The sequence below is a fragment of the Microchirus variegatus genome (assembly GCF_963457635.1).
Source record: "Microchirus variegatus genome assembly, chromosome: 16".
Taxonomy (NCBI): domain Eukaryota; kingdom Metazoa; phylum Chordata; class Actinopteri; order Pleuronectiformes; family Soleidae; genus Microchirus; species Microchirus variegatus.
This window is the reverse complement of record NC_139817.1, coordinates 12,815,201-12,959,379: the sequence shown is the minus strand read 5'-3', so window position 1 is coordinate 12,959,379 and position 144,179 is coordinate 12,815,201. Positions and strand designations below refer to the sequence as shown.

The 144,179-nt window shown below is 40.3% G+C and overlaps 5 protein-coding genes across 5 annotated transcripts; 3 read left to right on the top strand and 2 right to left on the bottom strand.

Annotated features, from left to right (window-relative positions):
- Window positions 1-21,648: 21,648 nt before the first annotated feature.
- Window positions 21,649-23,087, bottom strand: LOC310937945 (ADP-ribosylation factor-like protein 3; the record flags this gene model as incomplete). The annotated part of the gene is made up of 6 exons (XM_083902335.1): window positions 21,649-21,696; window positions 22,022-22,207; window positions 22,383-22,433; window positions 22,525-22,641; window positions 22,737-22,880; window positions 22,995-23,087. The coding sequence occupies 6 exons, from the start codon at window positions 23,085-23,087 to the stop codon at window positions 21,649-21,651; spliced, it is 639 nt and encodes a 212-aa protein (XP_083758461.1).
- A 1,669-nt stretch (window positions 23,088-24,756) lies between these two features.
- wbp1 (WW domain binding protein 1) lies at window positions 24,757-32,421 on the top strand. The gene is made up of 4 exons (XM_083902500.1): window positions 24,757-24,849; window positions 25,920-26,022; window positions 26,360-26,527; window positions 27,394-32,421. Exons 1-4 carry the CDS (start codon window positions 24,787-24,789, stop codon window positions 27,951-27,953), a joined length of 894 nt encoding a protein of 297 aa, XP_083758626.1. The 5' UTR covers window positions 24,757-24,786; the 3' UTR covers window positions 27,954-32,421.
- A 1,403-nt stretch (window positions 32,422-33,824) lies between these two features.
- lman2la (lectin, mannose-binding 2-like a) lies at window positions 33,825-39,178 on the bottom strand. Its single transcript, XM_083902183.1, has 9 exons — window positions 39,047-39,178; window positions 38,552-38,670; window positions 37,744-37,861; window positions 37,554-37,636; window positions 37,407-37,439; window positions 36,609-36,770; window positions 36,353-36,467; window positions 34,723-34,848; window positions 33,825-34,642 (listed from the first exon to the last, which is right to left on the bottom strand). The coding sequence occupies exons 1-9, from the start codon at window positions 39,171-39,173 to the stop codon at window positions 34,500-34,502; spliced, it is 1,026 nt and encodes a 341-aa protein (XP_083758309.1). The 5' UTR covers window positions 39,174-39,178; the 3' UTR covers window positions 33,825-34,499.
- Window positions 39,179-39,989: 811 nt separating this feature from the next.
- mtfp1 (mitochondrial fission process 1) lies at window positions 39,990-47,188 on the top strand. The gene is made up of 4 exons (XM_083902580.1): window positions 39,990-40,101; window positions 43,237-43,364; window positions 44,273-44,505; window positions 45,146-47,188. Exons 1-4 carry the CDS (start codon window positions 40,032-40,034, stop codon window positions 45,210-45,212), a joined length of 498 nt encoding a protein of 165 aa, XP_083758706.1. The 5' UTR covers window positions 39,990-40,031; the 3' UTR covers window positions 45,213-47,188.
- Window positions 47,189-61,681: 14,493 nt separating this feature from the next.
- Window positions 61,682-140,053, top strand: LOC310938190 (mediator of RNA polymerase II transcription subunit 13-like; the record flags this gene model as incomplete). The annotated part of the gene is made up of 31 exons (XM_083902661.1): window positions 61,682-61,753; window positions 81,982-82,219; window positions 110,814-110,898; window positions 114,938-115,021; window positions 123,517-123,662; window positions 124,162-124,368; window positions 125,231-125,395; window positions 125,626-125,782; window positions 125,896-126,000; window positions 126,961-127,611; window positions 128,297-128,510; window positions 129,175-129,253; window positions 129,644-129,765; window positions 129,929-130,025; window positions 130,129-130,346; window positions 131,294-131,472; window positions 131,778-132,706; window positions 133,381-133,560; window positions 133,681-133,910; window positions 134,003-134,201; window positions 134,627-134,921; window positions 135,011-135,263; window positions 135,369-135,557; window positions 136,063-136,286; window positions 136,367-136,509; window positions 137,161-137,319; window positions 137,448-137,612; window positions 137,815-137,978; window positions 138,726-138,890; window positions 138,991-139,100; window positions 139,762-140,053. The coding sequence occupies 31 exons, from the start codon at window positions 61,682-61,684 to the stop codon at window positions 139,892-139,894; spliced, it is 6,357 nt and encodes a 2,118-aa protein (XP_083758787.1). The 3' UTR covers window positions 139,895-140,053.
- Between the last annotated feature and the right edge of the window lie 4,126 nt (window positions 140,054-144,179).

The window sequence follows — 144,179 nt, the reverse complement described above, 5'->3', positions numbered from 1 at the left end:
ACTATGTTGTACGTCGTACTATACTATGTCTCCAAAATGTGACCATTTTTGGAAAAAAAAATTTGGTCCAAAATTTGACCAAAACGACATACTATACTATGTCGTCCAAAATCTGACAATTTTTTTGAAAAACGTTTTTTGGTCCAAAACTTGACAAAAACGTCATACTATACTATGTAATATGTCACACTATAATATGTCTCCAAAATGGGACCATTTTTGGAGAAAAAAGAATTTGGTCCAAAATTTGACAAAAACGACATACTATACTATGTCTTCCAAAATCTGAATTTTTTTTTGAAAAACGTTTTTTTGGTCCAAAACTTGACAAAAACGTCATACTATACTATGTTGTACGTCATACTATACTATGTCTCCAAAATGTGACCATTTTTGGAGAAAAGAAATTTGGTCCAAAATTTGACAAAAACGACATACTATACTATGTTGTACGTCGTACTATACTATGTCTCCAAAATGTGACCATTTTTGGAAAAAAAAATGTGGTCCAAAATTTGACAAAAACGACATACTATACTATGTCGTCCAAAATCTGACAATTTTTTTGAAAAACTTGTTTTTGGTCCAAAACTTGACTAAAACGTCATACTATACTATGCAGTACGTCACACTATAATTTGTCTCCAAAATGTGACCATTTTTGGAGAAAAGAGATTTGGTCCAAAATTTGACAAAAATGACATACTATACTATGTCGTCCAAAATCTGACAATTTTTTTGAAAAACGTTTTTTTGGTCCAAAACTTGACAAAAACGTCATACTATACTATGTAGTACGTCACACTATAATATGTCTCCAAAATGTGACCATTTTTGGAGAAAAAAAATGTTTATCCAAAATTTGACAAAAACGACATACTATACTATGTCGTCCAAAATCTGACAATTTTTTTGAAAAACGTTTTTTTGGTCCAAAACTTGACAAAAACGTCATACTATACTATGTAGTACGTCATACTATACTATGTCTCCAAAATGTGACCATTTTTGGGAAAAAAAATGTTTGTCCAAAATTAGACAAAAACGACATACTATACTGTCTTCCAAAATCAGAATTTTTTTTTGAAAAACGTTTTTTGGTCCAAAACTTGACAAACACGTCATACTATACTATGTAGTACGTCACACTATAATATGTCTCCAAAATGGGACCATTTTTGCAGAAAAAAAATGTTTGTCCAAAATTTGACAAAAACGACATACTATACTATGTCGTCCAAAATCTGACAATTTTTTTGAAAAACGTTTTTTGGTCCAAAACTTGACAATAACGTCATACTATACTATGTAATATGTCACACTATAATATGTCTCCAAAATGGGACCATTTTTGGAGAAAAAAGAATTTGGTCCAAAATTTGACAAAAACGACATACTATACTATGTCTTCCAAAATCTGAATTTTTTTTTGAAAAACGTTTTTTTGGTCCAAAACTTGACAAAAACGTCATACTATACTATGTTGTACGTCATACTATACTATGTCTCCAAAATGTGACCATTTTTGGAGAAAAGAAATTTGGTCCAAAATTTGACAAAAACGACATCGTATACTATGTTGTACGTCGTACTATACTATGTCTCCAAAATGTGACCATTTTTGGAAAAAAAAATTTGGTCCAAAATTTGACAAAAACGACATACTATACTATGTCGTCCAAAATCTGACAATTTTTTTGAAAAACTTGTTTTTGGTCCAAAACTTGACTAAAACGTCATACTATACTATGCAGTACGTCACACTATAATTTGTCTCCAAAATGTGACCATTTTTGGAGAAAAGAGATTTGGTCCAAAATTTGACAAAAATGACATACTATACTATGTCGTCCAAAATCTGACAATTTTTTTGAAAAACGTTTTTTTGGTCCAAAACTTGACAAAAACGTCATACTATACTATGTAGTACGTCACACTATAATATGTCTCCAAAATGTGACCATTTTTGGAGAAAAAAAATGTTTATCCAAAATTTGACAAAAACGACATACTATACTATGTCGTCCAAAATCTAACAATTTTTTTGAAAAACGTTTTTTTGGTCCAAAACTTGACAAAAACGTCATACTATACTATGTAGTACGTCATACTATACTATGTCTCCAAAATGTGACCATTTTTGGAAAAAAAAATGTTTGTCCAAAATTAGACAAAAACGACATACTATACTGTCTTCCAAAATCTGAATTTTTTTTTGAAAAACGTTTTTTGGTCCAAAACTTGACAAACACGTCATACTATACTATGTAGTACGTCACACTATAATATGTCTCCAAAATGGGACCATTTTTGCAGAAAAAAAATGTTTGTCCAAAATTTGACAAAAACGACATACTATATACTATGTCGTCCAAAATCTGACAATTTTTTTGAAAAACGTTTTTTTGGTCCAAAACTTGACAAAAACGTCATACTATACTATGTAGTACGTCACACTATAATATGTCTCCAAAATGTGACCATTTTTGGAGAAAAAAATTTGGTCCAAAATTTGACAAAAACGACATACTATACTATGTCGTCCAAAATCTGACAATTTTTTTGAAAAACGTTTTTTTGGTCCAAAACTTGACAAACACGTCATACTATACTATGTTGTACGTCGTACTATACTATGTCTCCAAAATGTGACCATTTTTGGAGAAAAAAAATTTGGTCCAAAATTTGACAAAAACGACATACTATACTATGTCGTCCAAAATCTGACAATTTTTTTGAAAAACGTTTTTTTGGTCCAAAACTTGACAAAAACGTCATACTATACTATGTAGTACGTCACACTATAATATGTATCCAAAATGTGACCATTTTTGGAGAAAAAAAATTTGGTCCAAAATTTGACAAAAACGACATACTATACTATGTCGTCCAAAATCTGACAATTTTTTTGAAAAACTTTTTTTGGTCCAAAACTTGACAAAAACGTCATACTATACTATGTAGTACGTCATACTATACTATGTCTCCAAAATGGGACCATTTTTGGAAAAAAAAATGTTTGTCCAAAATTAGACAAAAACGACATACTATACTATGTCTTCCAAAATCTGAATTTTTTTTTGAAAAACTTTTTTTGGTCCAAAACTTGACAAACACGTCATACTATACTATGTAGTACGTCACACTATAATATGTCTCCAAAATGTGACCATTTTTGGAAAAAAAAGATTTGGTCAGAAATTTGACAAAAACGACATACTATACTATGTCGTCCAAAATCTGACAATTTTTTTGAAAAACTTTTTTTGGTCCAAAACTTGACAAAAACGTCATACTATACTATGTAGTACGTCACACTATAATATGTCTCCAAAATGTAACCATTTTTAGAGAAAAAAATTTGGTCCAAAATTTGACAAAAACGACATACTATACTATGTCGTCCAAAATCTGACAATTTTTTTGAAAAACGTTTTTTTGGTCCAAAACTTGACAAAAACGTCATACTATACTATGTAGTACGTCATACTATACTATGTCTCCAAAATGGGACAATTTTTGGAAAAAAGAATTTGGTCCAAAATTTGACAAAAACGACATACTATACTATGTCTTCCAAAATCTGAATTTTTTTTTGAAAAACGTTTTTTTGGTATAAACTTGACAAAAACGTCATACTATACTATGTAGTACGTCACACTATAATATGTCTCCAAAATGTGACCATTTTTGCAGAAAAGAAATTTGGTCCAAAATTTGACAAAAACGACATACTATACTATGTCGTCCAAAATCTGACAATTTTTTTGAAAACGTTTTTTTGGTCCAAAACTTGCCAAAAACGTCATACTATACTATGTTGTACGTCGTACTATACTATGTCTCCAAAATGTGACCATTTTTGGAAAAAAAAATTTGGTCCAAAATTTGACAAAAACGACATACTATACTATGTCGTCCAAAATCTGACAATGTTTTTGAAAAACGTTTTTTTGGTATAAACTTGACAAAAACGTCATACTATACTATGTAGTACGTCACACTATAATATGTCTCCAAAATGTGACCATTTTTGGAGAAAAGAAATTTGGTCCAAAATTTGACAAAAACGACATACTATACTATGTCGTCCAAAATCTGACAATTTTTTTGAAAAACGTTTTTTTGGTCCAAAACTTGACAAAAACGTCATACTATACTATGTAGTATGTCGTACTATACTATGTCTCCAAAATGTGACCATTTTTGGAGAAAAAAAATTTGGTCCAAAATTTGCCAAAATGACATACTATACTATGTCGTCCAAAATCTGACAATTTTTTTGAAAAACGTTTTTTTGGTCCAAAACTTGACAAAAACGTCATACTATACTATGTAGTACGTCACACTATAATATGTCTCCAAAATGTGACCATTTTTGGAGAAAAAAAATTTGGTCCAAAATTTGACAAAAACGACATACTATACTATGTCGTCCAAAATCTGACAATGTTTTTGAAAAACGTTTTTTTGGTATAAACTTGACAAAAACGTCATACTATACTATGTAGTACGTCACACTATAATATGTCTCCAAAATGTGACCATTTTTGGAGAAAAGAAATTTGGTCCAAAATTGGACAAAAACGACATACTATACCATATATCAAATTTTGGACCAATTTTCTTTTTTCAAAAAATTGTCACATTTTCGACGACATAGTATCGTATGAAGTACTACATAAGTATAGTATGACGTTTTTGTCAAGTTTTGTACCAAAAAAAAGTTTTTCAAAAAAATTGTCAGATTTTGGACGACATGGCATAGTATGACGTTTTTGTCCAATTTTGTACCAATTTTTTTTTTTTTTTTTTAAATGGTCCCATTTTGGACGACTTACTACATAGTGTTACGGGCCAAGCGAAGCCAGAGGGCTGGAGTGTGGGTGTGTGTGTTTGCATTTCTGCTATCCCCCCTCCCCTCCTTTCTTCCCAGGTGCTAACAACCTGACTGGGATCCACCTGGGAAGCTCAGTTCCACATTAGGAGTTGGCCAATCAGTGATGCACTGGGCCTGCTGACAGGATCTCCGTCTCTGTCTCTCTATGCCATCTTGCCCTCAGAATTGCTCTGTCTGTGAGCTTTGGTTTTTTGACTCCATTGTAATTCTTTGGTGGTGAGATTTGGTGCTTTAGATAAGTTGGGTACCCTACATTTTACATCACGTAGGTATAATTTCTGTTAAACACACTAGGTTTATTGGTTGTTGCCACACATGTATTTTTTGGTAAAGACTCTTTGTAGATAATTAAGTTAGGCCTTTGTTTCTTCGATTTTGTGTGTTGCGAGTTAGGAGTAGTCAGGCCTTGTTTTGTTCTTTTTATTTCAATGATTTGGCGCCACCATTTCTCCCATCATTTTCTGTTTCACAAACCTTTGTTGAACCTTTTTGATAAATTGTTGAAAATAAAGCTCTAATTCAATTCCACTCCACGTTGGCCTGTATATCTTTTGGTTGTTGTGTTGCTTCCCTGATACTTTTAGACAGTTGTCTTTTAGAAGTTGTGAGTTCAAACCTGATGGTCAACTGTTGTGTGAGTGCAATGTTCAAAGTTAACTGTCAAAAGCACTAAGAGAACCTGCAGACCTCGGGGGCCAGCTAGCTCAGTGGGTACAACAGCTGGCTTGAAGTTCACAAGCAGGTCTGAGGTTGTGAGTTCAAACCTTACGATCAACTGTTGTGTGAGTGCAATGTTCAAAGTCAACAGTCAAAAGCACTAAGAGAAGCTGAAGACCTGCGGGACCAGCTAGCTCAGTGGGTACAACAGCTGGCTTGAAGTTCACAAGCATTTCTGAGGTTGTGAGTTCAAACCTTATGGTCAACTGTTGTCGGAGTGTAATGTTCAAAGTAAACAGTCAAAAGCTCTAAGAGAACCTGACGATGTGAAGTTCAGGTAGCTCAGTGGACAAGAACGCTGCTGTGAGGTTGTGGGGATTTCAGTTCTTGTCAGGACCAGGACCTTTTAAAGGTCATCATCCAAAGTGAAGATTAAAAGGAGACCAAAAGTCCCAATTGGTGTCAGTAATGGTGGCGCGGTGGTTTTATTCACAGCCTTGGGAATGAGTCCACAAGGTGGTGGGTTCGATTCCAGGCCCTTGCAGGTTGCAAGAGGAGAGTGGTGAGGAGAGGAGTGGCAAGGGAGAAGGGACGAGATTGGTGAGGAGAGTGGAGAGGAAAGTGGGGAGGAGTGGGTTTTTGACCATTTTTAGACGACATACTATACTATGACGTTTTTGACCATTTTTGGATGACATACTATAGTATGACGTTTTTGACCATTTTTGGACGACATACTATACAATTATGTTTTTGACCATTTTTGGACGACATACTATACAATTATGTTTTTGACCATTTTTGGACGACATACTAAAGTATGACGTTTTTGACCATTTTTGGACGACATACTATAGTATGACGTTTTTGACCAATTTTGGATGACATACTATAGTATGACTCTTTTTTACCAATTTTTAAATTTTTAGGATGACATACTATACTATGACGTTTTTGACCATTTTTAGACGACATACTATACTATGACGTTTGACCATTTTTGGAATACATACTATAGTATGACATTTTTGACCAATTTTGTCAATTTTGGACGACATACTATACTTTGACGTTTTTGACAATTTTTGGACGACATACTACAGTATGACGTTTTCGACCATTTTTGAACGACATACAAAAGTATGATGTTTTTGACCATTTTTGGACGACATACTATAGTATGACATTTTTGACCGATTTTGGATGACATACTATAGTATGACTCTTTTTTTTACCAATTTTGACATTTTTAGGACGACATACTATACTATGACATGTTTGACCATTTTGGACGACATACTATAGTATGACGTTTTTGACCAATTTTGTCAATTTTTGGACGACAAACTATACTATGACGTGTTTGACCATTTTGGACGACATACTATAGTATGACGTTTTTGACCAATTTTGTCAATTTTTGGACGACATACTATACTATGACGTTTTTGACAATTTTTGGACGACATACTACAGTATGACGTTTTTGACCATTTTTGGCCGACATACTATACTATGACGTTTTTGACCATTTTTGGATGACATACTATAGTATGACTCTTTTTTTTTTACCAATTTTGACATTTTTAGGACGACATACTATACTATGACGTTTTTGACCATTTTTGGATGACATCCTATAGTATGACGTTTTTGACCAATTTTGGATGACATACTATAGTATGACTCTTTTTTACCAATTTTGAAATTTTTAGGACAACATACTATACTATGATGTTTTTGACCATTTTTTGACGACATACTATACTATACTATGACGTGTTTGACCATTTTTGGAATACATACTATAGTATGACGTTTTTGACCAATTTTGGATGACATACTATAGTATGACTCTTTTTTAACCAATTTTGACATTTTTAGCACGACATACTATACTATGACGTTTTTGACCATTTTTGGACGACATACTATACTATGACATGTTTGACCATTTTTGGAATACATACTATAGTATGACATTTTTGACCAATTTTGTCAATTTGTGGACGACATACTATACTATGACGTTTTTGACAATTTTTGGACGACATACTACAGTATGACGTTTTTGACCATTTTTGGACGACATACTATAGTATGACATTTTTGACCGATTTTGGATGACATACTATAGTATGACTCTTTTTTTTTTTACCAATTTTGACATTTTTAGGACGACATACTATACTATGACGTGTTTGACCATTTTGGACGACATAATATAGTATGACGTTTTTGACCAATTTTGTCAATTTTTGGACGACATACTATACTATGACGTTTTTTGACAATTTTTGGACGACATACTAAAGTATGACGTTTTTGACCATTTTTGGACGACATACTATAGTATGACTTTTTTTTACCAATTTTGACATTTTTAGGACGACATACTATACTATGACGTGTTTGACCATTTTGGACGATATACTATAGTATGACGTTTTTTACCAATTTTGTCAATTTTTGGACGACATACTATAGTATGACGTATTTTACCAATTTTGTCAATTTTTGGACGACATACTATACTATGACGTTTTTGACCATTTTTGGATGACATCCTATAGTATGACGTTTTTGACCAATTTTGGATGACATACTATAGTATGACTCTTTTTTACCAATTTTGAAATTTTTAGCACAACTTACTATACTATGACGTTTTTGACCATTTTTAGACGACATACTATACTATGACGTGTTTGGCCATTTTTGGAATACATACTATCGGATGACGTTTTTGACCAATTTTGGATGACATACTATAGTATGACGCTTTTTTACCAATTTTGAAATTTTTAGCACAACATACTAAGCTATGACATTTTTGACCAATTTTGGACGACATACTATACTATGACATGTTTGACCATTTTTGGAATACATACTATAGTATGACGTTTTTGACCAATTTTTGTCAATTTTTGGACGACATAATACACTATGAGGTTTTTGACAATTTTTGGACAACATACCACGGTATGACGTTTTTGACCATTTTTGGACGACATACTATAGTATGACATTTTTGACCGATTTTGGATGACATACTATAGTATGACTCTTTTTTTTTTTTACCAATTTTGACATTTTTAGGACGACATACTATACTATGACGTGTTTGACCATTTTGGACGACATAATATAGTATGACGTTTTTGACCAATTTTGTCAATTTTTGGACGACATACTATACTATGACGTTTTTTGACAATTTTTGGACGACATACTAAAGTATGACGTTTTTGACCATTTTTGGACGACATACTATAGTATGACTTTTTTTTACCAATTTTGACATTTTTAGGACGACATACTATACTATGACGTGTTTGACCATTTTGGACGATATACTATAGTATGACGTTTTTTACCAATTTTGTCAATTTTTGGACGACATACTATAGTATGACGTATTTTACCAATTTTGTCAATTTTTGGACGACATACTATACTATGACGTTTTTGACCATTTTTGGATGACATCCTATAGTATGACGTTTTTGACCAATTTTGGATGACATACTATAGTATGACTCTTTTTTACCAATTTTGAAATTTTTAGCACAACTTACTATACTATGACGTTTTTGACCATTTTTAGACGACATACTATACTATGACGTGTTTGGCCATTTTTGGAATACATACTATCGGATGACGTTTTTGACCAATTTTGGATGACATACTATAGTATGACGCTTTTTTACCAATTTTGAAATTTTTAGCACAACATACTAAGCTATGACATTTTTGACCAATTTTGGACGACATACTATACTATGACATGTTTGACCATTTTTGGAATACATACTATAGTATGACGTTTTTGACCAATTTTTGTCAATTTTTGGACGACATAATACACTATGAGGTTTTTGACAATTTTTGGACAACATACCACGGTATGACGTTTTTGACCATTTTTGGACGACATGTTTGACCATTTTTGGATGACATACTGTAGTATGACTCTTTTTTTTTACCAATTTTGACATTTTTAGGACGACATACTATACTATGACGTGTTTGACCATTTTGGAATACATACTATAGTATGACGTTTTTGACCAATTTTGTCAATTTTTGGACGACATACTATACTATGACTTTTTTGACCATTTTTGGACGACATACTATACTATGACATGTTTGACCATTTTTGGAATACATACTATAGTATGACATTTTTGACCATTCTTGGACGACATGCTATACTATGACGTTTTTGACCAATTTTTGGACGACATACTTTACTATGACGTTTTTGACAATTTTTGGACGACATACTACAGTATGACGTTTTTGACCATTTTTGGAAGACATACTAAAGTAGGACGTTTTTGACCATTTTTGGACGACATACTATAGTATGACTCTTTTTTTTTACCAATTTTGACATTTTTAGGATGACATACTATACTATGATGTTTTTGACCATTTTTGGATGACATCCTATAGTATGACGTTTTTGACCAATTTTGGATGACATACTATAGTATGACTCTTTTTTACCAATTTTGAAATTTTTAGGACAACATACTATACTATGACGTTTTTGACCATTTTTAGACGACATACTATACTATACTATGACGTGTTTGACCATTTTTGGAATACATACTATAGTATGACATTTTTGACCAATTTTGGATGACATACTATAGTATGACGTTTTTGACCAATTTTGGATGACATACTATAGTATGACTCTTTTTTACCATTTTTGAAATTTTTAGGACGACATACTATACTATGACGTTTTTGACCATTTTTAGACGACATACTATACTATGACGTGTTTGACCATTTTTGGAATACATACTATAGTATGACATTTTTGACCAATTTTGGATGACATACTATAGTATGACTCTTTTTTAACCAATTTTGACATTTTTAGCACGACATACTATACTATGACGTTTTTGACCATTTTTGGACGACATACTATACTATGACATGTTTGACCATTTTAGGAATACATACTATAGTATGACATTTTTGACCAATTTTGTCAATTTTTGGACGACATACTACAGTATGACGTTTTTGACCATTTTTGGACGACATACTAAAGTATGACGTTTTTGACCATTTTTGGACGACATACTATAGTATGACATTTTTGACCGATTTTGGATGACTTACTATAGTATGACTCTTTTTTTTTTACCAATTTTGACATTTTTAGGACGACATACTATACTATGACGTGTTTGACCATTTTGGACGACATACTATAGTATGACATGTTTGACCATTTTTGGAATACATACTATAGTATGACGTTTTTGACAATTTTTGGACGACATACTAAAGTATGACGTTTTTGACCATTTTTGGACGACATACTATAGTATGACTCTTTTTTTTTACCAATTTTGACATTTTTAGGACGACATACTATACTATGACGTGTTTGACCATTTTGGACGACATACTATAGTATGACGTTTTTGACCAATTTTGTCAATTTTTGGACGACATACTATACTATGACGTTTTTGACCATTTTTGGAATACATACTATAGTATGACGTTTTTGACCAATTTTGGATGACAAACTATAGTATGACGTTTTTGACCAATTTTGGATGACATACTATAGTATGACTCTTTTTTACCAATTTTGAAATTTTTAGGACGACATACTATACTATGACGTTTTTGACCATTTTTAGACGACATACTATACTATGACGTGTTTGACCATTTTTGGAATACATACTATCGGATGACGTTTTTGACCAATTTTGGATGACATACTATAGTATGACGCTTTTTGACCAATTTTGACATTTTTAGCACAACATACTAAGCTATGACGTTTTTGACCAATTTTGGACGACATACTATACTATGACATGTTTGACCATTTTTGGAATACATACTATAGTATGACGTTTTTGACCAATTTTGTCAATTTTTGGACGACATAATACACTATGATGTTTTTGACAATTTTTGGACGACATACCACAGTATGACGTTTTTGACCATTTTTGGACGACATGCTTTAGTATGACGTTTTTGACCATTTTTGGACGACATGTTTGACCATTTTTGGATGACATACTATAGTATGACTCTTTTTTTTACCAATTTTGACATTTTTAGGACGACATTCTATACTATGACGTGTTTGACCATTTTGGAATACATACTATAGTATGACGTTTTTGACCAATTTTCTCAATTTTTGGACGACATACTATACTATGACTTTTTTACCATTTTTGGACGACATACTATACTATGACGTTTTTGACCAATTTTGACCATTTTTGGACAACATACTATACTATGACGTTTTTGACCATTTTTGGACGACATACTATACTATGACGTTTTTGACCAATATTGACCATTTTTGGACGACATACTATACTATGACATTTTTGACCAATTTTGGACGACATACTATACTATGACGTTTTTGGCCATTTTTGAACGACATACTATACTATGATGTTTTTGGCCAATATTGACCAATTATAGACGACATACTATACTGTGACTTTTTTGACCAATTTTGGACGACATACTATACTATGACGTTTTTGGCCATTTTTGGACGACATACTATACTATGACGTTTTTGACCAATATTGACCATTTATGGACGACATACTATACTATGACGTTTTTGACCAATTTTGGACGACATACTATACTATGACGTTTTTGGCCATTTTTGAACGACATACTATACTATGATGTTTTTGGCCAATATTGACCAATTATCGACGACATACTATACTATGACGTTTTTGACCAATTTTGGACGACATACTATACAATGACGTTTTTGGCCATTTTTGGACGACATACTATACTATGACGTTTTTGACCAATTTTGACCATTCATAGACGACATACTATACTATGACCTTTTTGACCAATATTGACCATTTATAGACGACATACTATACTATGACGTTTTTGGCCATTTTTGGACGACATACTATACTATGACGTTTTTGACCAATTTTGGCCATTTATAGACGACATACTATACTATGACGTTTTTGACCAATATTGACCATTTATAGACGACATACTATACTATGACCTTTTTGGCCATTTTTGGACGACATACTATACTATGACTTTTTGACCAATTTTGGACGACATACTATACTATGACGTTTTTGGCCATTTTTGGACGACATACTATACTATGACGTTTTTGACCAATATTGACCATTTATAGACGACATACTATACTATGAAGTTTTTGACCAATATTGACCATTTATGGACGACATACTATACTATGATGTTTTTGACCAATATTGACCATTTATAGACGACATACTATACTATGACGTTTTTGACCAATTTTGGACGACATACTATACTATGATGTTTTTGACCAATATTGACCATTTATAGACGACATACTATAGTGTGACGTTTTTGACCAATATTGACCATTTATGGATGACATACTATACTATGACTTTTTGACCAATTTTGGACGACATACTATACTAAGACGTTTTTGGCCATTTTTGGACGACATACTATAGTATGACGTTTGGACCAATTTTGACCATTTTGGATGACATACTATACTATGACGTTTTTGGATGACATACTATAGTATGACTTTTTTAGGCACCATTTGACCATTTTTGTCGTCCAAAAATTGTCAAAAACATCATAGTATAGTATGTCGTCCCAAAATTGTCAAAATTGGTCAAAAAGTCATACTATAGTATGTCATCCAAAATTGGTCAAAAACGTCACACTATAGTATGTCGTCCAAATAAGGTTAAAAAATGTCATACTATGGTATGTCATCCAAAATTGGTCAAAAACGTCCTACTATAGTATGTAGTCCAAAAATGGTAAAAAAGTTCATAGTATAGTATGTCATCCAAAAATGGTCAAAAACGTCATAGCATAGTATGTCGTCCAAAAATGGTCAAAAACGTCATAGTATAACATGTCGTCCAAAAATGTTCAAAATTGGTCAATAACGTTATACTATAGTATGTCGTCCAAAAATGGTCAAAAACGTCAGAAAAGTCATCCAGTCGTATGCTATCCAAATTTTGAGCAAAAAGTCATACTATAGCATGTCCTCCAAAATTTGACAAAATAGTCATAGTACAGTATGTTGTCCAAATTATGACCAAAAAGTCATACTATAGCATGTCGTCCAAAATTTGACCCAAAAGTCATAGGATAGTATGTCGTCCAAAATTTGACAAGAGCAACACTGGCCCACCGCACAACATGAATGACTATTTGTTTTGCAATAACTGCAGGTTTAGGGATGAACAATTAAAAAGTGAGGTTAAAGTGTTAAAAATCTGGGCATTTTAAGTCACGTGATAAGCATGACAAGATTTCTTTGTGATTCACTTTTTATTTATTTTAGTTACAGGTAATTTGTTTGATTACTGTTGAACCTGTTTTATTGTTGTGAAAGCTTACAGCATCTTTATCACACTCTATCACAGATGTTCATGTTTTTCATGCCTTTAAAAAAAAAAAAAAAAAAAGCTTGCAGATTCAAGCATAATTTCCAGTCTTTCAATGGCGGAATCATTATTTCAAGATTTCTTGCGCTTATATAATTGGGATTTTTTAAACAATAAACAGATACATCAACGGCAGTATAGTTCTATTACCATTCTAATTTGTGTATAAATCATCCACAACTACAATCCTCCCATGCAGGTAGTGATCTCCGCCTGCTCAATAACAATTTAGATGAGCCCTAAAATCACATCATCATCATAATAATCATCACCGTCGCTGGCCGCAGCACAGTTGCAATCAGAGCCGAAGCCAGAGATAAGACAATCGCATCCATATATTCACACAGTATTCGCGGGCAGATATTTGGACTGGCACCATGCAGCACAGCAGATCATTAAATGTAAGTGGTGTACTTCCCACTCGTTTGCTCTCTTCCCTTCAGGTTTTTAAAACTGATGCTGTACAATGTGTGTTCCCAACATGTGCGCTTTCATCCCTCTCATTCCCCCTCACACACCCACCCCTTATTTTTTATTCCTTTTATGGCCCCCCCCACCACACTCTCTTCTCTCCCTTCTTGGTGATTGATGGAGTTCGGCAACAGAGCACAGAGCAACGTGTGGCCAACAGTCCAAGACAGTCCTGCATCAGAGAAAAAAAGAGAGAGAGAGAGGTTGGTGTGTAGAGGAGGAGAAAGAGGAGGAAGCATGGGATTAAATGGAGAGGGAGGTAAAAAAAAAAAAAAAAAGGAAGGAAATACGAAGGGAATGGGGGAATTTGGGTTTGAGGGTGTGTGAAAGAGAGAAAGGGAGGGAGGCAGAGGGAGAGGAGTGTGTGAGAGTGAGAGGGGAGCTCAGCTGAAAGCCACAGACTTAATTCTATGCATCATTAAGCAGTCTCACTCAATGCAACATCCCCTATACATCATCCACGCTCAGTAAACACAACGATGACATTACATTAGCAACTGCAAATGAATTTTCTTTTTAGAAGGAAATTGAGAATACTCTCTTTCTCTCCCTCTCTTTTACACTCTGGCACTACAAAAGCTTGAGCGGCGGTGGCCATAAAAGGCAGGGAGATATAAACAAAATAAAAACACAAACAATATTTCTCTTTCCCTCAGGCACAGTTTTCTCGGATAGAAAACGGCAGAGCTTAGTCTGCAAATACACACAAAAAAAAACATTTAACATGTATAATAAGACGCCATCATCATAAAGACACCTAATTAATACTGCTGCAGGAAAAACTACTATATTATATTATTTAAAGATAAGGTGTATTTATGTGGGAACCATTTCAGCTGGTGGTGTTTGCTCACTGTCATATTCTCCTGTTTTTTAGTTGGATGTCACTAAAATGTCCTACACAGCTCAAATGTTAGCTTATGTGCTGGCAGACTGCTTGTTTATTTACCTGCCTGTGTTCTTAAAGCTCCTGCACTTTGCCTATTGATTTACACTTTTATATTTCAATGTCTGTTTCGTACCACTATTGTGCCGCTGCCTGTCTTGGCTTGGTCAGGTCACCCTTGTGAAAGAGGCCTTGATCTCAATGGGTCTTTTATCTGGTAAAATAAGGTAAATGTCACATACTTTAAGTAATATTATAAAAAATGACCTCAAATAACATCTACCAAAGTCATTTTCTGGTAAGATACTTTTACTCAAGTATAGCTTTAAGGTACTTTATACGAGACTGTTCCCACCAGAGGAAGCTCACGTACCACTGGTGGTACTCGTACCACAGTTTGAGAACCGTGGTCTTAAATCATGGCTTTATACAAAAAAAAAAAAAAAAAGTCCGCTTTTAGGTTTCAAGTTTATATTTTTATTAAATATTTACATGCATCACTTTTCCATAACATATCTCTGACAATAATCTCAATGTTTGTCAGTTAGTTTAACATTATTGATTTTCACTACATGAATAGTACTATATGCTGTATATCTTTATGTATAAAACAAAAGAAACTTACACTTCTATAACAGTTAAGTATAATATATTGCGACAGACATTTTGACACACGGTGCAAAAATAATTTAGGAAGGATTTTTACAAACAAACACACTTGAAAGGTTTATTAATAACCCACAGATAATCCACCACACACACACACATTCACGCACAATGTACATAAATTATCAAGCAAGTCAAATGAATAATTACGTTTTTATTGTACAAATTATGCCATTTCCCCTTAACTAGCCAGGCTCTGAGGCGTGGGAAATCTATTAAGGTGATGCTATAGATCATCCCATCCACTGTGGCGTGTGTATATAGATCGGTTGGCTCATTTGAGGAATATTGAATTGGTTACAGCAAAGTAAGCCCCTGGATTGAGTCAAATGTAAAAATCCATGCATGTGTGAGGAGCTGTCAGCGCGTGCTGTAATGACAGATGGCGCTGGGTCTCACTTTCCGCGAGAGGTGATAAAAAGTCAAATTAAGAGTGCTGGGGAGGGACAAGGGAGTGCGGGGGAGCAGAGACAGAGGGAAGAGAATTGGACCAGATCCGTCAAATGATAAGGGTAATCAGTCAATCTGGAAACGTTTCTGCGCGAAGGAAAGTGCTATTTCCTCCCAGCGCTGTTTGGAGTCAAGGGTCGGTGGCGGGTCAAGAGTATGACCTCTGACCTCGTGCTAGGGAAGAGTGAGACAACAGTCAGTCAGCTATTGATTCACGGTCTTCACAGTGTACCCGTGTTATTATCAATGGGACGTGATTGGGTTCCAGTTAGTGGTGATTTGCAGTGAGAGCTTACAGTGATATGTTTTGGAAACGCATCAGAGCAGACACACACACACGCACACACCTACAGACAAATCACATGCTCTCCATGAGACAGTTCTATATATAATATAATTTAAAATGTCTCTTTTAAACCCCTTTCAAGTGAACTACAGTCAATCAAATTCCCAATTTCCTGAGGTTTGTATTATCTACTGCAGAGGTTGAAAGTAATGAATTACATTTACTCGGGTTACTGTAATTGTGTAGCTTTTTTTTATAATGCTACTTTTGCTTAAGTATATTTTTTGTAGGTACTGTACTTTAAATCACATCCATTACAGAGCAAAAACATTTTGGACTGAATTTAAAAAAAAAAAATAAAAAAATGAATGAAAAATAAAAGTCTTGGGCAGTGAATGAGGAGGACAGGTGAATTGACGCTAATTAAGCAGAAAGTTAAAGTATTTGACCTTTGACCCATTTTGACACATTATGTGTTTACATGCTTTTATTTTGTCATCACATTCATTTGTAAAGGTTTGCCTTTAATTAAAAACAATCAATGTGAGATTTGTGTCCCCACGACACAAGAAAGGACCCCAACACTTGAGTACATTTTTAGATCAGTACTTTTGTACTCAAGTAAAATTTGATAAAAAATAGTGGTACTTTTACTTGTAGAGTAAGTAGAAGTATAGTAGTAGTAGTAGTAAGTAGTAGAGTAAAATATTTCAGTACTCTTGCCATCTCTGGATACACACAATTTCAGATGCTTTATTTGGGATATTCTCATTATTACCCTCACATTTTCAGGTACTCTCTTAGAAATAAGGGTTCCAAAAGGGTCCTTCTACAAGGGCTGAGGTTCTACCTGGAACCATTTGCTTCTGAAAAACCCTTTCCCGAAGAAATGTTTTTTCAATGGTTCTTGGTAACACCAATGGTTCCAGTAAGAACCATTTTGATCCAGAGAACCCTTTAAAATCCCTTTCCTGAATAAAGGGTTTTAAAGGGGTTCTTGGTGGAACCCTCCAAAAGGGTTTATAAAAGGGTTCTACCTGGAGTCAAATACAGTTCTCCTATGAGGACAAGCCAAAGAACCTTATATGGTTCTACTTAGCACTTTTATTTCTAAGAGTGTAGCGTCCTGCAGTGTTATCACACCACCACTTATATCAGAGACGCCCGCTCTGTGCTTTCTGTTTCGGGGACATCAAATGGATCCTCGAACTCCACAGCAGGTCATCCCCCCCCCCTCCCCTCCCCTCCATGCTGTGAGACTGACCCACTGTGAGGTGTGAACTGCTCTCCCCGGCTGATAGAGGCTCCCGATAAATTTTATAGTCCCCATCCCTCGCTGTTTATGACTCTGCAGTTTGATTATAGCAAAGGGGGCTCAGAGAGGTAATAGCTCCAGAGAGAGGCACACACACACACACACACACACACACACACACACACACACACACACACACACACACACACACGCCATCAAAGGAGCTATGAGAGGAATGTGGACATTTGTTGTTTGTTTTATCATCCAGTACCAGCACTTATCTGCTTAATCATAAAGGATTGGCCTGGGAATGAGGCAGGAGGGGAAACTGTGCTGGCCACGCAAGTGACCCCCCAACAGCTGTAATAGAGGGATGTGCCTGATTCAGAGCAGCTTACAAGGTACATGCAGGGTTTTATGGGAAGTAAGAATAAAAAAAAGAGACCAATGTTTACTTTACCATTAAATCCTGGCAAAGGACGAAGTGTAAACGTTACTGTAAGGATGCACCTGAGTGAGCGCCATTTATGTTCCACCACAGCATTACTGCTTTGACTATACTCCAAGTATATACTAACAGTATTTTGGTTTCCATTATTCATATGCAGGAGATTATGGCAGCAACCACTGATTCACTTTTAATGAATCTGCCTTATGTGTAAATATGTAAAAAGGCATGGCGGGTTTTTTGATAATGCATGCATAATAATAATTTTTAAAAAAAGGTTATAAAGTTTATATTGAATATTCATAGACACTATCAAAAGTGGCGCAATCTCATATATGAGACAATTATCTCTTTTACATTAAAACTCTCTAACACCTGAGTCAGAGTGTGACAGATGACTCATTTCATGTTCAGGGTGTATTTTCTTCCTCATCGTGGATTTAGATACACCTTGGCAACATCATGCATCAGAACTATCTTTGTCTAAAGAAAATAAGGGTTGAGGTTGGAATAATTTCGGTGACGGTCAGAGGGACAATCCCACTGGTCTACATCACCAAAGCGACTCAACCATAGTTACAATGTGTGAGACTTACAACACTTTAATTAAGTCATAGGATCTCTTCCTGTCCTTTTTTTTCCCCTCTCTATCGCTCTCTCTGCCCCGGTAAATCAATCAGACTCTCTGCCCTTCGTTTCCCCTGTGTGGGAGGCCGGTGTGCAGGCCTGAGTAGCTGGGAAAGTCCCATGATTTATGGCCTTTTGCAGGCCTGATTGCCTTTCACCTCACTGATGATAGAGCCAGAGGTACTGAGGAGTGGTTGCTCCGTTCCACTGTCCTCTATGGTGGCGCATCCAATTTCACTCATTTGGGATTTAAAGGCACTTCACAGCCTTTTCCATCCGATTCACATGCTGTCGGTAGGCACAATTGTAAAGATTTATCAGAGTACTTCCATGTGTAATTAGGTATATTTTTTTTTACAGGTTGGGTGATTATCAAGTGGAATTAAATGTTAATGATTAAGCAATCCAAAGGGAGCGAGTAGGCCTTTCATTGTCTGTCTCACATGGTGGATTTTTATTTCTTCGTTCTTTAATTTTTTCCCCCCTCTTTCGCTCCATGGAGCCTTGTGAAAGTACTGGATGCATTTGCACAAATCAGCTTTAACAGAAAAACAGAGGTCCTCTTTTCCTCCCCCCCCCCCCCCCCCCCCTGCAACGTTTAAGTGCGTATCATTTAGTTTGTAACGCTTTGCCCTGACCATGTATCTCATACTGCTGTATCAACACTACTAAAATGTCCTGTATGCATAAAACACACACACTCCAGCATGGGACTAAAGCCCACACTGACAGCTGAATCATTACGAGGTCCATTCTGAGGCTCTCTCTGCACTTGTTTCAGCTTCTATCGCGGGATCAAGCAGCTCTGACATATTAAAATCAGCCAACCTTGCATACGGAGAGGGACACACACATGCACACACCAGCAGCAGCAGCAGCAGCAGCAGCAGACACAGCAGCAGCAGCAGCAGCAGGGCAGTAACTCAAGGCCAAAGGAGGAGGTTTATTTTTATCACAGGCAAAGGCTCCAAATCATGTTAGTATGAACGGGGCTATATAAATGCAAATTGTATTGGAGAGCTATTAGTCCTGGAAAAGGTTTGTATGTAAATTCCCTATAGGACCACTGCAGATCACTCGGCCAGCTCAGATTAGTGGGGTTTGTGGCAAATGTGCTGCAAAAGACAAAATAGGAAAAAATAGACAGAAAAACGCAATTGCCTTGTAGTAAAGCATGGTGAACAAGGTGAGAGGTTGTGTAATTGAATGACCAAGGTGTCTCTGTACGGTTTACTCTGTGTGCACGCCAGATGTGTCAAGGTGCGTTTCCTGCACGTGTGAGGAAGTGTTTTATGTTTTACGGTCATTTTGTCCAATGACACAGAGGTGCAACAGTATGTGGCCATAGCGGCGCAGTGTGCTTCCTCCTCTCATAGTTGTTTGCCGGTTTTTAGCCCTTGGTCTTGTTTGGAATGGAACAGTAGAGTCTAACTTACTTCTCTTATGTTTCTTTGAATGTCTTTTTCCATTTGTTGAAGTCAACATAAATAAATAAATAAGTCCTTTTAAATGAAAGAGCAAAATGTTGAAGAAATATTTACGAAGTTTCTGTTTCTAGTAAATAGTCTGTGTTTATATAACGCTTTCTTTGTCTTGATGATCAGTCAAAAAGCTGCAAGTGTTTGCCTTTCATCGATCTATTCACACATCCATAAACCCATTCACTCACTGCCATTCGGAGCAACCTGGGGTAAGTGTCTTGCCCAGGGACACATTGGCATGTAGACAAGTGGAGCCTAGTGGACTCAACCCCTCCACAGACAACCAGACGCACAACAGACCCACAGCTGACCCCTGTTCCGGAATCTATTGGACTACTCTGCAGTTCACGATATACAGTATGAGTGTGAAGTGCTGACTGAGTAAAGAAATAGTATGTGATAATGGGATGCACAGGCTGCTTCAATTATACATAATAGCTGGACAATAGGTGAGGAGAGACATAGTAGTGCAAGGCTGCCCTCTAGCTTTGACTCAGGAGATTCACAGGCAGACACAAAGACGGTCACAGAACATCCATCCATCCATTATCTACCTCTTTATCCTCCACCGGAGGGTCGCACGGGGTGCTGTGCCTATCTCAGCTGACATAGGGCGATAGGCGGGGTACACCCTGGACAGTTCGCCAGTCCATCACAGGGCCACATATAGAGACAAACAGCCATTCACTCACACTCTCACACCTACGGTCAATTTAGAGTGAACAATTCACCTAATCCCCAAAACAGATTTTCAAGGACAGGCTCTTGTTCCAACCGGGGCCTGGTCACTGAACAACCACACAAAATATGTGAACATCTGAATAAAACATTCTTATACAGTATGTACATTTCAAGCTAACAAGTGGAATCCCCACAATAACACATCCCCCCCCCCTTTTTTTCTTAATGCTAATAATTATTAGACAGGATGGGGCAAATAATGTGCACTTTAAGTCCAGAATAATTCAAACATAAAGTGCAACTGCAATTCTTCACAGATCTGTTTGTCTGCTTCTTCTGTTATTTTTTCCCAAATTTTAAATTTCTGCAAACCCAGGTCATGCCATCCTGCAAAAAAAAAAAATTCACAGTGTAAGTGTGCTGTAAAAACTGGGTTGAGTTGAGTTTCAAATCATGCCTACATACGAGATATTTCATCACAGTAAGCCCAATGATGCATTAACCATTTGCTGCTATGAATGAATTCAGTGTTTAAATTTGTTAATGTAATCACTTCCCATTTGGCATTGACCTTTGTCAGTTTCTTGGGGAAGTGTTGCTATGCAAATGTGAGTATATGCCAGTATGTGCCATTTTCCTGTAACTGACTGTTTCTGCAGCCCAGTAAACATACTGAAACATGTGTTAGCAACGCTGTTGTGAATTCTTTCACCTGAAGTCCTTCGGCAGTGAGAGCTGAGCAGGCCTGGACCTGCCACATGCGATCACGGATAGTGTGCAGGTTGAGACTCTCCGCCAGCTCGCAGACCGGCGAGGCAGTCGTCAAGTCTTGCTTGTTAGCAAAGATGAGCAGTGGCACCGCAGCGAGCTTCTCCTCCTCCAGCAGCTCAGCCAGCTCCTGAAAACACACACACACAAGTTCAATTACATCATCTACTGTCTCTTGGACTTGGTTAGCTGCATCCATCATCATCATCATCATTTAACATTGTATTTTATAACCATTAAAAATGATTTGCTGTCATTTTTACAAGATAAATAACCAAATGGTGATAAATAAAACTGCATCTTACCAGACTTGTCTCTTCAAACCTTTTCTTGTCTGAGCTGTCAATCACATAGATCTGCAAACAATGCAGTAAGATTGATAATAACATTAAAAAAAAAAATACTGTATCTGAAACAAAGCTGGGAAATATATCAAACAGAACCTACCAGCACATCCGTGTTCTCAAAATAGTTCCTCCAGTACGGGCGGATCTTGCGTTGACCTCCAATGTCCCAGACATTGAGCTTGAAGCCTGAAGACTGAACACTCTTTATGTTGAAGCCCTGTTCAAAGATAAGTTTAATTCTTTATTTAATTCCCTTTAAAGCAGGGGTTGAGTTGCACATCTGTTTAACTGAAAAAACATCATCAAGGGTACTTGAGTCGGGGTGATGTGGCTGATATCTTCGGCCGCCATCTGTTTCAGCAGTGTGGTCTTTCCAGCGTTGTCCAGACCTAACAATAGTAAGCGCACCTCCTGTTCTGGTGACTGCTTCAGCCTCCGGAGGATTGACAACAGGCCCTGCAGGTGGATCAGAGTCAGAGGAGGGATGGGATTCTGTCACTGCATTATCACTCAATGATTACCACACACAGAGCTTTAACTGTATCAGGCATTGAGCTGTTCAGAAGTGACCGGCTGGCACACTGAGGCCAGGTTTGGCAAACAGACGTAAAGGAGCACACGCACACAGGAGGTTAAACACTGACTCTGTGCAGCAACAATCATCTTGAGTGTGAGGACTTGCAGTGACCCACACATGCAGCTGGCCAAACGCACTCATTGGTCAGCCAAGATTAGGTACGTGTGCTGTGAGTGGCTTGTGTCCAGAAGGTGGTCAGGGCGGATTTCAGCTCAAGCCAATTTTTCCAAGCAGTGTGTTCTGTCAAGACGCTAACGCTGTCACTGCACTGGTGCCAGTGTTTCAATAAATACACGAACATTTGCAACCAATTTAAGTTCTCCTTTTCTTGATTTAATAAAAGAAGTGATCATGTGGTTCTACTCTTTTGAATATTGTTTAATGTGTTGGTCTGTGTTCACTTCTTGTTTTCCTTGTACTCTCTGTATGAATAAAATCTCTTCGCTCGCCTGCATTAAAAGAAGTGGAATTGTCATAGAGAAGTGAACTGTTATAGAGAACTACTGCCAAAACAGACGTTATAGTGATAGATCATGTTGTTTTTACAGTAAATTATTGCTCACTGTATTGGAAGATATCAAGAAAATATGGGAAAAGTGAGTGCAGCTCTGAGTAAATATGTTCTACAGGTTAAAGTATTTGGTGTGACCTACTCTTACACATAAACAATAGAACAATCCTGGCTCTCTTAAAACAAGAGAGGAACCCTAATAAACGATTTTACAATTTTATGTAGAAAAATATCTGCTGTGGAAAAAGGTCTATTATTCCAGGGTTGTATTGACAGCTTATTTATATATATAAGACCAACTTTCAGTGACATCATTCCAATCCAAATAACCAATGATAACAACATTTGACAGACATAAAACAACAAAGTTGACATTTGCACCGCACTGTACTTCTTTCTGATATTATTGTGAAGATAATGCGAGCTGTGACTCACCATGTCCCCGCGTTCCCGTGCTCAGGCTGAGTGGATTAACATCTTCCTGACTGTCTTCTTTGAACAGCTGTCAAGTTCCACTGCCAGGGAGACTGTGACGTCAGCGTCAACGTGACACAGCTGACTAGAATATATAAAAACATTTGCATAATTTTCACACAAATATAGACACTTTTTTTTTTTTATTAATCTACATTAAGCTGCAGTTTATAGCTTTTTAATGAATCTACAAATGGTTTATAATTATTCTATGTATTGTTGATACAAAGGCAAAGCAACATGCAGTTCCCCATAAACTAAGTCTGATTATATTCAGGTTATGAATAATAAAAAAGAAAAATCATCAAATTGTCATTTCTGTGCTTATACAAACCAAGTAATTAGTTAATACACAAATCAGGAATAGTTATCATGGGTTTGTTTAATTGACAAAACCCTTTATCACTGACTACAAGTGTTGAAGGCTAAATTATAATTATTATAAATAGAATTAAAATTACAAGTACTGAAGCAATGCGTTGACCTGTTGTTGATTTATTTAAAACATACCTAATATATAGATGTAGAATGAAATATGTTTGAAAGCTACACACACAAGAGACAGACACACACACACACACAGAGGGAGGAGGAGGAGGAGGAGGAGAGAGTGCCCCCTACAGGCCAGCAGCCGTCTCTCCGGTTCAAATTACTCGTCTGAGTGAAGGAACAACAAAACATGTTGGAGTGCACCAGGTTGAGCTGTTGACTAGCAACAGCCACCTGCAGTCACTTCGACTATTCGATTCGACTGACTGCTATATGATTACCGTCGTGTCACCGGCCGACAACCCAGAAAGATGCGGCAGAAAGCACTGGGATCCGTTGTAGGTCTGCTTTGTACCGGGACCTGTCTGGTGCAGGTAAGCCCGCGCTAGCACTGCTGTGTTCGGCGGAAGGTTGTAGGCGAGGCCGCGGCTCCGGGGCAGATCGAAGGCCCCTTCACTCGATCCCTTTTGTCTCCCCCACAAAGGAAACTACACGGTCCGTTACTGTTACAGCGGGGATGACGTCAGTTGCTCGAAGTTTTCATTTTAATTTCGACGGCCAGTCTGTCAGGAACTAAACATTTTAACTCGGAAAACCGCAGGGACGGCGTTGTATTTTGCGCAGTTTCACAGTTTGAATCGAGGGTGTGAGGATGAACGTTAGCCGCTGCTAAATGGTACCCGGAAAATTGACGTGTTTAATCACAGTTGTTGACATTGAGTAGAAAGACGGGGACAGTCAGCACCAGTGTGTCCATTTTGCTTTTCAGATAAAATCCTATCAAGCGAAAGTGGTGAGCGTTATGGACAGTTTAACTCGGTGCATTCGTGCATTCTAATAAAACTTTAAAGTGTAGAAATGTCTGTCATGTTTTTAAAAGGAAATGCCTCTGGACTCTTCATGTTATTACTGCTATATATGCAATGCTTTCATTTTATCCCTCGCCATGATATCTCTTTACTAGAGCTGCAACTAACGATTATTTGCTTTGTCGCTTGTTGTCTGAAAACTGTAGATAAAAAATACAATTGAGTTGCCTGTTGTCTCGACATGAAGCCATCTTACGTTTGGTTTAAATGAGCCAAGAAAACCAGAAAATGATCACATTTAATAAGCTGAAAAACCTGAGAGTTAATGAAAAACACTCTCTCAAACCACTCAGTTGATTATCAAAATAGTTTGCAATTGATTTAGTAAGTAATTCATAGTTGCAGCCACAATCTTTACATGTCAAAAATAGCATAGACCTGTATTATTGACGTTTAGCAGTACATGATATTAGTACAGAAAAGTGCCAACACAAGAAATGGCACCAAAGAGAATGACAACGTTTAAATAAACCTTAGAAATAGGCCAGTTTGTCAAGGGCTTGCTATCTTTTTCCTTGTTTACCTTTTGGATTGCATGTTGACTCAGACAGTGTACCTCTCTGTGTGTGTTTAAGGCAAAAGAGTTCTGTTTTGGTGTAAATAATGAACAATACCGATGTGAGATGGGTTACTGCTGTGGGGAGACCGAGTGTTGCACCTACTACTATGAACTATGGTGTAAGTACATTATATGTTACATCAACTCTTCATTTAATAAACTCGTGCTGTATGTTTATGTACCTACTGTCTGCTTGATTTCGATGTCATTTTTATTGTTGAATTTGGTTATAATAAAAATGCACCATCATGTATTAAAAACAATAATGAACTGAGCCTTCAAATGAAATTTTAAATAACGTTATCTTGTTGGTTGATGTTTTATTTGTACTTGTGTTGTACGTTGTGTATTGTTATTATGAATAAATAAATTGTGTTGCAGTAAAGCTTAGCATTGATCACTGAGTTTAATAAAATATAATAGAAAGGTTACATGGAGTCTGTCTGCCCCTCCTAGGGTTCTGGTTAGTATGGACCCTGATCATCATGCTGAGTTGCTGCTGTGCCTACCGTCACCGGAGGGTTAAGATGCGTCTGCAACAGGAGCAACGCCAACGTGAGATCAGCCTCATGGCCTACCAAGGAGCCTCCAGCTCCTTCATTTCCCCTCCACCACTCAATCTAAGTGAGTCGTCTTTCTGTTCATTTGAGGCACAGTGAATGGATATTTCGATCTGTAGACTGTGGCTTTTTCAGAAACGTAATCAGCTGGAGATGGCGCTCTTACATGGATAGCTGTATATGGCAGTGCGAGTGTGTAAGCACAGATAGCTTCTCATAGTGCTTTCTGTCAGCCCCTCGTTTGCTTATGGACAAGCTGAGACTCAGTTTCTGCTGGCTTTGCCCTTCTGTCTTCCCTGAGTAAGTACAGGACTGTAGCTTCAAAATAAAGTCATCTTGGATAATTGAATTCCCCTGTACAACCTACAGTCTTCACATTGGCAGCTTTAATGCTTTAGACACTAATCAAAAGTCGTAGGTAAGAGAACTTTGCTCTCTCCTTCAGCAAGGTCCTACAAAAGGTCTGCATTTGACTGACAATATTTCTCTTAAAACTTTCTGCGAGCAGCTGTTCTGATACTGATCCCAAACTTCTTTTCATACACTGCCTCAGGTTGCCTGAATATCCTGTTCATTACTGGTTATGGTCTGAGAGACACTGGACATGCCACTATAATGTCAGTGGTCATTTCAGACTTTTGCTGACACTTGATATTGTGTCCACTAATATCATGGACAGGAGAGGAACAAGGTTCACACTTGTCATAGACGGGGCCCAGAGTGGACATGCTTGACTTCATGTCAAGAATGTGAATCTGACCGGGAGAGAACACTGACAGTGAATCACACAGAGACTCTGCTAACGTGTAGTGTTGTAGCTCTTCCTACAATGAGACTCTTACAAATATTCTATGTTTAAATTGGTTTAACAATTGTCTGTATGGCGATTGTGTGTAGGAAGTTAAAGCTGTCCGGTTTGTTGTCTTTCAGGGCTCTGGAACGACTGCAAACTACCTGACTATGAAGAGGTCGTAGGCCACCCGCCGACACCACCTCCTCCTTACTCTGAAAACCCTCCTGAGACTGCTCCAGTACTGTCTTCACAAGTGTGCCAGCAAGATGCTGCCTCAGTGCCACACCCCGTGGCGGCGGCGGCGGCAGCAGACCCAAACTGTCAGGCTTCAGGCTCATCTTCAGAACTGGGATCGGTGTCGATGCCAATCCAAGTGCAGCATCATGAAGAGGAGAGTGTGGAAGCTTCATTGATGGCGGCAGAGGGCGGCGACGACGACGAAAACGAGGAGGAGGAGCTTAACACTCGACGTCGGCATGTGACCGGCGACTCAGGGATCGAGGTGTGCGTTTGCCAGCTTGACATAGATGAAGGCTCGGGCCTCGAAGAAGAAAGCGATGAGGAACAAAAGATGTGCAGGGTCACCGGTGGTGACTGCTGCTCCAGGCATCAGCAGCAAACCTTCAGACAGAAGGAGTGCTCCCCCGAGCAGCCCAGCCAGACCGCCAGCACCAGCACTGGGGACCACATGGTGTGATCCGCGGCATAACCAGTCAGCCATTCAGTGTGGCTTTCTTCTTCACACATGCAGATATTACATAGCTGTTGCCTTCACCATCAGCATATGCACTGTCTGTGTTATATTTCTCTGAACCAACACATAGGCATGACACAATGATGACGATGACTAATCTAATGGCTCCTGAAAAAATGTTTTTGGATTAATGCTGATGCACCATTTGGTATGGGTTTTTTTTTTTTATCTTAATGTTAGGGGGAAGAATGTGGCCGGGTTGTGAGAGGGCAGCATTCGATTGTGACCGCTTTCTCCTGCTCCTATTGTATCTTTGAGCACTGCCATCATGCCTCCTTACATCTGACATTTTGCCTCCGATGGTCAGTAAGGAGCATGCCAACATGGTCAGCAGCATTTCTTGCCCCTCTGTCACTAAACAGAGGAGTCAAAAATAACCTCCTTGATGACTTGGGGTGATACTGGATAAATTGATAAGAGCGCACATTTATTTCCCCCCGCCCCCACAGGCGTTTGTGTGTGTGAGAGTTTGTGTGTGCCCGTGAAATCTGGGGCACAGCTGTACGGTTATGTCAGCTCTGAGGTCATGGCAACCATCATCTGGTGTCCTTTGGTCTGTGGGATGTTTTGCATCTAGATTGGTGGATAAAAACTAACCACCTTCAAATTGCAGAGGCAGGGACGATTTTTTTTTTGTTTTTGTTATGTCTTTGGTTTCAAATGTAATTCACCCCCACTAGCACTTTTTGATTTTGATATCTGTAACTGTGGTCACCGATTAGCACCAGGACTTATGGTAAAGAGCGACCACCTTTCAATGATTTATTGATTGTGTGCATGTGGTCTCCCGTCTTTGGAACCTAACTGCATTGAAATGATCGTAATTGCCAAGAGGGAACTTATTCCACCACATTTTTTTACATCAATAAAAAGCCATGCGATGGCCATGTAAGTGATGTGACAGAGTCAATGTATTGCTCAGTATGTAGCTTGGCTGTAATAAGGAAGGATGTACATTCTTTTGTTTTGTTTTTTTCATTTTGTAACCAGCTGTGCTTTAGCAAAATGCCACAGATGTCACTGTTATTTGCAACAAGGCTCCTGACGGGGCTGCAAGAGTGTGTTCCAGTGTGGGTGTTTTAGTGCAGTAGGGAAGGTTTTGTGTTGTGCTGTTGTTCCTTGGATGAAACACTTGGCACAAAGGTGGATTAACAATTAAAGCACTGTTGTTTTTGCATGAGGCATGTATTTGTGTGTTTATAATTGAGTTAATTAGCTTTCTGTGCTTGTATAAAAGTGATTGGTGGCTATTGACGGTGGCTCCAGAAATCTACATAAACAAGATGGAGGAACGACGTGGACTGAGATTTAAGCTCCGATGCTCGTGATCCACTCTGATAATTGCGCCGTGCAGTGATGGCAGCTTGTTAGCCGGTGCTTTCTTGGCACTCTGAGATATTTGCAGGCAGTGGTATTTTCCACTGGCAGGAGACGGCGGGTGCATTAGAAAGTTCAGTTGGATGCCGGTCAGGCCAGTCAGTGATGGCACATCTGCAGAATCTGTTGTGATGCTGCTCCGCCTTGCATGTTGCTTGCCCAGTATACTGTACAGTGTGTGTTGATAGCATTAGCGATGGACCTGGGTGCTGCCTGATTGGGAAAACAACCACAAAACTATCATTTGTTGCGCGTAAAATGTCCGTGTAAGAACTAAGTAAGAGTAACTGATGAGACATTAGGTGTGAATTTCCAGCAGGCAAAGGGAGGACTAAATAGCAACATCTCATGTTTGTTAGATATTTTTATACAGGCATTAACATGACTTCCCACATCTCTATATTTACAATACTCTGACGAGGACATCTTTTGGCAGTCGTTGGCCACTTAAGAGGACTTAACCTTGGGTTCTGCACATATAATGTGTGTAATTTTGGTTGTGTCTCTTGTTTTCGGTGTTCTACTGTGCGAGCTGAAACATGGTAAAAAAAATATCTGAACACGGACTGAAACGTAACTGCCTAAGGCCTTTGTTTTGTGTTCACCGAGTAGACTCAGTCAATCAAACCGTTACCTGTGCAGCCCTTGTGTTGCATGGTTGAGCGGGTAGATGAATATGACGGCATGCTGACAGGACAATGGCCTCTCCTCTCCAGAGGAGCTGTTACACTGAGCGTGACTGCACACAAATCATCTGGAGAAAATTTAAGGCATTATTTTTACCACCACGCTTTAAGCTGCCTTGCTGCATCTTTAGAGGGCAAATGTCTCGATTATGGAGTTGCACAATAAAATATAGCCTCCGTTTGCAGACACAAGATGTGCTAATGCCTTATTAAAGAAGACGTTATACAATGTGTTCTTTGTTTTTTTTGGATGGTGAAAACCTTTTGTTGTGGTGTTCCAAATGTGTTGGCTTCAGAGAGGAGGAGTGCTCCCATAACAACGGAACAAACAGAGCTTGTTCCGAGAAAGCGCGCTCACTCAGTGTGAAAAGGATGTGGTCGATAAACATTCTACTGCCGCGACCGTCGCATGTCGAGTCAAGTTCTACATACATTGGGTTTGTTTCTGAGGGGTCGGTTGTGTTGAGTTTGAAATGGCCTGCGTGTCTAGTTAGTTGTGGCACTGGTGGAATTTGTCAAGACCAGATTGTTGGGTTTGTGCTCACTCTTGTTTTTGTTCCATAAACCTGGTTGCAATTAGTTTGTGAAATGAACTGAATCTCACGCATGAAGAAAATAAGACTCATTTTAGTTATGGTCTCTTTGTGATTCATCGCATTTATCCTAATCCTAAGAGATTGCTTTGTACCCTTCTTGTAAAGGTTGAGTTTTGCTTATTTGTATACATTTATATGTAGGAGAAATAACGGGTGGAGGTTTTTTTTCTTTTGCATGAATGAAGTGGAGGTCCATAGTTTCCCCCCCATTGCCAAACAACAACTATGCCTCCCTATTTTTCACATGTTTACTAAGAACAAGGGCTAAACCAGTCATCTTTTGTAGACAAAACAAACCTCCATCCATTACATGGACGGAGTGGCTCATCTGCTCTGAGATCCTCTCATTTGCAATATGTGAACATAGTCAGTTTTTGGATCTCATTGTATGTTATGGCAGAGCTGATATTTGACAGTAGCTGATTGTATATTACTATGTGTTTGTTTAATAGGCTCTAACTTGGCCCCATTTGGAGGTGCGTGATGCAACATCCAGGAGTTTTTTTGTTTTTTTGTTTTGCTTAGTTTTATTGGATCTTTGACCCTGAATCCACATTTCACTAGGCGCTCTGGGTAACTATAGTCGACGCTGTAGCTGTTGTTTTTTTGGCAGCTGCACTGCGTCGCGTGTGTGGACCCCATGGAAATGAGAGCCATTCATGCAGAAGTGTCGATAGAATAATTGACCAAATTCTATGTCATCGCCACGCTACGCGAATCATTACGGTCCGCGCGTGTGGGTGTTGGTATGACGATGGTCTGTTTGGTTTCTCGCTCTCTCTCAGGGTCATCTTTAACCAAGCAGTGCTTAAACAAATGTTTGACCCACCAGTCTCATCAAGCCAAAGTCATCTTTCTTTTTTTTTTTGCATCACACATCTCTGTAGTGAATTGTACTTTACTCGACTAGGCTATGCAAAAAAAACAACAACATAAACCTACTGTAATATGCTGCATCCCCTGTCTCATTTTCCACTGTCGTTTATCTGGGCACCAGTACAAGCAATATAACTCAGTACTTGTCACTGCACTGTACTGTATTTTACTATGGTTGGTCTGTGTACATGTAAAAATATACTTGTAAATGCTACTACAATAATGAGTACGTCTGCTTCAGTGTTGGCTGAGTTACTTTGAGTTTTAAAATTCTACTTTGTATATTATTATTTTTTTTCCTTTTGGCTTTTTCTTGCCTGCCTCTTTAACCACTAACACTTTCTCCCTGTTGTGTATGAATAAATCACATTATTAATTTGTTGGAAGCCGAATGAAAAGTTGAACATAATTGTTTTTGTTGGATGAATTTTTATTGGTTATCTTTGTTCCGTTTGAAACTGTTCCATCCATCACGTTTGTTGCTCTTAATCAGTTAGAAGAACTTCATTTTTTAATAGATTATGCATCTGACAGACCTCAACATGGAACACAGTCGGCTTACAATAGACCAGCACCATCGACTCTGAAGTTGTAAAAGACACAAGATCATAAACATCAGAGCGACTGTGGCTTTGGTTGAATTATGAAAAGAGTTTGAGGAAGAAGCAGGCATTAACAAATTTCTATCATTTCTATATCTTTTTCCTAATAACTTTAAAATAAGCCAAAATGAGTAAGTGGAAAAATATATATATATAAAAAAATTATTAAAGCATTGAAATACAGAAAAAAAAATGCTTTGGTTTTAGTAAGAAGTCTGCTGTGTACTCTTTTGGTCATCATTTGTATTTTATTTTTTTAATAAAACAAACTGGCACTCAACTGACTTGACTTTCTTGTCGCCGAATTGAAATCATCCACAAACCACGTACATAGAGCTGAAACTAACGTTTATTTTCATAATCGATGAATCTGTTGATTTTCACGATAAATTTAGTAATCGTTTGGCCCATATAATCAGAAAACATAAAAAAAAATGTTGATCAGTGTTAGTCAAACGTGGAAATAATTTGGTTCTCGAATGTCCAAAGTTAATATTCACATTTAAGACGTTGAAACAATCAGAAATCTTGTTTCAATCATGAAAAAAGTATGAGTATTGTTTCAGCTCTACACGTACGGATTTTGTCCTGAATGAGTGAAAAACTTTAAAGTAAGACGTGTAATTATGTGCAGATATAGGAGCTGGATTGTAAGCATGTGAAGAGTGAAAATGGTGCCCCTCATAAACATGTGATAGAGATGAGATAGATCATTGATCTGTAGAGCTGTCACGTGGCTCTGCGAGAGGCACCCTCAGGCAGTTATTCTAACGTATTGACGTTAGTGTTAACGTCATCCATTCCAACCACTGGTTCCAACACAATGACAGGCTAATCAGAGGCGGGGCCTCTCTGTATTTCACATTAACCTTTTCCCTGTGTTTCAACTCTAAACATGACGATTCCACGATAACACCTACATGTTACTGTCATGTACAAATAAACCCACCCCAACCCCCCCCGGAAGTCATAAACCGCGTCCGTGTGGGTTTGTTGGGCCTATAATGAAGCATTGCAAATAGTTCTGGGGCAAAGCAACGAGATAAAAATGGTTATAAAATGTCATTTGTGGGTCAGAGTGATGCACGAGGCACAGCGTTTCATACGAAATGACAAACATTAGAATATACTTAAGGTTGTGCGTCCGTTGAAGCAGCTACAAGAGATGAGCGAGCTGCTCATACAAATATATAAATAAACACACCACATAAAACATATAGGATGTTGACGTGAGGCCTGGAACATAGTAAGAGTGGTCTAAATCAACATATATATATATATGTATATATATATATGCATATATGTACATATATATGCATACACACGTATACGTATAGAAGAGGCAGCTTGAATCCAAATCAGCATCATTGTTCAATACAACACAAGAAAATTGAAACATGACTTCACGTTAGTATTTGCAGAAAAAAATGTCGCATTAACAGGGAATTAAAATTCTATTTAAAACATTTAGTCCTCTCTTCAGTGCAAAGACACATTTAATAGACACTTTAAATGTACTATAAAAATCTTGTTTTCAACTCATTTTCTCATATAAACACATTAAATATGAGGAAACAATCACTGGTGGAAATGTACGTATGCAAGTATATGAAGACTTTGAAAACCTTAAACTTTGAATAATATTAATGACATATTTCCCTGACAAATATTGGCCATCAGCACATGCACTAATGAGGCAGATGTCATAGAAAGAAAAAGGTCAAATATGGTGTAAACAACAACGAGCCTGGACACGTCATGAAAACCTCAAAGAATGTCATGCACACTACAGCGGCTACAAGGTGAGAATATACTATATATGTTACTTTTTCCAAACACAGAGCAAGAGTAGATTTGTATGTTTATTCAGCGTGGAGCAGATGAAGTCACACTGCAGATGGCCAATGAATCTGGAACAGCAGCAGCAGCAGCAGCAGCACATCAGGTACTTTTTATATTTATAACTCTCAAATCCACAAAAACGTCATCAGCGAACAAACAGAAAATGGGTGAAATGTAGATGCTCACACAAGAAGTGGTGTAATACACTGCACTGTGCGTCTGCTGTGTCACCACCAGTGCAGCGGAGGAGAGTGTGTTTGTGTCGAGCAGGGACTGAGATCAACGTATAAAAGTGAGTCCTCCAGCTGCTTCATGACTACCGGTGGCAAATTTGGAGAGAGAGGCTTTTTGTAGCAGGTGACACTTTTACTCCATCCACTGTCAGGATATAACAATCTACTGCGCTCTAGTGGCCAGCAGCAGTATTTCACTTTTGAGCAGTCAAGGCCCATGGCGCCTCAGTACAGTAGTTACCACAATCGCTGTCCTATGTCCCGTCTCACCCCTCCTTCAGTAGAAGCGCTTGCGGCGGCTTTCGTTCCAGTGGCTGTACACCACCATGCCAATGACGATGAGGAACACGATACCCAGCATCGAGAAGAGCACGGTGAAGAAAATGGAGATTCCGCTCATCCCCTCTTCAGTTTGAACCACTGGAGGAAGAGAAACAGAGTGGAAAATTAAGGACGGAGGGATAACAGACGGTGAGAAAAGCAGGGGGTAGGCAGCTTACATCTCAGCAGTTCCAGGTTATCAACACTGGGAATAGTTATCACGTCTTCCTCCTCCTCTTGCTCTTCCTTTTGACTGCGTAAGACCGTCAGTTGGTAGAGTTTCAGTGAAATGATATCATGGTTATCTGTAAATGGAGAATCAGAAAATTAGATTTAAAGGTGCATTATATAATAAATCTAAAGCAACTGACCATAAAATCCTCCTAAAATGTCACAGAGGCTCAGGAATAATATTCATATAACAAACTGAACTCACCAACAACAACAGTACAGCCAAAACATTTGCATTGAAAAAACGTGTATGTTTTGAAATCATGTTTTGGCATGTGGCGCCACCTACCGCCGTCTACCAATCATTGCAGTCAGTAGAGTCTCAGCTGCCGAGCAACCACGGGTTGCGAGTGACGTCAGAAAATGAAACCTAAAAGACCTCGGTATTTTGAATTTGAATGAAGTAACCATTTTTGGCCACATTGTTACATATGGAACCTTTAAAAAAAGATTTGTTTTTAACGGGATTAACCGGTGTCACACTTTGAGTGCATATGTTAGTCGAAGAAAAACTAAATCCACAGGAAAAGTTACTAGACAGAGAATCAACTACAAACAATAAATAATTATATTTCTGAGTGATGTAATACAGTGAATAATATGTGAAAAGATTTATTTTCATTCTGCTCTTCTTGTTGAGGAGAGGTTGAGAAGAAGATGGAACTGAGGAGACGAGAGAATATGACTGTGTGTAGTGTGGATGGATCAGTCTGTTGCTGAATGAGCTGATGATGTACCAACTCTCCGCCAGTTGATAAATCATTAGCATCACAGTCAATACTTCACAAAGCAGTGTCATTCACACATTATTCAAGCAGATGCTCACATGCTACACATGTTACAGCATATAATACGATCATCTGATAGAACACAAGTTTCAATGTTCGCAACTTTTGCATTTTAGAACAACAATACTGAGCTAGCCAGAGCCGGCCAGAGGCATATGCAAACTAAGCGGCTGTTGGGGCCCCTCCCCTGGTGATCGGGTGTGGAGGACAAATATTTCTCCTTTTTTAGATATATATTGTATCATCGGAGATACATTCATATCTCTGAATAGTGTTAATTATATATATATTTTTAATTCAAGTCCAGTATCATCAGACACGGTTTCACTTTGAATATGCAAGTGCAAATTAAAAGTAGGCCACGTGATTTTGTGATTTTACTCCCCCTTAATGCAAAAAAAAAAAAAGAGTGACACTGGTTTGGAGTATATAACACAGCAATAATAATAATATTTATTGAGGTACAAATCAAATTCAGCTTAGAGCCCCATAAATTCTTGGGCCGGCCCTGGAGCTAGTTAATAACAATGTAGCCACATAATGTTCTGAAACGCACAGTGGATTATTAAAAGACAGCGTCTAGCATGAAAAAAATAATATGACTCCGTATGAACACTAACATAACGTAGATTACCGTATGTCACCCATTGTGTAAAGAGATCACTTTTTTTGTAAATAATGCATCTGTCTTAGATAACATTTTCGGCGATGTGAGGTTTAGAAATGAATTGGAGTTAGCTCAAGGTCACACAACGCTGGTTATAAAGCTTGAATAGTGGATACCGCTTACCTGAAAGATCTCCAGTAATGGCTGAAGCACCAAAATAATAGCCTTGTGGCAGCCGCACCCCTGGTATGTCCAGACAGTCCCTCCACTCGTGCTGCCCATCAATATCTATCATCACCTGAAAACCAGAGGGAGATAATAGTTTTCCTTTTATGAATCATGTTTGTCACGCAAAGGTTACACAGTTTATCACAGTAACATGTTGGACCGCTGAAGACGTGTACTAATCAAGAAAAACATCAAAGACTGTGCTTCTCACCGTGAGCCTGCGGCGAACATATCGGATGAAGAGGAAGGTGTCGTGTTTGAGGTTGCGCGCCATGGCGTTACAGCCGCCCAGTTCTGTTGTCCGACCGTCGCGCTCATGGTCATAGCTGATGCTGCCGTTCCCCACCATGGCCAGAACGAAGGGGAAAATCCTCTGCAGGAGAGAGACAAGGAAATTAGAATCCCTCTATAGTGATAGCAGTACGAGGTGAAAATGGAATCATACAGAGACTCTTGTAACAGGAATGACACTTTCATATCAAGAGCCATGAAAAATATTATGGTGTCTGTACAAAAATAAATCACGTTATCAGATATAACAATGAAAAATAATTAGCAATTCCAAGTATTATTTTTTGTATTTCACAAATAATATGTATGTATATATGTATAATAAATGTGATGATTACCAAAGCAAAAGCCTTTAAAACCAGGACACACTATCACAATATGACGAGATCCAAAATCTAAGATGTCTTCTCTCATGTCACACTGTAGATATAATATCAAGATATTGCCTAACCCTAACTTCTTTTTGCTTTATTTTATTCTCATTTTCAAATGTATATTACTCCAATATACATCTAGATTAAGACCAAACAACAATGCAACAAACATGCAGGAACAAAAACAAAACATATATATATGCAGTATGTCACAGACAAAGAGCCTTATTGTTTCAGGGGGTTTTTTCGTCTGTGACACATGCTTGAGAGTTGGAGCGAGGGGAGACTGAGAGTGTAGGGTAAAAACACAGGGATGGGGCAAAAATGTGATTAAGTTCAGTTACCTGTGTGCGAGGAGTGTATCTCTTTTTCTGTGCCTGTCTCCAAATGGCCGCACAAAAGAACACAAATAAGGCCCCTTTACACAAATCTGCAAGACTTCAACCTATGTCTCTATCAACAGAAAAGGTCAGATCTGAGGAGTCGCATACCTCGAGTTGCTTCTCCTCGTTTGGATACGAGTCCACAAACACACCCAAGCCTGTGAAATTGTCTTTGTTTCCAAAAACAGGACCTGTAACAATATGAAGGGTATAAGAAGAATAAGACAGGGTGTTATACTGAATAAAGGCACCCTTTTTTTTGAGATACAAAGTAAGGTTTGGTAAATATAGCGTTTACCTTTCTGCATGCGCTCCTTCGTGTACCAAATGGCCAGCCCGTCACCATTCAGGTTCTTCTTTCCTTGCCCATGAATCTTAAAGTGCACCTGCATCTCCCAGTCTTTCAAATGGCAAGGCTGGAAACACAAGCAAGTCAAATAAGAAACATAATTAGCTATTTCCTAGCTAGTGTTTACCACACTAACTAGACAATAAACAGAAGAGAGGATCATTTTCTTTTTTTCTTTTTTTAACATCAGCATTTTATGTGCGTGTGTGTGTGTGCGTGTGTGTTCTTGTATGGATATATTTGAAAAGGAAGTAAGGACATTTTGGGGAAGTGATGACATTTTGGATGGTTCGGCCATTCTGTCACTCTTAAAAAGGAACTTTTAGAGCAGGGGTTCTCAAAGTTTTGATACCTGAGGGCCAATTTAGGAACCCAATGTTGGACTGAGGGCCGCCAAAGGAAAAAAAAGGGAAAAAAAACAGAGAGAAATCCAATTTGAAATCATTTTACTGACCAGATTGCAGTTCTATAGTTTACACTTATTGGGCCAATAAACATTTAACAAGCTTAGTAGCTCCTGGATTAAAACTATCAACTGTAATTAATGACTCTTAAATGACTCTGCGGGCCACCATTGGCCCCCAGGCCGCACTTTGAGAACCAGTGTTTTAGAGGGTTAACTGTTTGTGAAATAAAATTAATGACAGTCCGTGGAAATAGCCCAAATATTAACTGACCATGACAATTATCTTCAGCTTCATCTCTACAACAACATTTAATGTCACCTGTACAATTATGAATGTTACAGTATACTCACAATGCGGCTCCACACTGCCCCCTGTCTGCTCTGCTTGTCAGGTGTGAGGCGCACCTGTTCCGTGGTTACCATGGCATCCCCCATCAGCTCCCAGTGGGAGGAGCCTAAGGATCCCACACCTGGGCGAGGACACACAAACAATACCATTATCATGATGACTAAAGCTGACACCGCACACTATAGCTGCTGGGTAAAGCCTGGCGACAACACTGGCTTTATCACTCAATAAAAGAAACAAACATTCGAGTTACAATCAAAAAACAGACACAATAAATATGTCAAATGAAGCATAATGTGCTTTTAAATTAAATATATGAAAATACAGCGCCTAGTTTGGCTGAATTTTGAGGCATTCGAACGTCTCCAGTAACACTTATCACATGGAACAGTTGAGCTGAGACAATGATGCGATTTGAGCGCTAAATCTAATTTTCTAGAACAATCGCTGTCCCCGTGAGCCTGTGTTACAGTAACGGTCCCTGACGGTTGGAATACCTTGGTAAGGCTTTGAAAGGGAATACTCCCGCTTCAGAAACTCCTCCATTTCATGGTCGTCATCGGCGAAACCCAGGCTGAAGGTGAAGATAAGAAAGGTGAAGGTCCAGAGTGATTTAAAAGGCATCTTCTTCCCCGTGAAGATCAATCTGGGCGAAGATATAATGGACGCGCTGTGGTGACTGCTACTGCTGCTGCTGAAGGCGGCGGCCATCGAAGAGCCCGACCACGCCCACTTATGCGTCAGCTTCGCTCTCATTGGTCCACCGTGTTTCATGTCGCGTCGCCATTAGACCTTCTGTTTGTCAATCAAATCACAGGCGTCTCATTGGCTGTGCGATTAATCCATTTGGTCGGTTCAACATGTGCAGCTGTAATAGATGTAGTGGGTCAATCCATGAATAATCGGAATAATTTGCTGGAAACCAAATCAAAGCAGGGCATTTTAAAAAGCTTCACAAACCTAGGGGGTAGTCACACATTTTGAATTAGTTTCAAATAAATGGATTATGTTAAATTAACATGAAAGCTATAAACCATTTTAATAAGAATATTGACAATATAACAAGCAATAAAATAGTATATATATTGTATATTAATATTATAATATTAATTATAAATCTAAGCAATATGTCACAAGAAAAATTTAAACGTGAGAGTGGACCAAACCATTGAGGAGGGGGCACATCTACCAAACAGCTGACACCATGATGTACAATTAAAAAATATTAATGTGTTCACAATGAGGGGGGTTCAAAGTGTATTGTAGCCCCCGTCCAACCGGCATTTACACGCTTGTGTGGGGGTCTTTAGCTAAGTAAATACCTTATTATACACATTGAGAACGTTTGGGATTTGATTTTGTAGCCAGTTGGATGCTGTGTCTGGAAACCGCGCCCCCTTCACTGTCCTGATTGTACGTCGGATTTCCCATACACTCATATCTTTTGCTGCACCGGGGGATGGAGTAAACGGAAACGACAACATGGATCCAGGTGAAGAAACCCCCAGCAAAACTGTCGACATTTATCGCGACACATGGGTCCGCTTCCTCGGTATGTATTTGTTCGGTTTTTCGTTTGTGAACACTCAGACTGTAACTGAACTACAGAGGGAACACCGGAGCTGACTAACGTGACCTCGGAGCTGTGAGCGCTAACTAGCTAACTTCCTGGCTAACCGCTCTTTAAAACTTCTATTTATAGCAAACTTTCAAGGACATATCGTAACCACTGAAGTGAGTGGACGTCAGAGAGTGGTCTCTAATATTCTTGTTGTTCATGCTGCGTTTTTCACACCACATTTTACAGACAGTGCTGTTTGGATTTCAGTCATTTCTCAGTCAAGGTAGTTGTTAAGCAAGCAGTGACTCATAAAACACAAAGAAACGCCTGAAGGCATGACCACACTGAAGACTGAAACGCTGTAGTGTCAGTGCCTGTTTTCTGAGCTGATTCTCTCCCAATGACCCAGTGTGTGCACACATTATCCTGACTGAAGGACATGAATGCCACAGCTGTACAAGCTGTACATAACTGTACACACTGTACACTCTGTTCATGAACACAGCTTGAACCAGAGCTGCTATTTTCTCTGTAATTCCTAGATATAGCTGTTTTTTTCCCTGTTGTATGTGATAAAATATAGCAGTTTAATAATGCATTAAACACAACATTGATTAACTGATTAACACGCATTGAACAACACTTAATTCATCAACCTGTATTTTGTGTTTGTGTAATCAATGAGTTTCTGCTTTATAGAAAGAGGCACACACAGGAGTTGACTTCTGGAGGATTTATTTCCTTTTTAAAGTAAACAGAAAAAAAAGGCGTCACGCACAGTCCACAACGTATCAACGTAACTCTACATAATAAATAAAAAATAATGTCACTCAAGTATCTAATGTAATCATACAGCGGCATTCACACAGACACGACATGCACAAACTGACAGGGATAGGAAACCCCGTAATAATTGCCGCTAGCATTAAGCTAATTCACGCATCCATTAGCACACAAAAGTTTGTTTTGCTGTTGTGTTTACGACAATTTAATGAACTGAACGTTACCTGCACAACGGAAATTGAACCCGCGTACTTAACAGCACGTCACAAAGCAGTGTGCATTACGATATCATTGTTTAAGGGTGACAAAAGTTCATTTAAAAAATCAAAGGGAGAGAGACGTAAACACAACCTACCAGCCCCTGAGCGATTAAACTCACGTTCAGGTGCAACGCCAAATGACTCCCCTAGGAAACAAAAAGGTATGGCATGGGAAATGAGAATGTGCAATCTATTTACAATGGGAAACAATTTTGGGGGAGTTCACAATCGAAATTGATGTGAATTGATGACCAAAATAAAAATCGATCTCTACATTTGCACTGCAGTGCACTTTGATATATTGAATAAAAGTATACACCAAATATTAAGCAATTGAACAAACCAATCTTTGTCAAATGTTTTTAGTGTTTAGTTCACTTAGCAGCATTTTACTAGTTTCTGAAAACACAATTCTGCCTGTTTCATTGGTCTACCACTAAAGAGGAAAATATATATTTGTCATATTTAGATATCATAAATATAAATCTGCAAATGCAATGCATGCATGATAGTGAAACCCTAGAACTCCTCTAACATCACTTAAAAGCCTGATTATAAACTCATAGTGGTAGTGCAACAAAGTCTACATGTAAACAACAATATGGCTGCTTTCTTTTCTGTAAGATTTATTTACCTGTTCTTGCAAGTCTAGTCATAGGAATTTCTGTGGCAATTTAACATAATATATTAATGGGTTCACCAGTGTAATGGGGCTAACCTTTTAAGATGGAAATGTTTCAGTGCCTGTTCACATTGGGGTAATTGTATATGAATAGCAAAAGAATGGAGATTAGATTGTCTGCCGGATATCCTTGGAGATGAATATCTTTCAAGATGCTAATATTAGTAGACAAGGTTAATGGTAACTAGTACAGCAGGAAACCCTGCCTTAACTTTCTGTTTCTCCTGCCCTCATAAGCATGTACATACATTCCCCCAAACATGCTTTCATGCCTTACTGGGCACAATGTAAATAGTGAAACACAATTGTTCATCTGAACCCTCTGCTCTCTAGAGGTAGTGTATGACCAGGGCAAGGTAAATTTCATTGTTTACTTAATGCCCCACTGCAACCTAATCTTATCTGGATTCTTACGTGAGCCCTTATCACCTAGTGTTCACAAGTGCCTCTGGAGCTCCATAGCCGTTGCTTAACTTCACTAAGTTTACAGTTTCCCATCATTTTGGGATATGAGCAACAGCTCATAACAGCACATTGCACAGTGTAAGCTTTATCTAGTCTTTGTTCTCTTGTTCTTAGACAAACTGTAAAGCCTTCATCTGTATGTTGTGTATGTTGAAATGCAAAGTGCTCTCCTTACTTTATCTAAAATGTGCGTGAAGCATTAAGTGGAGCTCATTGATATCTTTTTGTAACACAAGCTTACACCGGGTTAGGTAAACACAGCGGCCTGTGGTGAATGAATGAGTGAGATGATCAAAAACATCTTATCTGGTTTATGGGATCAGTGCATTCAAATTTGTTGGAAAGTTACCGGATGCATAGTTCACCCAACAGTAGCAGACAGCAGAGCTTATGGGGACTAAGTACTTATAAGTACTGACTCATTATATTTAAATTGGAATTTGTAATCTGGATTTGAATCCGTCCAGTAATTAGTTTAAGTTATGTGACGTTTATTATCCCAGTCCAGCTCAAACGTGAGACAGCCAGTGAGTGATTTCAGTGAGATAACAGATGGTCACCAAGCTTTTATGTTATCAGCTGTTATATTTTTTGCTGAGGCGTTCCCCTCAGCACAGGTAGCTCAGTAATGTGCAGCGTTTGCACTCTCGCCTCCTTTTTGTCTCCAGAACCAGTGTCAGAGAGAGACCTGCATCAGCAGAATTTGACTCCCCCTCACTCTTGTCATCAGTGAACCAAAGATAATGATCCCTGTGTGAATGGAACTCATTTTACCACTGTTTGTCGTGTAATGTGGGGTACAGCACAGGTGAATTCTTTCAAAAAAGACGAAGGACATTTGAATGCTGATTTTTGCAGACCCGAGCCCTTAGCACCTGGTACAAGGTTTTGCACAAAGTTAAAGTCTCATCTTCATTTATTTACCTCTGCCCACAGGCTATTCCAATGAAGTCGGGGAGGCCTTTCGTGCTCTGGTGCCAGTGAGTTTTGTATGGGGCAGCTATGCTGTTGCCACTGCATACGTTACTGCTGACGCTGTGGACAAAGGGAAGAAAGCAGCTGCGGTGAGATATTCGTATATATATATATACATATATATATATACATATATATATATATATATATATATATATATATATATATATACATATATATATATATATATATATATATATATATATATATATATATATATACAGTATATGTATATATATATATATATATATATACATATACTTATATATGTTTATATATATACATATATATATTGATTAATAAAGTAAAAATACAATAAAATAAAATAAAAACACCCTTTAAAACTCTAAAAACACAGACTAATGTTATATATTTTGTTTTTGAGTAGTGAACTCACATTAGTGGGTTAAACCATTTATTAGTAAGAGTGAAGAAGAGTGAGTCGGTCTGTTGTGTTGTTTCTTTTTAATTTTCTCCCTCTCATCCTTTAATCCCATGCTTCTTCATCAAGTTAGGTCTTTTGTTATTGCTTTGACTGATAGACCCTAGATAGACCATAGTGGCAGAAATGACATACCGTGTCTTTAATTGTCAGCAATTATATGAAGTAATTAGTCGGTGCCAGATGTACGCTGGTTCCAGCTTCTCAAATATGATAATATCCCCCACCGCGGTATTAAGCCACTTAAATTTGCCGCAGTGAAAATTCCTTAACCGAGACAGCCCTGGTAAGCACGGGACTTTTTCACAGCAGCCATTTTGACAGGTCACGGGAGGAAAAGCACAGATGTCTATTTAGCTTTCTCAGTTTCAGGATTACTGTCACACTACTTGAGCTGAGTAGAGCCATCAGTAATGGTATCAATAACACATGTGCTTGTACTTGCTGAAACATGTCAAAATGTCTGTGTTCTTCATACGATGGGGTTTAAATCTGAACACTTTGTCGCAATGGCTGTTAGTTCTGTTACATCTGATCCTCCATCTGTTCCTGAAGGCCCACGGGGACAACCCAGGGAGGACGACACGTGTCGGCGTAGCAGTGGTGGACACGTTTGTGTGGCAGGCCCTCGCCTCAGTGATCATCCCAGGCTTCACCATTAACCGCGTGTGCGCTGCGTCGCTCTACCTGCTGGGCAGAACCACCAGGTGGCCTCTGTCTGTCCGCAAGTGGACAACGACAGCTATCGGCCTCTCCACCATCCCCTTCATCATTACCCCAATAGACAGGTTGGTCTGTGTTTCTGTTTGTCTTCATACTGCACATGTGGGATTAATAAAAAATATATGTTGTGTGATTAATTTGGGCTAAATCATTCAGCTCATTGTGGGGGAAATGTGCAATATAATTAAATCCAATATTCAAGATAAGTTTATTGTCATTATATATTTAAGTTTTAAGTTCAGTGCACGGGCTGAAACACAAATGTTAAAACCCAAAATGTGTGTCAAAATATAATTTTAGATTAATTATTGTTTTGACCTATACACATCTTATTCTACAGACTGCTGCACAAATATCGCAAAGTAACACATTTTAAATCTGTTTCTTGAGAATTGTGAGAATGAAAATCGCAAATTGCTATTCCTGTCAAAATAATCACAATTAGATATTTATTCAAAACCTTCAGCCCTACTCAGTACTTGTATTTTTAAGTCTAGTAATTAAAGGGAAAAGTAACATCACGCACTCTGAACACACATACCCCAGTTCGACATACACGTTTCAACAAACAAAAAAAAGAACTAGATTATTGCATATTGAGTTTTCAGTTGGTTAAATAAGTGTGACATCATAGCATGTATTTTAGAGTTGGTTGAAAACCAGATGAGTTTCATAATCACATGATTTCTGTTCTGTACTCTCTAGGTCAGTGGATTTCCTGCTGGACTCGAGTCTCCGGAAAGTCTACAATGACGGCGAGAAGCACCAATAAAGAGGGACCATGCTGGACACGCGTCCCTTCCTGGTTAAGAGACCAGTCGAGTCCACGCAAACCTGTGCTGTTGATCCACCACTGTGAAGCACTCAGGACTTGTAAAGAAGGGATTCGTGGAGTAAGATTTCACAGTTAGTCATGCAAAAGTATTTTATTTCTCAATTTAAATTCTTGATGGGTAGGTTTAGTTGTTAAAAGTGAAATCCTGCTTCGCGATACTGTATATTCCTTAACCCGCAACCTCTCTGGGTAATGTTTAAATAGGAATGTAAGAGAATGAAAACAGCGAAACCTGACTTATTCAAAGATACTTGTGCTGTTATATTGCTGTGATCATGAATACAGACGAAGCCTTTCAGGTTGCTCTCATGAGCTCGAGTTATGAGCTGATTCTCTGTCTGATAGAGCCACAAAGTCATAACAGACAGTCACATTGTCAAGAAATGAATTACAAATCAGCCATATTCATTACTGTAACGGCCACAAGGCCAATTAGCCACAATGCTCCTCTTATTCATTTCGTACACACTGTTTTCTTTCATTGTTTCTTTCTGTTACTTCGATGTTTTAAAAGTGTCTGTGCTGAGGCACTTTTCCATTGTTTCACTCTACCTTATTACTGTTGGTCAAGGGACTGTCTAGGTTTGCACTGGGGGGCATTTTACAGTATGTTACAATCCATACGAGTTTATATTTAATGTGTAGTATTGGTTCTAATAAACTGTTAATACACCAGTATCAATAGACACATGGTATAAAGTACTGTAACGGCTTTTATCGCAATAAGAAACACACTGTCAGAGCCACTTGGCTTCAGGTTATCGTGAGGGAGTTTGGCTGAATTACAACTGAAAAATAGTCAACGCAATTTCTAAATAATCTGTAAGCTATGGTTGTATAAAGTGAACGGTTTTGCCTCCTTGACGCAGAACATTAATATCAAGTATAAGAGCATTAAATTCAGTGGTGCACTTCTCAAATACGTGTGAAGGTCAGTGTAATATCTATGCAGGGATTGGTTTAAGGGACTCTTTTAGCAATACACAGAGAGTATTTTTATGTTATTACCAAAAGAATTACTGTAATGCTGAACTATGCAAAGGAAAAAAAGACATTGTTCACGAAACTTGCAAAGGGATTTTTTTCTGTTTTGTGGGTGGGGGGGGCAAGCAGTTTTTGTGTCTTTTCTTGTGATTTTTTTCATTCATTTGTCACGTCATTTATCTGTGCTGTGAAGTGTGTGGTTATCTTTCTTGTGGAGAAAGTCGCTGTAAAGAGGATACAAGTGAATGTTTCTACATGCTGGTGGTCAATGCTTATTCTGTAGCTCTTAATCCGGTTACACGGCTACTTAAATTGTAATATATATTTTTATTGGCTCTTTAAAATGATTGACACACGTGTCCTCAGGGTTGCAGTGAATGTAGCTTCAGATGTGATCATCCGCAAATGGAACTCCTTTTGTTTTTGATTTGTATGAGGACAGTTTGACTTGTCAAGCAGGAAAAGCACAATATCACAAACTGAAAATGACAGTATCAATACCTAATTGGATTATTAGTGAAAAGGTTGCTTTTTCATCTAAGACATGTCAAGCTACAGTATATGTTTAATCATATTTGACGTTAACATTTCAGATTTTACATTTACAATTCTGCTGTCACTTTTATTGCTGCAAAAGAAAAAGTTGTTTACTTCCTTTTTGCTTCTTCACTTTCTTGATGTTTTCTCATGTGGCCGTGTTTTTTCGGAAGTGGGTTCAAAATGAGTCACGTTTTTTCAGCCTTAACTGACAAAAAAAAAAAAAAAAAAAAAGTATCAAGCCGGAGTTTCATGTGCTGATCTCACACAAATAGAGATTATTTTTCATATGTGAAAGTTTCCGTTGAAAGCCGAAGCCTCGTGCTTTGCACCTAATATCCAGTAACACTCCCTATTTTGCAACGTGTGAGACACTGGAGAACAACAACTTGTGAATCTGTCGTGAAATAAATAAATTATATGATTGAAAGAAATGTTTTGTGGTCTGTGTCATTAATCGGTGCAAATGATACTTTTTAGGAAGCTTTTTTTTTTCAAGCTCGACTTGAACCCAGTCTACACGAGGGGCTTCCCACAGTAACACCTCACGACGGTGTGAATTCACATGGCAGCATAACAACTTTCTTTTTTGCTTACAAGCGCTGTCTCCATTTTCCCTAAGCAACATACTGGCAGACGAGAGGCTTGTTTCAAGAAAAGGATGAGGTAATGAAGTAGAAGCATGAAAATGTGCTGGCCTTGTGAGCTCATTCCAATCATTTACCTTGATTGAGTCAGGAAACCACAGCTGCTGCCAATTCTACAGATGAGGTACCCCACATAATAAAGGAAGGGAAGCCAACAGCGGTGGACACAGTCATGTTTCTCTTTAACCTTGTGTTTCTGGTTCTTTTGGCTGCATCGGCTGCTCAGTCAGGTAAGACAAAATGTGATATTTATCTTGTGTTCATTACTTAAAGTGAGTGACTCTTGAAAAAAATGTTCTTTTTTTTTTGAAAGATCTTTGCAATATTTCCAGGCATTCCTCGCTATGTCCAGGGTCAATGGACAATCACTGATGACAATCTACTGTACGAGGACCCTGATGGAGAGTTCCTAGCAGTAGAGGACGACGTATGGCCTGACGTTTCACCAGAACGGGTTGAGGAGGTTATGGTGCAGGAGAAGAACATGCAACCTACTCCAGAGCCAGATGATACACAGGAACCAGGTGGGCTGTTGACAGTGGAAACGATCAGTAATTGCATAACAGAGTGCTTATTGTTATATTTTCCTTTAGCAGCGGATGATGATGGTGATGGTGATGGTGATGATGATGATGATGATGGAGATGAAGATGAAGAAGAAAGTGATTCAGCAGTGTGGAAAATAGTTTTGATCGTAGCCGTCCTGCTCGTGTCCATAGTGGGATCTTTGAGTTTGGCCTATTACCTGTGTGTGTGGAGAGGAGGCAGGATTCACTATCAGCCTCAGAAGCAGGTCTATACTTGATGATGATGATGATGATGATGATGATGATTATGATGATGATGAATAAAGTGAACTTTGTGCAGATTTCAACCTCCAATATGTCTCATTTGTCTGGCACCAATGATAGTTCTGCATGTCCTAATTTGTCAAAAAAATCCAAATAAGTAACAAATGAGGGTTTCTTTATGGCATTATTTGGATTGTTTGGGTAAAACTTATAGACTAATGAAGATTTTAAACTGAGGTGTATAGAGCCACTCTTTAAAGGATTTGGTCGATTATGTTAATGACCACTAGAGGTCAGTACTAGCATTGTTAGTTATGCGCCATACTTCAGCTACTTGCAGTTAGGCACACTTGAGGGCCATATTAATGCATTAACTTTACACTTATCCTCTATATTATGTCACTGAGCCCTGATTATTTTGTTTTTACTCTCTGAGAAATTATTTAAAAAATACAGTTGGATCTATATTAAGAAATAAAGGAGTCACTGTCAATCTTTGTTTTTTTTCATTGCCAAATACACATTTAGCATATTTGTTGGGAAAAAAATACTGAACACCATGGGGAAAAAATAAATAAATTACTCGCTAAACGGGACATTAACGTAAGATGATTAAATTATTAAAGAGGTGAAGTGCATATGGATAAAAAAGTTTTTACAGCACATTCTTTTGTTGCATATAACCTGCTCAAACTTGTTTAACACGGTCGTGTAGCCAGCTCATTGTGTAAATATAGTCTTTGACAATATCCTTATGGGCCTCAAGGAGCTTCTATGCTGTGCAAACCTTTCCCTTTTTGCGTAGGAATTGATATTGATCAAGATCACGGCATGACCGTTGGGCTGTTTGGTGAGCGCAGTGCTAAGAGTAATGTTTTAATTCAGAGTCAAGCAAGCAGCCTCGGATCAAATCCGCGAACATTCATATGTCCCCTTTGAGCAATATCAGGTGGCATTAGGGGGCCCAAGGAGACAAAAAGCTGATGAATTGAATTAATCTCCCCTCCCATGATGGATGGGTCTGTTCACAGGGGGTTGGAAAATGGGAGCATTGTTCATCTGTCACTCCGATTGCCATGTCCCTCTATGATTTGTGCCTGGGTTGCGAAGGCCACAAGTGGCCAAAAGACCTCCCTCTCTACTTCTCACTTGTGTCACTGCTTTTTTTTTTTTCTCCAGGAATTCCCAGCCTTTCAATTGCTTCCACCCCCACAACCCTCACTGATCTCTACACAAGCAGATGCACAACTTCACGTAGGGAGAGGCAAACTATAAATATCTGTCTCTCTCTTGGTCTACACACAGTTTTGTCTGCTATATCATGTTCAGTGTTTGCATTTCAGATACAAATGAGTTAACCAAATCCTGTTTGTCGACATGATCACATGTACTTTTCCTCAAACTGCCGTGCACACGGTGCAACGTAGAAACATTTGCAGAGTGAGTGAATTTTAGAGTGAATGTAAGACTTAAATACATACATATAACATACCAAGATGGAACTTTTCTTCAAAACACAATTCTTTTTGTTAATGATAAAATCATGGAGATGAAAATAGAGAAAAAAACAAAAGGCAATAACCCAAATACTTCAAACTTATGTTCAGTTATGAAGCCAGAACACAAAGAAATCAATGTTCCTTAATTTATTTGCATAATATCTGCTATAATCCTCTGCTCTTCATCTTAGGTCAATATAAGTAAGAGCTTGGTTTTTAAATAGACTGTGGGCGATGGTCGCTCAGTGGCAGAGGGAGGCATCTTTCAACTTGAAGGTTGTGGGTTTGAATCCCGGCTACACTAGTCTGCATGCCGATGGGCACAACACTTAACCCCATGTTGCTCCTGTGCTGGCGGCGTGAGATCGAGTAAGAAAGATGATTGATAGAAAAATGTGCAGCGCATATTTGCTCTGTATGAAAGTGTGAGTGAATGGGTGTAAAATGGTGCAGTGTTTGATTGGTCATCAAGACTAGAAGAGTGCTATATACACTACCGTTCAAAAGTTTGGGGTCACCTATACAATTCTTTTGGGTGTTTTCCATTAAAAGTCACACTTTAATTCATCAAAAGAGTTGCAGAATGAATAGAAAATATAGTCAAGACATTGACAAGATTAGAAATAAGGATTTCTATTCAAAATAATAATTTTGCTTTCGTCAAAGAACCAGCAAAACTGTTTTCAGCTGTGCTAACATAATTGCACAAGGACTTTCAAGGGTTTTCCAAACACAATGTACCATTAGAACACTGGTTGCTGGAAATGGGCCTCTATACACCTATGTACATATTCCATTAAAAACCAGATGTTTGCAGCTAGAATAGTCGTTTACCACATTAACAATGTATAGAGTGTATTTCTGATTCATTTAATGTTATATTCATTTGAAAAAAATGTCCTAAAATAAGGACATTTCTAAGTGACCCCAAACTTTTGAACGGTAGTGTAAATACAGACCATTTAACTCATCTGAGATGCATTTCTTTCATAGATTAACACTTAAAACTGGCTATATGTAGCCTCTTAGGATAACAAGTTGTAGTTTGGGAATGAGATTATAAGACAGCATTAAGATGCAGATGCAGCAACTGCCCCTTCACAGGCACCGGACCTGACCTGGCCTGACCTGACGTGACCAATCCAATGAAAACTACTCTACCTACTAACTACATACTGTAGTATCTGCTGTAGAAGATGCTGGAGATGACTTTGTAATGAGTGCAACAGGTGAGAAGGCAAAGAAGAAGTAGCCACATTAAACACCGTCAGTAATATCTACAATATAGGCTAATGTGGGTCAGGGTGCAGGGATGATGACCTAAAGTACAACAAAATAGAATCATCAGGTAACGAGACTTGTTTCGAATAAATTGTGTGTTGTATATGTTGATGCACAGTATACAAATCAGTTTTTTCATTCGACGTGCAGATAAAAGGGCAGTGTGAGCAGAATCCACTCTCCAAAACAATAACAAACTGAAATCATTAGCTAAGACCAATGGGCCATAGTGTTATTACTCTGCAACTATAGTTACTCATATGCAACCACACACGCACACGCACACACACACACACTCTTTAGTGAAGAACTCTGTTTGTGGAAAAGGCCACTTTCAGGGCACCGACAGGAAAGTTTAATGCTCACCGGTCGATTTATTGAGGTCAGCAGAAGGCTACGTTTTGAGGAAAGCTGAAGAGCTGCTACGTTCAGATTGATTTTCATGAATGGTTTTTTTATGCTGAGAGCTGCAGAGCAACAAAAGACAATCGCAGCACATCAAATCACACCACAAAAGAAATAAGGGTAGGGGGAAAAAAAACAAACAAATGAAGGGCAAGGCCAGTTCTGTGTCACTGAGCATTGTATTATTATAAATATGAGTTTCTTTCTTGGAAACATGAAGATGAAGGAGAATGGAAAAATTCTGCAGGATTATGCTCTTATATATATATTGATTTGACAAAGGTTTGCTGTGCAGTGAGTGATTTACTTTGAAATACCATAACAAAATAATGATCAATAAAGTATTAACGGTATAAAAATGATAAGTTATAAAAGAAAAACTGTATTGTTCTTCTTCTATGGGGTTTAAAACACCTGCATTACTGCCACCTTCTGGAATTAAAAAAAAAAAAACACTTCTACACTCTGTCCATTATATTCTCTCTCGTCTCCTCACTCCTCATCCTCTTCTTATATGAAATAAGGCTTTTCACGTGGACAAAATAATGGCTGCCGACTAAATATTCCATCCTATAAATTTAAGCCGACAAAACAATAGTGTTTGATCCAACAGTGGCGAGGCGGTAATTTGTGATTTGACAGTGTACAGTGTGATACAGGCTGTGTGCTGCCAGAGCTCCCCTCCCTTTGTGAAATGAATTAGGAGAATGTGAAAACTGAGCTGAGCTTCAGTGATACATTATGCATGAGGAGCTTGAAGGCTCCTACTGAATTCTGTTCAGGTGGCATCAGAGGGTGCAGCCGAGTGGAAATGCTGGGCTGGTCACTTAAAGCACACTATCTGTGGTAATCTTGCTCCATGAAAGCACTGCACACGGCTTGCGCCGGATTCCTCTATACTTGTAGGCTGAAATATGCAACACAGCCAGGTTTCTACAGTGGCCACAGAGGAGCTTTTTCCTGGGACAACAGGGGATTAAAGGCCTTGCTCTAACCTTCACGCTGCCTCCTACCCTGCATAACTTTAAGTGACTATTTGCAATTTAAATTAAAATGCATATTTTGTTGACCAACTTGATTCACTGGCCACAGTATATATGTGATAATCGTCCTTGTCTGCAACATTAGAGGAGGCTTAGTGTGTTTGACAGCTTGACATAATCCCACAATCAGATAATATACCTAATGATTTGTCGTCGTCTTCTGTTGTTATGAGATAATATCTAATTTCCCGTCTCTGAAGTCGTCTTACAAAGACGTCGTCTGCTCATTGTGAAATCAATACGCTGTGGAAACACCATTACAACAGTGTCGTCACAGTGCTCGAGCGAAAGCGCTAGAATTCGCCCTGGCGAACGTGCTCGACCACGGGGCTGCATGGGACTCGCACACGCGCACACACACACACACCACACAGTGCACAAAACACACCGTCACCTCCAGAGTGTCCTTCGTTATAACAGGGCTTATTGACCTGCCCAAAAAAAGAGTACTCAGTGTAATTAAATTATGCCTCACACACGAGCAAAAACCAGTATCAGGATGAATTATACTGGGCTCGGTGGACTCTCAGGGGAGAGAGAATCATGATCAGTGCGGTGCCTTTGCCAGCAGACAGACAGGTCATTTGTAGCAAAGAACAGAGGGAGGCAACATTACTGCTGCAAGGTTACTGCCATTTTAGTGAATATACAGTTGGAATCTATCTAACTGCTAAGTAAATATGGAACTTTGATAACGTAATGCATATCTGACGGCCATTTTTTTAAGGACATGTGAAAGGTCAAGGTTGAAAGTGTGTTGCCGAATGAATGAATGAATCAGCTTTTGCCTGATTTAATATTTATGGAGCTTCAGAGGAGAAGAGGAAAAGCCAGGAGACGACATATTTCCGTCTGCTGGGGAACATGAATGTCTGTACAAACTTTTGGATTCATCTATTTTAATTGTACTCGTGGTATTTCCCGCTGACTGATAATGACACTGCAGAAAACAGTCAAACTTCCACTTCTTACACATCAAAATACGTTGTTTTTTTTCTTTTTTTTTATCATCATAAATTCATGTTTGGCTGTTAAACTGTCTGCATCTTTGGGATCTGGGAACTTCTAATGACAATGTTTCACTATCTCCAGCTTCATAATATGGTGTAACCTGGATATTACTTTAAAAAATAATATGGTTTTACCATAAAAAAACTAGACTGCACTGTTATAAGTGTTGCCAACTATAGAAAAAAAATAATCATTATATTACTTAATGGTGAAAAATAGCAGCTCAAAGTCTGGTTGACTCGTGTATGGACAGTGGAGATACAGTAAACTGACACAGACGAACATGTATTATCTCTCTGAGAGCGAAATTCAAAGTGGACGAGGCAGTTAAAAAATAACAACAGCGAGCTAACGGCAGTGTGAGAGGAGTTAGACCTGCAGACAGTGTGTGATTTAAAGTCTCTCACTCTCTCTCTCTCTCTCTGGCACGGCTATAATTTTCCTGGGTGGAATGATGGATGAGGCGGTGTCAGCCCATGTTCATTATAATGCACACCATCTATTCTTCTCTGCTAGACTCTCCGCGCTCCAGGAAATGCCAGAGAGGTATTGGAGCTGCGGCGAGAGAGAGGAGAAACTCTCATCTGATTTTATGGAGAGAATTTGCTGCAAGGTGTGTGTGTGTGTATGTGTGTGTGCGTGTGTTAACTTAGCACACGGCCATCCATCAATCACTAATGAAGATACTGTGAGCAACTGCTTGTCCTTTAAGAAAAAAAGAACACACATTCCTGTCTGGGTATGAGCAATAAACACTATTCTATGTCTGTGCAATTCCAATAATGTGCCTTAGCTATGTGCAAAACATTAAGAGAAGCACACAGAAATGTTTTTTTTTGTTTGTCATCACAACTTACTCATAATATTTTAAAGGCTCCGGAATCAAATTTGACTGTGAGCAATGGGACGCTCCTAAATTTAGCACATTAGAGAATTTTCTGCTTTGTTATTTCCCCCTTTTGTTTGCTCTCCACTCTTCGGTTTGAAATGGAAATGCACCGTGAGTCACACACACCTACGTACCAGCCACACACACACACACACACACACCACACCATTTGATTTGTGGGGTTGTTTTTCCCCCCTCGTATTGTTATGTTTGTGTAAGTTTGACTGCAAAGTCCTTCCAAGTCTCCAAGTGATTTAATGGATCTGCTTTGACAATTCGATTGTTACAGTCTGAATGGTCCGGTGCATAAGAATGAGTGACATCTCTTTTTCATGCTTTTTCCCTAAACATGTACAGGGAACTTTAGTGACCTACATACAAACATGTATTTATTTGGCACTTTTCTTGTCTTGATGACCATCCAAAACTGTTTTATGCTACAGCTTAGCCATTCACTCATTCACACAGCACATATTTTCACTCTCACTTTTGACAACACGTGGCATCGGAGCCAGGAATCTAACCCACAACCTTTCAGTTGCCATCGTCCCATAGATAGTTATACAGTATATAGGGCTTTGCCTAAAGTACATATAAAAGACTTATTCCAGGGGCCACATCTGAGCGGGCAGGACCAGTAAAATAATGGCATAATAACCTATAAACAACAAGAACACAACATATTATGAACGTGACATGTCCTGAGAAAAACAATAATAATGTTATTATGCTTACACACATGCTTATGTGTATTACAACTTAGAGATTACAGTGGATCTACAAAGGGACACAACATTTACTCACAGGTATCTGGAAGTGAAAAATATAGTATTTCACATTATAATTAGATTCTTATCATACACACACATACACAAACATGGTTATGGGTATTCAATCGCTTCAAATAAAAAAATGTTACTGCAATAGGAAAATAGTTGTTAAATATCTGTGGCCCTGTCAAATCAAAACCGGAAGTCACTGTCATATTAAACTCCACTATAAATTATTTGGAATTAATGTCTTTTTTTTATATATGATTTATAATAAAATATGTACTGTATGTACATTCATATATTGTAACTTAGAATGACTGAGTGTTTTTTTCTTGATAGGTCATAAACTATTTTAGCAACTCTTAGCTTTTTAATTGAGCTGCACCTGGAAGCATACGGGTGTAACCTGTTAAGTTTTACTGCCCTGATATACACATATGCACTTATCCACTTTAAAATATTTATTTAGAGTTTGCTATCTCTCTTTTAATTGTGACTCACACGCAGCAAGTGTGTGAGTCACAGCTGATCCAATAAACAGGAAAATGCCCAAAATTAATAAGAAAACGGTGACAAATAACATAACATGTTTAGTATGACAGGAGGCTGGAAAGTCCTCAGATACTTTAATAGAGCCACATTACTCATCCATTAAAACACACACACATGCATAAGAGTCTCCCCCACTCCGTTCTGAACAAGCCTTAACAGGTTCGGTATTATCCTCAATCAGAGCAGTGATGCATCTTTTCTCCTCACACACAGATCGTGTCAGTGGGGGCCTGATGAGGAGGAAATGTGTGGCATATTGAAATAGATTTATTCAAACTGATAGCATCTCACCCTATCAGCTCCACACCAAGTGAGCCAAACTGTGCGAGAGAGTCTTTTCAAAGCCTTTAAGGATGTATCGAACAGAAAAAAAAAAAAAAGGTGTGGGTATAGCAGGGTGATGGTGGTGGTGGCGGCGGCGGTGTGTCTTCAAATGAGGTCTGGATCATTCCTGGAGCAAAAAGGATCAATAACCGCCAGGCTAAGCCCTCGCTCATCCATCTGATTCATACCTCCCCCCCCTCGTCTGCTTTTCAGATATAAGAGGAATCACCGGTCTGAAGGCTTCCTCTCTGTAACACTATGTACCATCTGCAAGCAGCTGTGTCCTCACATACATAAAACTGTATCTGGTGATTAATGTGAGACTTGCACTTATAATGGATTGGATATGTCAGTATATGGGGATATAAAGGAACAGTTGTCTATAAATAGCTCGATTTACACTTAGCGGTACCTTATCTTACATGAAGTCAGCCTGGAACAACCTATGAATTATAAAATAGAGCTCAAAACTACTGACTCTGAGCATCCGTTTATACTCTTCACACGACGTGGGTTGATGTTCGAATGTCTTAGTTGGGGAAAATGTAGAGCGTTCAGTGCTGTAACTTCAAAATAAAAGCTGTGTGTTGTTTTCTTTTGACTGTTTTTTCCATTTGATCACACTTTACATAGCAGTACTGTAACAACATGGTAATATTATTATTAATGCAACTTTCAGCTTTATAATAACAATTAATATACAGTAGACTACCATGAAACTGTCAATTACTATATTATATAGCTGAAATTCAACCCAACCTTACCAAGCTGTTATTATAGAAATAACAAGGCCATGAGCCAATTATGACCCCGTATATAAAATGACAATACTATTGCCTTACTATTACTGTGCTGTAATATAAAGTGTTATAAAAAATGCCAGTCAAGTAAACAAAGACAGCCAAATAACTAATTATCTGTGTTGCCACTAAATAACAAAACAGAGGAGCTGTGGCGCTCGGATGATACTTCATTAACTGCTGCTCTGAAAACAACATCTCACAACAAGAGACCTCTGCTGTTGTTGCTACAGGTTGTGACTGAATTGGAAAACCTGGCAAGGACAAGAAATGATATTAATAACAGTCTGTGAGTAAATTGCATTTCCCCCGTTTTTATGTTCCTGCCGATACGGCGACACACGAAATAATAAAAACACACACACTGAATAACAGGATGTTGCTTGTTTGTTTTTTTTATTAGCGGCCCGTGTTATTTTCTGGGGGACAGTGTCATTGAGGGATAAAAGGGGGTTATTGACTGATGAATGTAAAGATTCAATAAACAAACCAGTGAATCCTTTTAATACCTCAAAATGCATGTGCAAAGGCATGAATCTATTGAGTGTTGATCTTCTTGTTTATTTATGACTAAAAAAAGGAGAATATCAGAGGTCTGAGTGTCTGTCACTGAACTATGGTTATCAAACTCAAGTACCCCTTAGAACAAAAAGAACAACTGAAGGACTCTTCTGTAGATAGTGTGAGCACAAACACCAACAACGCTGCGTGTCTATGATGCAAATATAACAAAGCTGTGGTGTTTTCTTGGACTGGAAAGTGGGAAGAATATAGCAGAGCTTGTACTGCATGATTTAATTGCTAAAATGCATGTTTAGTCAAGAGTATTTTCTTCTTAAAGAATATGGGAAGTTTATATTTTCCATGTGTTGTTTTTAAAGCATGTGTAGAACATGAATTATTACTGATACATAATCCAGCATATACAGTATCCATACAGAATTTCTCTGTTCTTCTTAATTAAAATCCACACGGGCATACATGACCGCTGTTATTAGCATTATTTTTTGGAATACAGTCCTTGATTCAACATTTTTTCTGTTTTATTTTCTCCAAACCAACTCAGGAAAATACTTTATGGAGACATTTTGGAGATTTTATGTATCTTAAATGAAATACAATGGAATACAATGTCCATCCATCCGTCCATTTTCTACTGCTTTATCCTATTTATGAGGGTCACAGGGGTGCTGTGCCAATCCCAGCTGACATAGGGTGTAAGGCGGTAGAAACACAATCATCCACTCTCACAACTACGGTCAATTTAGAGCACATGTGGCAAACTCAAGGCCCGGGGGCCAGATGTGGCCCGCCACGTCATTTTATGTGGCCCACGAGTGATTAAATGGTCTTAAAAATCTGTGTTAAAATAAGTCTATGCTGCTTTAAGGTGTGCATTGACCATAAACTACATTTCCCAAAATGCATGGCGATTGTGTTACCCGCAAAGTGACGGCACTGCCACTAGATCGCAATGTATAATTGTATATGCATCATGCGATGAGTGAAATTGAATAAGTAATAAATAAGGAAGTTATTTAGCAATATGTTACAGAGTAGTTACCTTTATTTTACATTATATTTGGTGGTTTGAGGGTAACCATTATGATGATGTGGCCCTCAGTGGAAATTAATTTGACACCCCTGATTTAGAGTGTACAATTCACCTAATCCCCATATTGCATGTTTTTGGACTGTGGGCGGAAACCAGAGAACCCCGAGAAAACCCATGCACACACATGGCAGAAAGGCCTGGCCTGGCCTGGCCTGGGTCTCGAACCCAGGTAAAATACAATGTCAAAATAAAATTGACACAAGGCTGATAAGAGCTGAGATATTATAAACAACAACAGGGCAATACTAAGCTGAGAGATTATACTTTGTTAGTTTGTCACTGTGGATGGTGCCTTTGTTTCTCATTTGTTATTATAAAATATTGAAGATCTGCAGCTTGTGCTTTAAAGGTGCATTATGTAATAAATCCAAAGCAACTGGCCATAAAATCCTTCTAATATGTTACAGAGACTCAGGAATAATGTTCATATAACAAACTGAACTCACCAACGACAACAGTGCAGCCAAAATATTTGCATTAAAAAAAATCTTTTGCAGACTGCAAATTTATGTTTATGTTTTGAAATCGTGTTTTGGCATGTGGCGCCACCTACCGGCCGTCTACCAATCATTGCAGTCAGTAGAATCTCAGCTGCCGAGCAAACCACGGGTTGCCAATTACGTCAAAAAACGAAACCTAAAAGACCTCGGTATATTGAATTTGAATGTAGTAACCGTTTTTGGCCACATTCTTACATGTGGCACCTTTTAATAGAACTTGCAGAAAACACAAGACATTACATGGTCAATTCAATAAATAAAATATGAAAAAGAAAAAAGAGAGACCCTCTTTTTTTTATCCCCCTTGTGACCATGTAAGGACGCCCTAAGGTGTGTTCATTTGAGTTACTTATTTAATTATTATACACTTGAAACAAACGTGTGTCAAACATTCCATTTCTGCCAATAAATCCCCCCCCCCCCCCCTACGTGTTACACACTGCACCTTTAATTTAGCCTAAATAGATTAAACATGAATCCGTAACGCACACTGACACAAATTAGACCAGGGATTGGTGCAAGAGTGACCCACATAAACAGATCTTATGAAACAGTATGAGCTCACAGTAAGACACCCTGACCTCTGTGTCTGTCACATCCTCTGTTGTGAGAACACACTTCCATTATGTAACCAATGCATCACAGAGTGGCAGCCACGCAGTGAAGAGAGAGCGAGAGAGAGAGCGAGAGAACACAATCACCACATAAAAATCATAATATGTGTGATCTCTCAACCGGAAACAGCGAGGATACATTTACAAACAATGAAGAAATCCCCGCTGCTGCTGCTGCTGCTGCTGCGTGTCGGCGCGCACGAGTGGCATGACGCCGCGTCCACATCCACAGCCTCATATCAAAGGCACAAAACACTACTGTAATCCCACACTTTGATCACGTGAGCGCAAACTTGGCCGAATAGGAAGGCGAGTCTGGGGGTAGTGTAAAGCTTCCCGACCGCCATTACATTACATTACAATGCGTGGTGGGCTGGACCATCGTGCGCGTAAAGGAAGAGTGAGAGAGTGAGAGAATGAGTGAGAGAGAAAACATGCTGCTCACACAGCGGCGCGCTCTGCGTTAAAAGACAAACACACAGACATGACACACGGTCAGGATCCACGCACACTTCCACTGATTTACCCACACAACAGCAACGCGCTCAGGCAAATAAACAGCGAGGAAGGAGGAGGAGGAGGTGGAGAAGAAGGAGGAGGAGGAGGAGGAGGAGGAGACGGAGTCACCGCTGACACCAGGCTCGTTTGAGAGTGAGGATGTAATTCAGTCAGAATCAAAGCATTTTTTTTTCTCTCTCTCTCTCTCTCGAGGAAGAAGAAAAAGAGGAGGAGGAGATAGTGGAGGAGGAGGAGGGACACTCTTTTAAAATGTCGAGGTGTTTATCTTAATATATATATATAAATATACATGGAGAAACACTCTGCGGCGCGCATCATAACCTTTATGTCACTTTTGCCGTATATAAAACAAATTGTTTTTGTTTTTTTTGTTGTTTGTTTTCTCGTGCGTCAGAGTGCGAGGCTGCTGACGCGGCGCGAGAGAGGAGGTTTCGTAATGATATAAAACTGAAAGGAAGGAAGGATTTTTTTTTCTAACGTCCGCACACACACACAGTGTGAGAGAGAGTCTGCTGCTTGTCGTTTTCCTGGCGGTGGAGTGTGAGAATAGTTTTTCCCTCCCTCTCTCTCTCTCTCTCTCTCTCGCTCTCTCTCTCGCTCTCTCTCGCTCTCTCTCTCCCCTGTGTGGACGCTTTGGCTCATGATCCAGGGTTTCCAAGCGGGAGTCCACTTCACATCGTCCGCCCTGCCACGAAGGAACTCCGAGGGGCTTCTCTTTTATTTCAATCTTTGAGGAGAAAATCCCTGCTCCTGCGCTGCGTTTTGTGGATTAAACGTTCCTGTTTGTGTGAGTGTGTTTATGTGTGTGTGTGTGTGTGTGTGTGTGTGTGTGTGTGTGTGTGTGTGTGTGTGTGTGAGAGAGAGAGAGAGAAAGGCAGCCGGGGCTACATTGTGAGAGGAACGGTTGTGGTAAAGAAAGACGGCTATAAATAGCTCATGCAATTCTCGAAAACTATCACAAGTGGTGCATCAGCGTGTGGAGCAGCAGACGGAATCAGATCTCCTGCATGTTGCCCTCTAACGCCTCGGCTCTGAGTGAATTGTTTTGCAGGGTGTGTTGTGATACGAGAAGTTTTTGACTCTGATTTCACACATTTCCCCCCCTGTCGTCGTCGCCGGAGGGACAACGAAGGAAAGGAGTCGCCTCCTCCATGGATTATGATCTTTTTTAAAATGAAACTATTAGAGGAGAGACTGACATGGAAACGGGCTGATCTTCTTCTTCCTCTGTGTGTGTGGATCGAAATGGATCCGTGTCTGTGCAGCTCTGCGTCTCGACAGCGGTCACATTTGGAATCGCCTGACCTGGATTGTGACTAAAAAATAAAAATATATATATATATATGTTTTGATCCCTTCACACGCTTGGATTTACAACATTCTAGATCTTCTTGGAGAGGACGAGGAGGCGGAGGAGGAGAGACTTTATGGATGCATTCGGCACTTCTTTCTGAAAACGCCCATTCCTCTGTCCAGAACATCCCGAACCCATTACCTGGACCTCTTGTGAGATTACAAGCCCGATTGTGTGGGCGCACTTGATTTGTTAGCCCTGCTCGGTGCTGGATACCGATGTAGGATTTCGACATGCCCAGCGCTGACGACCCCAACGGCGGACGATTATGACTACAACAGCGAATTGGGTGGCTAACGGGGCAAGCCTTGAGGACTGCCACTCCAACATCTTCTCTCTGGTACAGTATCCGAAAATAAATCATAAGTCACGCCAAGGCAGCTCTGATTGACAAGTCATAAGACCGTGGGAGGCGCGCGTAAAATGTGTCTGCTGTACAAAGGTGAACCATTCACTCGTGTTGTTATTAGACAATCATTAACATGGCTTAGTAGAGGAGGGAAAACAAGGCAACATACTGTATTCCTCCACAAAAAAAAAAAAAATCTACAAATAAACTACATCATCCTCACACGCGTAAATCAACCACCCCGGCTTTATTATCGGATTAATCACATCGTAAAAGAATGATCACAATACAAAGATAACATGCTTGAAAGGCAAACTGCTTGTTTTGGCAGGCGTGAAAACAAAAGGGCTATAAGCACTCATGTCTCCCATCAAAAGCGTTGTGAGCTCAAGCCATTATCCTCCTCTCCTTTAAATAATCAGTTCACTGGAAATCCTGCAGGAACTCTGTTGCATTGCCAAGCAACTAACTTGGACAGAAGGTGCACTGCTGCCTCTGATACTCTCTGCAGTCAGAGAACAGAGGAAAAGAGATTTTCAGATTTTTTTTGTTTCTGTGTGTTGTCCAAGAAAAAGGAACAAAAAAACATTTACAGAAAGGAAATGCTAAAATCAGTCGATACTGATTATTACCATAAATGTCAGATAATTAAAAATAAGAGAGGAAACAGTGATTTTAAACTTCTATGAAACAACCACGGCTCACATCAGAAAGACAACATTTCAGTGATTATGTTGAGCTGTGCTTGTACAAGACATAAACACCAGAGGATAGAACTTTAACTGTATCAACTGCACACAAAAAAAAAGTCTCCCGCCGTGCATTCATACCTCCAGGGTGAAGAGTGTCCTTTTGTCTTGAAGAAATGCTTCTTACTTATTTTGTGAAAGTGACTTGCATGTCACGCAGAGAAGACCATGTCGATAATGCGATTGCGACAGATAGCAACACATGCATCCAGCACACAGCGGAAATGCCACTCTCACACTCAGTTTATCTGAAAATAGAAAAAAAAAAAAGAAAGAAAAGAGAGAGGTGTTTCTGACTCTGCTGCCACTGTCGCTTATGCAGTACTCACTGGTTCTTGACGGTGGTGGAAAAAAAGAAAGAAAGTGTGTTTTCACAGTTCTCATCCTGCAATCAGCGAGTTAACTCTCCTACTACAGCAGGCAGCCAAGTGGAAAGGCATGTGGTAGACTGAACTCAGGGCTCAGGGCTGCTGAGAACCACAACATCGGGGGGTCCTGGGGGCATTTTTTTTGAGGTGATCATGCAGGTTGTCCATCAGCAACAGCAGCCGACACTCCACAAGTAACACCAAAAGCTAAACAAAGTGCCACAATGGCACGGATTTAGAGCTGCAGAGTTGTCACGCAACTGCAGAAATCTCAAAAGCACTTGACGTATTTCTCCTGCCCTTCGTGGATCTCACTCAGTTTAGGTAGAAAGGAATTCCAAAATAGCATCCTCAGTTGTTTTAACAGCATCTTGTCAGAGTCTCTGTGGAGCAACTGTGAAATCACTACAGCGTCAGACAGTCCTAAATTCTCAGCCTGTCATCTCACAGTTGAAAAGAGCGATTACGTTTCTGTCAACGTCTCAGTCGGAGGAGGAGGAGGGAGGGGAATCGCTCGCTCACCCCCGCTGTCTGTGGCGTTGTTGGCCGTCGTACTGACCCCCATGTACGTCTCTTTCAGACTGAGGGAGTGAGAGACCTTCCATCAGCCGGGGCTTGTTGAGAATATTTATGACTGGCTGCCCGGTGCCACGGCGTTTAATCACTGGCAGGGAAGTCCAAGACAGGACAGGACATTAATGACAGTTGTACCCTCTATAACCGGGACACTGCTTAGAGGGTACAACTGAGACAAAGACACACACAGGGACGCAGATTCCATCCTGATGTTGACAACAAGAGAGATGTGTGCAATCAGCTAAAAAGCACCTTTTACCATAGGAAGCAGCAAAATAAAACACTATCATGATTCCAAACTAAGTCGATATTGATGATTATCTCAATGAATTTCAGATAACTCTAGTTTTAATCTTTTCAGGACAGTAAAAAATAAAAACTTCAAATATGTGAGTGTGTTTGCAGTTGCACACTGGATAATCGTTATATCAACACACAGCATATGGAACGTTTGTTATATTATAATTAATAAAGAAAATTATATCAAGATACATATTGTTATGGGATTTATCGCCTCGCCCTAATGGAAGTGAATAAATCACATGAGTGGGTACGGATCCAGCAGGATGTAAAGACAAGTATATGAATGACTGCTCTTATGTCCTGCATTAAATCAGCCTTTTGTTCATTTAGTGCTTTACCAGCAATTGATTACTTCATTGACAGTAAATCATGAAACTATCATGCGCCACCAACAGATCCTTTGGAAACCGTTTATATTGTTTATTTGTAGTTTGTAATGAAGCGTCCCAGGAAAAAAACACAACACTTTTCTGGTGGGATATTCCTTCACCTCTCTTCAGGTCATATTGACTCGATTGTTCTTAGAAAGGTCGTGTGGGTAACTAGCGAGGGCTCTCATCTGGCAGCCTGTTAAACAGCATTCCAGCAGGCACTAACCTCGTCCCTCACACTGATTTACTGGCTGTTATTGCGACCTGCGTCAATATAAAGAAAAAAAAAAAAGCACAAGTGCCCATTCTGTGTGACTGTACGGGGGCTCAGCAGATTACTGTCTGTGTGAGGCCGCTGTCAGATACTTGGAATAGCTGCGTTCACACAAACCCACAAAACAACTGTCTCGTGCTCCACCGATCATCCATCTGTGACTAAAAAGCAAATGAGACCCTCGTCGTAAGTGGGAGAAAAGACCCCGAGGCTGGTGAGTTAAGTTGAGGTGGCAACGTAGGAGGGAAGGGTGGAGGACGCGAGGAGAAACAGAGGAATGTTTTCAGCTCAGAGAGAGAGAGAGAGAGAGAGAGCAAGAGAGAGAGCGGGCGGCTGAAGGACTGCAGCGGAATCTGTTTTCATTTTAGGAAAGTATTATGACTGATGTGCATTTCCTGACTGCTAGCCTCAGCCTGTTTGAGAAAGAAACGGAGAGTGAAAGAGTCAGAGCAAGAGAGAAAATTAAAGAGAGAAGAAGGCAATGAGAGAGAGAGAGAGAGGAAAGAGAGGGAGAGAAACAGTCATCTTTCTGTGGACTGGGCAGGTTCTTATAACACCAAGTCCCAGCCTGAATGTGAAACACAAGGAGGAGACAGTTAAGAGCCTCATGACACAGGAAGCCTCGGTGTGTCTGTGTATGTGTGTGTGTGTGTGTGTGTGTGTGTTCTGTGCACACTGGAAACCAGCCAGACTCAGGAGACAAACTTCAAACACCATCATATTGTGTACACACACACACACACAGACACACATCAACTTAGAGACAGGAATAAAATACCCACATACCCACGCAAACATGTGTATCACAAATGCAACACATGCACACACTAAATCTTCCTCCCACACACACACACACACACACATGCTTCATGGCCGTTATTGGGGAACGTAAATGCATCACATACATCCCTCGGACGCAGGCTTGTACAAACACAGGTAGATTGCAGGGACCTTAATTAAAGGACTTCTCTCGTGTCCTGACACACAGGCGTGTGGAGTGCCACACTGGTAATTAAGTGTCCTCAAGTGAAGGGCTAATGTGATCAACTAAGAGGTGCTCATTAGCCAGACTGTATTCCAATAGAGATCTTGCATATATACAGTATATAATAATGATACTATGGTGTGGCACGGAAATAAAGTGCTAAGAGATGTGGCTGAGGGAGTATCATTAACAGCAGGGTCTTGATTTATGGCAGGTGAACAAGCGAGGCTTGTAAGAAGATGCAGGTAATCAGGCCTGGTGCCTTTTTAATATAGACTGTTTGTGTTGCCTCATTATTAATGCTCGTGGATATTGCGAAGGTGCTTAGGGATGAGAAAGAGGCAGTGGTCACATGAAAGCGTGCGTCACAATCTGCTGGTCAAGTTGTAGTCGATTTTTTTTTTTTTAGCGCTTGTGTTAATATTATGCCTCTGTGTTGGTAGTGATAACAAAACAACACTATTTGTCTTCCTTTGCTTTGAGAAATCCCCCTCCTTCAAAGATTTATTTTCATTTTGCAAAGCTGTAAAGTCCTCAAATGTCCTCCAGAGCCTGACTGGTAACTTGATGCTGAGCTGACATCAGCCAAAATTGGATGTACACTCTGTTACACACTGTGTATTTGCATTAATGTAAATGTCAATAGACGTGGAGAAATCACAGAGGATAAATGCCAGTTATATGTCTGAAGTCATTTGGAAAACGGCGTCATTAGTCAACACATAGTTGTTTTTTCTGCTGAATTCTGCACAGTGTATTTTTGTGGTTAGAATCCTTAACAAAATCTTAAGCACATAATATTTGCTCAAAATAAATGATAGTGCCTGTATTTATTTTAATAAAGTAACTTGTCACTCAATCCAATTGATTTAATATTACCAGAAAATGTGTGACTTTTTCTAAAAACGCAGCAAAATTGTGAAAAAGTGAGTCAACTTTTCTCACTGGGTCATGTCACCTTTTGTTTTAATTACACTTTTTCATGCTAACTTTTGCAGTTTAACACGTGGACTGTTAGCCCATTCTTGCCGTGTACAAGATTGCAGTGACTGTGATTGATTGAGTGATCAATTCTTCTATTATTAAAGCCCCCCGTACTGTTTACATCAACTCAGTCAACAGGTCTGGGCTGCAGACAGACCACTCAAGCACACACACTCTATATCTACAAAGCCATGCTGTTGTGACTCAAGTGGAATGAGGGCCTGACATTGACCTGCTGAAGTAGACATGAAGTTTCTGGTAAAAGACATCGTCTTGGCGGCCAGCGTATGTCTCTGAATGTCACCTTCACATAAATGCAGACCGCTGTTGCTCCCATGCCATCACACATTAATACCAGTTTTTTATTAATCTCTGGCACTTGATTGCACCATCTTTCCCCCCCAAAAAACAAGCTGAATCTGGGACTCGCCTGACCACAGAACATGTTTCCACTGTCTTTCGGTCCATCTCGGATGAGTTTTCATCCTGGAGAACTTGATGCAGCAGCGTGACAATGACTTTCCAGAGCTTTCTGGAGCTCATGTGGCTTCGTCCATCGTGTTCTCATCTACTGCCCGAGAGTTCTGTGTTCACACACATTCAGCAGTAGTTTCTGTCCCCCGACTCCTTGAATGTCTTCACATGGTGTGGACGCTGAGAGAAGCTGTCTTTGAACCGTCTTACTCACAATTCTTTCATAGTAGGTCTGACGCAAAGTGATGAGCCTGCAAAGACTTAGTGTTTGGTCGATGCTCTTTTTATAAACAAATTTCATACCCATGTTGCCAGTTAACCTGATAATTGTGCAAAATGGTCAGTCTTGTAAGTGTGATACAAACCACCTTTGCCACTTTTCTGGAAATGGGGTTTGTAGATTTTTTTTATATACGACACATACAGGTCTTTTAGTTTGCATCTGTATTAGTTATTGATATTTAAGTGGATTTAATATATGTATAATCATATTATAGGCGATTAATGGGATTTGTCCTTCAGATTGGAATCTGTCTGAGGAAAGAATGAGTGAAGACGACACCGACACAGGCATTTGTCACCGCGGCTGGTGCTTCACAGTCTTTTAACTGTGTTTAACTGTGAAAAATGTGAGTGCAGCTTGTATTGAGACGCGTAAGGATGACAGTGAAGATACTGCAGTGTCCTCTTGCGCAAGGAGAGAGGATCGGTCCAGGTTTCCAAGGCAGCAGCCTCACTCTTCTGCTATACGTGCCCTATGAAGCAGCTCCATCTGGTTACTTCCCACTAAACAGTCCACCCCCCTATGCCCAACCTGTGCTTCGGGCTCTGTGCATCTGCAATTCTGACAGCGAGCACTGGCTTCACCTTGAGCCCGTGTATACGGCGCCTCCTACTAATCTGCTCCTGTCGCTGCTGTGGGAATTCCTTGTCATCGCCATAAGACTCGGCCAGGCAGGGGCCCACCTGTGTGAACATAGCAATTCTGTACGTAGTGACACACGCACACACGCAGGTTTCTCAAATAGTTTTCTACCACAACAAAGTGACTTGTAAATAAGCGTGGGTTAGCCACTGACAGAAATAGGGCGGTGTACGGTTTGGGAACAGGAAGACTGGGCTTTTCTGTTTTCACTACACATCTTTTTTTTTTCTTTTTTTTTGCTGGTAAATTCTCCCGAGCGGAGTCATGTATCTTATCTGCGCAGTAGGCTTGTCAGGGCTCTGCCACAGAGGTGAAGAACAGTTCAAAGACAGGAGACGGGAGAGGGAGGGAGTGCGGTGAGGGAACCACCACTGGTCCTGGAGATGGAAGTGGGACGGGATGGGCAGGAGTATTTTGGAGCACAGTGGCTCGAGTGTGAAATATGTAAGCCCTGCAGTGCCAGCTGTTTTCTATTCTTAGTGCCCGCTGGTGTTCCTGCGTGTGTGCAGGCCAATAGAAGGCTGAGTGGGTAAGGAGGATTGGCAGGAATGAGCCAGAGCTGGTAAGATCAAGTGTTTGCGATAGTTAGAGAGTTCACTAGTTAGCTGGGATATTAATGGACATTCATCTGTGTGCAAGTAGCTGGTGAATGAACGTCGTGGAATAAAACGTACAATTTCTCCCTCTGTAATTTGAGGTTTCCCTTAAAAATGTATGGCTCAGTACTTAAAGCTCTGGTGCATAACTTTGAATAATGAATGTCCGTTAGATTCAAACCATTGCCCAAAGCATTCGCACAAACACTGATTAAGCTCCGTGCAGCTCTCTGTATTTCTCAGTATAGCAGTGGTTTAAATCTCGTGTCAGTGAAATCCCCATGCTGCACACAGGAAGACTGACAAGGAGGAAGCACAACAGCATTGCACCAGCATAAGATGTCAGCAACAAGTTGGATTACGGCGGAAAATGCCAAGAGGCACCCATAAAGAAAAAAAATTCAGGAGTGGATGCTACTGCTAAAAAACCTGGAGATTCAGCAGATTGAATAAAATCTTAAAAAAATAAAGTGACCGACAGCTGACAGTGTTTTGATAATGAGGAGGGTGAGTTTTTTCCCCCCCGTAGATTAACACCACTTCCTCACCATCTGTGTTCAGAGATGTGTGTATTGCCCTGGATGCTGACTCAAACTCTGCAGCTCTCTGTCTGGTTGGTGAATCCAGTGACAGGTTGCAAACAAAACTGCACTCGGTGATGCTGCAGGTCCATGTGTCATCCCCGGGGAGCCCCTGGCTTCACCCCGGGGGGGAGAACAGTTTGCCTCCTTTTCACCTGACTGCAGACACCATGACAAAGAGAATTTCCTCTAAGGAAGATATTGCCTCACTTGTAACTGGGCAAATATTTCTCTGCGAGCCAGACTGCTTTGCCAATATCATGGTTGGCTGGGATTCAATTGCAGTTAGAGCACACTTAGGTTAAAGGGTGTCTTTTAGAGATGCAAAAACCGAGGGAGAGAGGGGGAAACGGTAATGTCGTCTGCTGTGCTGTTGCAAATTCTAATTATCATGTGTTCGTGTTCCATTGCGGGATTATCTGTGACCAATCAGACGGGCACTTGATGAGAACAAGCACATTATGTGCAGACTGTTGATTCACAGGCGTTTGTGGCGCATTGATTCTTCCCGTGCTGCCAAACAGCATTGTCTCTCATCGAGAATTAGGCAGACACCCATGATTTTTCAGATTAAAATGTCTACAGCTCAATCGCCCTTCCAGTTTTTTGCTAGGAAATTGCTAGAAACAAAAGTTTTGATATAGTGAATACTATTGTATTTGTTCTAAAGAGTGAATGTGCAGGAGAGAAGTCAGTGGGATTACGTACAGTGAAACTGTGTGACATGTGCGTGCTGAATGTGTAAGAAGAGCAGAGGACGTCTCGTGGTGTCATAGCTCTGATTGGCTGCCACTCCTAGTTTGAAAGCAAACATTAGATTACACACGGCAGCCAGGTGAGTTGCAGGTTGAAACCTGTTCAGGTGTGACCTATAGTGCTCTTACCTGTGTCCGACATGTACACATGCAGTGTTGCTGCTTTCCACTCCTTCTTTGTAGATTAGCTCATATTTAATGACACATGGAAAAAAAAAGCCATGCTGACTTATGTGGCGTTGTCATTTTATCTGAAATAACATCCCAGTGGGGGAAAAAAAAAATCAATGTAGGAAATTACAAGCCAAATTAGATATTTTCCCCAAAGAAGCTTATGCTCCATTTGCCCAATTTCAGGAACAATCAGACTATTAAGTACTTGTAAGCATTTCTGCAAGCCACCATGCAGTGCTAATTGTACAGCGACTGCACTGATTAATTTTTTAATAACATTCAAATCATTCTCTCAGCACAGCAGCTCAGCAAGTACGGCAATGCTGCTTCTGGTCATCTCATGAGTGAGTAGACTGCAGGTTTATGGCTACGGCTATGTAGTGATCTTAAAATGGTGTTTTCAGAGAAAACAGATGAGCACAGTCCATTAGGATTTAAACTGAACTTTGTGGCCCCAGCTGAAAAGATCATAGTAAAATAAGGAAACTGTGTCATTATTTCCAAAAGTCACTGTTTCCTGTTTAGTGTTTAAAAAGGGACAGAGTTCCAAAACTAACTTCTGTTGTCTCAAATTTGTGATTTGTGATGTCACTTTTTCAATCCTGCACTTTCACAGACATCACCTGCACAATTATCCTGCAAGTGGGAGCATCATTTACAAAAGTGACATCATGTGCCATTTAAACAAGACCTGAAACTATCAACTGAGACCATTAACTCCCAAGGACAATGTTTAGTGATGCTTTAAATGAAGTGAGCATTAGGCTCAGTTTCCCAGAGACGAGTTATTTTTTGCCACCAGTGGAGTCGGGAGTGAGGAGTGGAGGGAGGTTACAAGCTGAGCTGAGCCGATGCTAAACGTGACGTGGACAGACTGCAGGCTACCGATTGGTCAGAGTGTGTCGTCACTGGGAGAGTCGTGAGCGCGACGTTCGCCGCAGGGATCAAACCAAACAATGCCGGAACTGCGGATCGGTTAAAAAGACGAAAAAATCCTGAAAACATTAAAAGCGTTAATCTTTAAATCTCAATATTAAACAGAGGAGTCGAAACCAGACGATCGTGAGCCAAATCAGAACCCGTTCCACCGGATTTTAGTCCATTGACTGAGTCAGACAGAGTCTGTGTTCTGGTGTAGGAAGCACTGGTCTAATCTTTTGAATTACCTGATACTAATGATTCACATTGAGGAGGAACTATAGTAATGGAAAATTACCCAAGGCCGTGTGTAGCCGTGCTACAACTGTATAGTGGAAAAGCGACCTTCATGTTGGCAGTGGCAATATTTCTTCAATCACACACTCAGCAAAGTGGTTTTATTATTCCTATCTGGTTTTTCTTTGCATGGAATGATCTATTTGCCTTCCCATGTGTAAACGTGCCATAAAACCAAGTTGTTGTCCCCCTTTGGACACTATTGTATAGCAGCGTTTTTGCTGCCTTCTGGGCTTGGCAGCGCCTAGGACAATTATGATCGGTTTAAGGACTACACTGTCTTGTGTTCTCAAGCACTGATCTAACACGGGTTGATAAATCGGGCAATGAAAACTCCGAGCGTCTGGTAACCCCAGTACTTTTTGTTTTCTGACGCAAGCATGACACCCTTGATAATACCGTAAGCCAAATTTGAACTGATGAGTTCCAGCTGTGCAGCGACTAATGGAGCTCATGCAGGACAGACGGCCTTTGGAGGCACAGACTTAAAGTTGGCCTACGCTGATTCTAGAGTAGGGAAATCAGAAACTGCTCGAAATGTTATGTTTCCATTCCAACCCCCGGAGACAGAAATCTCAAAAAAAATATTGAATACCCTCCTGAATTCCAACAGATGTTGTATGTTGCCTAGCAACTGTTTTTTACTTCACACTCTGTTTTTCTGTTTTCTTTGTGATTCTTGGGTTTTTTTCTGTCTTTGTCTGTGTCTCTCTCGTTTCTCCTCCCCTGTGGGTTTTCACAGTTTAATTAAATTACATCAGAGACACTCGTAAAGCAGAGAGTGTTTTATTTATTTGCATGTTAATAATTTAGGCTAAGCAGGGCCACTGCTGTGGCTTGTCCCTTAATGCTGTAAGAGCAACCTGACGCTGCAGCTTTGTGTTGTTTTATTTGCCAAATTGCCGGGGATCTCGTCTGCTTATTTTTTTTTTATACATATATATGTGGCGTTGTGACTGTACACGATGTCTCACTGCTCTTATTGGTCTACCGCTGCTGTTGTCTCCCGCCTCATGCCTCTCTTTGTGTCAGGTGAGAAGTCATGGCTTGATGGAGGCTTTCTGTGGTGTGATTGGCAGGTCTATCCGTCACTCAGCCCTGGGGACTCTCGCTGCTCTAATTAGGTCGCTTGGCTTGCTCACCTCCCAGGGCTGGATGCTACAGCAGAACACAGATCAAATGACGGTCCCTTGTTTTGTAGGGACGTAAAGGTGGCAGCAGAAGGCAGGGAAAAAGCATCTGTTTAGTGTCTGCAGCCCCAGAGGCCTTCTCTCTACACCTGTTTAGTGCTTTTGTGTCGCTCTTGCTCCCTCACAAGTGCAGTAATGTGCATCGCTCTTCATTTGTGGTGTAAAATGCCAGAGGGGAGCATGACTCCTTGTGGGTTAATTTGATTTCGGTGGGTTAATTGATGAAGGGGGAGTTGTTGCCTGTTCTGATTTCTGCCACTGGCTCCTCTAACTGGTGACTGCATGACTTAGAAGCACAGCCAACCGACCTGCAGTGTGCGTTGTCTTTGTCTATAATTCTTTCTCACGCTTGATTTTTCATCAAACTGCTTCACCGTTGCTGCTCTGATGCGTTCAAGGAAGAGCCCATTAAAGTAGTATTTCACTCATGGTTGATTTGGTGCTACCATGGTTACTGTGGTAACATCTAGTGTGGTTTAATGCTGTGGCCGACACCTGCTGAGCAGCTACTTGGATAGAAACGTAACAGAGTATAGCAACTGGTACTGTATCCATTTACAGCAGAGCAACACACACTCACTTTTTTTTTTAAACAGTCCAGTCCATATTTCCATTATTTTCTATCATGCTGCCTAGCTTGTAGCTTAAGTACAAGTTAATAATTTATGTAAACTGATCTGCTGTTGATACCCAGTGGCAACCGGCCGTGGCGTCACTCATAAGAATTTGAATTCAAGCTTCCAGAATCACAATTTGGCAGGTGGTACAGCGACGTCACCTGCAACAAAACTTGTATTGACGAGAACAGCTGGCAGTCACACTCTTGTCCACATGTGTGTTCTGTATTTTCCTCTAAATGGGAACAACATTGTGTTCTATTATTATCATGTTCTACTGAAGAGGACTTGAAACTAGCGAATGAGACCATTACGTGTTCAGAAAAAGGTTAACTGTTGTTATAAATCGAATAAAAACTAGGTTCATTTTTACCATATTCACTTCTAGTACGGCTGTGGCACAGCGAACAGTAAACGTTGAGGCTGATATCAATGAGATAAATGCCTGATAAGATGTTCATTTATTTATTTCCTGCATGAGTGTATTTAAAAAGATTCTTATCACAAATAATATAAAGAACAGATTCTAGTATACGTGTCCGATGAATTTTAGCGGTATCTTGAGACTCAAAGGGATCGCAGTGCGATCTGAGCACAACCCAAACTATTGGCAGATTGTCAAGAGTCTAAACAGATTTGACGTTGATGAGGAAGCTATATGCCACTCTGACAGAGTAAGTGTTTCGCTTGTGCCAGAGTAGGTAAAACTGCTGATACAAGCTATCTCTCTCTCTCTCTCTCTCTCTCTCTCTCTCTCTCAGTTGCTTTAAGTGCCTCCTTTGTGAGACGATCAGGCTGCAAGCCTCTTACAATGTTGTTAGATTCCTAAAGAAGTGGAATCCCTCTCATATAGAGCTTTATATATATATATATATATATATATATATATATATATATATCAGCTCTCGTAGAGCACCAGGCATCAAGTCAATTAGACGATTGAGTGTTCACATCAGCTGTAATCCTGATAAAGGAATTATACAACTAGATTAAATATTGTTTCTTTTTTTTGTTTTTTCTTCCTGCATAAATATTATTTCGGGGGCCACACGGTCAGACACAGAGACCCGGTCAGAACGAGGGCCTTTCTGCACGGAGTTTGCATATTCTATAATATGGGAATTAAGGCCACATTATACTTCTCCGACTGCGTAATGCGTTATCCGACTGCGTATCCACGGAGACACCTTGAGCCTTCATACTTCTCCGTCAGTGGCCGTTTCTCGCTTTTCTGTGTCACGGAACGCAGTTTTGAGATAATTTGAGGCGAGAAATTGGCCATTTAGAGTCTAAACATGTGCTGTGTGTGTTAAGATATGACGTATATTTATAGTTTGGCAGCGATATTGTTGGCGGTAATCAGCTCCGCCTCTGTGGACGCTCGGTGCGCACTGTGAGCCGGCACAGACCAGCTTTATCTCGGCCTGTCCTGAGGACCAATCACAGCTCTTGCCGTTTCCGTTGTCCCTTGACGGAGTGACGGACACTTATTTTTTGTGCAGTCGGAGGCTGCGTGACCTAAGCAGAGCACTTTACGCAGGAGTATAAATTGGGCTTCAGGTCAATTGGACACTCTGAATTGACCGTAGGTGTGAGAGTGGTTGGTTGTTTGTCTCTATATGTGGCCCTGCGATGGACTGGCGAACTGTCCAGGGTGTGACCGCGCCTATCCCTCCATGGTTGGACAGATAAATGTTATTGATTGTGAACATGAAAATATGCATACATTTCTCTTCTGGCATCTGACAGTAGCCAAGCAATGTCTGAGTTCATGTTTGGAAATAGGACATAGAGGTGTGTGTGTGTGTGTGTGTGTTTTACTCATGTTGAGGGGACCTAAATCTGTTTAAACAGCCATTTTATGGGATTTGTCTTCCTTATGGGGACAAAAATCAATGAAAACATGTTGTATAGGTTAGGCCAGTAGTAGTTGTTATGGTTAAGGTTGGAGAAAGTCTCCGGGAAATGAATGTAAGTCATTGTAATGTCCTGTGAAGTGATGGAAACCAGACGCTGTGTATGTGTGTGTGTGTGTGTGTTTTTCCAACATAGAAGCACAACACAAACATGCCTTCAGCTGCATGCTGGGAGGTTCAAAAGGTCCATTCAAAAGTTTTTGAGAAAGAGCAGGAGGAGAAAAATATTTTCAGTCTGCTGAGTGCATGTCAAGTGTTTCCCTCTCAGTCGTGTTATCTAAGTAATGGAGGTTTCCGCTGCATTGTAACGCTCCTGGGCTTTTTTTTACAAACATAGAGCATGTACACTGTGTATGTATGTGTCTGTCTGTTGGACTTGCTGTATATGGCAAGCATTTTCAATCCCAGGAAATGGGATCCTCTTCTGTGCGTTTATCACATTGGGGTTGGATGTTATCTTCTGGTGTTTGTTTTGAGACGCGTCTGCTAAAGATTAATACTCTGACTTCCATATTTCCTTTTGATTGCAAGCACATGTCTGGTGTCCTGAGGTTGACCTTTTGGTTGGGATACAGAGCCGGTGCCCAGCGTACTATAAATTCATAGGGGCGATGTTCCAACTCTTTGTTTTACATTCAAGTGTTTTTTAATCAATTTTCAATAATACAGCAAATCAATCCGCCGTGAGAGGAGCACATATTTTTTTTAAATGCCGGCTGAAAAGAGGGATTTTAATGGAATATGTGAAAAAGGGGGCAATCTTCCACATCCTCTGTGCTGGCACAAAACAATTCTGGAAACATATGGTTAGCCATTATTTCTTCTCTGTTTACTAGACAAGAAGACATAAAGAGTGGAATAAAAAATGAGTGAGGAAGAGAGAGTGAGCGAGTGTACGAGATAGTCCTGGGTGTATTCAATAGGCATCCCTGACAGTGAGAGCACTGAGAGATGAGACAGAGAGTGGAGACGAGAAAGATAATAGAGGTGAGGGTAAGGTCAACGCTTTGGTCGGTCTCAGCAATGGAAGGAAAAACTTTTGTTTCTGGTCCTGCACTCAATCAGAAATTGAAGCGGCCAACCTCCAGAACAAGGGACTCGGAGAAGCACCAGGTTTATTGACAGAGAAACAAAATCCACCGTCTTTCCCTTGACCCCTTTGCCTTTTTACCCCCCGTGGTAGTTTTTAAAATAGACTGAGGCTGCAGCCTAGAATAATCGTTGATTTACTCTTTTGTGTTGACGGGGAACTTTCTGCTGGATACGTATTTGCTCTGCCCTTTATCTGGGAAATGTACATATTTACCACCAAATGCACCATTATCCTGGTTTAACATGCTTTTATTTGGGCATTTGTCACATAAAAGCACCTGATACTTTTAGCTCCTTCTGTTAATCAAGCTATTTAATTAACACTTAATAATTAACATTCATTTAACCCTTAAAACACATTGTATTTCGGCTGCTGTTTTCCATTACTATGTTAAATCATATATACAGAGGCTATAAGAATGTGCAATATAAGAGTGTCTTATTTACTTTTTTTCAGCACTCTGATGACGTGATGTCTTAATGAACAAAAATGAAATAAAAACGGTCATTTTTGTGACTTCTGCACAATTATCGTTCGTGGTTTTCAAGAAAATAATATGCAATATAAAATACACCATAACTTTGACTCAACAACACATAAAAAAGATTCTGTAACACATTAAAACCTGAAGATGTGACCTATAAACACACACCCAGGACATCCATTGAAGGAGTTGTGTATTATTATAAAGGCAATTTACCTTTGGTGCACCTGCGGCACTCAGGGTTAAATATGATAATTGGCTGTTTGTTATTGATGTGATATAAATTTGACCTCGGAAGGCAGATAGTGATAGAGCTGAGAAATTGCAGGTGCAGACGTGTAGCCCCAATAAAGAGGCACACACACACAATAATAAAATGCGCACACCCATAAATATGGATGCATGTGCACACGCAGGGCAAGGACAACTGCTAAGGTGTCATCACTGAGAAGTTATCTGTCATAAGCTCGAAATTATATCAGCCTCCTGGTGGATGCGATGTACGTGCAAATTTTTGGGGAGCATTTCTTTTTTTTTTTTAAATCTTCGCATCGTTGCGTGTGTGCAGACATGCTTCGGGATCTGCCCTGCGAGCATGTGAGCTAAATCCACCACAAGGGTTCAGCAGGGTGTTGTGTCAGTGCCTTTTTTTCTCGCTGCACCTGATGTGTTTCAAGAAAAAAAACAAAAAAAACACACACTGGGCTGGGACGCACACATGGGCCGCAGTGGATTTTTTTGGGTGGGGTTGATACCAATTAAATGAGCTAAATTTTCCCCTTCAAGATTTATGTGTGTGCACGTTTTCAATAACAAGTGCATAAAATGTAGTTGTGATTCGTGTGTCAAACTTACATCTTGGAAATGTCTTCCAGATAAAATTATACGCCCAATTTTGACTCTGGTCACAATTTATATTTTGGTCACTTTGGCGCCTTTTAAAACTGGGTTCCATATAAAAACGTTTGGGAAACACAGCTTGAGTGCATTATGTCGCCAGAAAATACAGCTGGTTGTCGGAGACATACAGTATTTTATCTCAGGCCATATTTCGGGCACTAAAACACTTTACCTGCACTCATAAATATGTTTCGCCTTCTAAATGTTTGAAACTGACTCGACGGAACGATATATTTGCAGCCGGAGTTGTTTTCAAATGTGTCTGTTATGTGTTCTGATTTTAAATCTAACAATAGTATGTGGACAGACAAGGACTTTCTTTGCATACTGATGTTGTTTTCAGGATCATGCAACACGTGTCATCCTTTTTTTTAATCTTAATGCCAATTATAGAATGCTGATGTTTGCATGTAGCTGAACTAAATGTCCAAAAGCAGAAAAACTAGTTCTCCAGAAAGCACGTGTGTGGCATTTTAAAGCAAATAACTGGAATGCCTTCATTGTGAATACATTTACTGACACTGTATCCTCCTCATCTCCTCCTCTCTGCTCCCGATTCAGTAGCAGCAGACAGCTGTGTCAAACACCGAAGGAACTTTTGACATTGACTGGAAGTGACGAGGCAGTGCAAGCAGATGTCTTCCTCTTTGCTTTGGGAGAAACGGCATCCTTGACCTTGTCATGGCTAATTTTAGGGCTCGGCTTATCACAGCACCAATGTTTATATCTCCCATTGCACACGCGCTGTGTGTGTGTGTGTGTGTGTGTGTGTGTGTGTGCGTGTGCGCGCTTGTAATTATGGCTGCGTTGTGTAGCCTGGATGTTCCTGGGGTCATGCTCATACATCAGAGTGCACTCGCTCATAAGATGCTGCATCACTGTGCAGTGTACATGTTTGCGTTTGGCCTCGTTCGTCGTTCTGACGAGGACACATTCCTGCTACACTTCCATGCACACACACGCACATACGTCCTTGTCACCTCTTTCTACCGTCACCAGAGTGGTGGAACCTCCTTTTTCTTTGTTCACCCCAAAGACTCTTCAGGCTTTGATTTTCTGCCAGCAGCTACTGCTCCTCATTTCTTCATGTAAAAATATGATGGTCAACCATGGGATCCAATCAATTGATAAGACTATTTTTGGCACCTGCTTCCCAATGATACTTACTGTCAGTATCTGGCTGATATTGGTCAAAATCAAATGTAAAATCCAATCCAATCCAAAAATCCTATATATCGTTTGCTTCACTATGTACTATGACTGTAAAAATGTAAATACAAATCTGTAACAGCATTTTAGAGTAATGTTGTAAGCTCTTTATTTCTTCTTTAAAGGCGCCATATGTAAGTATGTGACCATAAACGGTTACTACATTCAAATTAAAAATACCGAGGTCTTTTAGGTTTTGTTTTCTGACGTAACTGGCAACCCGTGGTTGCTCGGCAGCTGAGACTTTACTGACTGCAATGATCGGTAGACGGCGGTAGGTGGCGCCACATGCCAAAACATGATTTCAAAACATAAACATGATTTGCAGTCTGCAAAATATTTGTTTTAATGCAAATATTTTGGCTGTACTGTTGTTGTTGGTGAGTTCAGTTTGTTATATGAACATTATTCCTGAGTCTCTGTGACATATTAGGAGGATTTTATGGCCAGTTGCTTTAGATTTATTACATAAAGCACCTTTAAGAAAGAAAGAAGTATGTTTGCGAGAATTTTTTTTTTCGTTTTAATGTCTAGAATTACTGATATGGGACTGATATCGGTATCGGCAGACAAAAGCTCCATCCCTATTCTTGATGACCACTCAAAGCTGCTTTGAACACATCTTTCATACCCATTCACACAATGTGGGCACGGCCCTTAAATGTCTTGCCCAGGGACACATCGAAGCCCGGGAATCAAACCCTCGACCTTCCAGTTGAAAGACGACTCGGGCGTAGGGGTGTCACGGTATGAAAATTGAACCTCGCGGTTATTGTGACCAAAATGATCGCGGTTTTCGGTATTATCGTGGTATTTTTTAAAAAGTGTGTGAATATGTTCAGAAAGCATTGATAGTCCTAAAAGCCATGCATTTTTATTTTGGTTGCTTTTTCAGCCAATCAGCTGACGATCACGGAGAATACACATGGCTAATTAATATGCACGCAGATAGAGCGAGAGAAAGTGGAGAGATAGTGCATAGAACTTTCCTGTGCTTATGTGTGTGTGCGAAATTAAAGCGTGATAATCATCAAAGCAGTCATCGACAAAAGCTTTGTTTGACAAAGGAAGGCAAGGAGAACATGACACTAATTGTCTGTGGCTGAACATCTTCACAATGAACAGCGAAAGCTCAGAGACTGTTGGTGTGTGGACTGTTAGCATTTTAAGCTAGCGATCTTTATGCTAACGTGTTAGCAGACTTCATCGTCACAAAAACAACAAACAGGTGGATTATTCAGCGGCTGAAAGAGAGCAGGACACACACACGGTAGTTGTCTGAGATGATGACGTGACGCCAGCACCGCGCTGTACTGTTATGGGTGAGTTTTATCGTCTCCTCCTTTCGGCCATGATTCCAGCTTCGATAAAGTTTGAACATCAGGTTGTAGGCTACACAGAGTGCGCCTGCACGGCAACTTCAGCAGACGGAGACGCTGGAAAGGCTCACGGTGCCTACACCGCGGGCGCGGTTATTCACCGAGATAATATTTTTTTTTTGAAACGAAGACGGTAATTATTATCGTCAAAAATGTTATCGCGGTTTACGGTTACACCGTTAACCGTGACATCCCTACTCGGGCGGAAACAAAGTTGTCAAATTGAAATTGGAATTTGAAACAATTAGTAAATCGCAAAGACTGAAAAATGAGCACGTGTGACCTGCGGTTTATATATCATGTCATATATTATCATGTCATATATTGAGCTACGCTTTAAAAGCAATGTTGAAAAGCAGTTCTTATCTTCTTTAACTTTATTGTCGTTAAACGACTGAAATTGCACAGCAGTGTCTTAAAGTTGTCAACCATGCGTTAGAATTTAGAGCAGTCAAAAACATCGATAGCGTCTTAAGTCATAATGCTCCGTCGTGTTTTTGATCTGTTACTGTGTCAACTTAGAAATAACATCGCAAATAAAATCACAATCGCTATTAGCTGTCAGAAAAGTCACAATTAACTATATTTTCACTGCATAACTCAGCCCGAGAAAGATATCCATGTATTAGTAAAGTATTTTTAAAATCCTTCACTATATCAGAGTGCATCGGATGTATTTTTTTTGGATTCTTTGGATTCCAAAGAAGGTGGGTAGGTGCCTCATGACCTCCTCAAAGAAGGTCATGAGGTCTTCTGCCTTCTACGACCCAACAAAGCAAACATGATAATGTCACAGTAAGAATTTATTTATGACTTAGTGGCCATTATAACAGACCAAGAGGTTGTGTGTAGTCTGACCTCTGCATCTTCTGTGTCGGGGGTCAGCGTCCCAAACATGACTCTCATAACTGGGTGAATGCAGTATAGGAGGGACGTGTGATGTGATGCACCATGACCCCTGCTCCCTCCTCTATACCACCCTCTGCTCATGGCTTTGTCTGCCAAATAGTTGGACACAAACAAACACTGAAAGGTTTCCGAGACATAGAATATACTACACGAGCATCGCCGTGTCGCTGATGTTTTCATTGCACGTTTTTGAATGTTTGCCGTCTCCCTTTCTGCTGGAGTCACAGTAGTTTACCTTTCTGCGGCTCGTCACTGAATGTGTCGTAGGCACACAGGCTCCACGCCCAAGTCTGCCCTAGGCAACATAAACACCTTTCATCCCATCAGATTAAACGAAGGAGAAGTCAGTTGCTGGGCTGGAATCCAGCCACTGAACCCGACCCCATTTCCTCTGCTCATGTCTCGCTCGCTCTTTGTAGCTCCCTCCTATATTTCAATGCTGTCTCTCCCCGTAGTACTTCATTCTCCGTGTTTCACTCAAGGCCATCCTTTATGTCTCGCTGTGGCTCTCCACCTCTTCTCTCGGCGAGAGTTACACACACACTTTATTGTGTCTTTACAGAGGTGGTTGAGTGACGGCATCAGTGAAATAAGGTTATAACGGCACGGCAGAGACACATTTAACACGCTTATAGACGTTTACGCGAGGATCAAACTCATGTAAACAGGAAGAAAATATGACTTAATGGGACAGTGTATGTGTGTATCGATCGTAGCGGCATTGTCTGATGAGCTCTTGCATGTAAAACACAATGTCTTTGTATGCAGTGCTTTGTGGTTAACACTGTGTCAAATATTATGGATTTGAGTCGTTTCATTTTTCAATATATATTTATATTATGAAAAACTGTTATATAAATAAATGGTTTACTGAAGGATATTTGAGGAAAACGCTGAACTGCACCGTTGAAATGCTTCTTTAAAAACTATTATTATTTAGAAACGCACAAAGATTAATGGTGTAAATGGTCATGACTAATGATCCACAAAATGTTCACTCAAAGATATTCAGTTTACATTGTTATAGAGCTGATAAAAAGAGAAAATCCTCACTTAATCAAATGAATAATTACTTATTCATTAATTTAATTATAAAAACGATACATTTTCTGTTGATCGATCGTGTTTGTACCGTTCCACAGTCGTATTACCTGCTACAGTGTTTTAATTCTCATTCTCTCGTCTCCCACAGGCAGAGTTGACGGGCATTAAATGGCGTTGCTACAGCTTCCGCAGTGGCGGGGAGTACGGGCCGGTGATCTCGGCCCCGGCCCAGGACGACCCGGTCCTGCGCAGCTTCATGCGCTGCGTGCAGGCCAACCTGCTGTGCGTGTGGCGGCGCAAAATCAAGCCCGATGCCAAGGAGCTGTGGATCTTCTGGTGGGGCGAAGAGCCCAACCTCTCTGATGTGATCCATCATGAGCTGGAAGGTGAGGAACAGCGAGCGATAAGGGCCCAGTGTGGCAAATCTCCTCTATCCATCTCAATTATTTTTCCATTTCATCGGTCTTCACTTCAGCCTCTGTTTATACACTGAAAGTTCAGGTTACAGGGCTTTTACAGACAATATAATTTTATGGCAGACTTTTTATGTTGCATTGGATTTTTTCGAGACTGGGGAATGATTATGTGGAATATGGTTTTAGCGGATTTTATGTAAAACTGTACGAGTAAGTGGTTGAAATATGTGTTGTGTGCTACAGCTGGATATAAAACATGTATTTGCACTGGAGTTGTGTAGTGAGGCATAATACTTATGTGTGTGCGCGTGTGTTATACTTAAGCTGTCTAAAATAGAGCAGAGTCTGCATATTCAGGCTTGTTTGTTTAAATTGTGTAGGTACATTGATCTGTTTGGTGTGCAGACCTTTATGCGAGCCTCATATAGCATAAATGTGTTTGCTTTGCACTCCAAGTGTTTATTATGCGCTGCTTTCGGGACTATGACTATAGGGTAAAGCCCACAATGTAGTGTTGTGTAGATTGATCTGCCATTATTTAGCGTGTGCGTGTTTGTGTGTGTGTTAGTGAAAATTACACTGAGATATCTCACTTGAGAGACTGCCACTGTCAGCACTATTGTCCCTATTTATAGAAACATTTGCATTATCTGGCTGCGCACGTGTGTAGAAGTCTAACATATCGACTAAGCCTCGGGGCGACAGGAAACAGGGAGAGGGTTTAACAGAACAACAGTCGAGAGGAAGGGAAGAAAAAAAAACTGTAGGAATATTGGATGGAGTGGTTGAAGTGATAGTGGGAATTTCAGTCTACAGGTACCTGTTAAAGCTGACTTGATGTGAAAAGGCCTTTCAGGCATTGCGGTAGCTATTGAGCAGATGTTCTCACTGTTGTCGGGGAGAGTCCTTTATTCCGACTGCACGAGCACTTGAGAAAAATACACTGCGCTGCTCCGTTGAGATATGTCTGCATCATTAACACGGGCAGAGATAAACTTCTCCCCTGCGTTTCTTCCAGCTCATATGTTTCTGAAACCCCCTCCACTGTTTGCTCTGATGGTATTTTAAATTCGCTTGATATGACGTGGTCTTATTTGAGTTGTTTTTTGTGCTTTTATTTTACGGTGCTCATTATTTATTAACTATTAAAGGTGCATTATGTAATATATCTAAAGCAACTGGCCATAAAATCCTCCTAAAATGTCACAGAGGCTCAGGAATAATGTTCATATCACAAACTGAACTCACCAACAACAACAACAGTACAGACAAAATATTTGCATTAAAAAAAATATTTAGCAGACTGCAAATCTTGTTTACGTTTTGAAATCATGTTTTGGCATGTGGCGCCACCTACCGGCCGTCTACCAATCATTGCAGTCAGTAGAGTCTCAGCTGCCGAGCAACCACGGGTTGCCAGTTACATCAGAAAACGAAACCTAAAATTGCTCGGTATTTTGAATTTGAATGTAGTAACCGTTTTTGGCCACATTCTTACATATGGCACCTTGAAGTCCGTGTGGTGTGTGTGTACAGAGTATGTAGCAGTGTGACATGTAACCATTACTGTACTTCACCAATGTGCAAAGGTGCTATTGACAGGCAAAACCATTAATTACGCCTCCATTAGAGAAGCACACAAAGTTTAATACTGTAATCTTAGTCCACTTGGTTACATTCTGTAGCTATTGATTCATTGTGAAGGGCCTGTGCTCCTGTAGTGTAAAGATTTTGCACAATGGAGATGTTCTCTGCTAATGAGGTGTTAATATAATATTTGCTCTCAAGTCTAAATGTAATACATTTACAATGACAAGTTGTCAGTTAAAGCAACAAGAAGCATTTTTTTGAAAAATAAACTTAAAAGGAACCAGTGTGGCTGCTCAGAATTAAGGTACTTTTTTTTTTTTTTTACAATTAAAGGTGTATTATGTAATAAATCTAAAGCAACTGGCCATAAAATCCTCCTAATATGTCACAGAGACTCAGGAATAATGTTCATATAACAAACTGAACTCACCAACAACACAGGACAGCCAAAATATTCACATTAAAAAATATATTTTTTGGACCGCAAATCTTGTTTATGTTTTAGCATGTGGCGCCACCTACCGCCATCTACCAATCATTGCAGTCAGTAGAGTCTCAGCTGCCAAGCAACCGCGGGTTGCCAGTTACGTCTGAGCTACAATGACGGAGAAACCGAAACCTGAAGGACCTCAGAATTTTTGAATTTGAGTGTAGTAACCGTTTTTGGCCACATTCTTACATATGGCGCCTTTAATTAATTGCTTTATAAAATGTTAGAAAACTGTAATCTATGCGTTGTCTGAAGCCTGACAATAATGGAAATGCAGTTTCAGGATACTGGTTAAGTTACAATTATCACTTTTACTTACTTCATTTGACTTGTTGTATGTCTTTATCCATCAGTATTAATTTCAAGTTATACTTTCCAGGTACAAAGCTATGAGTTTTCAGGGAGGATTAAGCTAACACTCACACAGATGCTGTCTGCAATTACGAGAATAAGAATTCTTTACTGACACAAACTCTAACATGTTCCCCCCCAGTACAGTTCTTAATAAGTGCTGAAAATAGCACCCAGAGTGTGAGAAGGAGTTAATAATCCTTCATTAAAGTTGAGATGGATTTCCTCCCAATTGGAAGCTGGGAACGTCACAAAGGGAATATCACTGTTTCACTGAGTGTTAAAGAGCTATATGCACCTAAATTTCTATTCACTGTGGGAATGTTTTATGTGTTAGATTTCTCTCTACAGCGCTTCTCTCGCTGCCATGTTGTCACACCTCTTTTTTCCCCCCCCCCTCCTCTCACTTGTCAGACTGTTCATGAGATTTCTTGAAATCCTCGCTCTCCTTGTTTCCTGGACTAGGCTGTATAGATTTTACGATGCCACTTGACCACATATTGATGGGAACGGTTCTGTACTTATATCTGACCCATAAAAGACTTGGCATATCCCTTTGATGGTAATAAAACAAATGATTAATTCTCCAGCAAAAAAAGAAAAAAAGAAGAAGATTACTCAGAACCCTCCTGTCCCAGTGCAGTGTCAAATTCCTGATGGCAAATATTGAAACGTAGAGTGAGAAGAAAACAGCATAAAGAACGCAGAGAAAGATGCACCGATGGCAGTGAAGCACTTTATATTTACATTTTATACATTTATAATCATGTGTTCTATTTATTAGACTCTTCACAGCACATATGATGACTGTAATGATCACAAATTGTTAAATTATAGCTTCAGCATGAATTTTCAGATGCTATATTTGCTGTGTCATGGTAAAAAAAAAAAAAGGATGTTGCTTCACATCCTTTACACAACAATAAAAAAGACTGAGTTTGAAAAAGTAAAACTGATTATGTATGGTCCAGTCCAGTAACACTAACATATTAAAGTGGGCAGAGTTTGCACATATTAAGTTAACCTTGAACCTAATTGCACTTATATTACATTCATTATTTTTTCAGTATAGCATTTGGCAGCTTTTACAAAAACTGAACTATTCAATGTCGGCCATAAAGTGAATAAAAGTATTTGTGAAAAGCTACTTTAAAAAAAGATTTTTTAGACTACAGCCGTACCATGTGTGTTTTAGTGCTGTATAAGAAGCGTCCATTTTAACATAACTAAAAACATAACTCATGTGATGATTCAGGTACTCTCAGCATGTGCACATACTGCTGTAAATAGGAAGTTGATTTCCCACATCTGCATTTTTGCTTGTCCATACTAAAATGCAGCCCTGGAGTTTTTCAAATGAAATCAGGGCCAGCAGTGTGTGTGTTTTTTTTGTTTTTGTTTTGTTTTTACTCGTACAGGATATAGCCTTAAAAGGAAATGACACTTTGGTTGAGCGACTCTTACATCTTGGAAATGTCTTCCAAGACTTTGGTTGAGCGACTCGGGAAATGTCCTGCGTACATTTCCCGAGTCGCTCAACCAAAGTGTTGGTGAAAACCCTTTAACAACTTCCCTCCCGTTAGAATGCAATTCAAATGTTGAGAGAGAGTATTTATTTAGCTGCAGTTAGGATTCACATTAAACTTGTTCTCAGTGTGGTAGCACTGCGACATTACGCTGCATGTTTAAAGTCCATTTACACAACAATTTGATAAGTCCAAGCCAGTCTAAATTGTATAATTCTATTCATAGTCAGACTACTCTTGCATGTATACGCTTAGTCAGACTGGAGTCAGAAGTGGGGTTCTGTCTGGGCAAAATTTCAACAATAAATTGCAGTACTTTTGCCGAAAATCATCACACAGCAACCACAAGAGCCAGGCTCCATCGTGATTAACATGTACAGCAGGTACGAAACATACAGAATCCATCTCGCCGTTTCTTTTTCTGTGACGTAAAGGTCAACAGGAAACTGATTCAATATGCAATAGCTTATAGAGAGATACAGCGCCACCTACAGTGGTGGAGTCAGACGTAGACGGCCAATAAATAGATGTTCTCCTCCGCGTGTATACTCGGACTCTGCAAGTTGTCTTAGTCTGACTATGGCCTTAGTTTGATTAACAGTGCATGTGATCGTAGTGAGTGTGACTGGTGTGTATTTGCTGTAGCTTAGCCTCTGCTGTACACAGTTACAAATGCTCTGACTGTCCTGGGAACTCACATTTCACTGGCACCTATTTGCCCATTGAAACCGAGCGGACAGGGCTAGATTTGTGTTTTTCCAGAATGATCATAGAAATGTTTGTCGGAAAATGGAACGGAATGGAAAAAACGAAAAAACAGATCGAGTGCAGAAGTATGACGGCGACTGCGGTGAAGTCATGAATCACGCTGTGTGATTGGAGTGTAAAAGTGTTGAACATGAATGTCTTGGTATTGTTAGAAGGTGATGAATCATTGTGCCAGAGCTAAAGTTTAAATAAATCATGCCTTTGAGGTGGTGCCAGCAGCATGAGCAGAGATGATCTAGTGTTACCTCTCTGCTGCTCTTACACTGCACTCCGCCGCTCTCTTATATTTTCTTTGGTTCAGCGACAAGTGTTTTAACATGATGTTTAACACATGGTAGTTTGCTTTCTTAAAATCTAATGGCGCCGGGCCTCTAATGTACTGTATACAGCATATTAAATCAGAGTCTGAGTAGAGCACTGTGTTTGCGAGCTAACGGGATTAATGCGCTGAATGGACTGAGTCATCAGCATGTTGCATGAACAGCCGGAGAGAGAGTGACATATTCTGGACATGACTCATAAATATGAATACACACCAACACACTAACACACAAGCAATGAACGCAAGCTGTCCTGTACAGACACAGACAGTACACACACACACAAAAATCCAAGCTCATACACAAATAAAAACATGATATGAACCGTGTGATACACTAGTGAAGTGTCACATATACCATCAGCAGATTTCCATAGGAAGACACTCAGACCGTCATGTCAGCACACACACACACACACACACACACACACAGGAACTTGTGAAATGAACACAAATACATTTCATAAGCATGGATTGAAACTGCACACTCCTCTAAACGAGAGTCATCAGTTTAATTAGATACCAACACATTTGCCTTTTAAAATTATGTTGATGCAATTATTGAAAAATACCTGCCAGACCAAAACCAAAGCATTTTACTCAAAGTGTCATTTATCGCTTTTTTGTCGGTGACAACTGTGAAGTAAGCAAGACGTAAATTATTTATCGGCTTGTTGGAGCCGATAAATAATTGAAGTGTACATGAAGTGTTAACAGATGCTTCAAGGTCTGTGTGGTGCTTGAGTGAGGGCGATGCAGCAGGATAAGGGGCAGCTGTACACGGAGACTTTGGTTGGAAGTTAAGGGGTTTCTGTCGTGAGAGTTGTCAAATTATAGCCTATAACACTCAAAGTACATGTTATTTTTGTTTTTAAAAATAGACACAAATATATTCTACCCATACGTTTTTGTGAATGATTTGTAGTTAATATTTTGCACAAAACATTGATGACATATTTGTGACCAAATTAGACTGAAATGAGAAATGGCAGTTAGAGTTGATAACATTATTTCATTTTAAGACTTTAATTCAACAAATTAACAAACTTAATGACTTTAGTAAGTGACATTTCAACTAATCAAAATTGTAAGCATTAAATTAATGCTTAAATATTGAAGTTCAGTTTTATTAAACGTATTCTGTTAGTTTTCTTACATCTTTGTGGTATTGATCTCTTCCTAATTTCCATTTCATTTAACTTTTAGACAGAGATGTGTAATTAAATGTTCAATGCCTATATTTATATAATGATGACCACTCAAAGCACTTCCACTCGTTATCTTACACCTATCACAACTATCACACGCTATACTGGCAAAGCCTCGAGGAGCAACTGAAGTGTCTTGTGTAGATCACAGAGCCTGGGACTGAAGTGCCGACCTTCCATTTGGACAACGACCCACTCTACCACTGATCCACTGCTGCCCCTGCATTTCAATTTCAAAGCTCCATCCGAGTGGAACAACCCGCCCCTCTTATTAAGGCCCACTGCCTCTTTTCACCTGTTGAGGGCATTGCTATATAACCCTCTACATATAAACTGCACCTCTTACTAGTTATATTATACTGTACATTATTTGGTGAACTGATCGGTGGTGGATTAATACGCTCTTTCTGTATGTTTTTTTAGCAAGGGCCAATTCCAATTCCTATCTTAATAACCCTCAAGCTCAACCCTTAATCTTAACTGGCCCTCAAAACCAAGTGTTGAGGGTTATTTTGTCACTTAGAAATGAGACACCCCTTAAATGCAGATACGATTTCAGACTGTGGGGGGCAGAATTACGCGAAAGCTGCGTCCAGTCTGTCAACTCCAAAAAAGAAGAGGAAGAACACATTTACGTCACGATTATTATTTATTACGATCTGTTTGTCAATCGTTATTAGGTTGTCAGTGAGTTATAAGATGATACTCATACAAATACCACAACTACGGACATATTTAGCTGGCAGTTACCGCACACCACGGCTTATTGAAAATAAAACGATATTGACAAAAGATCGTAAAATAAAAATAAATGTTACGCAGCAATGACGTCAGTAATCCATAACATGGGCATAAACTAAGATAATACAATGGTTTTCATAATTTTTATATCTCTATTAACAAAGAAAATACTTAATCTGTAGCGCACTCGTTTTGCTGCTTTCGACGGCATCTTTGTTATGTGAAAACACACAATGCATTCTGGGTAGCCCTTGCTCCCAAGGGTGGTCTCGGAAAATCTCAGTATTGAGGGCGATACAGCCCTTAGACTCGCCCCTCAACTTAAGTTTTCTGAGAACCGGGACAGCACTTGCACTAGCGGGAGCGCGCATTTTTGAGATTGAGGGTTAAGCAAGGAATTGGAATTCACCCCAAGTGTTGTGTATTAAGTTTTATTCTTTTGTTTGTTTTTACTGCACTGTTGAGTTTTTGAAATTGAAAACAAGATGCTACATCTCAAGTGGTTGTCCTTTCAGCACATTTGTCAAACACATACATGTGTAAAAAATCACTGTGGGTATGTTCCAGGTGTTCCATTTTTAAATCACAGTTGACACACTGAGACATTGGAGAGAGATTCTCCACTTTAACTGCCCATCGTCTGCCCTGGCGTTCCCCAGGGTACACTACTGGGGCTCCCACTCTTTCTTTAGTCTTTTGCCCAGTTTTCACACCTCATAATTTTGGTTCTGCTGCTCTGAGACCAGCAGCACTGTACCCTATCACTCTATTCTCTGTGACACATGGGGACTGATACAGTTTCGCCTGAGCTGAGCAGTTTTCATCTGTTCTTGCCTTCCCCCCCTGAAATCTCCAGTCAAAAGCTTGTCCACCACCTTCACCTCTGCCTTGACAAGACTGTGCTGCTGTTTTTTCTTTTGGCAAAAACCTGTGCAGGACCTTCCCATCAATACTGACAACGCTGCAGTGACTCGGATAACAAACTGCCGCGGGAGCCCCCACATCGCAGTCGTAATCTGAATCCAAATCAGAGCACATCCACAAATATATCAGCCAACAACTCCATCTGCATCTCATCTGAAACGCTGCCACCAGCGTTGTCCTCACTGTCCCTTGAATTTCCCCTGTCACATTGACTTTAAAAACAAAACTTATACTTTCATGTCATGACCGAGACTTCTTTTCAGGCTTTCTCTGTTTAGGAATAATTGTCCAATTATTTATCTCTTTCCCTGCAGTGATCTCACAGTCTCCTTTTTTCCCTGTGGAGGAATGACTTTCCCACCTGCGCTCGATGAGCCATTACTTCTCTCCTCCGTAACAACGTCACAGTTTACATCAGAGTCATATCTGCGACTCTTGCTTACAAAACATTTCCTCTCGTCTTACTCCGCTCCTTTCAGGAATTTCTAGAGAGTCATGTTTCGTTAAGACATACTCCGTCTCAAAGACAGTGAAATATGCAGTTAAATCGCTTTCTTTCTAGTCACCAACGCTCATTTCATCCAGTTCACTACCTATTTAATGTGCACTTTTTATATTATTTTCCATCCCGGTAGCGCCAAAACATGATGAAATTCCATACACTTTCATTTCAATAAAATTGCAGATGCCCTTGATCACAAACGAAGACACAGTAATAAGTCTTACATGCAGCGCGGCCACTGAACCTTGGAGCTCTTACTGTGGGTTGATGATTTATGTATTTATTCTAGTTTTACACTCATCATAAATTAGTCGACGAGCTAAATCACTGAAATGGGAATGTCACTTTGTTTTGACAACCCCGAAAATATGGTCACATTGTGTCAGTGTGTTCAGTGAAACGTTGTGACGAGAAGGAATAATGCCACATAAATGTTTTGCACGGTATTTGAGATATTTATGGTTTCAATTTCACAACTGCATTGATTATTGATTTGCTGCCGAGGGTGTGTGGGTGTAGCATTGTCTACTGTGTATAGGAGGAGCTTCTGCATTAGGAAACTAAAGGGCTGATGACTTTGCCGACACCATATGTGGTTGCGCCTGTGTGCCACCAACGACAGCATGTGGTCAAGGTGAATGAAGGAGCAGGAGGAAGAGGTAGAGGGCCATTCATGGAACAGTGTGAAGCAGGTGTTTGCACATTTGTCTGTGCTGTGATCAGATGATCGCAGGTTGCTGAATTATTCATACTGTGTATCCCAAACAGACCTATGCAACATAAATATCTTTTAACATGTGTGTATCACCTTCACGTTAGGGCTGCAATTAGAAATGAAGACAGAAAACATCTATGTTTTGTATTTTTCTGAGAGTGAGAGAGCTTTCTACCCCCCTGAGTTTTTCTTTTCTGTCTTGAAACTGTAGTAAAGCTGAGGAGAATACAAAGTAGGGGAAATCCAGCAGAAAGAAAAAAAAGCTTCTGACTGGAATCAATCCTAGCTGGGGGTGAATGTTGTTCCAGAGTCTTAACTGCACTGTCTCTGAGAAATGATGTGCATATTTAATTCACAAATGATCTGAAACACTGCAAACTAAATGGCACAGGGAGACATGGCAGAAGAGAGCTAAATAAAAATCATATCGTGGCTGCATTGTTTCGCATTAGCAGAACAAATTCACCTGCAGAGCATTTTCCTTTTTTTTTTTTTTTTTTCTTCCTTTATCTTATTAAAAATGATTTTTCAGCACCATTCAGCATATTTGTGCTGTCATCACAGTCACCAGTGGATGTTGGGAGACGGGCGAGAGACGGGCTGAATTAAAAAAAAAAAACCTGCGTTGTGCATATCCATTATCAGCTTAGTGGTGGGCTAGTGCAACAAAGATATGTGACCAACAAGTGGATTAGAGCAGCGACGCTTATGAGAAAATAATCAGAGATAATGGAATTAACAGAACAGAGAAACAGATTGAATTGGACATGACTTCAGGCACTGGGTTTAAACAAGGAGAAAAAGAAAGTCTCTGCCAAACGTGTAGGGACAGTCTCACTTTGTCTGTCTCCCGTGTTAGAAGGCTGCAGCTGTGCGCCGTGCCCTTCACAAACAGAGCCGGTTGACATATTTTTTTTGTGGAAATGCAGGGGACTGTAGTGTGTGTGTGTGTGTGTGTGTGTGTGCACATCGTGACAGGTCTGTGTGTGACAGTTGTTATATCTTATGTGCATGTGTGCATGTTTGTGCATAATTGGCCAAGAATGTGTGCATGTGAGCTGGCAGAGGTCGCAAGGTAATTGTCCTGTGAAAAAAAAAAAAAAAATGGTTGCCAAATGTGAGCCCGCGCGTGTAGCATGGGTGTAGGAGGGAGGGCTAACCTCTGCCTCCATCTGTCCACGTCTGGCTGTGAACTCATAATCTGGCCTGTGGAGACGAACCCTCTTCACCACTTGCCACCTGCTTCAGAAATACAGGTTAGACCGAGGTCATTAGTGTTATGCATCCGCTGGCGAGGATGCTCCAACATCAATGTCTACCTCAGTCTTTGCTGTATGAAATCAAAACCAGTGTAATTTTACATGTGCATTTTACCTCAGTGGTATAGTGCTATTAATGTCATCTCTTTTAACTCTGCATGTCAGACTATTTAAATGCCAAGTTATTCCTGTATTGTGCCATTTTTACATTTTCCAGTGCAGCTTTTCAGAGCGTGTGTGCAGCTTACATTACAATTTTCTATGCGTGGGCCTCCTTGAATAAGTGATGGGTTAAGTGTTTTGCTGAAGTGCATCTCGGCAGCTGCTGTTAAGTGAATGGAGACCGCCGCGTCCATTCCTCCTCCTTGATTATCGCCACCTGGATTCAAACTCGTGATCCTAAAGTGCAGGCTCTTTCGTGATTTACTGTGAGCCATAACCGCCTGATCGTTTTTGATGATGTGAGTGAGAAGCCGAATATGTTTTATGCTGCGAAATCTAACCTTTAAGGTTTTTATCGGTGCTGACAAATTCTCAGGTCTGTCAAGATATGTAAAGTTTTAAGATCTGCTGGATGTCGGGGTTTGTTTTTTAAAAACGCTGTCCTTTCCCTCGGCTCTTGATTTGTACCTCTCTTTTTTGACATTTCATCACCACATTCTCCTTCTGTCCCAAGTGTTCCCAGCCATATTTACTGATATCATCATAATTACACCGTACAATAGCAAGCTAGTCAGTGAAGAAGTTCAGCACGGCGCGGATATGATCCTTGCACGCAGGAGCACTGAGTGCAAATATGTTGAACCGATCCTCAGATGCATGTTGAATACTGAAGGAGAGAGCAGGTGCCTCGTCTGCACTGGCAGGCAACTTAATATGACCGGATAATATGAGCGAAAGTGACAAATTATTTCCTCTGAGGGCTTTGTTTGGAAGCCTTTTTAAGGTTATGACTCGTAGTCATGAATTGGTGAATATGGACAGGATGAAAGACGTCAGTAATATAATAACTAGACGAGGGGCCACAAGTCCGTCAGGCTAAAATAAAACAGACAGGAGCTGAATAAAAGGGTGTCAATGAAAATGAGAGACATCTCTATGAATGTTGAGGTTACTGGGTATCCAGTGGTAAGAATAAAAAACCTCCTACAATTTTTCTGTGAGTGCAAAGCTCATATTCAACGGCATCAGCGTTGCTCGCATTTACTTTTGAAAATGAAATAAAAAGTGATGAGCTTAAAGAATTAGGTGCATATCAATACTTAACACAGTCATATTAGAAAGTCTTTTATTTTTAATCTCAGTTTTGATCAAAAAAAAAAGACTTGAGCTTCTATTCTGTGTCAACAAGTTAATTCATTCCCCCCCCCCCCTAATGTTCGCCTCTTCCAGCCCTCTCTGCATCCTCTCCTTCCCCCTCCTCTTTTCAGGCTTTGTTGTGCTTTTTCTCCTCTCCTCCCTTGTTTTCGGGGTTACACTCTGTGATGTTAGGGTGGCGAATGCCCGTGAGCACGCTTGGTTCCTTGGCAAATAAAAGGTGGGGGGGGGGGGGTTGCGTGGTTGCCAATCAAGGCCTACTCCTTTTCTTTATTCCTCCGGGGTTTGTCTTAGGAACAGCTCTCCAAAGCAAAACTCAAACAGAGGGAATGAATAATTAGCCTCCCAATTTTTTTTTATTTTTTTTTGCTTAAATCAGGAACTAGGTCGCCGGCTGACACACGTTTCAAAAGCGAACAACTGCGCTGAAAGAGTGGAGCCTATGGAGGTTATAAGAGTTATGCTTCACCCACTGAGAGGGACACAGAGTCAGAGAGGCAGAGGGTGAAGACAAGCATTTGACTCTTTTTTCCTGTCTGGCTTTGGCTGCTGAAAAAGTGAGTCACATGTGGAAAGCAGTTATTCCATGAAAAAAAAAAAAAAAAACATGAGCAAGAAAATGAGGGGAGGAGGGGCGGGAAGAGTGGGAAGAAGTAGGAGGGGAAGGACAAGGGAGAGACATATAGTGAGAGAAGGAGAAAGGGAGGGGTGTGTGTGTGTCTGTGTGAGAGAGAGATGGGAATTCATGCTTCAAAAACAAGAAAAGAAGTGGTTTGTATGGAGTGAGAGAAGAACATCTGCGATCTCTCTCTCTCTGGGAAGTCAGATATGCAGTTGGTGTGTTGTTTTGCACATGTGTTTCTTTTCTTTTCTTATTTGCCCTGCTGCCAGCAAAGAAACACAACAACAACAACACAACACTCATTTGGAAAATTGCTCACATCTTTCTCATCTTGTGTCCGTGAGAAAGTATCAGTCTGTTTCTCACCTTTTTTTTTTTTTTTTTTTTCTGACAGAATGGCCAAACCATGTGATGCATATTTACTTACAAAATGCTTTTTGTTAAGATGAAGAACTTAGTCGAGAGAGTCATTTTTAGTAACTTTTGCCTCGGTGGATGAGAAGGCAGAAAGACGAGGAAATGCTCCAGAACAGAAAGAGAAATGAGAGAGAAAAGAAATTGCCTCAGTCATGTTTACTTGTCTGTAAATTTGTGGGGAAGGACAGAGATTCTCTGATTACCTTCCCTCCTCCTTCTTCTCTCCTTCGTCTCTCCGCCCCTTGTGGGCTGTCAGGGCGTGGCCTGTGACCTCTTGACCCTTTACCGTGCTTGTGTGTGTGTGTGTGTTTGAGAGAGGGAGAGAGAGAGAGAGAGAGAGAGAGATGAGAAATGAGATGGCAGCGGTGAAGTTCCCCAGCTGCACGGAGAAAGGGTGGGGGTGTACGTTTTTTTTCCCTTTGCAAGCTTTCAGTTTTGAAAGAAAAGCCACCCTCTGAAATAATGAGAGCATTGTGTGTGTGTGTGTGTGTGTGTGTGGGTGTGTGTGTGTGTTTGTGTGCGTTGTGTTTGTGTGTTAGGGAGACAGAAAGACATGGAGGAACAAAATGAGGGACATAGATAGATATATTGATATATATATAGAGGAAGAGAGGATGGGGACAGAAAGGAGAGAATTAAATCTGCGTTAAAGTATGAAAGAGTGCAACTGTGGAAATATGGGAAACAAACTTCAGGGGTGGAGCAACTTGTGAGATGGAACAAGGAAGAGGAGGGAAGTGAAATAGACAGTATGACACTTTAATTTGGCATTAAAAAGGTTGGAAATCAAGTGGTTGCATATGCATTTAAATATAGGAATTCCTCAATACACATAGAAACTGTTTGTGTTTGTTTTTGAGTTTCTCTCTGCAGCGTTTCCCACAATGGCAGCTATGTTTTCAGTAGAATGGGGTGATCAGTGTTGGAGATCTGACACATAGGTGAATATAACAGCTTCTAGTAAGCTGGGGGAAAATAAGTCATCGGTGCTTCCTTGCCCGCCCGCCCGCCCGCCCACCCCCCAGGAGTTGTACACTACACTTCAAGTGCCAGGAAGCGGGCAGGGAATATAATTATAAGACGCCTCACACTCTGGACACAGCCTTTTCCAGCTCCTCCCCTCCAGACTAAAGCAGGCACCGCAAGAAACAGCCTGTGTGCGGCAGAACAGAAACAGGCGAACGTGTTTCCTTTTCTCCTGCCATCACCCTCGTAAATATCTGACCATGGCTCATGCGCTATGCTATTGTTATTGTTATTACACACGGCTTCACGTCTACAAACCAAACGTATATACCGCCGTTTTCATTCCCACGAGTGCTGCGTGTTATTGTTCGCGCTGCCACTCACGCTTTAAAAAGACACATTCTTGCACCCGCAGCAAAACAGAGCGCTTCTGTATATTATATTATTATCTTTACGTTGCTCGCACATGGTGCATTTTCCAAGCACACTGTCTGCACGTTGTCTGCACCGCTCGCACCGTCTCCGGTCGAGCTGGAAACAAATTCCTTGTGTGTGTCATCGATGTGGGCCAATAAATCAGATTGTGAGGTAATGGTGAGCTGACATTTATGTCTCCTTTAAGGCTTTGGCGCACAATGGGCCTTTTTACACACATATTGTAATATTTCTATTCCATGTGCGAGTACATTTAATGTATTTACCCCGCACTTTTGTTTATACAGTTGTGTGTTTGATTTGGTTTGAAAGCGATGTAGTGCATAGAACATGACTGCAGTGTGTCATTGGTGTCATACGACACTATATACATGAGGATTTATTTTTTTATTTTTTTAGCAACTTACATCAAATTAGCTTAGCGTGACGGTATGTCATTATGATACTGGGCAGTAAGAGTCAAATATGCGGTTTGTTTTGAACATCAAAAACAAAGAAAACACTTTTTTAAATGTAAAATTAGAGCAAACATACAATGACATGGCTCTTAATAAAAAAAAATAGACCAATGTCTGACTTTAGGACTTGGCTCCAGGAGACAAAAATGAGGCTAAAGCTAAATTAGTCGAACGTCAGATTCTAAACAATATGATATAGTTTCATACAACCAAGGATTTAATGACATCAATGCCACTGTTATCCCACTTCTATCATCCCTTTTGAGGACAAGCCAGCTGCCTTTGATATCTGCAGTTTAGCCTCTCAACCTGCAACAACGACCACACTGATTTATTTATAGCCAACATAGAAATGCTGATTTTGTTGCAGTAACCACACAATCAGTGTCTCCACGATAGCTGACTGTTCTCATATAGGACTACAGCTGTTTGGTTAAAAAAAAAAAAGCAGTTATGAAATCTGCATTTTTAAAGAACTACAAAAGCCTCAACATGTTGACTTTTAACAACTTCTAAGAACATTTTCAGTCATCTCTTTAAAGCAAGATTGTGTTGCAATAGATGCCTGAATGGGGAATAAACTTGTCTCTGTTTAGTTTATTCAATGAAAATGTTTAATCTTTTGCATTTCTGGCCCTTTAGTTGTTAACACTTGGAATTGAAATCGCTGCCTTTTTTTTTGATGCCAGTAAAATAGATTCTGCACATTCATCTGTATCTTCTTAATCTTTAATCTTCTATGACCACAGTTCTGGCTAAAATGACAGAGGTCTGAAGAATCTTGTCTTAAAAAAATGGGATAATGAGACCCTGTGAAGCCAGCAGCAAACATTTCTGAGAAATTCCCACACAGCCCTGTGAAAATAGTATGTCTGGATTGTTTCTCCATCTGGATTGGACATAAATTCACCCCAGTTTTTGCTTCAATTCAAGGTGCATTTTGGGAAAAAAATACAAACAGAATTTCATTATGAACTAAATGAGTGTGCTTAATAATAATAATAATAATAATAATAATAATAATAATAATAATGATAAAAATAAACATTTGGAGGGAAAAAATGGAGAAAGCTCATCTTTATCTGATTTGCTGCCATGTTGTTCATGTGGCAGTTAAAAAGTGAGCCAGATGCCACTGTGGGGGTACATTTGTCTAATGGTTTGAACTGTGACCACAACATGCAACATTGCTGGCTCAAAGAGAAGTGTTGTTAAACTATTATGATTAAATCTATGCTGCTCTGACAGATTAAATGCATATGTTATGCCAGCCATCTTTGCTGTCTGGCTGTTTTTTTTTTTAATTTTTTAAACGGCTTCCATCCATTGTTGTCTTGCAGTGCTCTGCAAGACTTGACCATTCCCATTTTGTCAACTATATTTTGAACCAGTGGTAATGTGTTTAATCAGCATTTTCTCCTGGGTCAAGTGACTTGGCATCAGCAGAACGTGTTCATCTCGTCTTTAAAAATCCGAGGTACACCAAAGAAGCTTAAGGAGCAGACTGTATATCTGGGCTAACACAGACACACAAGGTGCTTCCTGCAAAGAGGGCAGAGCTCTTCCATCTCTCCCACATCGTGGAGGGGGGGGCCTCGTTGTCAATCAGTCCCTCTCTCCTCTCCCCTCTAGTGGCAGTTAGGAAGCCCCGTGGAGTCCCGCTAAGCCTCTCAATAGCTGCCCTGCCTCCCACCTCGAGGCCCATTCACTTCTAATGAGGTGCTCAAGTGTCTGTGGCTTAACATGAGGGTCAACACCACAGAAACGGGACCTTTTTTTTCTACATCACTCGCTTCAGCCTCTCTGGCAAAAACGAACGTGATTAATGATAGCATGCTCGTAAATTTGTTTGTGTTAACGTGCAACAGAGTCGACAGAGTAGTTTGAATATTTTCATATACACAACTCACAGGTGGCTCTTTATTATCAAAAAGGATATTTTCTCTCACTTAAGCACTGTATTTTCCTGGATACACGGGGTACGCGTACAAATCCCAGCTCAACTGCCTGTTTGATCCTTGACAAATTATTTTGACAGCTGCAGGTACGGCCTGAATGACTGGGCGGTGAAGGAAGTATCGCTTCGCTCCACCTGAATAACACTCAAAATACCAAGGTCCCAAACAGGCCTCGCGCACTTGAGACAACACGACAGACGATCAAACAAAAAGCCACTTTAAGTAGTCGTCACACTCTCGTCTCTCTCTCTCTCTCTCTCTCTCTCTCTCTTCAAATGTTTCCTCGTTTGAAACGATATGTCAAAGGCATTGTTTTTTTGTTAAAAATCTGTCTGTCACTAACCTTTGCTGATTGTGTTGCTGTGGTATGAACCGAGTGCAAACTCTGTGATTTCACTAGCATAGTAAAAAATAATGTGAGCTCCGAGCGAGTCCACCTTCCTTTAATTACATGGATTCAGGGAGAGTTCAGTGTCAGGCTGATGGTAATGGTGAGGGGGGAAATAGAAACAACTTATAAAGGCAAAAGTGGAAGGTGAAGGTTTAGAAGCTGCTTCTCTTTATGTGGTAATTTCATATTTTCTGGCAGTAAAGGTTTGCACTCGCTTGCTATACTATACACCCCAAGACACCATCACGTCTGTGTGTACACTCTTAGAAATAAGGGTTCCAAAAGGGTCCTTCTGCAAGGGCTGAGGTTCTACCTGGAACCATTTGCTTCTGAAAAACCCTTTCCCGAAGGAAGGGTTTTTCAAGGGTTCTTGGTAACACTTATGGTTCCAGTAAGAACCATTTTGATACAGAGAACCCTTTAAAACCCCTTTCCTGGATAAAGGGTTTTAAAAGGGTTCCAGGTAGAATCTTTATAAAAAAGGTTCTACCTTTGATTTCTAAGAGTGTACTATTCTGCTTTAGCCTTTATCATGTGCTCAAGGTCCTGACATAAGTTTAAGTTTCCCGTAAAATCAGTGCAGTTTTTCAACAAATTCCGTAGAAATTGGCGAGAAAAAATGCAAATGAATGTGATTCCATCCACTGCTGTCATTCAAGTATGTAGCTGAGTGGATTGAAATAATGATTACATTTTAATTTTTGGCACACACAAATGCTCTCCTCTCTTCTCCTTTAATCACTTTACAGTATATAAGACCAGTGTTTTTCAACCAGTGTGCCGTGGCACACTAGTGTGCCGTGAGAGATCGTCAGATGTGCCGTGGGAAATGATCCAATTTCACCTAATTGGTCTAAAAACATTTTTTGAAAAAAAAAAATAATAATTATCTGCAAATAATATGGATATAAATATTCAAGACACTTGGATAAGAATTACTAAATTGTTAATAAAGGTATCATTTTTTAAACATTTTTGTTTGGTGGTGTGCCTCGTGATTTTTTCAATGAAAAAAATGTACCTTGGCTCAAAATAGGTTGAAAAACACTGTATTAGACAATACAATCTGTCTTGGGTCACATGTTTTTATTCAGCGGAGACACAAAAGCATGAAGTCTAGGTATTGATGAACCCAAGATTATAATGATGATGATGATGTCATCGTCCAGGCCACCGCTGGAGTTGCTCAGCGAAGTCTGTTTACATACAAACGCTAACCGTAAATACAATTCATCCTCAAAACACTCAGCTATATAAACAGAAATCAACAGAGGAATGGACACTCACAATTTTTTGGTTATTCAATTCATTATGTTTTTTTTTCCCCCACTGTTGCTACTCAAGTGAAATCCAAGAGGCTAATATTTAGATTACACGAGACCACAGAGACAAAATGTGATAATTTGCGCAAGAGCAGTTCAGACACCATGTCCCATACATTTATTTATTTCCCAATGACTTATGGGACATCACTTGGCCCTTATCACTTAGCATCCATTCATCTGCGGCACACCAAACATCAAATGATTTGTGTGCGAGTCAAATTACATAAGAATGAGTTCTGATACTGCTGACTCTTCTCTGCACAGTTGGCTCTTTTTCTGATTGTCACGCTTGGCGAGAGGCCAACACACTGACATGTTTTAACTGTTAGCAGATAAAGATCATGTAGAGCCCTGTTTTATCTCATACCTTATCAGTCACGACTCCCTTGTCATATTTCTCCCTCTTATCTTCTCCTTTTCCCGTCTTTTACACATCCACTCTCATTCATTCCTCTGTATGACGCTCCCCCACACAGTCCAAAACGTCTAAATGAACCTCCACACAAATTCGTAGCACGTTATATGGAATAATAATCACATTTTGCCCTTGACGTTGATTTAACAGCACTGGCTATGATCCTCTCCAGTCAATGTAATTACTACACTGACTACAATAATACTGTAAATATCCAATAAATTATAAATGTCAACACTCTCCTGCTAATGATGCACGCAGTGTCACTGTAAAAGAGGAACTGGGATGTGCTGTTGTGACGCTAAGTGAAAGCAACTAAATGTCATTTGTGTTTCACAAATAAATAAAAATGGTTGTTTTTTTTACATAAATGACATGACAAACACAGAGTGCTGTTATTCCGTGCTGCAGATGAGGAAAATCAGAGCTGTAAGTAAGTGGTGTTTCACTGTGTTAGCACCGTGGTGTAACATGGTACATGCAGTGATTCGTCTTTGTTGTTTAATTATTTATTTTACTCCCTATTTCCTGTGTGGTCATGGCGATTCCATACCCGCCCCCCCCCCCTCTCTCTCTCTGGAGTGTGCAAAGTGTTCAGCTTTGTCTGTGAAATAGATCCCTGTGTGCACATGGAGAAGCTTGACCCCTCGAAAGATTGCACCTACTGGTCACTTCAAACACCAATCTTTCTGCCTTTCATCCCTATCTACTGTTATTTTCACACTGCATCATGCACAGTAATGCTTTCACTTCTTATTTCCACCTCTCTGCCCCCTTCTCCTCCTCCTCCTTCTCTTGCATTGCCAGCAGAAGCGCTTCAAGCTCCAAACATTCATACCGGGTCATTGCTGGAAGCAGTGTGTGACACGCTGTAATAGCTGTAATTGCACAACCCACATGAATAAACTGCAATCTGTTACTTAAAGCTTTAATGCGTTAGTTTTGATGATTTGTGTTGTTGTTGTAGTGCCTCTGTTTGGCTTCCATGAACAGAAACTATGTAGCGTTATTCGTTTGCTGCATCCTTCATCTGAAAACAGGCTCTGTCAAGTAATACTACCAGACCAGTGGCGTGTGCTGGTCTTTGAAACAGTTATTAATGCATGATGTCTGCAAACAAACAACTAGAACAAGGAGACGCTAATAATAATGTAAAACTGAAATGCTATAATAGTGAAATGAAAATATGGACTATATCGCCAAGCGAATAATACACAACGTCCAGCTAATTTGTCCACAGACTACAATGCTGTCAATCAAGAACTGGTTCCGCCTTTCAGACAGTTCCTCCAATCATCATTCATGCAGAAGCTCGGCGTTTTTTTAAACAAAAGTTGATACATTACATTTTTGAAAAAAATTAATAAATATATATATATATATATGTTATTATTATTATTATTCATAATATTTTTTAATCGTTTTGAAATAGTTTAATAGTTTTTGGAGCAGGGCAACATCTAAAACACGGCAGGGCAGTGTTTCCTGAGGACCAGGGTTGTGAAACACTGCCATAGAGAACAGCTGAAGCTGAGCTTCAAGTGGTTTTAATACGGAGGATGTTCCGGGAATATGAGAATCACGTAAGACTGTGCGTCGTCCGTGATAAACAGATGATTCTGAACGAACCAGTGATGCGTTCTCATCGCGTTCTGGTGCACATTTAGTCTTGAAATGTAAACACAACACATTACATATAAGAGACCAAACTAAGGGGGGCGTACACTGGCAGCGAGTCGGTGGGCGGGGTTAAGCAGCACTCATCTCGTGAAAATGCTGAACAACTAGGATTTTGGAGCAGTAGAATTCAGTTCTGAAACTTTTCATGGGTGTGTCTGTGTTTTCAACCCGTTTGCGACCGTCTGGCTTTTCTACATTGACAGTGACGTACATCAAATCTCTTCCTGTGCAGTGCAGGAATGTCCCCGGGTGACACGAGATCTTAGATCTCATGTCATGTGGAACTGAAAGGCTTATTCAGCATTGTGTAAACTCATCTGACAACGGGATTGAATGTAACACACATTTGATTTAAAACCTACACACGACCATTTTCAATCTGTGGTATGATACAGTTTATACTATGCCTGTGTGTCTTCAAATTGAGATTTGTCCTGTTAACCTCGAAGCTGCACACACGGCAAGATCTCAGTCACATCTCTGCAACACATACTCATGCTCTGTTTTTCGTTTTTTTTTCATTTTTGTAAAAGTCAAATTCCCCCATCGTCATAGCCAGCGATGGAAAAAAAAACATGCTGTGAAATTTGGTGCGCAAAAGGAGTAATGAGGGGAAGTTGTGTAAGGGAATATTGAGAGCTGCTGTGTTGACACGGCCTGGTTTGGTGCCAGCCAGTCATTCTTACCCTCCACTTTGACCTTAGCTCGTGGGACGTGGGGCTTTTCTGGCTGCAACACGACTCCGTGTCTTGCTGTCGGGTGAAACAGATGAACAAAAACAAGGAGATGGTCAGAAAAGGCTTGTGGACAGTTAACTTAGCATATCCTTAATTGGAATACATTGTAGCTGCATTTGTGAGCTGGTGTTTATAAAAATACATGCACTCATGGCACAACACTCACACCCTTCTTTTGCCTCTCTGTCTGACTCACTCCCACAACTATGCAGGCAACTCCATCTCAGTCACCTAATTGATTCCAGATTTCTCCCCTCATCCCTTCGTTCTCTCTGAACCTCCTCCTCGCTGTCACTGCTGCCCCTCGTTCTGTCCATCTTTATGGGCTCTCTGTGTGTTTGCAATTACCTATAGACAGTATGTCGAGAATGTGCGTGTGCGAGTCGAACAGGAGTGAATGTTTAAAAGTGGAATTGTTTCTTTTCCGTAATCCTTGTGCTACAACGTGAATGATTTCACAAAAATTCTACCCTTATTAAAATCTGATTGCCGCCATTAGGTGAGATGATGTGATAAGAAAGCAAGTTCCTTTTCACATTTGTAAGCCTGCAGTCGTTACAGCTGGAGGAGGAGGATGAGAAGGATTGGATAAACACTGCCAGCATTCATGGCTTTAACCAGAGGTTGTAAATCTAACCTGCTCTGGGCTCACACACAGTGAAAAAAAAAAAAGCAAAAGAAGAAGTCATTGTGCTTCTAATTCAAAAGCCCGCAGAATTGCCTGTTTACTGCGATCTGATTTTTGCAAAGTGTGATTAGAGGCCTGGCAAACTCTGTTGTGTTTGAGTTTAGAGGTGTCGCAGAGAAATGTAGGAAATGGTGTCACTGGAGCAGTAGAGTGTGTGCAGACGGCTGTCGCGGGGCAGAGGGTACAGTCGGCTGTTTTTACGATCTGAAGAGCAGATATGAATAAGGTGAGAAAGACTCTCTCCACTTTGTTTTAGTGTTAAAAAAAATGCTCCCACCACCACTTTATTAAGTAGAGAGGACACCAAATAAAGTGGCTGGAGTGGCACGCGGTGTGGTCTTCTGCTTCTACTTCAAGGTTCAGTATGTTTTGCATTCAGAGTTGGTTTCCTGCATTCCTGGGTTGAAACGAGTTATTTAAGTTGCAAGTTGTAAGCATTTCAAACCAGTCTGGCCATTCTCCTCTGACCCCAAGGCATTTTTGCCCAGCGAAGTGCAACTCACTGGATATTTTATACTTTTTGAACCCTAGAGATGGTAAAGTTTCTTCCCCATTCTGATGATTTATATGAAATTCCGCCGTGGACGCATTGCATTGCCTCTGTGTTATTTGCTGATTGGATATTTTTGCGTAAAACAAGCAGTTGTAGCTAATAAAGTGGCGGGTAAGTGTATAACCATCTCAGAACTCATCACTATTCACTAAACAGTAAAACAATTGGTTGTATCAGTGTTTACACGACGCTGGCTGCGAGGTACAATCAGATGTAATGTTCTTTTACTGTAGCTGTAAGACGTTTAATTGACATTGCCTGATCCTGTAAATCACTCTGGTGTGAATGTTATTGCTCACGCCAGCCAGCTTTGATGCGCTCGCCACTGAAATAAAGACAGAAAGGAAAACATTTAAAGTGAAAAGAGACCACCTGGGCCTGAGCATCAATATTGCAAAGGGAAAAATGCTTTCTTACTTTGAACAAAATATCCTTCTTTAGCCAGGGAGAATGGGCCACAGCAAAGAATTAACTGCTATTACACGGCAAACACTCTCTCCGCTCAAGGAAAACTCACAAAGCTGAAGAAATCACACAGGTTTAAAAGAACTCTTTGAATTTTAAATGTTCAAGAATCTGCGAGGCTAAAGAGGCAGAGAGTTCCACGGAAATGTACGACTGATGAGAAACAAGCTTATTTTCCAACACAGATGTTGGAAGCATCCATATTCAGTGATGGTTGCAATTACCGAGTAATGGAACCCTGCTTCACCCCACAAGATAATCATCTTAGTTGTTACTGTTTGGATTCAGCCTCTACATTGGAAGTTGAGATTGGTAAATTCCCTGACTTTATTTTTGGAGTGGTGGTATGAAATCACCAATCGGCCGCGAGACTCACGGGTCAGGGTGTTCTGACAGACTGTCCCTTGTGAGTTGTTCCTATTGACAGGATTTCAGAGAGTGGAAATGCTGAATGTGTGACTTTTGCCTCACTGTAACTCTGCAGGTGTGTGTGCTCACAGCTTCATTAATACTCGATGCTAATCCAATTCCACGCCGGGAATCTAAGTGGATTATGGAATACGGAGCACAGAAACACTGTTGTGATTAGATTTGACCGACGTGAAGCTTCTTCATTAAATGTTTGCGTATGGAAGTGGGGGTGGTTAAGGTGTGTAGATGTGTGTGTGTGTGTGTGTGTACAGTGTAGTGTAGTGGAGAAGAACATGTGTGGGCAGTGTTTAAAAGACACAGTGATGTGTTAACTGTGATATTTAGAGTTCTACTGCATGAGAAATAATTAGTCACTTCTAATGGAGAGACTGCAGCAAACAGGATTCCTCTGCTCATCCCTGCAGTTCCCAAGCACATCGGGGAATATGGTGGCCTTAAAATACCAAAAAAAGAATGTAAACTCTCTACTCTTCCACTCATTCCTCTTTCTTCTTTGCTGGTTTCTGCATCAGGTTTATATCAGCAGAGCTGTTCCTCTTCACTAGCAAAATAAGCTTCAGCTTTAAAACCGTAAAAGTCTGCCAAAAGTACATACAAAAGACTTATTATAATGCTATGAAACGCAAATGACTTCAATTTTAAAGTGCTTATACACTTATATAAACTAATAGGCAGTATATTTAATTTCAGCTGTTTTGTGTGGAAATATATTAGTGTCTTTCACTGAAACTTCTTCTCGGGGACATATGTGATCAAAACGATTCAACGGCTGATTAAATCAAAAGTTGAGCTGCAGCCAGATCAGAAGCAAGGATTGTTGTGGGGAATGGAAGTTCCCAAACGATAAGCTCCATAATTTCTCCTGCCACCCTCAGACTTCCTACACTGGTAAATGGGTCACACTGTGGAGCTGTTTTTGTTCCTGTTCTTTCTATGGATGAACTCGGGATGTGCTGTACCTGTTTTCTTCCCTCGCTGGCTCAGTGGCAGCGTAATATAGCATGTTATTACTGTATTAACAGCCCATTCAAAGACAGTAAAGTGTTATTATTATGTATGTAAAGCATCCAAGGCCCCGTCTGGGCGTCTTGTCGTCTCCTGCCACACTGTTATTCTAATGTCCTTGTGAGTGCTAATTGAAGAATTACAGCAAAGTGTTTCATATCATGGTGGGAAGTTCCCCTGTTTCTATTGTAAGAATGACACACACACACTTACACATGAAAACAGCACCTGTTATATGCTAAATAGAGTGTATTATTAATTACTTCTTAATTATCTCTTAATCTGAATATTGAAATGCTCTTAAGATTTAGGATTAAAGGATTAACTCGGTGAACATTGTGTCATTTTGATATTGATAAGATAGTCATCACAAATGTTGTCACAAACCTATGCAATTATAATAATAATAATCATAATGATTATTATAACATTTCCTTGTGCACCCTTGCAATTATTCTCTCTCACTCACTCACTCACTGTTGAAAGCACAGATACTAAGGCATGTTTACACACACACACACGCACACACACACACGATTCTGCACAGATATGCAGCAGGGCAGCTAATTAGTAAAGTGGCACTGGGGTTTTGTATGAAAACACACAGACACACAGACACACACACACACACACACAGACACACACAGACACACACACACACACACACACACACACACTTGAAACGTGCACACTAACTGCCCAGTGAGAGCTCACAGCCTGCACAATCCAGAGACACCACTGGACGCCAAGTCTGCTGCTTTTATTGATCCAGGGCAAATGAACAAATGAGAGAGAGAGGGAGAGGGAGAGGGAGAGGGAGAGAGAGAGAAAGGGAGAGAGGGAGGAAGGAAATGTATGGAGAAGTGTCACCGTGCATGAGACACAGTATTGTCACACCTCAGCTCCCGCCGCCTTTCCTCTCTCAGATCAGATCAATACCATCTTTGTGTTTGTTCGCACAGCATCATGGCAGGCAGTGAGTGGTCACTCCCCCTAGTGGTGTGAGACGAGACCATCATAGCTGTAAGGGGGGGGGGGGGGACTGAGAGACAGAGAAACAGATAGAGATGGAGAGACGGGGGTTAGACGCAGAGGACGAGGAAGAGAGGTGGAAGGAAGTGGAGAGGGTGGTGGAGGCGACCCAGTTCCATCACTGCTTGTTTGTGTTTGGGTTGGCGCTGCAGTCAAGAGGCATTGTGGCACATGGGATGGGTGGAGGAAATGAATATGCATATTTCTTCTTTTTTCTTTTTTTTTTTAAAGATACCCTCACTATGCAAGCACAGGGCAGTTTGGGATGTTAGTCACATTCACACACAGACAGGCTTGTGCTGTCATAGTTCTGATCATTTTAACACCTGAGGTTTCTCTCACGCTGACATGTTGACAGGTCTGATGGAAACATCCATGCACGTGCATTCATGCATATAGACAGTACCAAGAGCAGCAAACGGGTATTTTATTATCTCATGTTTTCTATTTCAGATTACACAGTAGAAAAAATATCATCTGTTTATGAGGACTCACATTTTCTGGGAACAATTGGTTCTATTTGGGACAACAATTTGAAATGAATCTGCTGCTTCTTCTTCTTCTTCTTCTTCTTCTTCTTCTTCTTCTTCTTTTTTAATCAGGTTATTTGTCAGTGCCTTTGGTTTAATCTAATAGAGACTGAGCTTGACTACATCCAGTTGTTTTAAGATCTTTCAGGCATGATGCAGTTCCCTGTGGCTCAGGCTGCAGATGAATGATGGATCACGATGCTTTAAAGCCCTATTGCACTTAGCTGTGCATTTAGTGTCTCCAGCACGCGTCTCCCTTGGGCCATCTGTGTTCCTCCTCTGATTAACAACCAGTAAAAAGTCAAATTGTGTTGGTTACTGACTGACTGCATGGTGAAATGACAGTTTCATAGCGCTTATTTCGCCGCTCACATCCCTACTGGGGGAACCACTGTATTCATATATTAAGATCATAGCATTTTTCACACTCTTTCTATATTTATAATGTGTGTGTGTGGCTGTGTGTGCATGCATGTGTGGATGCCTGACCTTGTTTTCTTGCAAGAGTGATTTGTCACACCTTGTGTTGATCTGGTGCAGTGAGCTGGCACTTGGACAACTGTAATACATACAGGAGCGACAATTGTGGATCGTGTGTTTCTAGGCATCTAAAGTATGCTGTTACTAGAGTTTGACCAACATGGGGTTTTTCTATGACTGATCTTTAGAAACCAGTGCAGCCCCTTGGTTAATATATGATGCTGTTTTTTATTTATTTATTTATTTATTGGTCGATTCCTTTGGCTGGTTTTTCTTTTCTTTCCTCCATTTTGATAAAATATGAGTTATTTATCACAAATGATGCACAAAACAACGCTTATGATCTGTCTCTCCTATCTCTGCACTGCAGTGCACGTGCACTTAACATATTTCAAATAAAAATAATGTATAAACCTCATAATAAATACATGAAACAGGCCATCAAAAAATAAACTGTTTGCGCATTTCCAGGAACTTTTATTACCAGTCAAATAAAGTTTTGCATTAAAAAAAGAAGTTACTGAAAATTAAAATGCCTAAACTTACATAAGAAAGTAATAATACAACTATAATTAAATTAATAATTGTCCGGTTCTGATAATTAAAGAAAGGCAAAAATCAGGGTGATTATTCTGGTCAAATTTTGGGATTTGATAAGCATTTTTTATTTAAGCTTGAGCATGAATTAAAGCATGGGAAATATTTGCATGTTCACAGGGGGATATGGTTCAATTCCTTTAAAAAAATAATGAAAGTGTTGGGAGGACGCGAGGTTGAAGAGTCAGTGACACAGTTTTTGGAGTAATAGGGGTCAGGAGGTGGGGAGTTGGTCTCGAGGTGAGCAAATGAAGACGGGCTGTGGATTGACAGAGTTGGGGGGGGGGGGGAGAAAAAAGTTTGAGATGTTTTTTTAAGAGCGAGAGAAAGAGGGAGATATAGAGACAGTGGGAGTTAATGAGCTGGATTTGCTGGAGACTTGGCATTCTGCTCATGGTGCTCGCTCTATCTCTCTCCTCTGTAGAAGAGCTGGCTAGAGCGAGCTTCCTGTCTGAGCCCTGAAGCAGGAGTAAATGAGGGGTGGGGGGGGGATGGAGGGGTGGCGTCGGCGGTGGAAGCAATAGAACAGAGGAAGGAGGAGAAGGAGGAGGGTGAGGGGCGGGAGGGACCAGTGTTGAAATTGAATGCCAGGGCGCCATGTTCTCACCGCCAGCGTTTCCATGGTTACAGGGTAATTCTGGCGAGTAAGGAAATTTCATTCACCGTGGTATGAAGAAGAAGAAGAAGAAGAAAAACAAACAAAAAAACAGAAGGGTAATATCAACAAAGTAACCAAGGTGGGGTAAGAAAGACACAACAACAAAAACAAAGGAAAGCAGGAGAGGGAAATAAGAGGATGTGAAAGAGGTGGGAAGAGAAAACCCCATGTGCCACCCATCCCCCAGGCGATCTGCCACTGCCTTTTATTCTTTTTTTTTTTCTTATGTATTTCTGTGATGCTTGGTTTGTTTGCCACCACCCTATAAGCAAACACCCACCCATAATCATCTATTTTTTTTTTCCCCAGCAGCCCTGCAGGTATATGAACAAAAAGAAACACTGTTAAATGGCTGGTGTGTGTGTGTGTGTGTGTGCATGCATGCTTTTTTGGGGGGATTAGAGGGAGGGAAGCAGTGGGTTTTTTTAGTGTCAGAGGGTAAAAGAAAAGTGTCCAGGATTGTTTCACAACACATTTGACACACGTGGATCGGTCGCTGACAAGCCAGAGGCTCCGGGAAAAAGAGCATCTGATTGCTTAAATTTCAAAATGAAAAAAAATGTGTGAGTGTGGAGCTGAAACTCTGCGTGTACAAACCTGAACGCACGAGCAATGTGTGTCAGCCTGCACAGATACAGGCACACTTTCACTCTGCACCTAACTGGGCTTGACAACTGCATGGGGTTTGACTGGGCTGTCGCTGCAGCCAACCTGACAGCTGTACAGAGAGGCGTCCTGTGTATACACACACACACACATACACACACACACAAACACTTGCCCATAATACTTCCAAGTGTAATCTCTGATGTGATGTGTGCAGGTTTTCTCATCAGCACATGCAGCGTGTTTTTACAGAGGGAGCTCGAAACACATGGTGCTGATTTATGTGCTGTTTATTGTCCTTAAACTGCTGCGTGTGGATGTTTTTGCTGTCACAATACAATATTAATATTTAAACTTTAACGACTGTGTGTGTGTGTGTGTGTGTTTTCTTTCTCACCTTTCAGTGGCGGAGGAAGGACTGTGGGAGTGTGGGCTGTCCTACGAGTGCAGGACTCTCCTCTTCAAGGCCATACACAACCTGCTGGAAAGGTAAAAAAAAAAAACAATAAAAAAAACATCATCACTTTCCAGCAGCATTTCATAAGCCACACAGCAACGGCTGCAGTCAGTGCAGGCTGTGAATGACACTCATAGAATATGAAAACATGTTGCATAACAGGCATAGTTACACAGTAACGTAGTACATACTTAATGAAGAATATCATTATTCAGTTCTTTTTACTACAAAGCAGAAGTGAATGTGACAAAATAGTTTCACTCACTTCTTACCGATGTATATATATTTAGTTTTACATTTTACAATATTATGTTGTACTTTTTCACATTTACATGGAAACCTTTAGGTTTTCTGCACCTCATACTGGAAATAACTCCCAGTCTGATGTTCAACCTTGAATTTCAAAGCTCTTGTGAAGCTCCAGGTTGTCTGTCTTCAAGTGTTTTTATGTTAAAACGTTTTAATAACTTTAATGTATGTGATCTGATGATAATAATAATAATAATGATAATGATATATTCCCTTTCATCCAGGTCATACAGTTATCCGCATTTCATTGAATCAGAAGCAACTGGACTTTTACATTTCTTGAAGATGTCTCATTTCTCATCAAGAAATCTCAAAATCCAGTTGCTGCCGATTCAGTGCATAACATTGGATAATGTTCTTACATGCAAAAGTTTCACCATGTTTCGAAATATAGTGTGCTATTAATATTGCATGATTAAATCCAATCCACACAAAGTGCTGTGCAATAACATTAAAATGACTTAAAACACAGGTAGAAATAAATAAGTAAGTAAAAATACCAACTATACCCAATATTTAAAGTATCAATCAGTTAAAGGTCCAGTATGATGCAAAATCAACTTTTTTATAATTTTAAATACTTATATTTGGGACACAGTGTGAAAAAAGATGACTTCCACGCTCATTGGGACGTCACAAGACGCTAAATTCCTGGAATTGTTGTCTCGCGGAGCTCCACTTTGTCCGTAAAACACGCTAGAGTGCTGGCGAGGGCAACGGCATCCGAAAACCGGAAGTCCGCAAAGCCCACTAAAAGTTCTATTCTTGGCTCCACAGTGCAGCACAGGGTCCTACACAAACTTCCAGCCTCAGAGGATTTATCTGTCCAGTGGATACATGTTATATATGACGGCAATGTGCCCGCAAATGATCTCTTTTCCAAATGATAACTGCTGTTAGATGTAATTTCCTGTCCCTGAAGTTTCCTTTTACTTTTTAATGTATTTATTTATTTTAATTAATAAAGCACTACTTACACATTAAGGCAGATATGACGCGGTAATACATTAAAAATAAAAATAATAGTAGTAAAATATTGATGGGTTAATACTGTTAAATTATACTTCAGTAACTGTCCATATGTTTAAGACAACTTTAAATACAGGCTTGCTTTGGGCTATTTTTGTATGATATTTTTACAATACAAGTCATTATGTTAAGCTGTTAAGATATGTACTAATATTAATAATATATATCTTAATGCTTGGACTGAATATAATAAAATGTATTAACACTAATATAAGTTAACTGGATTGATAAGATGTAATAGAATTTCCCTTCTCTTTTCTCACATAAGATTAGTACACTTGCTAGAACATCTCTCATAAGATAACTGAAAGGTTTACGAGCAGAAAAAGTTCCACAAATCGTCTGCAACGTTTGCCCAAAAATGTTTGGACATCAGTACACGTCTGAGAGCAAGATTAAAATAAATGAGTGTGACCATTGTTATGGACAAAAATCATCCTTCACCAAACAGAGGAACTTTAATTCTAATTGATAGGCAGCTCTGCTTTTTCCCTGCAGAAGCGACACCTTAATGAAATTATAACCCAGGTACTGAATCACTTGCCCAAGTACCCAAAGCTCTCCTTTCTGAGTCAGAGCCATCTGGTAAATGAAGCAGCACATATTTGCTCTCTATTAAGTTAAGCATCAGTGATCATCATAGGGGGCAGGCTGAATTAACCTTCCTATTACCTTGAAGCTAACTCCTTTCAAACAACTCGCATTTCAACACAGCGGGAATCACTTTAACTTTCCCTTTCATAGCAGCACACAGGTGAAACTGGCCTCTGTCGCAGCCAAAGTATTTTCTTTGAATAATATCACAAGAACTAATGTGACTTGTGTGCTTGGGTGAAGTCTAATAAAGAGGGTAGACGCGCTGAACTTTGTTTCATCTAAAAGAAGGCGAAGAAGATTTGAAGAAGCCCTCTGCAGCAGGCTTTTATATGATGATGAAAAACTGTAGAAACAAAAAGTTATCTTATGAAAGTACAACTGCACTTGTGTTTAACTGAGGAGAATAGAGTTGAGTATAGTTAGGCTGAGATGAGTTTAATTTAATTTAATTGTAATTTGAATATCATGTGTTTGAAATAGATTGATGAACAATGACAAAATCATATAAAGGTGAGTCATGTGGCTAGAAAAAGGGTTCCCAAGGCCAGAAATCCTTGAAAGTTTTTGAAAATTGCCCTAATTAAACTTGTTTGTTTACGAAGCCACCTACTGTTTCATGCACTCTGCATTGTGGTAATTAATATGCACTGAAATTCCACGCAGAACAATGAGCGAGTGACGTTAAGCAAGAGAGAGCAAACGACAATGTGATGCCTGGGAAATGCAAATCCCAAGTTTACAAAGACTGACTTTGACCAAGATCCAAAAGACAATCACTTGTCCAGATGCAGAGTGTGCTGCAAATCGATAAAAGTGGACGACATGGGCGTTGCCCTCCTACTTCAAATTCGGTCCTTGAATTTGAGCAAAGTGGACCTGGAAAGTCCTTGAAAAGTGAATTGAATTTGATGTCAAACAAGTTATGAGAACCCTGGCTTGTCCAGTAAAGTAGTTTCATTCTCAGATGCATGCAACTGTTCTCCTCTATTAAAAATCAGGTCGATCCTTGAAATACTATACACAAGGTTAGTGAGTAGCAACAGGTGAACAGTGGCGTTATCAGAGTTTTCTCTTCAGACAGTGATGAATGAGTGGCTCCAAATGTTCTTCTGTGGCTTTTGGGTGTTTGCTAGTATGTTGTACCATATCACCTTTTCTTCTACTTTTTCCAATATGACCATGTAAGCTAAAGAAGGATGTTTAACAAGTTTAAATCTAAATCTGAAAGGTTGTCTTGAGCCACGTTAAGTAATTCATTCACCGATCTTATCCCACAGTCTGATCTGACATGGCAAATTGCCATTGATATTATATGGTGCGGTGGCAGCCTGTGGTCAGAGACGAACACTGATAAAGTGATAAGAACGTACCAAAGATGGTAGAGCTAGAGGCTAAAAGCTTTGGATAGCTTCAATCAAACAGAAGCGCAAAATCATTTTTGTAATTCCTTTAACCTGGGTCACAGGATCTGACATGGAATTCTCTGGCACCTGCAACACAGGGACAAGTCAAACCTGTCTTTGTGTGCAGAGACAGAGAGAGAAAGTGTGTTACGGGGAGCTAAATATGCAGAATGATGACTGAACGGTCTGACGTGATCTAAATGTAATCCAATGAAAAGCAGTCTTTGGGAAACTGTGTGAAGTGCACGTCACTTTGGGGGCGGATTAGCAGATGAACACTTGCATTTTGTTCTGCACATCTCCACCGTTTTGCAGCTGAGGGACAGTCCCTGCTGCAGAGCCAGTGTTTGACTCGGTATAATCATTCTGCATTTCCTGCTACTGTACCTGACTTGAAATTGAAAGAATACACCAAGACACAAAATGTAAAAAAAAAAACTGATTCCACTCATATACTCTTTGAGATTTATAACAAAGCCATAAAACGATTATGTTATGGGTTTTGTTTGTTACAAACACCAGTGAGGTGAACTCGAGCTTGACAGAGAAACTACTCGGTGCTTTACACTCGCACTGAAAGTTTAATTCTGTTGACTCTCATCCTGTGAGGGAATGACTAACTGAGAGAAAGAAAAAAAAAAAAAGCCCCATGGGCCTTTGTTGCTTCTGTTTGTCTAATTATTGATAATCGTTTTTCTCCCGTGCTTCTTTTTTTTCTTGCTTACGGCTGAAGATGCTTGATGGATAAAGGCTTTGTGAGGACCGGGAGGTGGTTCTTTAAGCCTCACGACCTGGAGGAGAAGGCTTTGGGCAACAGGTGAGTGGATTCTTGAGGATTTTGAGATGTCGTGACATTAAAACCTGTAGCATCACAACCTGTAATCAGCATACAGTATCATCATGTGTGTGCGTGACACAGCTTTGCATGTCTGAATGTCTTTCATCCACATTTGCAGCGTCTGATCTCCTTGATGTTTCAGTGTTTGACTCATGATATGAGATCATTAAAAACAAGGAGTTAATGGTGGTGAGAGGTGAGAGCTGAGCTCTCTCTCTCTCTCTCTCTCTCTCTGTGTGAGGGGAGGGTGGGTAGTGTGTGCGTGTGTTGGTGTCATGCTGTGGGAGCGATGAAGCCAATGTGGGAGACACAGTGTAAATAGATGGGGAGGGTGTGTAGAAAGACGCTCAACTTGTTGCTTTAGGCCATTACGGTTCCCTCTCACCGCTCTGCTCCACCTCCTCCTGCAGGTAAGGATGCAGCGTTTCCTTAGTATTCAAATAAATGTCTCAGTTGGAAACCACTTAGCTGTCAAAAAGCCCATTTTAGAAATCACTTTCAATATTGCTGAGAGACGGTAAACACAAATATCAACCACTTTGTCAAAAAAAAAAGTACAAATATTTACTTGGGTTTATGAGCTGTAAAGCTGTAAAGTGCAATGTCATTCAAATGCGGTGCAAATTAAGTAGGGGAAACACTTGCACTCGAAAGTTGCTGACACAAAGTGCGGTGTGCTGTAATGTGCTCAGTTTCAGCTGTTCAGTCGTCCCCCTGGTGAGGCACGCGCCGCGTTACATGTGAAGACTGCGTGACATTCGTAATGCACACGTATTTTTGACAGAATATTTTGAGTCTCAGCTCAGCCTAATGTGAGATAGAAGGAGGCGACAAATTAAAGAAAACACGGATAAATAAATGACCAAAGTGTGGTTGAAAAGTTTGTGAATCATCTACTGTGGCTCTAAGTCACAGGATCTCAGCCCAGATGAACACAAAGGAGACTTTGGACCAAAGTGTGAGAAAACATTCTCCACTAGCAGCAGCATAAAGACACCAAATGAGAAAATATTATAATTTCACAGACGTGATTATCAGTTCAACACAAATAAAGACAAGTGTTAAAGTTTAGTCTGAGGTGTAATATACCGTTTAAAGATTACCTTACAAGGCCATAAAACCTGTCTTTATATTTTACACGATAGAAGATTCTGCATGTACACCTGCAGCCGCACAGATGCTGTGCATTTATCAGACGCTAGATTAACAACTGGAAGTTGTCGATTGAGCCATCAAAAGAAGACTATGGCTTCACTTTTACGAGAGAAATGAAAAAAATGCAAATACGACCCAAATATAGCTCACTCTACAATCTCCTGGTGGGGCTGATTAAAGATGAGGACGGTGATATATTTCACAACAGTGTGTTTGCATCCGTTACAGCATAGGCACACGCAGACAGAAATGACATTGTCTAAGCGTGTGCTGCGATTTACACGCGCTCTTAAGTCGTGTACTTTCGTCATTTTTGACTCCATGAATATGAGGTTACGCCCCCTGCTGAGCCAATCCTGACTTGTACAGTGAATTATTCAACGTCCTGGAAGGAGAGACAGAGAAGGCGAAAGAGAAACAGAGGGAGAGAGAGAGAGAGAGCGAGGAAGAAATATGAACACGCAGACACCAGCAAATAAAAATCTGAAGTCGATGCTGCACTGGTTGTATTTTTCCTCCCATGCTTGCACTCTGTAGCTGTTGCATATGTGACCGCGTTTGAGTGAAGTGTGAGAAGTAGCTCCACAGCTTGATTCCGGCACACGTGCAAACACATGCACGCTCATAAATACCCACACACAAATCCCTTGTTCCCAGAATAGCAGTGCCGCCTCACAATTGCCAGTGTCAGACCTCGGCACCCCCCCCCCCCCCGTGGATCCCTGACCATCAATGTTTTCATGCCATCGGGGGAATATTGCTCAGTTGGGCACACAGTGACCTCCTGCCGTAGCTGTAACCAACTTCTTTGTCTCTCTCCTTTCGTACCTCGCGATCGGGGGGGGGGGGGGGGTGCTTGTGTGCTCATATCTGTGCCATGCCTCCGCCTTCCTCTGTGCCAATTCCTGCTCTGTGGTGCTGCTGCCATTGTCAAGCTTATCTGGTGTTTATCTTGTATGTGTCCCCGGGCATGGCGGGGATTGGCACATCCCGGAGAAGATTCCTAAACCAATCTCCTCGCTCTGCTCTCACCAATCCCCCCCCCCCACACACACACACACACCCTCCACCCGCCTCCATCCTCTCCTGCTCTCTTTGTGTCTGAATGGGAGGAAAGCACTCTGGGTTGGTAACGGATTGCATCAGACAGTGATGATAGCAAGAAAGAGAGAGAGAGCAGGGAGGAGACGCAGTGTGTGTGTGTGTGTGTGTGGTAGGGAGGTGGGGATCAGAGAAGGTGGGGGGTCATAAATTAATCATTACTATAGACGGGTGAATGGATGTATTAGTCGGTCTCTCTCATTAGTTCAGTCAGTTCTATGCACGCCAAGCGCTGTACACAGTATATTTGTAGTCGCTCTCATTTGCATTCATAGCCATGTGCATAAATAATGTTTTTATTTTCGCAGCGTAACAGAGACGTCCGCCGGTGCTTGACCATGAAACAAAAACAAGTTGCGCCGCCTGTTTAAATACTTCACAATCTCAGAAAAACCTTATTTAACCTGTCAGAGTAGCTTTTTTTTCCCTTTCTTTTTCTTTTAATGCTCTCCTCTTCTCAGGGACACTGTGATATTAGCCATCGCCTTGGCAACAGACATTCAGTGGTAGGTCACATGAGCAAGGTCACAGAATATCCAGAAATAAAACAACAAAAGATATTAAAGGCATTCCAATTTCGCTCAAATCCGCTCCTCTGTTCTCCTATCAGACCTGTGTGATAAATTCACTAATGCCAAGTGCTCATGTTAGACCTGCGTAAATGGATATGTGCAACACACACACACACACACACACACACACACACACACACACACACACACACACACACACACACACACACACACACACACACACACACACACACACACACACACACACACACACACACACACACACACACACACACACACACACACACACACACACAGGCTTTCAATATTTAAGAAAAAAAAAATACAACTCCCAGTTGTAATTAATGAAACAAAGAAGGTCATATGCTTCTCCTATTCTCAGTCTTTGTTCCTCATCCTCATTCAAAGCAATATGCAGTGTATTCTGTCAGAGATGATGGTTAATATATTTGAAAAAAGAAATGATATATTTCTCAAAAATGATATGCAACTATGCAAAAAAACTACACAACTCATGTGACAACGGAGGTAAATGAAAGCCAGAAACGTGTTGGAACAAACTGTGTCGACGCGCTGTACAATAAGTTGTTGTGCGCGTACAGCTACACGACAAAAGGAGGATCTTCATTCAGAAACACAATAACCTAAAACCTAAACCTTTCAAGAACATCGCTGAACATTATAGCTCGACTAAAGACCAGTTCAGTCTTCAGACTTAAATCTCTTAAATCAAAGATGAACTTGACCGAATGATAAAAGAACTTCTGCAAACAAAGAATTTCATTTATATTTCATTTTTATTGTTTTTTTTAGAAAGGCAAATTGATTAAAGTTTAGGCCTTGACGTTCTATTCAACACACACACAAACACACAAATCATGATCGCCTCGGGATAAGCACTTTCATTCAAATGTACCATCGTTAAATATTCACAATTTTTCTATTAAAACGTATTGTTCTACATGCGCATTGAAGCATCATCGAGATGAACAAGGACACTTGACTCCCTATTACCCAGATTTATAATATTACTCGGTAACATCACAGAGAAGGAGAGAGGGACAAGGAAAAACACATAGATCAATAGAAAGCACAGTGATACATCACAGCAGTGGCCTCATCAACAGATCCTTTTCCTCTTCTTTTTTTCTTTTTTTTTAATTAGGACCACGGATATGTTGCTTAAAAGCCTGCAGTTTAATGTGCACTGAGCTGAGGCTGAGAACAATGAGTGTGCAAAGTTTGTGTCCCTGAGCGTTGGCACCTCCTTATTGTGAATCCATACAAGATCTATAGATTGAGCTGTTTGAGCTCGCACATTGTGATAGTAACAGTGGCTAAAGCCACCCAGTGGGGACACAGCTGAATAATACATCAAGCTGACTGAATCCACCTTATACTCCGGTTAATATAGCGATGTGGCGGCGGCGGCTGTGTGTTATGTATGCGAGCACCTGCGTAAGCCTAGGTTTGTTATGCATGTGTGTGGTAGGATTTGTTTGTATGGAATAAACTTATTGTGCCCGCGCAGAGGACGACGCATGTATACACGCGGCTCACAAAAGCTTACGAGAGGATAAACATCCTCTACATCGTGTCCAACGTTTACATCACAGAGCGTTGTGTTCAGACCGTGTAGGAAGAGTCAGGGACGGAGATAACTTTGGAATAGTAGTGCGGCTGTGCTGTGGTGGCAAATTAAGCAGATTAATCCCACCCGTATCTCAGATAATCTAAGAAAATGCTATCATGCATGCTTAGCGCACACGAGTGTATGGTTAATGATTTCTTAACACATTTATCAGATCATGAGCTTTAGGTGCCTGTAACGGTGGAAACACACACACGTTTTACTGTTTATTCCTGTAATCTAATCTGGATTTATCTCTTTTTTTTTCCCACACTGGCTTTGATAAGAGCAGCCTTACAACCAAGATTATATTGTCATTTAGTGTCAATAAAATAGAATTCATTGTCCTAGACAGAACAAAATGAGTGTTGGAGCTTCAGAAATAGTGCAAAAGAATCCTACAGAACACCAATAATGATAATAATAAAGTGCTTTGTAAACGAAGGGGCACTGATGCTAATTCCAGTAACTAATACAGTAGATTTGGAATGAATCACTTTCCTGAGATGTGTGTTTGCTGACCGTGTCATGAGGCAGAACCTCATTTCTGAGGAAGTGGATAAATTTAGGGCCGAGTGGAATTGCTGTGAGTTTACGGTTAAGGGTTGGGCAATAACTGGTTAAGATAAGAGATAACACATTGTTGTATGATGTTGTGAATATCAAGATTCTTTTATACACCAATAATGAAACTCTCTGTGGTCAGTGTTCCCTCAACTTTACAGAGTAGTGTGCGCGGTAGAAATGTGGAGAATAAAGTTATAGAGAGACAAATAGAACTATATATGTATATATATATATATATATATATAAGTAGGTTCCAAAAAATACAAAGCAAAAATAATACATGTAGATATAAATAAAGTAAAAGTAGCTGGTGCAAGCGTTAAGGCAGCTGAATGAGACAAATAATATGCACCTGTGTGTGTGTGTGTAGCATTGTGATGGTAAATACAACACACATTGTCACATGAACCAAACACTTAATTCCACATTTTTGAGGTGTTCATGTGGTATTATATGACAATTGTATAGGTTTATGGACATACAGTAGCACACAATATTTGGTTGCTACACGATAGCGTAAATAGCGTCATAGGTTTTATATATGAAATCAAATGACACACACACACACACACACACACACACACACACACACACAGTACATTTCTGCGTTCTGTACATTGCCTGATTGATTTCACCATAAAAGTCTGCTCAGTTGCCACACATTAAAACTCTGATCTCATCGATATGTGTGCAGCAATTGCAATGCGTGGCTCTGAATTATTCACCTCCTCTTTTTTTTTTTCCCCTCTTGCACTCTTTTTTTCTCTCTCTCCTCGCTTCTCATTTTAGACTCTACCTCTCCTTCCTTGTCCCCCTAATTTCCTCTATAATCCTCCTTTTCCCTCCCTTTTGTCTCTGTATTACTGCCGCATTTCCTTCATTTTTTTTTAACCTCCGTCGCTCACTCCGTTGTCTCCGTTGCTGTCATTCTTTCTCTTTCCTCTCGCTCTCACTTCTTTTTCCTCAACCACCCCCCACTCTTTCCTCTCCTCTCTCTATCTTTCAACAGTACTGTCAGCCCTGAGGCGAGTCTCAGCCATCACTCCTCTTCATTTATTAATACCTGTACTCATACAGCCCCATCACACAGCTGCCTCACATCTCTGTGCACTGCTCGCACACACACACACACACACACACAGTACATATACACACACTTGTTTGCTGACTGCACAAACATCCCAAAGGATGTGAGAAGCCCAGTGTGTGTGTGTGTCCACACACTCGCACCCGCTTACTGTGCAGGAAAATGCCCTTTGTAAAAGGACAGGGAGCATCAGTCTCCCAGCAACGTCAGCCCCTTTCTGTACGTCTGCGTTTATTACTGCATTTTATTGCGGTAATTATTGATCTTAGGTCATAATTAACACACATTAAATCCCGGTCGCGTCCATAGTTTATCAAATGTGATTGATAATGTATGTATGTGACATCAAATCAGCATAACTTTCACTCTCAAGATGACTTAAATGACTTTAATCATTTTGGTTTTGTATCAACATGTATATCACGGGAAAATGAATTCGTAATTAGGTTAAGAATTCTTTATCAGCCGTCATTTCAGCTGAAATACTGAGCGATCCAGCTCCGGGTTCCACGAGAGACCAACTGACTGATTTTAACACAGAGGAAAAGAGATAAAGATACAAACAGTGATTCCCTGCTTTTCAACTGGGGCTTCAGTTTTATGAGGAGTCTTAAAGGTGCAGTGCTTTTCTAGACGCACACCCGCGCACGCACACACCTCATAAACATACAGTATAATAGCAATATAAAAAGAATTATCAGCAAGAGAGGGGAAATAAAGTCTAATGGATGCTTTATTTCACAGCTGTATGTAATCTTTGCAGGGCTGTTAGGATTGTAAGCACAGGCAAGAACACAAATTATAATTAGTGCAGAAAATCAGTCAATCAAACAAAAGAAGAAAAAAAAATAAGTCAGCTCATGGAAAATAAAGGAAACATTAAATTGTTCCTGTTTGCATCTCTCTGTTTAGGTTGACGACTGAACACTCAGGGGATAAATGGAGCATTTCGTAATCACGATCCTAAAGATGCTGCCAAATTGTAAATTGCAGTTGTTTGTGCATAATGTGCCGGCATTTAGTTTGACTGGAACTCTTGACATGCAGCGTTTCCCCCTGAGCTTCCCCGTGCTGTTATATATAGCTCCTCTTATGGTGTAATGATGCACTGAGGACAAGGTTGGAGGGCAGTGACATTGAAAGCATTTCTCGACTCGTGTTTTGTCGAGATGTGAATTGTGACGACGACAACGGCGGTAACTAGCACACCTGCGTAAATGAGGGCGACGTGTGTTTGTGGAACCTGGCGTTTGGTGCAGGATTGTGCATGCATATGTATGCGCTTCACTTCTGCTCTTCCTCCTCTGATTGTGCAGACCTGTGTTCAAACCACCTGCGTTTATGAGGGTATGTTTTTTCTCTGCATGCATCAGGAATGTTTATGACCCACAGAAATTGGTTCTTTTTCTCTCTTTGGGTACGCCACCTGGAGGCCGTCACGGTCAACTCCACTTTATTTGGCTCCCTCATGACTGTTTAGCTCTGCCCATGAGTGACTGTGGAACTGGCCATTTTATTGAATTTGATGATCCATTACAGCTCAAATGGAGGTCCAGTTCCCTCAGGGAAAGGAGATATTGCATAGGCAGCAGGGTAATCACACAGAGATTACAGTACCTGCTGACTTTATTGTCAGTGTGAAATATATAAACCAAGGTGGTAAGGAGCTTTATAGATTAAAAATATACATCAGTGAACCCGTTGTGGTAGTTAATGATGTCCAGCCCGCCCACTGGTATATAGATTGCAATAATGCCCCAACAATTACTCCTCTATGATTAAAAAAAAAAAAAAAAAAAAGGAATGTGTGATGAACTATGCCTGGGCTGTGTAATAAAGAGAGCTCTGCATATGTAAACATGCTGTCACCACAATCAGTCATAAGAAAATGAGGATTTATACCTGCAATAAGGAGCTTGTGTGGGCAATGATGAAGATGATCAATACAAGGGGGCTTTTACAAAGACACATTTTGAATGTGTGTGTGTGTGTGTGTGTTTGCTAAAGTATCTGTCATGCTGCTGCCAGAAAGAGTGGCATATTCATGCTGGACATTTTTTTTTTTTGCAATGGATTTGATTCATTCTGAAGTTTAACATAATTAAATGCAATTTCGGTTCAATTTCAGTCTCATTTCGATTATGTTAACATTTGTCTGTGTTGGATAATTCAAATTTGAAATTGGACAAAGAGCAGCGTCTATTTTACAGGGGGGAACTCATAATGCAGTATGACGTTTTTATCTTGTGCACAAGCTGAAGCTCGAGAGGGATGTGCTCACATCTTCCCATGATCGGCTCGCAGTAGACACGCGGGAGGCATTACACCACCACTTTCCTGTTCTTCTCCTGTCTGTCCGTATTCTCGTGATTCAAAACCTGTGCTCGTCTCTTGTCCCCAGCGAGCACCTATCATGTTCCTTCTCCTTCTTCCTCCACGGGGAGAGCAACGTGTGCACCAGCGTGGAGATTGCCCAGCACCAGCCTGCATACCACATCACAGAGAACCACATCCGTCTCACACAGACCTCCACTACACCAGTGCAAGGTGACGCCGCAAACGTTTTTTGTCTTGGGCTTTTGTGAAAACAGGAACAAACAAAAAGTGATGTCCAGCAACAATGGACTGCTGTATGTGCAGTTGGGTCATATTGTTCAACATGTGACAAAGTTGTGCCACAAGTTAAGTTACTTTTTAAAATGTTATTGTATGAACTTGAAAAATATACTGTTCTGTAGCACACTTATGAGTAAAGTAAAAAGCACAACATTGAGGTGATTAAACTAAAATACCTTAATTACATCCCACTTGTTAACTCCAGAAGTTTAAGAGAATAATTAAGACAACACAAGATTATCTTCATTCTTAAATTGTTAAAGCGACTACTGATACTACTGATAAGAAAATAAGGTTATTATGGGAAACGTCGAGGGAACCCTCTGAAAACTCATTGTGTTTATATTTCAGCTGTATATCTTTTTTGTGCAATATAGACAAATACATTAGCAATGCTTTGCTCATTCAAGTGTGTTTTATTCACCTGCAGTGATCCTGAGTCCATACGGCCTGAGTGGCACGCTAACAGGCCAGGCTTACAAGATGAGTGACCCAGCGGTACGGAAGCTGATGGAGGACTGGAGCTACTTCTACCCCATGGTGCTCCAGCAGAAAGAGGGAACTGGAGAGAAGGAAAAAGAGGAAGCGAATCAGATTTATGATCGCAACTGTCACGTGGCAGTGGAAGTCATCGTAGGTATGGAGAAAAAAAATTACGTTTTGGATTTCGACGTGCCGTGTATGCAATGTCTATGAAATCACACAGCATAACAAAGACAACAGGAGATCTTTTCAGCAAGAGCAGAATACGAAAAAAAAAACACATCACGCCACTGTGATGTTGCTTTGCTAAAAGGAAAACAGTGAGGGTTCAACATCACATTGATTACCCACGGTCTCCATGTAGACTCCCAGGCTGTTCCAGCTGAGACATTAGTGGATAGGCAGCTACTGAAATATAATTTTTTTTGCTGCAGTGATCCTTATAGTCTGTTTAGCAGATCTCAGAGAGGAGAAGTGGAGAAATAACTACTCTGGAGGAGAGGAGAGACAGAGAGGAGAGATAGGGAAGTCATTGCAAAAAAACCGCAGGGAGTTACTCTAAAAGCTTTGTCTAATCAGTCTGATCCTGCAGCATTGGTTTGACCTGATTACAATCAAAACTCCCATGGATTCCAATAGCTTTTACATCTAAAGAGGAAAGCCTGTCTAGTTTCTGCTGCCTCGAATTAAAGCCAAGACGTAACTGTGAAGAGATTTAAGATCATAAGTGTTAATACAGTAATCACACATCCACATCAATGGGTTTTCTACACTATATGGCTACTGCTACCAACACAAAATATTAATAACTAGAGAGGCTCTGGGAGGTGGGGTTGTCTTTAGGCATAATAACTATTATGTGAGAGTTGCTTAAAAGAACTAGGTGCTGGCCGACTCCTATACCCAGTTTTGACAGTTTCAATAAATGTCGTTGTTAAAAGTGAGCAGCAGCCATCCACTTCTTTCACAACCTTAAATAATGTCACTCTGTCTTTCAATTTTTTTTGTCTTCCTAGGTGGAGTGAGGATGACCTACCCAGCTGCTTTTGTTCTGATTGCCCAGGGGGACTTACCAGTGGAGCAGCCTCCACCTGTTCCTGCAGCTCAGGGCCTCAACAGAGAGCCGAACCACTGCAGCGTGCCACTCACACCCCCGACGTCACCAGAGCAGCCCTGCTCCGGTAACCATATGCTTGTCAACACTTTATAAGAACATAAACTGAAACACCGCGATGGGAAAAGCTACCTTAAATGCATTGGTTTAATCCACATGAAGTTATTTTTGGAACAATTGCTGAAAAAGAATAATTTTGGAGTGAATTTGGAGGCTAAATGACATGAAAATGACAGGACATGGTATGAAATGTTGGTCCTGAATTATAACATCTGTTCTGCTTTTCATCTTTTACAGCAGACAGTGGCTTTGTCACCTCAGTCTCCAGTGTCCCGACGCCAGACAGCAACATGGGGGTCACAAGCATTAGCCCAAAGCATTCTGGGAAAAAACTTACTTGTCAGGTGGTCCATCAGGCCTGGAGGGAGTGCTATCTCAACCAGCCTCAGCATGTGTGAGTTTAACCATGACAAAGTTTTTGTCCCCTGAGTTTTGGTGTGATTGCCGTTGAAGGTGCAGTGATGCAATTGAGCTTAATGCCCACATGGATGTGTTTGTTCCCTGCAGATTGAATCCACCATCTGACGTGACGCCCAAGAACGAAGTGCCAAATGGAGTTACCACATGGGACTTCAATGATCTGGGAGCGCGAGCGCCCTGCAGCTGCTCCAGGTAGAACAGAGCTGCAGCCAAGCTGTTCGATATCTGCGTCACACGCACGGAATCTGAGCCTTGTTTTCTTTTTCAACAAAATGTTTTGTGTTTTTTTCCAGTTTGAAAAAAAAAAACGGATGGTCTAATTAAGACTTTGTTCAGGGATTTCCAACATACTGTATCATCATACTGTGTCTTCAAAAGAAAGATCTTAATGTCAAGTACTAATCACTTTTGGAAAATTGAAATATACTTGCTGTGCAGCTTTTATCTCCGACAGCACATTTTGCTCATTCAACAAGGAGATAAGTTTTAGACAGATCAGTTTAAATGTAATTGAATCCTAGAGTTAGGGCGGTTTCACACCAACAGCAGTTGGTGCACACCAGCGATCCATTCGAACCAAAAACTCTAGTTCGTTTCCTTTTCGTTGGTGTGAAAGCATCAATCGCACTCGGGTCCGCACCAAATCAAGCGGACCGAGACTCCAGACGCAGCCGCGACTCATTCTCAAATTGGATATTTTGCCATAAATGGCCAATACAGAGAATGTAATAAACTAAGATCAGAGCAAGTAGCAATGTGCGAACGTGTTGCTCCATAGTGAGTCAAAAGTGGCGCTTTTCTACCGGAAGATATATACACATTGATGAAACGTCAATCGGGCCAATTTTGGTTCGTTTGCTTGTGTGAAAGCGGACCACACTGGAGTCATATGTTACATAATAACAATTGTATTGCCTGGTGCGGATCAAATAATCGAACTAGTGGTGTGAAAGCGCCCTTATTGTTCTCCAGTTCATATTATTTATTGCCATGCGACAGCTGTCCAAACTGGGAATGAGAAAGATGAACTCAGCGTGGTAGTTTTTGTAATACTTAAATGTAAAAAAAAGAAACTGATACTTTTTGTGAAATTAAAGGGACAACCCTGATTACTCATGAGCTAATATTTTGCTTCTTCAAACATTGCTCCAGGTTAAAACAGCAGAAGATAAACCTGACCGCCACATCCAGTGCCAATACCCAGACCAGTGCCAACCCCGCTCAGTCTGCTGGCCCATCATTATACCCTCCGTCTCTGCCCAAACACAAGACCAGTGAAAAGACAGAAAAGGCTGATAAACAATCAAAGAGGCCAGCCATGATCCCCTTCCACCACCGTCTATCTGTGACACAGGAATCCCCTCTGGAACAGGACTCGCCGGTCGGGCCCCAGCTTGCAGGTCTTGTGGCGCTGGAGCCACCCATAGAGACTTTGGGCTCTCTGCCAGGTTGCAAATATCCCAAACCGCTCTCGACAAAAGCCCCCGAGTCCCTCCTCCATTCGCCGATGTCTCCGCTGCCTCCTACACTTAGCCCGCACCCTCGAGTGCAGGACCCAGAGGTCCTGGACGGCCATGTGGATATGCCTGTCTGTCCAGATGGAGCTTCAGGTCTGGGGCTGATTACCAGTGACACAGCTGTGTATACAGCTCTGCTGAGGCAGAGGGAGAATGGAGCTGGCTGGTGGAGAGGCTTCAGGACTCCCCGAACTGATAAGACTGAATTCAGACCCTCTGACCTCCCCACTGATAAGTTAGAGGAAGTGAGGACAGAGGCTGCCACTGAAGGAGCTCCACTAAAGCGGTAGGATACAGACACAATAGAAGTGTTCATTTGGTAGATGACTGACCACGGGTGAGATAACTATACTACCGTTCAAAAGTTTGGGTACAATTTGTTTGTGTTTTCCATTTAAACTCACACTTTAATTCATCGAAAGAGTTGCAAAATGAATAGGAAATAGAAATAGAAATAAAGACTTTTATTCAAAATAATAACTTTGCCCTTTCGTCAAAGAACCAGCAAAACTTTTCAGCTGTGCTAACATAATTGCACAAGGGTTTTCTAATCATCCAATAGCCTTCTAACGCGATTAGCAAACACAATGTACCATTTGGAACACTGGAAATGCGCCTCTATACACCTATGTACATATTCCATTAAAAACCAGATGTTTGCAGCTAGAAGAGTCGTTTACCACATTAACAATGAATAGAGTGTATTTCTGATTCATTTAATGTTATATTCATTGAAAAAAAAGTGTTTTTCCTTCACAAATAAGATGAAATTTCTAAGGGACACCAAACTTTTGAACGGTTGTGAATATAGATATAGAGACTTTTGGTCAACAAAAGAACAGCAATGAAAACTGTGGTACTTGTGGGAATTCACTATCACCTGAAGTTGTTGCTGGAAATATAAAACAATAAGTTACTACTAATGCCACGACAGATTGTGTGATTGCATTTGTTCTCTTGGTCTCCTCCAGACTGTACACACAGACTCACAAGAGATTTAAAATCTCGGAGGAGAGGGTGAGGGACCACATCCACACTTTGGGCCTGTTCCAGCAGCCAGGTGTGGAGGCGCTGCGGGAGCCTGGGGACGATCCCTACGACTTTAAGGAAGGAGACATTGAGTACACTTTCTCCACGTCCAAACGATTAAAGGGCCAAGGGCGAGAACCCAGCAAGAAGGCCAAGGTAGAACAACGCAGACACTTAATTATGATGGTTTACTGTATATAATAACATGGATCAGGAGTACTTGTATGTATGTGTGTGAATGTATTGTGTTATAGCATCATAATGTTTAACCCACGGAAAATGATCTCTGCAACATAACTGGTTTAATTTATTCTCAACAACCTTCTTTCCAAGAGCTTCTTCTCAGTGAAACAAAAAAACAACAACAACAACGGTACAAGCAGACTGGAATAAGTTTGGCATATTTAACATGTGTCTGAAAAGACAAATATTTTCCTCGAGATTTTGCACACGGATTTACTGGATTCAAAAACAGTAAATATTGGATTTAACGTTTTCCAGCAGGTGAAGCGTAAATCAAACAAATGCTGTTGCCGTGTTTCTCTGGGAACACATAAAGCAGATGGCAGCAAGTCAGGGCTTTGTTCACTTGCTGCCCTCATGTGGCCAAAAACCTCATGAATGGCCTCTTGTTCACTTGTAGTGTGTGCACAAAATGTTGTCGGTGACCGTTACTCGTGATAAAAGCAGCTCATACTCACTGTTCTCCGGGAATTGAACACCGTCAGGGTCCGAGTGAATGATTCTTTGTCTCTATATGTTGTCTCTGTGGTGGATTGCCGACCTGTCTTAACATATTTATTTCCACTTCATCCACCAGGGAGAAGAAATCACCAGCAATGGAGCACTGCCTGATGGGAAAGATGCTATGTCCATTTTTAACTCGGCACCAAAATCAGGTCAGAAACTACCACATCTTCATCATCATACACATATCCTGCAGTACACCGAGTGACTAAATATTTCACTAACACTTTAGATTAGGGAACACATATTTACCATTAACTAGGTGCTTACTAACATAAGCGTAGCGTACTAGCCCTTTATTAGTTATCATTAAGCACGTATTAACACCTTATTCTACATAACCTTATTCTACCTCTATTACGTCATGAATTAAGATTTTACCTACATAAAGTGTTAATACCTGCTTATTTACTAATAAAGGGCTAGTATGCTATTTATACACGTTAGTAAGCATCAAGTTAATGGTGAATGTGTTCCCTAATCTAAAGTGTAACCAATATTTATTTTTTATTTTTTTTAAACATTTTGTTGTGTTATTGCAGATGAATCTAGTCAGGACGATGGAGCTGCCAAAGCTAATCCTTCCCTGACCAGAGAAAAAGATCTGGTGGTCAACATCTCTGATCTAGACAACATATTTGATGAAGATGAGGAGGAGTTGGGGGTAAGACTTTATTCTGTATGAGGTAGTATAATACGGGTCTAATATTAGTGGAAGCAAATTAGGTCAGAATCTAATGCGACCATTCTCCTGGTAATTTAAAATGACACTACTCTGAAGCACGGAACAAAACTAATGGTCCGAGCTTGTGTGTAATGATTTGTAGACTGTGTACCCCAACCAGCACTCAGCAAAGCTGCCGATGTCGACAGAAGATCGCCCTCTTGGGAAGGAAGGAAGAGTTGCAGTACCGTACCCATCAAGTGAGTCACAATCTAGATAGAAAATATACATTTCAGTGGGATCGATGTATGGCGATACTAATTGGGGAATAAATCCTTCATCCTATATTCTGTCTCCTTTCAGCAGTAGCAGACCTCCAGCGTATGTTTCCCACGCCACCTTCCCTAGAGCAGCACCCCGCCTTCTCGCCCATCATGACGTATCGTGACACCCTGAGCACAGAGCCGCCGGCACCCATCGGAGCAGCTGACCAACTGCCAACTTTAGCCTCCACGCACCTCACTGAATACAGGATGGAGACCGATGAGGGCATGGTCAGCCCCAGGCAGGAGGATATCAAAGTAAGGAATTGATGCATAATTATTTTGCTTTGTGTGGACTGAGGAAAAAAAAAGAACATGTAGAGAAACTTGTTGCACAAACATGAGAAATCTTGGTCGCTATGGGGAAGTCGACGCATGCACTTGTGGATTAAGTGGCAGCTAATTACTCTGCAACTGGTCAGACTCGCATGCCAAGTTGGAATTGTTTCACTGACATTTGCACCTCGCTAATTAGCGATGTCTGCGTCGTGAGTCAGACATCTGTACTGACTGCAGGGCTCTGTGAGCTGGGAAGTGCTAATTATAGGAGATTGCACTTAGTGGCCGCTATTAGGTGCATCTGCTGGTTAACGGGGGCGACAAGCTCTTCCAAACGACAATAAAATAACTTTTCTTTTTTACGAGAAACACATAACTGTGATTAAAGGGTTTAATTAAAATTAGAGTTGATAGCATTTATGAATGAACTCAGAGTAGGACATCAGAAGCTACAGTGTGTTGGAGCTTAGCTGATTTTGCACTGCTGCCTGTATAATGTGTTATGTGCATGACGGGGCAAACAAGAAACATGTGTTCTGTACTAACTGATTTGGGGAAGGTCACTATGTAAATGTTATCTTGCTTGTTTTGTGATATGTTGCTGGCACTAAGTTTTGAACCTATGGATAATGTGCATTTAAAATAACACGGTTTTAGTGCAGTGATTTCCAAAAACAATTGCTATTAAGGAAATCCCACTGGCAAGTACTATGTGCACTTGAAGGCATGGATTGCTAATTACACAGTGTGAAATGATGCCTTTCTGTTTATTTTAGTGCAGGTTATTAAAGTGCAATTCCATACATATCACCCTGCTGTTGTAAACAGTAACTAGGGGAATAAATGTGTAGTAATCTGCTACTGAAACTAGTAATTTCTCAAAATAATGGCTGTACAAAACTGTTTTTTTTCTTCTCCTAATCCAGCCACAAATAGGATCCTCCATGTTTGCCCCACTATCTTGCCTCCCCAGCCAGATTCTTCCACCACTCAAGATTCCTGAGCAGTGTTACTATCGTCCATCCTGGGCCCTTATGCCCAAAATGGAGCATTTCCCAGCAGTCATGCATCCCCAGAACACCACTTTCATCAGGGATGGATACATGTGAGTAACTGCCTGTGATTAGCATAGAAAACATTTTATTATGCTGTTATTTTTTAAAGCTTTTCATTAAAGCTTTTGAACATGTGCCAGACTGTGTGGTTTCGGAAGGATGAATATACGAGGGTGACCTCAATAGAAATAGTGTATTGTGCTCTGAGAATGGCGAAGTCGGATGGTTCAGAGGATATAGCTCTGCTCAGATATAAGCACCGGCATGACCTTCAAGAGCTGCTCCCCAGAGAGTCAGATTAATATTGTTTTTTCTGTCTGACTCTATGTTTTGTCTCCTTTAATGTGTTTTCCAGAAATATCCCCAGTGTCAACACTGTCACAGATCAGGAGTATAGTCAGATGAGCGCCAACACTGCCTCTGTGAGCACCATCGCTGGCATCCTCCCGTCTCCTGCCACTCCTCGCTTCTCTGTTCCCACACCTCGCACTCCTCGCACACCTAGAGGTATTAACGCTGCAAGCTCTGGGCAGGGCTCGGTGAAGCAGGACGGTACTGAGCTCAGCTCACCAGCCTCTACACCGTCCACCAGCATTCCTCTGAGCTCTGTAGAGCCCCTGGCTCGGCCAGGACCCTCTCTGCCTGAGGCCCACAGCCTGTACACTATCCTCCTCCTCTCAGACTCCGTCCTCAATGTCTTCAAGGATCGCAACTTTGACAGCTGCTGTATCTGTGCCTGCAATATGAATGTCAAAGGAGCAGATGTGGGGGTTTATATCCCTGATTCCACGTGTGAAGATCAGTATCGCTGCATGTGTGGCTTCAGTGCCATTGTGAACAGGCGGCTGGCTCACGGCACAGGCCTCTTTCTGGAGGATGAGCTGGATATATTTGGTCGGACGTCTGAAGTTGGCAGGGCAGCCGAGAGGAGGCTGGCTCTTTGCCGGCGGGACCCACCTATGGGAGACCCCAGGGCCAAGCGGCCTCAGGATGCAGCCCCTGCGTCTCCGTCTGTAATGATCCTTCTGCAGGAGCAGTGCTCCCAGCCCATCTCTTCCCTTACATCACTGCACTTCCCCCTCAGCTGTTCCTGTCATGGCCGCAAGGGGGCACTGCTTCAAAGCTGGATGTCTGAAAAGCAGTGGGCAGATGAGAGTGATGCCTGTGTGGAGTGTTACAATGCCTTGGAACAGGGGCTGCAGTATGTGGATAATCCCATCGGGGGCAAAGTCGATCAAGCTGTTGTCAGAAGTACAGCTTTACATTCCTGGCCGCACACTAATGGTAAGGAACGTAATTTAGCTGCTAAAGAAGGGACCTGGATGATTCCCAAACAGTTTGCTTTTCAAAACGTCTAAGGACCATGTTTAGATTTGCATGAATGTAGCACAACATTGAAGTAAACGGATTAAAAATAATAATCATCATCTCTATCCTATATTTTATGCACTACCGTTCAAAAGTTTGGGGTCGTCCTTATTTTGGAAGGAAAAGCTTCTTTTTCAATGAATATAACATCAAATGAATCATAAATACACTCTATACATTGTTAATGTGGTAAACGACTATTGTAGCTGCAAACATCTGTTTTTTAATGGAATATGTACATAGGTGTATAGAGGCCCATTTCCAGCAACCATCTCTCCAGTGTTCTAATGGTACATTGTGTTTGCTAATCACGTCAGAAGGTTATTGGATGATTAGAAAACCCTTTAAAATCCTTGTGCAATTATGTTAACACAGCTGAAAACAGTTTTGTTGAGGAATTATGGTAAACCTGAGCATTTTTCTATCCCCCAGACTGAGGTAATACTGTAATACCGCCATGGCTACACTTTATGTAGCACTGATGTGTGCCATCGACATTAATCAAGCACTTTTTCATAGCTAAGACTACCGTTGATATATGCTTGTGTATGTGTTCACCTGTGTGTGCATGTCTATTCTAATCCCCACAGTGGTGGACATGAGCATGTTGTCGTCCCAGGACATGGTTCGCTTGCTGCTGTCTCTGCAGCCTTTCCTACAGGACGCCATCCAGAAGAAGAGGACAGGACGGACCTGGGAAAACATCCAACATGTTCAGGGTCCACTCACCTGGCAGCAGTTCCATAAGATGGCTGGCAGAGGTTCCTACGGTGAGTCAACGTTCTTGAAATGGATCCAAATTCTTTGTGTTTCTCTCAAGTGATAACATGAGATGCACAGTGTTTACCTTGTTGGATTGTAGTAAATATTACTATCTCTGTTTGTTTAAGGTTCTGAAGAGTCACCGGAGCCGTTACCCATCCCTACGGTTTTACTAGGCTATGACCGGGAGAGGGATTTCTTGGCATTGTCCCCGTTGGCGTTACCTTTTTGGGAAAAGTTGCTACTGGAGCCTTATGGGGGGCAGAGGGATGTGGCATATGTGGTGCTGTGCCCCAATAGCCGCTCTCTCCTGGCTGCGGCCCGATCCTTCTTCCAGGAGCTCAGCGCCGTATACGAGGTAGGCTGTCAAATAGGATGACAAATATTTGGATTATGATGTTATTGTTTTACTGAGTTCACAAAGAGTTGCCCCGTTCACTCCATTTCCAGACGTGCCGCCTTGGGAAGCACCGCCCTCTGGCCAAAGTGTCCAGGGATGGTCTTGTGCGTGTGGGTGAAGATGTGGAGCCAGAAAAGCTTGAGGAGATTGATGTGGATCAGTGGATGACTGGACCATGGGCTGGACAGCAGCACACTGACAACCTCAGCAAACTCAAGCTGTATGCTTATGCCTGCAAGCAGCAGTTAGGTGAGGATATCTAATCAAATCTGTTATAAGATAATGCACAGTATAAAATATATAATAAAAAAAAGACAGCTTTGAATCATGAGAATTGTTGTCCTGTGGTTGCCCTTTGCCTTTCCTCTTTATCGGGAGAGCTTTGGTGGCAGAACCACACGTGTCAATGAGGAGTTGTGATCCATTAGTGACAAAAACACACAATAAAATTTTAAAACAATGGACAACACACTGGCTAACTAGTAGTAATGAATATTTCCTTCCTCACTCTGATGTTTCATAGGGGGTTTGTCTGTTATCTTTGAGTAGAAATACCTATTTATATGGATTTAAAGAAGTACACTACTCATAATATATAACTTAGGTCGTCGAATGCAGAAATGTTGCCTATTATGTCTTTAAGGTTCTAACCTCAACCCTTTTCCTTCCCCCAGGTCCTCAGCTGTCCACTCTGCCTCTGGACAGCAGTCTTCTGCTGCCTCCCAAAGTCCAGCCTCCTGTGAACAACGCGTCCTCAGCCCAGTCTGCCTCCTCTGGACAGACTCAAGCTTGGGCTCCTGATGGGGAACAAGCTCAGGGTACTGGTACTGTCAGTTCAGCCAACGCTCTGACCCCGTCTGGAACAACCTCAGGCCAGACGGGAGAGACAACTCAAGGGGAGACCAGTGATTCTAAGGGGAGCTCGACTACCACAGCACCAGCTAACACACCAGTAGAGAATCCTGAGCTGTAAGAGCCTGTTTGTTTAAATAAATCATCCGCCCTCCCGTGTTGTTCCACAAGTTTTTTTAATTAATGCAACGTTTGTTTTCTTTCAGGACTTCTGAGCAGTCTAGAATCGGCATCCCCACTGTGGCAGACTCCATGGACAGCTACGCCAACCCACCAGCTATTGTTATCTACATCGTGGATGCTTTTCTCAGCTCAAGTGCGGTCAGAAATGAAGGCGGAGAGGAAGAAGAGGGTGATGAGGTAGAGGCCAGTAGCATTTGGTTACTTGGGCTTCTTCGCTGCTACACGGAGATGCTGCAGACGTTGCCTGAGACGATGAGACCTGCACTGGTGCTACAGGTAAAAAGATGCTGAGATTCACACGATGCTGGACGCAACAGATTCCCCCTTTAACTCTTGTGATCATGATTGTTTCTCCCTTTCTTTCGTCTTGATCGTATGCAGGTGGTGCCGTGTCAGTATCTTCTCCAGCCAGCCAGCGGGGAGAGCCACTTGTACCTGCAGAACCTGCGCTCAATGGCTTTCTCCTGTTACTCCCAGTGCAGGCGTCTGCTACCCCAACAAACACACATCAAGTCCCTGACTGGCTTTGGCCCTGTGTCCACTGTCAGTACTGTGTTTAAGACTCCAGAGGTAAGCATAACAATTCCAACTATGATGTACACTACTGTTCGAAAGTGAGGGGTCGCCTATACAAAGTTTTCCATTAAAAGTCACACTTTTATTTATCAAAAGAGTTGCAAAATGAATTGGAAATATAGTCAAGACATCGACAAGATTAGAAATAATGATTTTTATTCAAAATAATAATTTTGCCCTTTCGTCAAAGAACCAGCAAAACTGTTTTCATATGTGCTAACATTGGAGAGATGGTTGCTGGAAATGGGCCTCTATACACCTATGTATATATTCCATGAAAAACACATTTGAATAGTCGTTTACCACATTGTATAGAGTGTATTTCTGATTCATTTAATGTTGTATTCATTGAAAAAAACAAACTGCTTTTCCTTTAAAAAAAAGGACATTTCTAAGTGACCCCAAACTTTTGAACAGTAGCTTAACGTTTCTGCATAAAAATAAAATAAAAAGACATTGTAATTCCTTTGCTCAATGCATTGTTTATCTCCTGTTCCAGCATCCTAGTCCACTGCAGCTGTATACTCCTCCATTCATCCTCGGTCTGACCCGTCCCAAGCAGCCAGAACCAGGAGAGGTATGGGCAGAGATCCCTCCCAGATATAATGTGCTCTACGTGGGATACTGCCTATCGCATGACCAGCGCTGGATCCTGGTGTCCTGCACTGACCAGCAGGGGGAGATTCTGGAGTCCTGTATCATCAACATTGATGTGCCCAACAGGTGAGAAATGTGTTCTCTATTGTAAGGATCTGCAGTCTGCAGTCTGCAACATGATCCCTCATCATCACTTTTCACTTCAGAGCACGACGTCCCAAGGTGTCAGCCAGAAAGATGGGCCTGCAGAAGCTGTGGGAATGGTGTATTGGTATCATCCAGATGACCTCACTGCCATGGAGGATTGTGATTGGTCGATTAGGCAGACTGGGGCACGGGGAGCTTAAAGGTGAGAGACACGGGGGTGTTCAAAGGGTGCAAACTTAGACCTTTTCCATCAACATTGGCAAATGGTAAAGGAAGCATGAATAAAATCTAATAATTTTAGTGGAATAAAAATGTGTTTTAAAAGTTTGAGCTAAACTAAAAAACAGACAAACAGCAGATGAGTCCATGAGTCTTCATTTGGAAGCATCTGTATCTTCAGTATGTGGAACCACGTTTGCCTTTAGTCTCTTTCTATACTGTAAGTCTGTCCATACTCATTGCCTGACATTCCCGTAATTACTCAGATATAGCCTTATAGCAGACAAAGCCTTGGTGAGTTGTCTAATATTCATTTAGTATTTACAGTCCTCTACATACAGTACACAGCTATCATACACAGCCTTTATTTGTCTAATCTCTCAATATGTTTTCTTGTTACTGTGTTTGTTCTGAAGCAAAACACTGAAGCAAATTCCATATTATGTTAAAGCTGCCATATGTTATATGAACATTATTCCTCAGTCTCTGTGACATATTAGGAGGATTTTATGTCCAGTTGCTTTAGATGTATTACATAATACACCTTTAATACCTACTTGGTAATAAAACTGATTGTGATTCTCATATATTCAACTCTCATGTGCCTCTCTCTTTCTTCCTGTGTCTCATCTAGATTGGAGCTCACTCCTTGGAGAGCATTCTCTCCATTCAATAGGGCGCCAGCTGAGGGAGGCTTGTCGTATGTGTGGGATCTCAGCTGCCGACTCTCCCGCCATCCTCAGTGCCTGCCTGGTCGCCATGGAGCCACAGGGCTCCTTTGTGATCATGCCTGGTTAGTAGCTCGCCCACGCCATCTGTTATAAATCATCGTATACAGTGCTGCAGTATTATCGTGGGCTTCAGGTAGTTTAGTGTCACATTAGCAACATCAGTGACCAACAGTTGCATGTGTGTCTCCAGATGCAGTGACCATGGGCTCAGTGTTTGGACGCAGCACTGCTCTGAACCTGCAGACGTCGCAGCTGAACACACCTCAGGATGCTTCCTGCACACACATCCTAGTCTTCCCTACGTCTGCCACCACCCAGCTGGCACCCAGCTCCTACCCGACAGAAGATAATAATGGTAACCAGATTCTGCCACAATGCTACAGTCACAAAAAGCTGGTGGGAAAAAAAAATGGTGCAGTGAACTAGAGATGGGAATATTTATTGTGTTAGTGATGACTGACTCTAGACTCCAGAGGTATCAATAGCAATAATGTTGAACATTAATCAGGGCTGTTGTGACACTGTAAACATTGCTCTGTGTGTGTTTTCTCTGTTAGACGACATGTTTGATCTGCCCTTCCCTGATGAGCTGGAGAACGACATTGGCCACGACATGATGCTGATTACGGGGAACCTCCACCCTTCCCCCAACACCTCTCCTGTGCCCTCACCTGGTTCTCCATCTGGGATGGGAATGGGATCGCATTTCCATCACACCAGGGTGCATGACCGACTCATTTTTATGAAATCATACCCACTGTGACACGGCATAGCCTCACACTTAACATAAGAAACACCGATATTATATGCAAATAAGTCAGAAATATACAGAAACTTGATTGATCTACTTACTTTGATCGAGTCAAACAGATAAAGAACACTGAAATATAAATATTGGTATAGGAATTATCATTATTTTTGACTGCGTAAAGGGGAATTTTGTGCATACCTCCCTCCAGTTCTTATTGACATTTTGACACTTCATGTTCCTATCAAACATGAATCAGAATTTGAGTTTTGACAAGTAAAATAGATGCAGAGGAATTTGTCTCAGAGGCACAGGAGAATAGAGGGTGCTGACAACCGATAATAAGCCTCAATTAAGACAGCACTGACGCACTGTAGAAACAACATGTATGGCAATGTATAGGTGCACAGTTTGAAGCTGAAGGTTAAAAAATGTGTGCTCCAATTCCATCACTTTCAAACACGTGGTTCGAAAAATGCAAATACATGTTTTGCAAAACCTCTGTGGCAGGAACTTCTCCGACTCACTGGAAAAGAATAACTCACTTTATAAAACAAGTGAATAGCTTTAGCTCACACTACATGGCTTTTGATTTGTAGGACTTTCAGTTTTAACATTATTCTAAGTCAAAACAGTTCAACCAGCTACTAAAAATCTGTGAGCTGTACTTTATCTGCAGACTGTGGTTAATTGCTGGTCTTCTCCTGTGCGTAAATATAGAGTCAAGGAGAGCGTTTGCTGTCTCGAGACAATCCACCAGAGGAGCTGAAGCAGCAGCCGCTCGCTCTGGGTTATTACGTCTCCACCGCACAAGCAAACGGACTTCCTCACTGGTTCTGGGCCTCCTGCCCACAGGCTGAGAGTCAGTGTCCACTCTTTCTCAAGGTACTTACAACATGACGTACAGTGTTTGTGTTAGCGTGTGTACGTGCATGTGTGTGTAAGAACAAACCCAATTTTTGACATTGTTTTTCTTCTGCTTCAGGCATCTCTTCACCACCACATCTCTATAGCCCAGTCAGATGAGCTGGTGTCAGACAAAACGAAGAGGACCCCTCACCCCTTAGACTCAAAGACCACCTCCGATGTGCTCAGGTAAATATTTCATTAACACATAATATCCCTCCCTATTTCTTTAGATCCTGGATTGTGAGTGCACAACAGTATAACATGACTATACAGGTTTAAAAATTTAAGTAGTCGAGGTTTGTATGTAGTAAAATGTAAATTATATAGATAAATTACTAGACCACAGCCAAATCCACAGCTGCACTAAATTAACATCATTGATAATTATCAGAATATTTTTTTTATGTTTCTGTAATGGTTAATACAGCAGTACATAGAAGCTCTATGACCAGAAATAATATTTTTAATGCCTATAATGGATTTTTGAATTTGCTGTTTTACAAAAAACACAATATTTCTTGATTAAGATGACAAATTATAGTTATTTACTTAAACAAATATAGTTTTTATGGTTGAATGTTGGGCATAAAAAGGTGAATTCAGTTTGCTTTTTGCCAAATTAATAACAATAACATTTTTAGTATTTGAAAGGTTTCTAAAATATGTATGTTTTTCTCGTTTTTATGACGAGCACTGTAGATCATCAAAATAAATGCATTTGTAATCAATAAGTGACAACTTTATACGCATTCAAATGAAGTATCTTCAGAATATAAATAAGTTGAGTATTTAAAAAAAAACAAAAAAACAAATGCCCTTGATACAATTGTCTCATTTCTGTTCACAGGTTTGTATTGGAACAATATAACGCCCTCTCCTGGCTGACGTGCACCCCTGCCACTCAAGACCGCCAATCCTGTCTGCCCGTCCACCTGGCTGTGCTGATCCAAATGTACAATGCCATTCTGAACATGCTTTAACTGTGTGACACTTCCCAGAGCGCTCAGAGGGGGGATGGACAGTTTATTTCCTCTGGCGCCTACACTTCCTCCTATCAGGCACCAGAGAGCACCAGAACTCTTTCTGCTGTTTTGAGTAGACATGGACTTAAAGGCCACTTAACGGACAAGGCAATACAGACTCCCCCCCCTCCCCTGAGCCTGGTGTGTAACAAATAAGAAAGTCTATGAACAACAATCATTTTTTTTGGTGAACCGTGACGAAAACTGGCTCTGGGCAAGTTGTGGAGCTTTTTTGTCCGTGGAACAATCAGATGGCTCTGTGTGACGACGGTGTACTGACATATCAAAAATGTAAACCTTCTCATGATGCAAACAGCGTCGTGTTCCACGTGGACTACACCCTCTTTGTGGCATTTGAGGCATCCGTGGATGACAGAGGTGGCGCTGTATATCTGTGCAAGGGGCCACGCAACACTCCATAATGTACAACCAGCAAAAGTGGCACGACAACACAAACCCACGGCTTTGTTTTTTCGATGTTCCCTTAAATAATGTTTCTACATTTTTTTTGTACAGAACTGCACTGTTTAGCTTCTTGGGACTTGCAGTCAGTTGAGGAAACGTTTAGCTTTGCTCTGAGAGGGGCAAACATCCCCACGTACTCCAAAGAAGGGAGCATTTGATAACGGCACTTTTTTCCTCACCTTCCAAAGTGTTGTAGATAAAAACACGATGGGAAATATTTGACCGGTCAAGGCGTAAGTGTTGTTTATATTGTAATGACATACATTTGCAAAGAATTGAGACTTATTTTTTAATATTTAAAACGAGAAAATGAAAAACTTAAACAAGGCCTTTTTCATCCCAATTGATGGTTAATTGTCTTGGGATCTGAAATAATAAAAAAAATGTCATTTTAATGCAATTGTAAAGATGCCATATTTATACAAATTATATCATGTCATAGAATTTGATATGCTATATGTATATACATAAATATATATTACCTCTTCAAAGCAGGCACTTAATAACAAGAGTGAGGGACATAAATATCTCGTGAGAAACGGATACAGTATGAACATTTATCAAAGAAAATGCTTTGTTTTTTCTTTCTTTTTTTTTTTTTTTCTACAGATACTGAACATTTCAACTTCTTATTTAAATGTTTAAATTAAACTAACTGATGCAGGAGATACAGTATACTGTATATTTATAAAGTGTTCCTCTTCTGCTCAAAGACTTGAAATAGGCAATAGAAAACCACGGTATTTGAATATTACAAGGTAATGAAATATTTAAAAAAATGATGTTTTTATCTCATTGGCTCTCCTAAATGATGTCAAGTGAACCATTAAGGCCTGTCTCTTCAGCTTCACTCCGTCTGCTGTTTGTTAGATTCCTAGCATGTTTGTATATACACTTTTCAAGCTGTGTGTTTTATTTTTGTATTATTGTTTTTTTTATTTGTATTTTTTTTTATTCTTAAAAAAGCTGTACATTTCATGCTGGTTGGCTTACTTTCAAGTAATTCATATCAAACTATTTTTGCTGTGAGCTTTTGACATATATATATGTGTGTATATATATATATAGTATATATATACACATATATATACATATATATAGTATACAGTGCAAAACTCATTTGATTACAGCCAAGAGGTTAAATTGCCAAGTAAGTGTACACAAATGTACAGATATGTTTGCAAACAAACAAACAAAGTTACATCTCTCATCACTTTGAATATCAAACAGATCCACTTCAGTGCGACTGATCTGTTTCTTTTACACTCTTTTTTAGTAAATTATTAAAACTCTTGAAAATGATGCCGTGTCCGATGTCCTCTCTGAATCCAGAAGAGCGTAAATTTCCGACGTATGTTACGTTACGTTTTTGTGCTTTGTTTATTTGGGTGACGCAGTGTTAATAATCAGTAGTGTTGTTTTTTTTTTACCCCACCTATCATATTCATACATTTTCAGGTACATGACCTTGTTGTTAGGTTACCTTCAGAAGTAAGGTTTAGATTTGCATGCGAAAACATGAAGATCTCATAAATATGAGCATTTACCAACGAAAATACCAAAATTCTCTATTATTTTGAATGTAAGGCCTTCATTTGTAATGCAGTGACTACAGTGTGGTATCCCTATATTCCTAACCCTTACCCTATCTTACCCGAAAATGACTTTGGTAGAAGTTTAAGTCACTTTTTAATAATATTAGTCTTAAAGTAGGACATGTTACTGTACTTAAGTATCAAAAGTAGTATTCTTATATATAAATCTTTAGAAGCAAAGGTAAAACTGAGTAAAAATAAATAAATAAATAAAAAGGTAATGAGCTAGGATTGAGCCATGTGGAAGGTTGTGGGTTCAATTTCTGGTAGTGCTAGTCCATGTGTCCTTGAGCAAGGCACTTGATCCATGTAGTGTTTAGCAGCTCATCAAGACTGGAAAAGCTCTATATTATACAAATACAGACCATTACCAACTCTTCTTCTTCTGATTTTATTTGGTAGGAACGACTAACAGAGATAGTTAGAGGAAATGTAGTGGAGTAAAAGTTGCTATATATATATATATAATATATATATATCCTTAGTTACTTATATTATAATATAATATAAGTAACTAAGGATAGTGCAGACATCCACCTCAAATAACAATGTGAATATACAGAATATATATATATATATATGTAGCCAATAGTCAAAATCTGTTATATCTGTATATAAACTGAATATACCGTGTATATAATATTGAAGTTTGACACAAATTACTATCAAGTTTTTCTTCAGTCAGATGATGGTGATATATGGTGACATACAGTATATCTTTTGTCAGAGACAGTTGACACTACCATTTGAGCATGACAGTGACAACATAAATACGGTGTGAATAGAGTAGTGCAGAGGGAACAACTATAATTTAACAGTGCCTTAAATAGCTCGTGAAGAGGAAGATACGCCTTTAATTACATTGTGCTGTCAAAAGGTGTGAAGGATTGCTTTTCTTACAACTGACTGACTTCCATCAAACAAGATGTGGAAAGATTACATCTAAGGCTTGGCCATAATAATAACAAGCAATGACACCCTCTATTGTCAAACACAATGGATGTGATAACCTCGTCATTACAGAGGAGCAATGTTTATGCACTAGTTTGATAAGGCATATGCAAATAATGCGTGAGAATCGCCCGGCGGTTGTTCTTCTCGTTTAGCAAGATTGTCAGGTGTTATAATAACAACTGATTTTGTCGCCTCCACAAAGCAAGGAAGACAAAAGAGGATTAAAAAAACACAACAAAAAAAAACTTTTAAAATTTAGAACAACTTCCCAGTGTAAGGTAGAATTGACCACTGTGTGCGCATGTGCATGTATTAGTCCATCAGGGGATTGTGAGGGACCACATATGAAAAATGGTAAGAGATTTGTCAAATGCATGTTAAGGACTTTTAAATTAGATCATTGTGTGCATGTAAGGATTCTCAAGGATGTCTTCTTGTGGCGAGCTAAGAGCTATGCCCCCCCTTTTGTGTTCCGAAAATGAGTTTGAATATGTGAATATATGAGGAGAAGAGACGGGAATAATGCAGGGAACAAAGTTCTATTTGACCATCAGGGTCACATCAAATCCTTGAGTGGAAAACCTCATCTCTGCACAACCTAGGAAGCTCTAGTGGATACCATAATAGACACAACGTCAGTCTTTGAGGGACTGGCCAGCTCGAGGACACTATGAATGAAAAAGAGTGGATAGCTAAAGAGTAAAAGCCACTGAAGGGTCACTTGTCGTGGTGGGGCTGTCTAATGGCCATCACAACTAGAGGAAGTGGACTCTTAATTGACTGCAATGTGTTTTCCACAGATGGCCTATTAGACCATGGCCATTCACCTGTTATCTGGCTTGCCAAGTGCATTGCTGCAGCCAAATGGCCTACAGACTGGACAAAGGGGGCCAGGCCTGGCTTGACATAGCATTAGCACAAACACAATTAGAAATCAATGACATTTTATGTCGCTTTTCAGCCCACGGTGCAGCACGCGAGACAACAAGGTTGTTCAAAATGGGGGAAGTGCGGGGGGGGTGACTTAACACTGAAAATCTTGCTTATTGTGGCGATACAAACGTTGCGTTAAAGAAAAAAAAGTGAATGGGAAATATATTGTATTTGTTTAAAATCAAAGGATTATAAACTGCATTCACAACCCCATACGCACGACTTTAATTGAGTTAAAGTGGTGGTGATTATATTTGTAGATCTATTTTACCAGGAAATATGGAGGACAAAACACA

Excerpts from the sequence above, each read along its gene's own strand:
- wbp1 (XM_083902500.1), top strand. The coding sequence starts at position 24,787 with ATGCGGCAGAAAGCACTGGGATCCGTTGTAGGTCTGCTTTGTACCGGG. Across the intron at positions 24,850-25,919 it reads CCGGGACCTGTCTGGTGCAG|GCAAAAGAGTTCTGTTTTGG; the intron begins GTAAGCCCGCGC and ends TGTGTGTTTAAG. Across the intron at positions 26,023-26,359 it reads CTACTACTATGAACTATGGT|GGTTCTGGTTAGTATGGACC; the intron begins GTAAGTACATTA and ends TGCCCCTCCTAG.
- lman2la (XM_083902183.1), bottom strand. The coding sequence starts at position 39,173 with ATGCCTTTTAAATCACTCTGGACCTTCACCTTTCTTATCTTCACCTTC. Across the intron at positions 37,637-37,743 it reads GAAGGAGCGCATGCAGAAAG|GTCCTGTTTTTGGAAACAAA; the intron begins GTAAACGCTATA and ends ATATTGTTACAG. Across the intron at positions 37,440-37,553 it reads ACGAGGAGAAGCAACTCGAG|GCACAGAAAAAGAGATACAC; the intron begins GTATGCGACTCC and ends ATTTGGAGACAG.
- mtfp1 (XM_083902580.1), top strand. The coding sequence starts at position 40,032 with ATGGATCCAGGTGAAGAAACCCCCAGCAAAACTGTCGACATTTATCGC. Across the intron at positions 43,365-44,272 it reads AAGGGAAGAAAGCAGCTGCG|GCCCACGGGGACAACCCAGG; the intron begins GTGAGATATTCG and ends CTGTTCCTGAAG. Across the intron at positions 44,506-45,145 it reads ATCATTACCCCAATAGACAG|GTCAGTGGATTTCCTGCTGG; the intron begins GTTGGTCTGTGT and ends TGTACTCTCTAG.